This window comes from Rasamsonia byssochlamydoides (assembly GCF_041956645.1).
Source record: "Rasamsonia byssochlamydoides strain NRRL 3658 unplaced genomic scaffold VTN77scaffold_25, whole genome shotgun sequence".
In the NCBI taxonomy this organism is placed as follows: domain Eukaryota; kingdom Fungi; phylum Ascomycota; class Eurotiomycetes; order Eurotiales; family Trichocomaceae; genus Rasamsonia; species Rasamsonia byssochlamydoides.
Window position 1 is genome coordinate 221,713 of NW_027192408.1, and position 122,428 is coordinate 344,140.

At 49.0% G+C, this 122,428-nt stretch overlaps 42 protein-coding genes across 42 annotated transcripts in view; 28 read left to right on the forward strand and 14 right to left on the reverse strand.

Moving 5' to 3' along the window:
* Positions 1-473, forward strand: part of VTN77DRAFT_3595 (uncharacterized protein) — a gene marked incomplete at both ends in the record, with an annotated part of 873 nt that extends 400 nt beyond the window's left edge. The window contains one exon of the mRNA XM_069419560.1: positions 1-473. This exon is cut by the window's left edge and continues 400 nt beyond it. Coding sequence (XP_069278386.1) covers positions 1-473 — 473 coding nt within the window.
* Positions 474-3,686: 3,213 nt separating this feature from the next.
* VTN77DRAFT_3596 (uncharacterized protein) lies at positions 3,687-4,820 on the forward strand (the record flags this gene model as incomplete). The annotated part of the gene is made up of 3 exons (XM_069419561.1): positions 3,687-3,878; positions 3,938-4,597; positions 4,656-4,820. 3 exons carry the CDS (start codon positions 3,687-3,689, stop codon positions 4,818-4,820), a joined length of 1,017 nt encoding a protein of 338 aa, XP_069278387.1.
* A 1,577-nt stretch (positions 4,821-6,397) lies between these two features.
* VTN77DRAFT_3597 (uncharacterized protein) lies at positions 6,398-7,391 on the reverse strand (the record flags this gene model as incomplete). Its single annotated transcript, XM_069419562.1, has 3 exons — positions 6,398-6,534; positions 6,595-7,212; positions 7,271-7,391. The coding sequence occupies 3 exons, from the start codon at positions 7,389-7,391 to the stop codon at positions 6,398-6,400; spliced, it is 876 nt and encodes a 291-aa protein (XP_069278388.1).
* Positions 7,392-10,794: 3,403 nt separating this feature from the next.
* On the forward strand, positions 10,795-11,204 carry VTN77DRAFT_3598 (uncharacterized protein; the record flags this gene model as incomplete). Its single annotated transcript, XM_069419563.1, has 2 exons — positions 10,795-10,838; positions 10,982-11,204. The coding sequence occupies 2 exons, from the start codon at positions 10,795-10,797 to the stop codon at positions 11,202-11,204; spliced, it is 267 nt and encodes an 88-aa protein (XP_069278389.1).
* An 808-nt stretch (positions 11,205-12,012) lies between these two features.
* VTN77DRAFT_3599 (uncharacterized protein) lies at positions 12,013-15,651 on the reverse strand (the record flags this gene model as incomplete). The annotated part of the gene is made up of 3 exons (XM_069419564.1): positions 12,013-15,256; positions 15,311-15,384; positions 15,439-15,651. The coding sequence occupies 3 exons, from the start codon at positions 15,649-15,651 to the stop codon at positions 12,013-12,015; spliced, it is 3,531 nt and encodes a 1,176-aa protein (XP_069278390.1).
* A 1,779-nt stretch (positions 15,652-17,430) lies between these two features.
* On the forward strand, positions 17,431-20,555 carry VTN77DRAFT_3600 (uncharacterized protein; the record flags this gene model as incomplete). The annotated part of the gene is made up of 8 exons (XM_069419567.1): positions 17,431-17,980; positions 18,048-18,316; positions 18,374-18,573; positions 18,632-18,791; positions 18,842-19,101; positions 19,169-19,288; positions 19,337-19,695; positions 19,753-20,555. 8 exons carry the CDS (start codon positions 17,431-17,433, stop codon positions 20,553-20,555), a joined length of 2,721 nt encoding a protein of 906 aa, XP_069278391.1.
* A 1,297-nt stretch (positions 20,556-21,852) lies between these two features.
* Positions 21,853-24,520, forward strand: VTN77DRAFT_3601 (uncharacterized protein; the record flags this gene model as incomplete). Its single annotated transcript, XM_069419568.1, has 2 exons — positions 21,853-22,201; positions 22,275-24,520. The coding sequence occupies 2 exons, from the start codon at positions 21,853-21,855 to the stop codon at positions 24,518-24,520; spliced, it is 2,595 nt and encodes an 864-aa protein (XP_069278392.1).
* Positions 24,521-25,116: 596 nt separating this feature from the next.
* VTN77DRAFT_3602 (uncharacterized protein) lies at positions 25,117-25,969 on the reverse strand (the record flags this gene model as incomplete). Its single annotated transcript, XM_069419569.1, has 2 exons — positions 25,117-25,426; positions 25,494-25,969. The coding sequence occupies 2 exons, from the start codon at positions 25,967-25,969 to the stop codon at positions 25,117-25,119; spliced, it is 786 nt and encodes a 261-aa protein (XP_069278393.1).
* A 316-nt stretch (positions 25,970-26,285) lies between these two features.
* Positions 26,286-27,875, forward strand: VTN77DRAFT_3603 (60S ribosomal protein uL30; the record flags this gene model as incomplete). Its single annotated transcript, XM_069419570.1, has 4 exons — positions 26,286-26,302; positions 26,874-26,985; positions 27,186-27,352; positions 27,416-27,875. 4 exons carry the CDS (start codon positions 26,286-26,288, stop codon positions 27,873-27,875), a joined length of 756 nt encoding a protein of 251 aa, XP_069278394.1.
* A 320-nt stretch (positions 27,876-28,195) lies between these two features.
* On the reverse strand, positions 28,196-29,573 carry VTN77DRAFT_3604 (uncharacterized protein; the record flags this gene model as incomplete). Its single annotated transcript, XM_069419571.1, has 5 exons — positions 28,196-28,368; positions 28,479-28,594; positions 28,687-28,710; positions 28,801-29,303; positions 29,421-29,573. The coding sequence occupies 5 exons, from the start codon at positions 29,571-29,573 to the stop codon at positions 28,196-28,198; spliced, it is 969 nt and encodes a 322-aa protein (XP_069278395.1).
* An 852-nt stretch (positions 29,574-30,425) lies between these two features.
* VTN77DRAFT_3605 (uncharacterized protein) lies at positions 30,426-33,549 on the forward strand (the record flags this gene model as incomplete). Its single annotated transcript, XM_069419572.1, has 7 exons — positions 30,426-30,581; positions 30,673-30,900; positions 30,967-31,075; positions 31,137-31,226; positions 31,285-31,672; positions 31,733-32,141; positions 32,203-33,549. 7 exons carry the CDS (start codon positions 30,426-30,428, stop codon positions 33,547-33,549), a joined length of 2,727 nt encoding a protein of 908 aa, XP_069278396.1.
* A 1,644-nt stretch (positions 33,550-35,193) lies between these two features.
* VTN77DRAFT_3606 (uncharacterized protein) lies at positions 35,194-37,258 on the reverse strand (the record flags this gene model as incomplete). Its single annotated transcript, XM_069419573.1, has 2 exons — positions 35,194-36,668; positions 36,727-37,258. 2 exons carry the CDS (start codon positions 37,256-37,258, stop codon positions 35,194-35,196), a joined length of 2,007 nt encoding a protein of 668 aa, XP_069278397.1.
* Positions 37,259-38,584: 1,326 nt separating this feature from the next.
* On the forward strand, positions 38,585-39,055 carry VTN77DRAFT_3607 (uncharacterized protein; the record flags this gene model as incomplete). Its single annotated transcript, XM_069419574.1, has 1 exon — positions 38,585-39,055. One exon carries the CDS (start codon positions 38,585-38,587, stop codon positions 39,053-39,055), a length of 471 nt encoding a protein of 156 aa, XP_069278398.1.
* Positions 39,056-40,317: 1,262 nt separating this feature from the next.
* On the forward strand, positions 40,318-41,581 carry VTN77DRAFT_3608 (uncharacterized protein; the record flags this gene model as incomplete). The annotated part of the gene is made up of 5 exons (XM_069419575.1): positions 40,318-40,419; positions 40,490-40,769; positions 40,853-41,304; positions 41,362-41,486; positions 41,539-41,581. 5 exons carry the CDS (start codon positions 40,318-40,320, stop codon positions 41,579-41,581), a joined length of 1,002 nt encoding a protein of 333 aa, XP_069278399.1.
* Positions 41,582-42,239: 658 nt separating this feature from the next.
* On the forward strand, positions 42,240-44,084 carry VTN77DRAFT_3609 (uncharacterized protein; the record flags this gene model as incomplete). The annotated part of the gene is made up of 1 exon (XM_069419576.1): positions 42,240-44,084. The coding sequence occupies one exon, from the start codon at positions 42,240-42,242 to the stop codon at positions 44,082-44,084; it is 1,845 nt and encodes a 614-aa protein (XP_069278400.1).
* Positions 44,085-44,835: 751 nt separating this feature from the next.
* On the forward strand, positions 44,836-48,355 carry VTN77DRAFT_3610 (uncharacterized protein; the record flags this gene model as incomplete). Its single annotated transcript, XM_069419578.1, has 3 exons — positions 44,836-45,637; positions 45,688-46,784; positions 46,847-48,355. The coding sequence occupies 3 exons, from the start codon at positions 44,836-44,838 to the stop codon at positions 48,353-48,355; spliced, it is 3,408 nt and encodes a 1,135-aa protein (XP_069278401.1).
* A 930-nt stretch (positions 48,356-49,285) lies between these two features.
* VTN77DRAFT_3611 (40S ribosomal protein eS28) lies at positions 49,286-49,728 on the reverse strand (the record flags this gene model as incomplete). The annotated part of the gene is made up of 3 exons (XM_069419579.1): positions 49,286-49,347; positions 49,442-49,525; positions 49,665-49,728. The coding sequence occupies 3 exons, from the start codon at positions 49,726-49,728 to the stop codon at positions 49,286-49,288; spliced, it is 210 nt and encodes a 69-aa protein (XP_069278402.1).
* A 649-nt stretch (positions 49,729-50,377) lies between these two features.
* On the forward strand, positions 50,378-51,616 carry VTN77DRAFT_3612 (uncharacterized protein; the record flags this gene model as incomplete). Its single annotated transcript, XM_069419580.1, has 5 exons — positions 50,378-50,394; positions 50,471-50,505; positions 50,632-51,123; positions 51,184-51,321; positions 51,381-51,616. 5 exons carry the CDS (start codon positions 50,378-50,380, stop codon positions 51,614-51,616), a joined length of 918 nt encoding a protein of 305 aa, XP_069278403.1.
* A 356-nt stretch (positions 51,617-51,972) lies between these two features.
* Positions 51,973-53,223, reverse strand: VTN77DRAFT_3613 (uncharacterized protein; the record flags this gene model as incomplete). The annotated part of the gene is made up of 3 exons (XM_069419581.1): positions 51,973-52,802; positions 52,865-52,956; positions 53,147-53,223. 3 exons carry the CDS (start codon positions 53,221-53,223, stop codon positions 51,973-51,975), a joined length of 999 nt encoding a protein of 332 aa, XP_069278404.1.
* Positions 53,224-54,162: 939 nt separating this feature from the next.
* On the reverse strand, positions 54,163-55,300 carry VTN77DRAFT_3614 (uncharacterized protein; the record flags this gene model as incomplete). The annotated part of the gene is made up of 2 exons (XM_069419582.1): positions 54,163-54,411; positions 54,476-55,300. 2 exons carry the CDS (start codon positions 55,298-55,300, stop codon positions 54,163-54,165), a joined length of 1,074 nt encoding a protein of 357 aa, XP_069278405.1.
* Positions 55,301-56,095: 795 nt separating this feature from the next.
* Positions 56,096-56,857, forward strand: VTN77DRAFT_3615 (uncharacterized protein; the record flags this gene model as incomplete). The annotated part of the gene is made up of 1 exon (XM_069419583.1): positions 56,096-56,857. The coding sequence occupies one exon, from the start codon at positions 56,096-56,098 to the stop codon at positions 56,855-56,857; it is 762 nt and encodes a 253-aa protein (XP_069278406.1).
* A 1,646-nt stretch (positions 56,858-58,503) lies between these two features.
* VTN77DRAFT_3616 (uncharacterized protein) lies at positions 58,504-59,276 on the forward strand (the record flags this gene model as incomplete). The annotated part of the gene is made up of 3 exons (XM_069419584.1): positions 58,504-58,664; positions 58,719-59,041; positions 59,092-59,276. 3 exons carry the CDS (start codon positions 58,504-58,506, stop codon positions 59,274-59,276), a joined length of 669 nt encoding a protein of 222 aa, XP_069278407.1.
* A 26-nt stretch (positions 59,277-59,302) lies between these two features.
* VTN77DRAFT_3617 (uncharacterized protein) lies at positions 59,303-59,892 on the forward strand (the record flags this gene model as incomplete). Its single annotated transcript, XM_069419585.1, has 3 exons — positions 59,303-59,386; positions 59,446-59,608; positions 59,702-59,892. The coding sequence occupies 3 exons, from the start codon at positions 59,303-59,305 to the stop codon at positions 59,890-59,892; spliced, it is 438 nt and encodes a 145-aa protein (XP_069278408.1).
* A 3,210-nt stretch (positions 59,893-63,102) lies between these two features.
* VTN77DRAFT_3618 (uncharacterized protein) lies at positions 63,103-65,838 on the forward strand (the record flags this gene model as incomplete). Its single annotated transcript, XM_069419586.1, has 1 exon — positions 63,103-65,838. One exon carries the CDS (start codon positions 63,103-63,105, stop codon positions 65,836-65,838), a length of 2,736 nt encoding a protein of 911 aa, XP_069278409.1.
* A 1,044-nt stretch (positions 65,839-66,882) lies between these two features.
* Positions 66,883-68,260, reverse strand: VTN77DRAFT_3619 (uncharacterized protein; the record flags this gene model as incomplete). Its single annotated transcript, XM_069419587.1, has 3 exons — positions 66,883-67,895; positions 67,967-68,143; positions 68,200-68,260. 3 exons carry the CDS (start codon positions 68,258-68,260, stop codon positions 66,883-66,885), a joined length of 1,251 nt encoding a protein of 416 aa, XP_069278410.1.
* Positions 68,261-71,567: 3,307 nt separating this feature from the next.
* Positions 71,568-72,383, forward strand: VTN77DRAFT_3620 (uncharacterized protein; the record flags this gene model as incomplete). Its single annotated transcript, XM_069419589.1, has 3 exons — positions 71,568-71,694; positions 71,772-72,067; positions 72,237-72,383. 3 exons carry the CDS (start codon positions 71,568-71,570, stop codon positions 72,381-72,383), a joined length of 570 nt encoding a protein of 189 aa, XP_069278411.1.
* Positions 72,384-73,662: 1,279 nt separating this feature from the next.
* On the reverse strand, positions 73,663-74,316 carry VTN77DRAFT_3621 (uncharacterized protein; the record flags this gene model as incomplete). Its single annotated transcript, XM_069419590.1, has 1 exon — positions 73,663-74,316. One exon carries the CDS (start codon positions 74,314-74,316, stop codon positions 73,663-73,665), a length of 654 nt encoding a protein of 217 aa, XP_069278412.1.
* A 156-nt stretch (positions 74,317-74,472) lies between these two features.
* VTN77DRAFT_3622 (uncharacterized protein) lies at positions 74,473-75,626 on the reverse strand (the record flags this gene model as incomplete). The annotated part of the gene is made up of 2 exons (XM_069419591.1): positions 74,473-75,278; positions 75,335-75,626. 2 exons carry the CDS (start codon positions 75,624-75,626, stop codon positions 74,473-74,475), a joined length of 1,098 nt encoding a protein of 365 aa, XP_069278413.1.
* Positions 75,627-79,061: 3,435 nt separating this feature from the next.
* On the forward strand, positions 79,062-80,294 carry VTN77DRAFT_3623 (uncharacterized protein; the record flags this gene model as incomplete). The annotated part of the gene is made up of 2 exons (XM_069419592.1): positions 79,062-79,323; positions 79,384-80,294. 2 exons carry the CDS (start codon positions 79,062-79,064, stop codon positions 80,292-80,294), a joined length of 1,173 nt encoding a protein of 390 aa, XP_069278414.1.
* A 1,411-nt stretch (positions 80,295-81,705) lies between these two features.
* Positions 81,706-82,221, forward strand: VTN77DRAFT_3624 (uncharacterized protein; the record flags this gene model as incomplete). Its single annotated transcript, XM_069419593.1, has 1 exon — positions 81,706-82,221. One exon carries the CDS (start codon positions 81,706-81,708, stop codon positions 82,219-82,221), a length of 516 nt encoding a protein of 171 aa, XP_069278415.1.
* A 46-nt stretch (positions 82,222-82,267) lies between these two features.
* Positions 82,268-83,224, forward strand: VTN77DRAFT_3625 (uncharacterized protein; the record flags this gene model as incomplete). Its single annotated transcript, XM_069419594.1, has 1 exon — positions 82,268-83,224. The coding sequence occupies one exon, from the start codon at positions 82,268-82,270 to the stop codon at positions 83,222-83,224; it is 957 nt and encodes a 318-aa protein (XP_069278416.1).
* Positions 83,225-84,421: 1,197 nt separating this feature from the next.
* On the forward strand, positions 84,422-86,048 carry VTN77DRAFT_3626 (uncharacterized protein; the record flags this gene model as incomplete). The annotated part of the gene is made up of 10 exons (XM_069419595.1): positions 84,422-84,463; positions 84,521-84,561; positions 84,623-84,676; positions 84,740-84,746; positions 84,802-84,846; positions 84,897-85,054; positions 85,123-85,148; positions 85,206-85,236; positions 85,311-85,665; positions 85,818-86,048. The coding sequence occupies 10 exons, from the start codon at positions 84,422-84,424 to the stop codon at positions 86,046-86,048; spliced, it is 990 nt and encodes a 329-aa protein (XP_069278417.1).
* Positions 86,049-86,486: 438 nt separating this feature from the next.
* On the reverse strand, positions 86,487-87,185 carry VTN77DRAFT_3627 (uncharacterized protein; the record flags this gene model as incomplete). The annotated part of the gene is made up of 1 exon (XM_069419596.1): positions 86,487-87,185. The coding sequence occupies one exon, from the start codon at positions 87,183-87,185 to the stop codon at positions 86,487-86,489; it is 699 nt and encodes a 232-aa protein (XP_069278418.1).
* Positions 87,186-90,620: 3,435 nt separating this feature from the next.
* On the forward strand, positions 90,621-92,650 carry VTN77DRAFT_3628 (uncharacterized protein; the record flags this gene model as incomplete). Its single annotated transcript, XM_069419597.1, has 4 exons — positions 90,621-90,707; positions 90,779-90,865; positions 90,920-91,922; positions 91,989-92,650. The coding sequence occupies 4 exons, from the start codon at positions 90,621-90,623 to the stop codon at positions 92,648-92,650; spliced, it is 1,839 nt and encodes a 612-aa protein (XP_069278419.1).
* A 2,274-nt stretch (positions 92,651-94,924) lies between these two features.
* Positions 94,925-97,233, forward strand: VTN77DRAFT_3629 (uncharacterized protein; the record flags this gene model as incomplete). The annotated part of the gene is made up of 6 exons (XM_069419598.1): positions 94,925-94,966; positions 95,024-95,300; positions 95,352-95,947; positions 96,001-96,379; positions 96,431-96,966; positions 97,039-97,233. The coding sequence occupies 6 exons, from the start codon at positions 94,925-94,927 to the stop codon at positions 97,231-97,233; spliced, it is 2,025 nt and encodes a 674-aa protein (XP_069278420.1).
* A 1,590-nt stretch (positions 97,234-98,823) lies between these two features.
* On the reverse strand, positions 98,824-100,614 carry VTN77DRAFT_3630 (uncharacterized protein; the record flags this gene model as incomplete). The annotated part of the gene is made up of 4 exons (XM_069419600.1): positions 98,824-98,961; positions 99,035-99,817; positions 99,876-100,247; positions 100,306-100,614. 4 exons carry the CDS (start codon positions 100,612-100,614, stop codon positions 98,824-98,826), a joined length of 1,602 nt encoding a protein of 533 aa, XP_069278421.1.
* A 4,386-nt stretch (positions 100,615-105,000) lies between these two features.
* Positions 105,001-105,426, forward strand: VTN77DRAFT_3631 (uncharacterized protein; the record flags this gene model as incomplete). The annotated part of the gene is made up of 2 exons (XM_069419601.1): positions 105,001-105,238; positions 105,284-105,426. The coding sequence occupies 2 exons, from the start codon at positions 105,001-105,003 to the stop codon at positions 105,424-105,426; spliced, it is 381 nt and encodes a 126-aa protein (XP_069278422.1).
* Positions 105,427-105,497: 71 nt separating this feature from the next.
* Positions 105,498-106,136, reverse strand: VTN77DRAFT_3632 (uncharacterized protein; the record flags this gene model as incomplete). The annotated part of the gene is made up of 1 exon (XM_069419602.1): positions 105,498-106,136. One exon carries the CDS (start codon positions 106,134-106,136, stop codon positions 105,498-105,500), a length of 639 nt encoding a protein of 212 aa, XP_069278423.1.
* Positions 106,137-106,210: 74 nt separating this feature from the next.
* On the forward strand, positions 106,211-106,528 carry VTN77DRAFT_3633 (uncharacterized protein; the record flags this gene model as incomplete). The annotated part of the gene is made up of 2 exons (XM_069419603.1): positions 106,211-106,428; positions 106,495-106,528. The coding sequence occupies 2 exons, from the start codon at positions 106,211-106,213 to the stop codon at positions 106,526-106,528; spliced, it is 252 nt and encodes an 83-aa protein (XP_069278424.1).
* Positions 106,529-109,076: 2,548 nt separating this feature from the next.
* Positions 109,077-111,100, forward strand: VTN77DRAFT_3634 (uncharacterized protein; the record flags this gene model as incomplete). The annotated part of the gene is made up of 2 exons (XM_069419604.1): positions 109,077-109,743; positions 109,854-111,100. The coding sequence occupies 2 exons, from the start codon at positions 109,077-109,079 to the stop codon at positions 111,098-111,100; spliced, it is 1,914 nt and encodes a 637-aa protein (XP_069278425.1).
* A 621-nt stretch (positions 111,101-111,721) lies between these two features.
* VTN77DRAFT_3635 (uncharacterized protein) lies at positions 111,722-113,336 on the forward strand (the record flags this gene model as incomplete). The annotated part of the gene is made up of 5 exons (XM_069419605.1): positions 111,722-111,727; positions 111,777-111,945; positions 112,475-112,521; positions 112,919-112,945; positions 113,013-113,336. The coding sequence occupies 5 exons, from the start codon at positions 111,722-111,724 to the stop codon at positions 113,334-113,336; spliced, it is 573 nt and encodes a 190-aa protein (XP_069278426.1).
* A 3,787-nt stretch (positions 113,337-117,123) lies between these two features.
* On the forward strand, positions 117,124-119,221 carry VTN77DRAFT_3636 (uncharacterized protein; the record flags this gene model as incomplete). The annotated part of the gene is made up of 2 exons (XM_069419606.1): positions 117,124-117,197; positions 117,250-119,221. The coding sequence occupies 2 exons, from the start codon at positions 117,124-117,126 to the stop codon at positions 119,219-119,221; spliced, it is 2,046 nt and encodes a 681-aa protein (XP_069278427.1).
* Between the last annotated feature and the right edge of the window lie 3,207 nt (positions 119,222-122,428).

Genomic DNA, 122,428 nt, shown 5'->3' on the forward strand with positions numbered 1-122,428 from the left:
CAGATATGGAGGAAGACGACCTGGCTGTCCACACTGCGTCTGCAGCTCCATTCCGCCGTGCTCCCTCTCCAGTGGCCATCGTCACCGAAATGGAAGTGTCGGATTCCGAGTCGGATTCGGACGAGGATGAGGATGAGGATGAGGACGACGACGACTTCGAATTCTCAGAGCTTACCTTGACACGATCACCCTCCCGCCTGTCCTCCCGAGGCTCGCCGCCCGAGCTGTTGGATGACGTCGACGACGATTCCGAAGAAGACTCGATGCCTCCTTCACCACCACAACATGCATTCGATACGTTTACTTCGGAGAAAGGGTCGTCGGTGTCGACGACCGCCCTTTACCAAGACCAACACCAACACCCGGCAAAGAGGGCCGAGCTGGCACTCCCCGATTCAGAACAATCACCCATCTTCGACAGAGGATACTACGTATCCTCGCAACTTCAGGGCACGATGATACCGGCGTACTAGACGTGCGCCCTGTCGCTTGCTTGCAACGACCCTTGTCATCGATGTACCATTAGCATGATACCCCTGACGACGACGATTCTGATCTATCACGATTATGAATGAGCATGTGCATGAGCATTTCGACTGGCGCGGAATACAAAAGCAAAAGGAATGGATTGGATTGGAACTGGATTTGCATTTGCATCTGCATGCTTGCATGCATGTTTCCGGAGGTTTTGCGCATTTCTATCTCTTCTGGATCGGTTGCATGGTACAACGCGGGCGTGTTGGTCAGGATTTTTTTTTCATTTTTTGATATATTTTTTTATTTTCTACATGCAGCTCTCCCTCCCATTCCCCTAGAGGGTTAATAGGTTGACGGTTGAGACTCTTTTGATATAAATCTTATTCGACTTATGTCAAGTCTGTGCTTCTTTCTTTTGTAGTGTTCCCAGTACAGTACAGATGGTTTGGCGAGATGCCCCTCCTTCGCCTGTAGAAAATCACATGCAAGTATGGAGTTCGTCCCCTTGTCACCAAGGTACTCCGTACTCCGTACCGGGTAGGTATGTATGTATGTACGCGCATACCTAGCAAGTTAGGACCCAGAGTCAAGATCTACCTCGGTAGTCCTGCGACCAGAAACAGAACAGGTTTTTTTTTTTCGGATGAATCCGATCGATCGATAGCTGGACCCTCAGACCAAAATTTTTTTTGAAAATCTTGGTACGGAGTACTGTAGCTATCTCCGGAAAAACGGGATGGATTAGGTGCCTACTAATAGACCCTGTGATCGATCATCTGATGATCTGACTCAGCAAAAATATTAATATTAAATTGATCATTCCGATATCCGGATTCAACCCCTGCTTGACTACAGATAAGCATATCATATCATATCAGGTTGATTTGATGATGATTGCATTGCATTGATTGATTATGCACCATGCACCATGGAGGCATGCAGACACACAGATAGATAGACAGATAGACAGGCACAACATGCGCATGCCTGTGCTAGGCCTCACCGCCTATGAATGACACAACTCGACTCCGAGCCCAACCACCTGAATTTTCCAGAAGGGCTATTACCTAGGTAACTAGCATGCCTACAGACTACTCCGTAGTCCGTACTGTCAGTAGGTGGGTAGTTCGTTAGTTAGGATGTTCTAGCTATGTTCTAGCCTTAGGTAACGGAGTACGGAGTACGGAGTAAAAAAAAAAGGTGGCCCCAAAGAGGGGTAAGCCCTGTGAGGTGTGTCCACAGTCCACAGTCCAGTCCAGTCGAGGCGAACCGGGCCGAGTCGACCGCCTTTTTGTTTGGATTTTTTGGTCTGGTGTTTTTGGCCGAGTTAATTTACTTTTTAATTTATTAAATTAGGTAGGTTGCACCCATTATTCGGGACTGGACTCCGCTTAGCCTTAGCCTTTATGCACGCCAAAGGTTAGGTATTAGGTAGGTGACTAGGTGTGCCGGACTGCCGGTCTCAATACTAATCTTGCATTATTTATTTTAATTTTTTCACTGCTGAAGTTTATCGAAGTTTATTGTTAACCGAATTGACTTGTTTTTCATTAGTTCGTTAAATTAGCTGCCGTGCCACGCCAGCAGCCATCCGTCTTGTATTAAGTTCTTGCCGTGTTGATCAGTGCATTTTTCTCATTATTGGTTCTTGTTACTCCGTACCTATGGAGTGATGAAGAGGTTTGCTTATCATTTATTACCGAGGAACCTACGGAGCAGGTCATTGCACCACCACTCAAGAGGTCGACACCGCTCATGCGGACATATTATCGCATGCATGCAGCCTTGGCGGAGTTTGTCGTCTAGATTCTATTCTGCACATCTGAGAATACTTAGGTATACTCCGTACAGTCATTGCTCTATAGAAGACAGCAGGAGCCGACTTTCCTATTCTATACCTATATACTCCGTAAGCCCAGGTATAAATATAGTGGGTTATCGCGGTACAGAGTACAGTACCAAGTATGTAGGGAGTACTATAACTCCTATGCTGCTGTAGATTCATTCACCTTACCAGACTCAGTTAATACTAAAGTACGGTACCTAATGTGGTGATTTATCCCTTACTTAGGTACCCCATACAAGAGTGCTTACTGCGTACCGCATGTATTGCACATACATACGATCAGGCAATGACAGACGGGCAGGGAGGCCATTATCATCGATTGGACTGTACTCCATACTGTAGACATGATACGATTATTGATAAGCCTTGCTTGGGCGGGGTCACGAGGAGATCTAACTGAGCAGAGTCATGGTCACATTGTTCCCGACCCGACTCTGTATGACTCTTACCCGGGACCAATCCCAGCAACTAGATAGAGCGCCTGATTCATACCCCGCAAACTACGTATATTCATTCTTATCGCAGGGATGGCCGGGTTATGTTGCCTCTTCTGAATTTCGGATATGACGGGCCTGATAGAGCTCCGTACTGTATGGAGTATGAAGTACAGAGTAAGCTGGGGAATGTATAATGGCGGGATGGGGTTACGGACCTAGGTACGAAGCACACTGGCGTAGGTAATTATATCAAAGTAACATCGCTGCATTCCAAGGAGTGTTTCTACGACAGTCATGGCATTAGATAAGAGTACTACTTGCAGAGCAGCCTTTGTCATAACGACATTACGGAGTACATTATAGTGTTGAGTGTGAGCTGATTGGTCCAATCACATCATCATACGTAAACTGGCACCGCCACATGAGGCTTATCATTAGGTATACATGTGGCGCATGCAGAACCTAGTGGACGCCTCCATCAGTTACATAACCAAGTAGACTTGATCATCAGTCAACTGTAGGTTGCAACATCATCTGTTGACTAACTTGCCAAGCCAACATAGAAACGGTGCATCTCAGGTTCATCAGACGTCTGGATTCGGACACCATGGATAGCTGCTGAAGCTGGTTTTTGTGCACTTATTTCATTCACGTTCTGGGCTCCATCCAAGCTACGACCCGACACGTGAGACTTGGGTCCATACGAGATTCTTATCAACAAACAAATTTCCCTTCTCTTTCTGTCTCCTTCTATCTATTCCTGTATTTGGAGAGTATCTTTCTCTTGAATGTCTTCTGCTGCTGCTCTTCAGAATCTGGTGCTCTGTTCGCATTCAACATACCATTTCTAGAAATCTTCGATTCTGTCCTGACTCTGATTTCCATTGCATGCTGGTCTTCAATTTGAAACAATAAGAAGAATGATCATGTCGACTCAACTACCCGCTGGCGCACTCTCAGGTCAAGGTGCAACAGGACCCGTGACCACCGATGCGCAGAAACCTGCTACTGCTATTAGTGAAAATGTGAAGCCAGACGGTGCTGCGATCCGCAAAGAATGGGATTCTGAAAGACAAATTGTTTCTTCTCTCTGGAAGCTACAGGAACTAGAGACAAAAGTAAGTGCAACTGGAGAATCGCGTTCTGTTGCTTCTATTGCAGTCGTTAACTCCCGCAGATTCACCAACTTCGGTCATTGCTGCCGGACCGTCTTCTGGCACCTATTACACCAATCGTTAACCCGCGAAAAGCAGGGTCTCGAAAGTCAATACCAAAGAGTCCTCAACAGTTGTATGAAAGCCTTGCTCAGTGCGCGCGCGATGGCGTCGCGGAGGTGGAAGAATTCAAGGCGATGTGGCAGAGTCCCGAATTGAAAGCCGTTTGGGGCTGGGTGGATGAGAAACTGAAAGAATCCAACGGCCAGTATCCGCAGCCTACCGGGATGTGGGAGCGTGATTACGATGTCATCTTGCGGAACCTGGAAAACGAGGAGCGGCAGAAAGAGGAACAGCGCCAGAAAGACATAGAAGAGCAAGAGAGATTGCAGGCCCTCTCCGCTGAGGGTAGCTGGAGAGGTGTGGTTGAGTCGTTCGAGAAGAGACAGCTACCGGGATTGCGGCTGCTAATGAGCAAAAACGAGGCGATGATCACGGTGTATCTCGGAAGAGCTGGGATGGCATTCGATGTGCAGGAAGTCGCCAGTCCGGAAGACAGTGGGACGTTTGAATGGCATGTCGACGCTCAGCCGCAGCTGTGGAAGGCACCAAGCAGGCTTGAAACTGCAATCTGCGCGAATCTCAACCGCAGACCTCGAAAATGGGACCTTGCTTATTTATTGGTTAGTGCAATCAATCTATTCTGCAGATAAAGGGATGTTATACTGATCGTTTACACAGGACATGATTTATTCGTATTCGGATGTCAGACGAACACCATGCAAGAAGTGCAACAGGATGACCGACAATTCCGCTCAGCTTCCCGTCGTCCGCCGCCCGATAACAGTAGAATCTGATGGCAAGAAGTCAATTTCCTGGGAAGCATATCATTCGGGGTGTGCTTGAAGTGGAAGTCATCTATATTTGCTCAGTTATCATGACTCAACATTCATGACTTGAACATATTGGTCTTTGATCTCCTCTTCCCCACGTCGCCAGACTTGATCCTCCATATTTGGAGATCGGCTTGACCTGGAGCTTCTCTGCCAGCAACCTTGGTAATGAACGAAGACATCGCACCAGAGAGTCGTGCAGTTAGGAACCATAATTGGATGTGCACCAGACGATGCCATGCCACAACTGAGCGGATACGAACCAGAATCTGAACAGAATTCGATTCACTGGTGGTTCCCTCCTGACGCGTATCTCTGCCTCCGTCACATTACTCCGAGCTACCAAAACTTACCGTCTCTTCGCCTGGAATGCTGTCCTTTCTGCGTCTGACGCCGTATCTATCTCTTCCTGCGACCATCGGTCCAGATCTTTTCTTGCCATGTTCACGCCAGTTCTGCCAATCCTACCAGCGGGCGGTACTGGGTGTGGCTGCGATGGATTGTCGATCGTCTTCAGAAAGATGTCCGGTCTTCTGTTCAATTGAAGAGCACGTTGAGGAAGAGCCAGTGACAGTGTCATGTGATATATTTCCAGGACGGATATGATCCTAGCCCAGATCCAGCCGTCGATCACACGGGGGAGGAGTTGAGGCCGAGTCTATGGCCGTTCTATCGTGTACATTACATTATCACAAAATAAATATCACAGCATTCAATAAATATAAACCTGATAATATCATTTCGGTTAATTGGTTGATTGGATTGGATTGATGCAGCTTCGTACTCGTACTCGTATTCTCATGCCAGTCAGTATGAACATGAGTATCTAACCAACCACTGCAGCGTAGCGTTTACAGGTCATTGGTATTACGTTCGAATCCAAGAGGAATTTGAATCTCTCTCTCTCTCTCTCTCTCTTGGTTGCATCGAATGCAATCTCAATTAATGCTGCGCCTGCGTGTCTATCTATCTATCTATCTTCTCAGTACGTTCAACAAAGAAAATTAATATTGATTAATTATGCACCAGCCGCAATTGCAATTGATTGCAAATAATTACACAGAGAAAAAAACAGCCAGAACAGAACAGAACAGACAGAAACGCCAGAAATGCCCGCGCCCGTTCACACAATCACAATCACCATCGCCGTCCATTGTTAACAAACAAATTCAAGTTCAAGGTCCCTGGAGACAAAGAAAGATCCCGATCAGTAGTCAGTCAATCAGTCGTGACTTGAGATGAGAATCGATGAGGATAAGAAAGACACTGGAGTTAGAAAGGAAATCCCCCAACGCTATAAGTGAGATGAGACAGGCATATAATATATGCAGATGAGTTTTCTTTTTATGTCAATTTAGTAGGTAGGTAAGTAGGTACCTAGGTAGTGGAAAAGACCAGACCTAGGATGCAAGCGACGAGGGTGAGTGGGTAAAAAAAGCAGATGGATCGAGTAGATCGATCAATCGATCGATGGTGGATGGATATTGGATAGGTATGTAGGTAGATAGGTAGATAAGGTGAGGAAGATAAAGGTAGGTAGGTCGTCTCTAGGTTAGATACCTAGGTACCTAGGTAGCTGATAGCTGATGATTATGATGAAAACACGCCGAATCCTCCGGCGAACCAGGTGAATGAGAGAACGGTGATGGTCACCATCGTCAAGACGAAGCCCAGTGCTTGGCGCTCTGTGTCCGACATGGCGGCGTTGCAGGTGGCGCAGACGTATTCTATTTTCCGGCTTGTTAGCCATTTCCCACGTTATTTGTAGTGTATAGGATGAGACTCACCATTCAGTGGTGTGTACGGCTGTGGCAGATACATGCCAAAGATGAAGTTGCTCGCACCCAGGTGTCCGGCACTGGCGACGTCAGAAGGATTCGTCCCTGCCTCGTAGATAATCAAGGTGTAGGATGCCGTCAGAAGAGGCACCGTCGCGGTGGCCTGGTACTTGTTGGTATCCCAGGTCACGGCCCCCGTCGGCGCAACGCTCATGTTGCTGGTGAGGGTGTAAGTGGCACTGTTCAAGCTGCAGGACGCAATGACGTCGATCGCAGACGGCGTCACGGACAGCGAGGTGTAGTTCCATGCGAAGGTCACATAGTTGCCGATCTTGTAGTAAGTGGTGGTAGTTGTGGCTGGCGTGATCATGGAGATTCCGCCTGGTGGAAGACGAGGGTCGACAAAGATCGACGTAGAAGAGGCGGCGGCGGTGGTCTTCGTGCCCTTAGATGTCTTCCCTTTCTCTGTGGTCGTCGATCCTGTCTGCGTAGCCGATGACCCTGATTCTGTGGTGGACGACCCCGACTGCGTGGTCGATGATGCTGCTGCGGCCGTGGTTGACGATCCTGATTCGGTGGAAGAAGCTGAGGTGCTAGTTTCGGAGGCCTGGGTTGTAGACGAGGCAGCTAGTGAAGAAAATTGTAAATATAACATTCATTCAAGCAGGCTACCGATAAAACGTACCTGCTCGCTTTTCGAGTCTGTTATCCTCCCCGTTCACTGCGTCTGGCCATTGCCATGCCGTCGTCAGGGTAGCCAACACGAGCAACGTACAGAGCAGGCTCAATAACGTAAACGAACGCATTTTGGCGGAGTATATTGCAGACTATGAAGTTGGAAAGAAAATACAAGAGAGGATAAAAGTCAATCGCCCCGCTCAAGGGCCGACCGTCGACTCAAGGGATAGGCCTGAATTCAGTATCGATTGCCAGACGATATCCTCCAACACAACCCGACTGTAAGGATTGGTATAGCGGATGGATTCAAACAGGGCCAATGCGTCAGAAACGCCTAACTTAGTGATAGAGGGCGTTGTGAAGTCGGCTAGACGATGAAAGGGAGGGAGGTTAGGCAGGTCAGCAGCTCTGGGTGCGTGCGTGTGGCCTTTGTCTCTTCCACACCCACGATCGGTCAACACGCACCAAGTCGAATACGCAACTAAGCGAGTGAATGTCAAACGAGGGCAGAACGAGAGAACTGAAAACGACTGCAGGTGTCAGAAAACGATGGAAGATATGAGTGAGCGGAGTACTCCGTAGAGTGGCCAGACGTGCCAGCGAGGTTCCTCAGGAGGGAAAAGCCTCGTCCAGATCGCAGTGACGAGAGTCATGGTCCCCGCCATCAACAGACGCCGGAACCCTCAACCGACTTTTTTTAGAGAATCTTCTAAGCCCGTCATGGAATGATCGATTCTGTTGGCGTCGACGCGGATTGGCAATGAGTCATGTGATTGGCCGACTCGTTGTTAGGGCCCATCTTGCCCACTCTGATTCGCCACCTTCCTCTGCAAGTCTCAGACAACAGATCAGCTAAGCGAACTATTTTTGGCCGATCTGTTGGAATGTTGTCTAGCAGGATCTCTAAGATCAGAGAAAGTGCGGAGTATGAGGAGTTCATAATCATCTACTATGATGGACAGTCGTGAGATGAACGTCGTCTCTCAGCTCTTCCTTCTGACGTCTTCTACCAGAAGCAGGAGAACCGCGGCTCCTTTCCCGTTTCTTTCCGTGGTTTATGGTTCCGAGGTATAATGATATCACATCTGCTGAAGGCTGCGTACCTGCCTAGGTATGTACCTGCATAGCAACATAACTGTCACAACAACAGTTCACATGTCAACAGAACCCGGTGCCCCTAGGTCAGTGTGTACACACCTGACCTGTCCCCTTTCGACTTGTCAGCTGGGGGTCCCGGGTTCGAGACGCGGAGTCGTCAGTAAAATCCCTGCCTGTAAATTTACAGGAGAGCCAGGGGTTTTCGTAGCACCTCAACTGAGAAACTTGCAGTGGGGTGTGAGCTCTTTTATGCCTATTTCCTTTTTGCCCACATTTCTTTTTTTTTTTTCATTACTGCTATGACGACATATCAAACTGCCAAAGACGCGTCAGCAGTGACTGGCCTCGACTACTTTTATTCGATAGACATTAACAGAGCAGGCTTTATTTCATCGACATCAAACTCTCCAATTACTTGAACCGCAGAGTGACCACCAGCCAATATTAAGTATTATTCCCAGTAATTACACATGTGATCTATATTGACAATACTCTATACAGGCTCCCTCACATACACTACTCCGTACTTTCCTGCCACTCCTACTATTAGCTGTTGTCCTCCGCCAGCCCTCTCATACACTTGCGTCTTCAACACGACCAAACATTTAAAGGGCAGCGGGCTCGACCTGGAGGTTGACCAGGCTGCAGGTGGAGGGGTAGCCGAAGTTGCGGTAGTCGGCGACGGCCCAGAAAAGCTGAGGGGCGTTGTGGTACCAGTCGCAAACTAGATGGAATTCCAGTTAGTGTGAGGACAAACACTGACAAATTAGAGCTGTGACCTACCAAGCCATCCACCGAACTGAGCGTTGTTCCAAGTCAGGTACGAGCCGTTGATGGCGAAACCAGAGGTTCCATAGCCAGCATCGATGGTGACGGGTTCCCAGGCTAGAAGACAGGTCAATATTGGCCGCGATACTATGCTAACGTTACTCACCAGCGTAGTTGGTGGCACCCGCCAGGAAGACTCCCCACGGGAAGTTCGAGCCGCCATCGAACTCGAGGTTTGTGCCGTTCATGAAGAACGGGGCCGCCGAGGTGGGAGCCGGGGTGAGGACGGCATCACTGAGGCCAGCACCGGTGTGGTAGGACTCGACGTAGAGGCCGTTGTGCGTGGGGACCCTCGCGTCGGTGGTCTTGAGGTAGAAGTTCTTGTTCTGGCGAGCCTGGAGGCCAGAGGCAGTGGCCGCGGTAGCCAGAGCGGCCAGGGAGCAGACGATCTTGGTGAAGAGCATGGTGGTGGTTGATAAGATTGAATTGAAACAAATGTTCTTAAACGAGTGTTGTTTTGTACAGAGTAGCTTGTGAGTAACGAGCGTGGAGATCTTGAGATCTGGTTGTTCTGCTTGACAAGAATCCCTTCGACGAGGAGGATATCAAGTAGAATTTATATCAATCAATCTCCAGCTCACTGCCCCAAACGGCTCAGCTCAAAAAGGAGCTTTCTGTTGGACTTGTTACAGAACCAAAGTCAGGAACGAAGGAACTCTGACTCGGACTCCACGTAAGATCGACAACCCCAGTCAGCACTATGCCACTAAACTACCCAATTGATACACAGCCCTGGTGACGTTGATAGTTTGATCCTCGCTTATGACGTTAATCATCCCAAATAAACAAGCTTGTCAAGCCCACTTTCATTCCTGGGGATGGATGGCGATGGGCACGTTGAGATCCACCCCTGGACTCTGAGTGGAGATCAACCGGCAGATTCGGGAAACTGAGAACGGATAACCGCCTGTAGAAAGCCGGAACTGGCCACGAGTTTTGTAGCCAAGGAACAACTACTCCCGTACCCAAGGAACAAGGTATACTGTATACCTGGATAAAAAGGCCTGCAGTATTACTATTGCTATTATTATTGAGGTGGCGATAAGCAAAAAAAAAACGTGACTGGAATGTTCTCAAATATTCTGAAATTATATCAGGTACATACTCCGTGCCTGGCTGACATAATATACCTACTGTACTCCGTAGATACAGACAGTAAATTGCTGTCCTGGCCATCCTGCCAAGCAAACACACTGAATTGGAACTGCCTTATGAGGCCTGATTTCAATCAATAGCCACGAGTCCACATGGCCCATGGGGCGAAACTGCAAGACGATCATTTTCCCACCCCCCACCGGGCATTAATATTATTTTTCTGTTCTGCGGAGCGGAGCGGAGCGAAGCCGAACTCGACTCTCAGCTTTTCAAGTCATTAAAAAAGATATGAAGAAAAAAAAAAGGAAGAACTGAGATGAGAGTAAGACATTCGCAGGCGCAGCAACTGATCGACTAGGCCAGTGGCAGTTCAATACAAAACTAACCGGCCATTTATTTGCCAAGGCAAGACTGTCAAGTCGGCTCTCACGGTCTCACCGTTGAATTAGTTAATTCTCTTTTTCAATTTCCCCCACGCCGATTGCAATTTGATTGAGTTGCTGTGACAGTATGTACAGTGGACACAAATACAATGCCCGGCGATATTACTCCCGGTCCGAACTCCGTTAATTGAGAAAGAATTATACTCATAATTCGCCAAGCAAGACGCGCTTAAAACTAAAACAAAACCCGGGGTAGTGGTAAGGCAATAGTTTCATTTTGTGACCTTTGTACTGGAACTTTGTTAGTTTATTAGAGTGAGTCGCACCGCACCGGATCCATTATTCCATTCCTTCGATCTTACTGAGCCTCCTGTCAACCCCAACACGGACTTCCAGTTGTTCCCTGATATCCAGTTGTTTCCGGATAACGCGTTTGACGATATGTCCATCGCCGTGTCCGGTCTGGAAATGGCGCAGAACTCGGCGCGCCTGAGCTGGACGGCCGAGGAAGTCGACCGCGTCGATGTCGACATATAATATATCGGGTGACATTGCGCCTTATAAGGATATTTATATATATCCCCTTGGCTGATAATAATCTGTGTATTTTAGCGCCTTGGTCTTAGACCGTTTCTGAATGGCTAGAATCCTCACCGCCTGCCAAGAATTCCGGCAGAAGAGCCTTAATCAGGTAGGCGGTAAGGTAACTGGCCAATAGGGTGAGCCAGAAAAACACACTAAAATACACAGGAGGAAGGTGCTTGCGATTTACCTACAGAGTAGTAGTAATTAGGTAGGTACCTACGGAGTATAACTACTACTCCGTGATTATTCAGCTCGAATAATGATAATAATTTCAATCAATGCCCAAAATTATACCCCTGAATCTCATCAAGAAAAATTTTTTGTTTCTGGAATGTAGTTTAATCTGTCTCACTCAGTTACTCTTATTCTTGCCTGATTGTTGTCTAGTTAGGTACAGTACGTGCCGAAGGAATTAGCGTCTCTGTCAGACTTCCAGGTGAGACAACTTGATTCCATAGAGGGTAATATATCTGCAGATTACCTTGAATATCACCTGCTTCTTTGGGATTAAATATGCACCATTATATAGGTAACTACCTACACTCATGCACAGCCTAAGCAGGTATAACGTAATAATAACTATATCTAAATTGAATCCTCGGACCGAGCCGTGACACAGATGGAACATGATCTGAATCATGATTTGCCATTCATAACCATAACCATAGGGTATCACTATCAACTCTATTTTACATCCGGAGTGGTAGAGTACACATCTAAATAAAGCACAAGATAATCGTACAGGATGACGTCGGATTGGTTACTTCCGTCTCGCATACTCCTTCTTCAACGACCATCTCCCCCGTCCATTTCGGCCCCCCTTCTCCAACACGGCGATCGTCTTAAGCATCTCCTTGAACTCGGCGGACCGCTGTGGAGTCGTGCAGAACCGATTGAAGTGGTCGATGAGCATTTGCGTATACACCGACCCCCCGTGTGCGAGCATGAAGTCGCGGATCATCGTCATGAAATTCAGCCCACTCGCGGGGGCCGGACTACCGCGAGAGTGGGACGTACCCTGACCTGAACGGTTGGCAAGGTTCGCCAGGATGCTCGCTGAAGATGGACCAGCACCGGCTCGTCGCGCTCTTGCAGGCTGGGCAGGTTCTTCTGGTCTGCCGGCGATACCAAACTGCCCAGTCCAGGTCGGTGTCCCAATGGGAACGGATCGTGCAGCCTCACCAGCTTTCCGCAGCTCAGCCGCAGCTTGCGCAGCCACCCGCTTGGCTTCCGCTTCGATGATCTTGGGGTCCGCTGTCACTCCACGTTTTCCATTCACAATCTGGTCGTGCTCAAGAGCCGAATGGACACCTGAACGGGCAAAGATGCTCTCCATCAGCCGAGCTTCCGACTTGGGAGGCCCCGATGCGTTGGCCTCGCTGGTTTCTTCTTCATCGCCTTGGTACTGCTCCACGGACGCGACTCCGTCGACATTCTTGATTTCCGCCTTGTCGTCTTGAACTGTCTGCGCCGGGGTTCTTTTTCCTTTCGAACCAGACTTAGTGTGATCGGCTTCCTGATAAGTTACCTTCGCATTGAAGAGAGAACTTGTCTCTGTCGGCCCGTCGTTCCCCAGGGAAAAGAGATCGTGCAGGTTGCTCATGTCGAAGGTCTGTCGCTGTTTGGGGTCCTTGAGAACTTTGTTCGTGAGGAATTGTTTAAAGATTTGTCTATGATAAATCTTCTCCTCGATGGTACCAGCCGTCATGAGGCGGTAGATGCTGACATCGCGTTTTTGACCCAGTCTCCATGCTCTTTCGCGGGCCTGTACATCGGTCGACGGATTCCAATCAGGATCGTATATGATGACCCGGTCAGCTCCCGTGAGATTGACGCCAAGCCCTCCGACCTTCGTGGTGAGCAAAAACACGTGCAGATCGGGGGAATTGTTGAACTCGTCAACTAGGTTTTGACGGTGTTGGATAGGAGTATCTCCATCCATCCTCCGATACTTGAACCCCGGCATGGACTTGACGAATTTCTCAAGAATGTCGAGCATGATCCGATGCTGCGCGAATAACAGAGTCTTGTGGCCCGTGTCCTTCCACAATTCAAGGAGAGACTTGACGACCTGCATCTTTCCCGATTTCTCAGGACTCCCATAATCATAGCCGGCTTCCGATGATAGCAGCTTATGGTTCTGCAGGTCGGGATGGTTGCAAATCTTGCGGAGAATGTCAACCCCATAGAGCACCTGTCTTCGCCCGGCGAAAATGGCCGCCATCTCCTCGGAATGGAGGAAGACCTCGTAGGCTTTCCTCTGGAGCGGTGTCAGCTTACAGAACAACACCTGCTCGCTTTTCTTGGGGAGATCCGCCGCAACGTCGACTTTGAATCTCTGCAGCAGGTAAGGACTGATGGCGTCCTTCAGGGTCTCTGCACATCTCGCAGCCGTCTGCACTTGTAGGTTGGTCGCATTTGCGTAACCGCCTTGGCGAATGGGGAATTCAAACTGGTTTCGAAAATCGACCAGCGTCCCTAGGCGCATCGGAAAGACAAAGTCAAACAATGACCACAGCTCCGTCAGGTTGTTCTGCATAGGAGTGCCCGACAGAATCAGACGATGCGGCGTGCGAAGCTCCTTACAGTGGATGGTGATCGCCGTGTTCGGGTTACGAATTTTGTGTCCTTCGTCGAGAATGGCACATCCCCAGTCGACTGGGATCAGAACCGGTGCATAAGTTTGCAGACCCGAATAAGTGGTTACGAGGACGTGACCTTCTTCGACCACCCGTTTCACGATTTTCTTTGCCGCCTTCTGGGCTTTGGTGATGCCATAAGACCGCGTGGGATCCCACATCTGAGAGGCCAGTGCACTTTCTCGGCTGCTTTCACTCCTGACATTCATCATACCACTGCCGGAGGTGTGTAAAATGGACACACGAAAGGGAGGCCACCATCGATGGAACTCGGTGACCCATTGCTTCATGACGGTTGCTGGGGTCACCACAATGACTGGCTTCGTCAGCTTCCTACTATGGTGAAGGCCAGCCAAAAACGAGATGACTTGAATGGTCTTTCCCAGCCCCATCTCATCTCCGATGATCCCTCCAACTTGTTGTTGATAAAGCTCCCAGAGCCATTGTACCCCGGTCTTCTGATAGTCAAAAAGAACTGGATGGATGTCTCCGGGCAACCGGAAGCCTCCCTCGTACTCGGCATCTGGAATTGTTGGGTGTGGCAAGAACCATTCCTCTGACTGAGCATCCGTATGCTCTTCATGCGTGTCGTCTTCCGCGGTCTCGCTTTTGACCTTAGCGGCGCGCTTGCGGGCCGCCGCTCTACGTTGCACCCAGCGTTTGAGTCGACGCTGATAAAAATTTTCATTCCCATCATCCAACCCGCGAAGATCCTCAACTTCTTCTTCCTCGCTCGTAGGTATTGCTTTCTTAGACGCCCGCTTCTTCGAGGGTTCCCTACGAGTGTACTCAATTTCGTCTGCGGATGGTGTTTCACTTCTCTCACTCTCGACGTAACTGGCCGAGTCATCTTCTTCCTCAGTAGCTTTTCGAGATAGTAGTTTTCTTCTTTTCTGAGGACGCTCAGATACAAGAGCCTCTTCCGAGCTCTCTTCGCCTGGTTCACCGAAGTCAAGGCCAGGAAGGCGAAGTTCACGGTGGGAGACGGCGGCTCTGTGTTTGGCTTCCTCAAGGGCTTCAGCCTCATCGCGCTCGTCTTCAGCATCGATCAAGGCGTCGTGTAGGCTTGCCAAAGGGCCTTCTTTTGGTCCCGCACTCATCTTAGAGAATGGGGTGATCTTTCCTGTCCGAATGAGATAGTCTCTTCGCGACTCATTCGGCAATCTCCCACTCGACGTCGCTTGGACCTCATCTCGCTTCTGATGACGTTCATCGATGCGCTGCTGGATCTCCTTTAAGTCAACTTCTAGGGCGGATATGCGGGACTGTGCCTTGGCAATCTCGGACTCAATGCGGACTCCCTGCGCGGGACCGACATGCTGTGAGAGACGTTGGTATAACTTGACTACTTGCATCTCGAGTTTTCTAAGCCATAGTCAACATCACTATACGTATAATGAAATTAGCTCAGAGTCATACTTCTTCTCGTTCATAGTGCGCTCTAGTCTCTTGTTATCGCGCTCATCCTCCTGCTCCATGAGCAGTTGATCAGCCTGCAGCCTTGTTAGAATCAACACTATCAAAAAAATCTCGATAAGTCGTCGCACCTGACGTCCAAGTTCCCGCTCGAGATCACCTTGATCACGGATACTGGCCTCGAGTTCTCGTAACCGGCTTGCCTCGTCCTCCCGTATTGTCCCGTTCGCACTGGCCGTACTGTGACGTTCCTCCACTACTTCGGGAGCATTCGGCACCTTCTCTGACATGCTTGTAACAGACATGGACTCGGCCTGCGAGTCCTCAACACGATATCCGTCCATGATCAACTAAATGTGTTGCGCGTGATCCGGGTTCGATGGGTGGGACGTAAGCTCAAACGTCGCATGCGACACAGGAACTCGCCACCGTCCTGAGTATCGTGCATAAGTTGAATTGGCCCCAAGAATTCAGGTAAATATTTTCCGCGCAATAGGGGAGGATTCAATATTCTTCGATGAGATCAAGGCCGATCTGATATCTCTGCGGTTGCCGATAGTGGTTGATAGGGCCTTGCACCAGGGCGGAGGCAAATGCGCAAATGAGCACTTTTGACACCCAGGAGGACTTGCAATAAGAGAAGGAAGGCTGCCCGAACCCATCGATGGCTGCCCTAAAAAGCTGTACAAAACATCACGCCGAACAAAGTAAAAAAAATAGCTGGAAAATACGGTTTCTCTATCCAGCAAGTCCTCCAGTCCTGCGAATCTCGGAAACGCGATGACGGCAGTATTGAAACCGGCAGAAAGAAGGCGGCGGCCTAGCCTCACCGCCTTCGAGTTGGATGAGTCATCATGCTCGGCCACGTAACGTCATGTTGCCAGTGTGGCCGCCCTTTGGGGCTGTGTCTTGTTGGTATCCCCATTACCAGGACTCGTCACTATTAGTCCCTGTGGCCAGGCAACAAAACTCAATGAGGAAGAACCTCAATTCTGCGAATCATAAAAAGTAACAAATGATGCTGTTGGGAAACGTACTCCCCCGGACATGTCTGGTGCGCCTGCAAACGGCTGTAGACGCCGGACCAGTCCAAGTGTGGCAGTGAACTGTGTAGACCTGTAGACAAGAGCACAATTATTTCCTCCGTCGGCGGGTCTTAACATCTCGTCCTTGTCGTCTTCTACTACTCCGTATTTTTTGGGGCATTCCACGGCTTTCCTTGTGAGCATGAGTGACAGGCACATTGGGCCAGATCAGCTAGACGGAAGAAGAAACCCCTCTCCCCACCAGGGATCGAGAGGGTCTCTCGAGATCTCGAAGGCACTGATGCGACTGTCGTATTATCAAAACCTAAAATAGCATCTTTCAAACTCCTTCTCGTGGTCTTAGAATTCAAATGCAGCAGTAGGGGACAGTCCACTAGCCCTGCGGCAGTCCCAGGTCCCCCCAAACACCCAACCCGTTCCAGTCTCAAATCAAGATCGCCCTTACTACAGTCCTCTCTCCTCCCTTCCACCACTACCGCCCTCTCATCTCTTCCCCCCACAACTTGCTTGCTCATTCTTCTCCAACGATTTCTGCCACCAGCTTTTCCCACTTCTCCGGAGGCTTTCTTCGGCTTTTCGCTATTCCATTATCCCTGCGCCCAGAGCACCGTCTTGGAGCGCAGTGCAAGGCAGCGCCCTGCTGCCGAGACGCTGACTAGTCAAGTCTGTCAGCTCCCGCCCTCATTGATATTGGCTCGTCGCCCAACAACGTCGACTCGCGAATCTCTTTCACCCAGCCTGGTGCACCCGCAGCCCAACGTGTCGAGCCAACGCAACGAGCGTCAACGCTCTGGATGATGAAGCGCTGCGTCTCTCTTTAGCAGCAATTCCTCTTTCCACGCGTCGCTCTTGCTCGCTTGCGTCAGACACCGCCCTCGACGAGAGCTCCCCCGCCGTGATTCTACCAGCGAACCTCCCCCCTCCCCCCCCCCCCCCCCCCCCGTGCTGTGTGTCCAGCGTCCACAGGTCCACAGCACCACCCTACCACGACAAAGCCGAGGGCTCTCATCGCGGCTTCTGCTATCCTCTTTTGAACTGTTGTCCGAATGAAGGCTGGGGTGACTTGAGAGACAAGACATGGATTCGCAGTGGCAGTCCTATGGAGACCCTTCCATGGGTCACAACAATCCGGGGTCTTATCCCTCTCAACTGACCCCCAAGTACGGCGGACAACCTCCACCACCACAAGCCCAGCCGCCTGCGGGATACACGTATGAGACATACCAGGCGCCGACCGCAGCGACAAAGGCAACCTCTCTCGGTCCGAACTCGAAATCCGTCTCCATGGCGTCGTCTCCAGCTGCGACGCCACATAGCCGAGATTATGTCACCACCGATGCCGACACTCCCATGGAAGATGCGGACCCCTATAATCGGTCCAAGTACCCCACGAGATTGACTCACCATAATCGACCGTCGTCGCAATATATGCCGAACGAGGAGTCCTCTGCAGCGCGTCGATATTCGCCCATGAACATCTTGTCGCCCACGCTGCCCTATAATGCCAGTCCCACCAAGTCGCAGAATTCATACGCAGTACCTCAGTCGGGGCCCAACAGTTCTCGACAGTCTCCGACGAGAACAAGCGCATACTCATCGCCCTCACAGGCTTATCAATCCCCACCATGTGAGTTCTAAGCCCACGGGTTGTCTTCCCGGATGATGTCTGACAGGTCCCATTTTTGTTATCACAGCTTCGCGAGTCTCACGGCTTCCTCCCATTCAGTCTGCGGATCTAAGTCCAGAGCAATATTTTCCGTCGTCGGCTAGCTCCCAAGCCAATGCCGCATTTGGACCGGACGCAAAATCGCCGCGACTAGGCCAGCAGAACAATCAGAACAAATCTTCGAGTCGGGGACCGATACCAAAGTTTATGAAGATAAAGTCCACACAGGAACTGCGACCCAGGCTGAATGCACAGCCTCCTTACCGCCGGGCAAACCCTGAAGGGGGTTTTATCAGCGTAAGTATTCATTATTCACAAGAACGCTCATCGGATGTGAACTGATCCCCTGTCCAGCCATTACAAGCCCTGACTACTCACCTTCCGGCCACCTACCGGATATGCAATCCCTCATTCAAATATGAATCCTCCCGCAACCCGAGGCGTGTCTTGACAAAACCGAGCAAAGGGGTCAAGAACGACGGTTACGATAATGAAGACAGTGACTACATCCTCTATGTGAACGATATCCTCGGTAGCGAGGAAGGGGGCCACAAGTGAGTCCTTTCCCACTTGCTTTTGATAATCGACGGCCTGTGTGGTTAACTTATCTAGAAACAGGTACCTCATTCTGGATGTCCTGGGGCAAGGGACCTTTGGCCAAGTAGTGAAATGCCAGAATATGAAGACCCAGGAGGTCGTGGCAGTCAAAGTGGTCAAGAATAAGACGGCGTACTTTAACCAAAGCATGATGGAGGTTTCTGTACTGGACCTGGTATGGCGTCATCAGTCTCCGTCTCTTGGTCATCTGCTGACTCCCAACAGCTCAATTCGAAGTACGACAAGAACGACGATCATCATCTTCTTCGATTAAAGGACACCTTCATTCATCGACAACATCTTTGTCTAGTGTTCGAACTTCTGAGTGTCAACCTATACGAACTCATCAAGCAGAACCAATTCCGCGGATTGAGCACGACCCTGGTTCGGGTCTTTGCGCAGCAGCTTTTGAACGGGCTAAGCCTTTTGAACAAAGCTCGCCTGATACATTGCGACCTGAAGCCTGAAAATATATTGCTCAAGAAGTGAGTTACACATTTCTCCCGCTATCTTATTGTCCTCTTGCTAACATAATTGCCCTTTCTTGTGTAGCCTCGAGAGCCCCATTATCAAAATCATCGACTTTGGGTCCGCATGTGACGAACGCCAGACCGTATATACCTACATCCAGTCTCGCTTCTACCGCTCTCCCGAGGTTCTGCTGGGATTACCGTATGTTCCTCCCGTACTCCTTACCGTGGCATGTGCTGACCTTCCCAGGTATTCCTCCGCCATTGACATGTGGTCGCTAGGATGTATTGTCGTTGAACTTTTTCTCGGTCTGCCCCTCTTCCCTGGTTCCTCTGAATATAACCAGGTGGCTCGCATCACAGAGATGCTTGGTATGCCGCCGGCGTGGATGTTGGAAATGGGGAAACAGGCGGGTGAATTTTTCGAGAAGACTCAGGATGAGTTCGGAAGAAAGACCTGGCGGCTCAAGAGCATGGAGCAATATTCCCGTGAACATAACACCAAAGAGCAACCGAGCAAGAAATACTTCCAAGCGAACACATTGGAAGAGATCATCAAAGGTTATGCGATGCCAAGGAAGAACATGAAACCAGCAGAAATTGAGAGAGGTATGTTTCGAACTACTCTGCTCTTCTCCAGCCATTGGCTTACACTAACGAATGCAGAGCTGAACAATCGAGTCGCATTCATTGACTTCGTGCGCGGCCTTCTCCAAATCAATCCTCTCGAACGGTGGTCACCACAGCAAGCCAAACTCCATCCGTTCATAACGCAGCAAAAGTTCACCGGGCCGTTTGTACCGCCCATGAACTTGAAATACACGAATCTCAACAAAACTCCCGCACCTGGAGTACAGCAACAGCAACAAGCAGAAGCAGCGAGCAAGCAGAGGGCTGCACAAGCGCAACAAGCGGCTCAAGCAGCACAGGCAGCACAGGCAGCGCAGGCAGCGCAGGCGCAGGCGCAGGCACAGTCCGCTGCCCAATCCGCATACGCGATGCAGATGGGCCAGTACCACGCTCCATCGCACAATCAACCGCCGGTGTACAACGGGATGTATCCCGGTCACCAGCAGGGCGCGCCTCCACCCTATCCTTCTCAGCCACCAGGATATGGTCACCAGATGGGCATGATCCATCAGCCCCAGTATGGTCCTTCACAAAGCCTTTACCAGCAGGCGACGACAAGGGCCGGCCGTCAACGAGCGTCGACTTTAGACCAGCAACAAGGTGGGATCCCACCAAGTATCCAGCGTGTTGCCAGTCATCTCGACCCCAACGCACCCATCCGATTGCAGCCCAGCCCCGCATATTATCCGCCTCCACCAGATGGCTATGGCGAGCCTGCTACAAATTCAAGACGCCGTGGGAGCCGTGCAGGAGCAGGCCATCGGAATAGGGACTTTATCCGGACGCTCGAAGATGGAGCTCTCGGCGATGGTTTTATGGGTCAGTCTCAATGGCATTAAAGTCAACATCCTAAAAAGTCCACGTAACTGTCTGGATTCTCCTGCTCTTGCTTCAATCGTGCCTGCTCGAGCATGGACCCCTCCTTCTGTGCTTCTTTAAGCACATGAAAAGCAAATCCACTCCAAAGACCTTTACGTGGATATGAGAATCTTGCCCCTGTCTACTCTGTCCGTTCGACGGTGCTCCCGCCGTGGAAAACTGCTTGACCGCCGGGTGGTACTCCTATCCGTCCCGGCCACTGCGAGGGCTGCTTACACGGGTAAAAGAGAAGGCATTTGAACCACCAGGGGGGAAGAACTTCGATCAGTTGGGATGAATGCTGCAGGTTGTGATACAATTCCACCTTCTGCGAAGGCAATGGTCTGTGTCAAGTTGTAACGATCACTGTTATGTCATTCTGTGCGAGCTACTACGAGTACGGAAGTCCCATGTCTCTCTTGCTGTACTTTTGTTTACGTCGATTCCCTCTATATTATTTTTTTCTTGGCTCGATGGTCTTCAGTCAGGCTCCTGTATGGGTTTTTTCCTTGGCATAGCGCCGGCGTAACTTTTGGAAAGGTCGTTTGTTCTTATCTTTCTTGCTGCATTACTACTTCTTCTCTCGTCGCCAGACCGCTTAAGCCTTTTTCTTTTTCCCTTTTGTCCTGTTTTATTTGGTTGGTGCCTTGCGAAGTACCACAAACAAGAACCTGCTAAATATGATTGTCTTATTATATATATATCGCGCTCCAGTTTGATGTTCCCTCAATGTAGTACTCCGTATATGACTCGTATAAGTCGCGACAATGTGATTCCGATCTGGCTTATGCGTATATCCAAGCCACCCTAATTTGCCTATAATGTATGAGTGTACGAACGGCATAGATCGAACTTATCAGTGGCTAAATGCAGCCAATGAAGAAAGACTTTAAGATATCTAAAAGATATTATTTTGCTCCAAAGATTTTTGCCCATTTTGTATTGAGAAGGTAGAGTGGCAAGTGCTTGTCCATGCCATACATATGCGTGTTGCACTGTTTAGTGGCAGCCGCCCGCCCTGATGGTGGCCAGTGTCTTACCGAATCGGGTTAAGCGACCCCTCGCTTAAATTTCGTTGTCGCCGCCAAACCCAATCAACCCACCCTCGACTCACAACGGGGATCGTGAATTTCGTCCATCAGACGTAGCCCGGAGACGAACTTCTTATCGTCCACCAAAGGCTAGTCGCAGCGCCAGTTCTTCAGTCAGACGACTCGGCTTTTGTTATCGCGTCTCCTCGAATCTCCAAACTCGCATCAAACGACAAATACCGGCAAGATGTCGCGCTTCTTCCACGGTGGCGGGAGCGACAGTGAGACTAGCTCCTCCGATGAGGAGGAACTTTACAGTGATCGCGAGGAGGAAGAAGAATCTGAAGAGGAAGAATCCAGCGAAGAAGAATCCACCGAAGAGGAGGAGGAGGACGAGGAGTCCTCCGAAGAGGAAGCAGGGCGAACTGGTGCTAGCCGTTTCATGAGAGATGTCTCTGAAAGCGAGGAAAGTGAAGATGAGGATAGAGTAACTATTGTGAAGAGTGCGAAGGATAAGAGACTTGAGGAGCTTGAGAATACCGTCAGGCTGATCGAAAATGCTGAGAAGATCAACGACTGGGCGGTGATCTCGACAGGTGAGTACTCCCCTGAAGCTGTGAAAAAAAGGTTTCTTTACACGTCCTGGATGATTCTAACTATCTTCGGCAGAGTTCGACAAGTTGAACCGGCAGATCACCAAGATAACCCAGTCGGGACCCGTGCCCAAGATCTACATTAAAGCCATTGCTGATCTAGAAGACTTCTTGAACGAGACGATAGCCAAGCAGAAGGTCTCGACAAAGAAGATGAATGCCAGCAATGCCAAGGGCCTTAACGCAGTTAAGCAGCGCATCAAGAAGAACAACAAAGACTATGCGGCTGAGATCGAGAAGTATCGGGAAGACAAGGAGACATACATGGAAGCCGATGAGGAAGAGGAGCAGGTCAGAATTGAGCGACCTACAAGGGTTCGCCTGGACGCCCTGGAGTCTCTGAGTGCTGCAGATGAGGAGGGGTTCGCAACTGTCGGCCGTCACGGGAAAGCGTTGCAATACACTCCCGAAAGCATCCTCAAACATCTCCGCATCATTCTCGAGTCGAGAGGAAAGAAGAACACCGACCGTCAAGAACAGATCCGGACCATGGAGAAGCTGCTGGAAGTGGCTCAGACTCCGTATCAACGTATTCGGGTCTACCTTACGCTCATCGCTACCCGTTTCGACCTTACCTCCACTTCTGCGTTGAGTCACATGAGTACCGAGCAATGGAAGCTTGCGGAGCGAGAGTTCTCGAGTCTCTTGACCGTCCTTGAAGAGAATCGTGATCACGTTGTTACCGAAGGGGCAGAAGAGTGGGAGGACGATGAAAAGCAGCCTCAAATCGCACCGGGCGAGGTTCTCTATATTCCTGGGAGCGTCGTCTCATTCGTCGAGAGGCTCGACGATGAACTCACGCGGTCTTTGCAGCACATCGACCCTCACACTGCTGAGTACATTGAGCGCCTTGGCGACGAGCAGGCTCTGTATAACAACCTCGTCCGGACCCAGCTTTATGTCGAGGAACTTGGCAAGACCGACAAGAGTGAACCGCGCCAGGATAGCATCAACCGCGTGGTGATGAGGAGATTGGAACATATCTATTTCAAGCCCTCCCAGGTTGTCACCATTCTTGAGGACGCCACCTGGAAGGCGATTCCCCCGAGCCTGGACTCTTCTATCACTCCTCGTGGGAAGGGTACCGACGTACCAGCCCTTGTCCAGACCCTCTGCAACTACCTCTTCAAGTACAGCGACGGCATTATCCGAGCCCGTGCAATGCTGTGCCAGATTTACTTCCTCGCTCTCCACGACAACTACTATCGCGCTCGCGACCTGATGCTCATGTCCCATCTGTCGGAAAACATTTCCAACTTCGACGTGAGCACGCAGATCCTCTTCAACCGGACTCTCGTCCAAATAGGCCTGTGTGCATTCCGTGCTGGGCTTATCTACGAGGCTCAAAATACACTTTCAGAAATCTGTGGCAGTGGGCGCCAGAAGGAGCTATTGGCGCAGGGCATTATCCTCCAGAGATATTCAACTGTCTCACCAGAGCAGGAGAAGCTCGAACGACAGCGCCAACTTCCCTTCCACATGCACATCAACCTCGAGTTGCTGGAGTGCATCTACCTTACCTCTAGCATGTTCCTTGAGGTTCCGCTCATGGCCCAGACTTCTTCGAGTCCCGAGATGAAACGCCGTGTCATCTCGAAGACGTTCCGTCGTATGCTTGATTACAACGAGCGGCAAGTCTTCACAGGACCTCCCGAAAACACTCGCGACGGCGTTATTATGAGTGCCAAGTTCCTTGCCGCTGGCGAGTGGAAGAAGGCTACGGAGCTGCTCACCTCAATCAAGATCTGGGATTTGATGCCGCAGCCAGACAAGATCAAGAAGATGCTAGCTGAACAGATCCAGGAAGAAGGTCTACGGACTTACCTGTTCACCTACGCACCCTTCTACGACACCCTCTCTATTGCCACCCTGGCCAACATGTTTGAGCTCCCCGAGAAGAAGATTGCCGCCATCGTCAGCCGCATGATTTCCCATGAGGAGCTTGCTGCTGCCCTCGATCAGGTCAACGGTGCCATTGTCTTCCGCAAGGGTGTTGAGCTGTCTCGTCTCCAGTCCCAGATTGTCACGCTTGCCGACAAGGCCATGTCTCTCTTGGAGGCGAACGAAAAGACATTGGAACAACGTACTCAAGGAATGGCCAACGCCTTCCAGCGCGACCAAGGGGCTGGCGGTCGTGGCGGCCGTGGCCCTGGACGCGCTGGCCAGACGCGTGGTGGTCCAAGGTTGCCCGGTGGTCAGCAACGACGACCAGGAGGTCAGCAGTTCAGCGGAGGTGCATTGGGTGGTGCGATCAAGGCATAAATCAGGACAACAACAAACGTTTAATGGATGTCGTCTGTTTTTCCCCTTCTATCTTCAAAAAGTCCTGACTCTTTCACGTCATCTTCCTTGTTCTGGCGTTTTGTTTCGAAGTGTATGACAGAGACTACGGCATGGTAAAGAAATGACATGTTAAGTAGTATGACAGAAGTATGCATGTATATTGAGTGGTAAGCCTGTATTAGGTAGTAGTAAGACTATCATATAGATAGGAAGCCCGTCTGGGGTAGAAACAAGGCTCTTATGGGTCAGAGACCTTTGGCCCCGGAAATATATGTCTTTCGGTGATCCCATATATTCTTTAAGCCAGTCGAGCGAAGCGAGATGTTTTAAGGCTTGTGACCTTGTCCCATAATTGTGGAGTACCTTCTGTACCCATCGCTAGAAATTCTGATCTTCACGCAGTTAAAAGATGTCAAGTCTCGATATGAATCCCCATATCGAGATGGACATGCATGCGTCGCGGTGCTAAATTTCGCTAGCTGGCAGTCAGTTGTTGCGTTACGTCTGATCTGCCAAATACCTTTCAGCACATAGAGATAGACTGACAGGCAATTTCCGTTAGAATTGCATGTCGTTCAACCATCGTCGAGCAGGCTCTGAGGAGACCAATACTCGTTCTCCTCGCATTGGCTATCCACCCAGACGAGGCCATCCGCCAACAAGTCGTCTATGACGGTTGTTGCTCGGGCCTTTTCCCAATTCAGATTCAACTGCAACATAGAAACTGTCACATATCCTGCTATCTGAATTACCTCGAGTACCGTAGCTTGGTCCGTGTTGAGCTCTTTGGGGATCGAGCGGATGTATTGTTTGCTGCCGACGCGGATGATGCTGAAGCCGGAGCCAAGCGGTTCGAGGGATTTCACGGCGCGAAGGATATCATCACTGTCAGAAACGTGCGTCAGTATTTCTTGGTCCCTTATAGAGGCAGGGGATCAATTCGGCCACGAACTCTGAAACTTCAAGGCCACCCCCAATCGCCTTCCCACGACCGACTCTCTTGCGACATTCTTCAACCCCTATCAAGCCTCCATTCTCGCTTCTCGTCTCTCGACAGAGTTCAACGACCCGTACGGCAACTTCAAAATAGAAGTCATTCATGTCTCCGCCCAGGATCTGTGTCCAAAAACTGCCGCCTTCCGTCAGGCCTTTGCGGCCACTTTTCCCCTTCACATTGCTTGCTGCGAGAGGGTCGACCCCGATGGCGTTGCACATGCGCGCAAATTCAGCGCGGAAGGTGGGGTTAGATTTGATGGTTGATGCATGTTCGAGCGCGAAGCTGTGTAGCAGGGATTGAAAGACTGAGAGCTGGGTCTGTAACGATTGGAGGTGACTGGAACGCAGGTTGGCGCCGTGAGTGGCATATGACTGAGTAGTCTGATTGCGATTGGCAAAAGCACCAATACCAACCCCGCGGCGGGTTGCCATATCTATGCTCTGATAGTGAAAAGCCCTGATGATGATAACAATCGAGTCTATCTCCCAGTTGCGGTCATACAGTAGAACGGCGGGGAATGCGGTGACATCCCAGCCCTAAGCCGATAAGGGCTGGCTTGATAGCAGTGGTCACATGACTCGGCCGCAACCCGACACTTCACACTCCCCGTAAAGGGATTAGCGGCTCCCACACAAACCGAATTTCTTGCTATACTGAAGTCGTGAAACTTCTTCCGACTTTCTTCAACCAGCACGACAGCCTTCGCCAAACGCCGCCCAAAACCTGATCCTCGACGGACCTCTCGAGATGGCGTCTACCTCCACGTATGCTCCCCTACCTTTGTTGTTCTGCTGATCTATCACACGCGAGGTTGCGGAGCTTCAGTTATAGTCGTCCTTTCTCGCTGGAGTGGCTGGCGCGATGCCGCACAGCACCAGCTCGATCATTCCCGTTGCCTTCTCTCCTCGATTTGGTCTGACATTGTACTGCGACTAAAATTGTTATGGAGATGAAATTGGCTTGGGGTCTTGAGGCTGAAGGCGTCGCCTTCTCCTTGAAATTCATTGTCGTGAGCTGTGGTCTTCGGAGAGATTTATCCTCGGTGGACCAAGAGCGTCGGCATTACTTCCTGAGCGTCAATGCTTAGGGTCTTGTCGGATGAGGAACCAATGGCGATCATGAGCTGATTGCGAACCCAGTCCTAAAACAATTGGGCCTGGTAGTAGTGAGTTTGAAGCGAAGATCTGCCCTCTGTCCTCACCGATCAAATCTATTCGTCGAGTTATCGCCTTCAGTCTGAGAATGTGGCACTATGGCTGCAGTTCTTTATACTCGGCGATCTGGTTCCATAATTCACGTGGACAGACTATACTGACCTTCCGTTCTCGATTGTAGCACCGTCCCTACCAAGGACCAGGTCCTTGTGCCTGAGACCCTCCTCAAGAAGCGCAAGAGCCAGGAGCAGGCCCGTGCTGCTCGCCGCGCTGAGCTTGAGAAGAAGAAGCAGGTTAGTATTACAATTTTTACATTCTCGTGCAGCGCAAGGGGGGAGGTAGCTGGGTGATGATATCTACAAAAACGCGACTAGACCTACGGTCGATGCTGTCGCCTTTTCGTTAACCATCTTTCGGGGCTGACAGTCGATTTTTCGCGATTGATATGATTCATGCATGTTTCAGGATCCATTGCTGACTCATGAATAAATAGGCCAACAAGGAGAAGCGCGCTGTGATCTTCAAGCGTGCCGAGGCCTACGTCAAGGAGTACCGCGAGGCTGAGCGCGAGAAGATCCGCCTTGCTCGTGAGAGCCGCAAGGCTGGCACCTTCTACGTGCCTGAGGAGCCCAAGCTGGTCTTCGTTATCCGTATCAAGGGGTAAGCAATGCTTCGGTTTTGGTTGGTGTAGCATAATAGCATGCTGATGTTGGTTTCTTGTAGTATCAACAAGATTCCTCCTAAGCCTCGCAAGATCTTGCAGCTGCTCCGCCTGCTTCAAATCAACAACGGTGTTTTCGTCCGCCTGAACAAGGCCACCTCGGAGATGCTGACCATCATCAGCCCGTACGTTGCGTACGGCTACCCCAACCTGAAGACGGTCCGCGAGCTCATCTACAAGCGCGGTTATGGCAAGGTCAACAAGCAGCGTGTGCCGCTGTCCGACAACCAGGTCATTGAGGAGAACCTTGGCAAGTACGGCATCGTCTGCATTGAGGATCTGATCCACGAGATCTACACCGTCGGCCCCAACTTCAAGCAGGCCAACAACTTCCTGTGGCCGTTCAAGCTGTCCAACCCGACTGGAGGATTCCGTCCTCGCAAGTTCAAGAACTTTGTTGAGGGTGGTGACACTGGCAACCGCGAGGAGAACATCAACGCTCTCGTCCGCCAGATGAACTAAAAAGTTTTCATCTTGAATTTTTATGACAGGATATCTGGGTTGTTTTGTTGCACAGGGACTGCTGTTATTAACGAGATGATCTAGTTGTAGATTTTACGATCCCATTAGGACAAAAAAGTGTTTCAAGCAACCCAGAACTCGCTGCCAGATTTCTATATTTTTCTTTTCTTTTGGAGTAGAATATTATATAAACTCGTACTGGAAGCATTAGTCACGCCTTTTGCTGGCACTATGCGGTTGTTCATCCCACTGTAGTATCACACTTATTTACTGTAGTAAATATTACTCCCCAGACTATGGACAACCTCTGTCATTCATCATCAGATCAGAATAACCTCCTGCACCCGTCTGTTCTTGTCGACAACAAGACGGAGCTGTCTTCCTTTCCAGTCAGAAGGGTCCTTGGAGTCGGATTCGTGCCCCGTGGTGCTGGTGCTGGGGACAAAGACTCCTTTGCGTAGTGTCTCGGTGAACAGTTCGTAGGATGGGTAATCTGGTTTTTATTGACGTTAACCATGGAATTTCGAGATGAAGGAGATCAGGTGGTTAAAAGGACTGGGGAGGTATTTTTTTTGGATGACTAGGGGATAATGTGCCACTTACAGCCGTCGACAAACCGGTTGACTTGTTCTTCAGTCATACCCGTGCCTTTGACCGCACGCAAAGTCCGCTCTTGCTCTTGACGCCAGTCGTAGACGAATCGGGTGTTTTGGGCGTCGCTGGATTGACACATGCCAAGTCAGACTCGTTGGGGGAAAAAATGAAAGAGTAAAAAATAGAGACAATAGTATGGGGGACGAGGGAGACGTACATGTGGATCAGAGCGTCGAGCTGGCTGCGTAGGCACACCGAATCAGTCATTGATGATCTTTATATATATGCAAATTGATTGACGGCAAGGTATGAGGGGAACTTGACCACTCACTCAGTCAACACATCGTATCGTTTCAGCGCTTCATTGATCGTGCGAACGTCCTCCAGTTTAACATAGCCCAATCGCCCATCATACCCACCCTGCTCCTTCTTGCGGACAGCCGCCTCCCACTTCTCCTTCAGCGTGGCTTCGTCCACAGGGCGGAAGCCAACACACCACCCTTCGAAAATGACCACTCTGATCGGCTCCTCCCTTTCACGATTGACCACATCCCACTGCGACTCGGGGACCCGGTCGCCTTGCCCCGCGAAGGCGGACTTGTCGTATTTGGGGATGGCGGTGGGCTGCTTCGCGCGGAGGGAGGCGAAGACTTTCTCGCCCAGGGCGAGATCGTGAGTCGAGGGTTGGCCGCGGTGCTGCAGGAGGGGATTGTCTGGGTGCGCGGCTGCTAGGGCCACCTGGTCTGCGTGGGTGAGATAGATGTCGTCGAGCGAGAGTGTCACGACGGGGAGAGAGTATGGTGGGGAGCGCAGGGTCTTTTGCAAGGTCGATACCTGGAGAAGCGAATCAAATCAAATCAGTGCCAGTTTGAATAAATTCGCATCGCCTGTTTCAGTATATTTCCATCTATGTCTATATGAATATGAATAGGAAATTTTCTGGATCCTTACAAGAACAGTCTTGCCCGCACCTTGCACGCCATTCAGCCCCAGGAAGAAAGGCGGGGCATTGGGATCGTTGCCATGGCGGGCCTGGTGCTCCTTTAAGCGGTCGAGAAGGAAAGGAATGCAGTGTTGGGACTTGTCGTCGATGATCTCCGGCATCGTGATGCTGCTGATGACCCTTTGGAGGCGTCAATGGGGTTGTTCGGTCTGGCCTGGCTTCTTTCTCTTGGATGCATTTTTTTTTATATAATTTCATGGGGTACCAAATTTCGGACAGCCCTCCGAGTCGACAAGTCCTCCCCGCAGTCAACTTTCTTTGGGGGAATAATCCGGGGAGAGGTCTCCGAGACGGAGATAATTAATTGAGCAATCAATATACTGTAGCTTTACACTTTTGGGTAACGTCATTGGAGATTTGAAAATTCATTTTTAGTATTTAAGAATGAGATCATAAGATCTTGAACTATAGGACATGCCTTGGGTGGATAATAGGTAGGTTGTGATTTGCCCGGGAGTGCATCATTTTCTTCCGCAGACACGTGCTTTGAATGTTGCCTTGTCTCTTTGGGTTGAGTGTGGGTATTGAGATTATGAATCACATGAATGATCACGTAAAGAAGTCAATGAATGGTCCATTTCTCTCTAAATAATGACGTTGACCCGCAGAGACTGGCAGCGACTGTCGGCATGTGAGAGCGCCGAAGGGATCTGGGTTGCATGCGAAACAGTGCTAGNCAGTAACTGCGCCGAGCTTCCCTCGACATGCCGAGGTTCCCCAGCTAGCCGAGCTGCTCTCTGGTCTTTAATCCCATCACCCCCCGTCCAAGTAACACAATCCTATCCTATCCATCTCTCTGTCTGTCCATATGAATCCTTTTCGTCCTTTGTGACCACGTTTTTATTTTCTCTGGATTTCTATTGCGTGGTGGGAATTGTTTCTGCTGACTTTCCCTTCCCGTCTCCGCTTTTCCCGTTGCTGAGCGAACTCCGCTGCTCAGAGAGCTGACGACCATGTCCGAGCTGCGTTTCGATAACCAGACTGTGGTGGTCACCGGTGCTGGTGGTGGACTGGGCAAGGCATATGCGACCTTTTTCGCTTCGAGAGGCGCCAATGTTGTGGTGAACGATCTAGGATCCTCCCATGTCGGGGAGGGCAAGTCGAGCAAGGTAGCTTCATCTTTTGCCATTTACGGTGGAGATTCTTGCTGTTTGTTTGCCTTTATTGGAAGCGTTCTGAGACATGTTGGACTTCTTGCAGGCAGCCGATGTTGTCGTCGAAGAGATTCGAAAGGCTGGCGGCAAGGCTGTCGCCAACTACGACAGTGTCGAGAATGGCGAGGCCATCATTGAGACGGCAATCAGGAACTTTGGCCGGATCGATATTCTGATCAACAACGCCGGTATCTTGCGCGACATCTCCTTTAAGAACATGAAGGACCAGGACTGGGACCTGATCAACAAGGTCCATGTTTACGGCGCTTACAAGGTAGAATCATATGCCATATGCCATTCAGATTCGCGCCGTAGAATAGACGGCTGACAAAGCGGACAGTGTGCTCGAGCGGCATGGCCTCACTTCCGGAAACAGAAGTACGGCCGTATCATCAACACGGCCTCTGCGGCAGGATTGTACGGAAGTTTCGGACAGACCAACTACTCGGGTTCGTGAGCCCTCTTCTACGTTCTGGTTTAACAGTGACAGCGTACTGACAGCTGAAACAGCTGCCAAACTCAGCCAGGTTGGTTTCACGGAGACCCTCGCCAAGGAGGGCGCCAAATACAATATCATCGCTAATGTGATCGCACCTATTGGTGAGTTGGACCGTCGCATTGATGGGATATGTCTGGGATGATGGCTGACAATGGTCAGCTGCGAGCCGTATGACGGCAACGGTCATGCCACCCGATGTGCTGGAGCACTTGAAGCCCGAGTGGGTGGTTCCCCTCGTGGCCGTTCTGGTTCATCCGTCCAACACACACGAGACGGGCAGCATCTTCGAGGTCGGCGGTGGCCACATCGCCAAGCTGCGGTGGGAGCGTGCGAAAGGTGCCCTCCTCAAGACTGACGAGTCCTTGACGCCGCAAGCCATTCTGAGCAAGTGGAACGATGTCAATGATTTCTCGAAGCCCAGCTATCCCACGGGGCCGGCTGACTTCATGACCCTGTTGGAGGAGGCCCAGAAGTTGCCCAGTGCCCCTGCGGCGCCCAATCTTGACTTCAAGGGCAGGGTGGCCTTGGTCACTGGCGGTGGTAACGGGTAAGCTAGTCAACATGTGTCTGTTCTCTCCGCTCTCCTTTCTAACTTCTATTTATTTAGTCTTGGTCGGGCGTACTGTCTGCTATTCGCCAAGCTGGGAGCCTCCGTCGTCGTCAACGATCTTGTCGACCCGGAGCCCGTCGTGCAGGAGATCAAGAAATTGGGCGGCACAGCCGTTGGCAACAAGGCCTCGGTGGAAGATGGCGAGGCAGTGGTCAAGGCTGCTATCGATGCTTTCGGACGGATTGACATCCTCATCAACAATGCCGGTATCCTGCGCGACAAAGCCTTCACCAACATGGACGACAACCTCTGGAACCCGGTGATCAACGTCCACCTGCGAGGCACCTACAAGGTCACCAAGGCTGCCTGGCCATACTTCCTGAAGCAGAAGTATGGTCGTGTGGTCAACACGACCAGTACTAGTGGCATCTATGGGAACTTTGGACAGTCCAACTATGCGGCTGCTGTATGTACCCGGCACCCTTATCTAAGCAATCGAACACTTGCTAACCCAGTTATTTGTGTAGAAACTTGGCATTCTCGGGTTCTCTCGTGCCCTCGCTCTGGAAGGCGCCAAATACAACATCAAAGTCAACACTATCGCTCCGAACGCCGGTACGAACATGACCCGGACCATTCTGCCCGAGGAGATGGTCCAGGCCTTCAAGCCTGACTATGTCGCTCCTCTGGTGGTCTTGCTCTCCTCGGATGCTGTTCCAGAACCCGGCACCAAGGGTCTGTACGAATGTGGCAGCGGATGGTACGCCAGAACGCGGTTCCAGAGAAGTGGAGGCCACAGCTTCCCTGTGGATGTCCTCTTGACGCCCGAAGCAGTGCTCGCGGAGTGGAAGAACATTGTCAACTTCGATGATGGCCGCGCGGATCACCCTGAAGACAGCCAAGCCGGTCTGGAACGGATCATGGCGAACTTGAATAACCGCTCGGGTGGCAAGAAGGGAGCCGACAAGTCAGCGGCCAAGGCCGACCAGGGTATCCTGAGTAACATCGAGAAGGCCAAGAAGTTGACGAGTCAAGGCACTCCATTCGAGTACACTGACCGGGATGTGATCCTCTACAACATTAGCTTGGGTGCTAAGCGGACTGATCTGCCTCTCGTGTACGAGAACAACGAGAACTTCCAGCCTCTGCCGACATTTGGTGTGATCCCATGGTTCAACACCCAGACCCCATGGAACATGGATGACATTGTTGCCAACTTCTCGCCCATGTTGCTGCTCCACGGTGAGCAGTATCTGGAAATCCGTAAATACCCCATACCCACGGCGGCGAAGACCATCAACATCCCCAAGTTGGTCGACGTCGTCGACAAGGGCAATGCCGCGATCGTCGTGGCCGGTTACACCACCAAAGATGCGAAGACCGGCGAGGATCTCTTCTACAACGAATCCTCCGTCTTTATCCGCGGCAGCGGTGGCTTCGGTGGTTCTCCCAAGCCCACCGCTCCTCGACCCAAAGCCGCCACAGCAGCCTACAAGCCACCGCAGAGGAAACCAGACGCGGTAGTCGAGGAGAAGACCTCCGAAGACCAAGCCGCCCTGTACCGCCTCAACGGCGACCGCAACCCGCTGCACATCGACCCCGAGTTCAGCAAAGTTGGCGGCTTCAAGACCCCGATCCTGCACGGCCTCTGCTCGCTGGGCATCTCCGGCAAACACATCTTCCAGAAATACGGGCCCTTCAAGACCCTGAAGGTGCGCTTCGCGGGCGTCGTTATCCCGGGCCAAACGCTGAAGACGGAGATGTGGAAGGAAGGGAACACCGTCATTTTCCAGACTGTCGTCGCTGAGACGGGCAAGCTGGCTATCTCCGGTGCTGGGGCGGAGTTGCTGGAGGGAGCGAAGGCGAAGTTGTAATGAAGAAGCAAAAAATATCAGCGAACGGGTTTGATTCAGGGGCACATCAAATTAAATCAAATACAATGTTTGTTAATCAATATAAGCCCGCTGGCTTTGTGCTTGTCCCCAGCACCCCTGTATCGGGCGGGTCTATCCTATCTATTGGGCAAAGGCGGAAACTTCCGTGTGCGATTCTGTTTCGAGTCGAAATGCATGTATCTATGTATGTGTATGTACATACGTCATTAGCCATGAATTTTCATTTTCATTGTCATTTTTTTGTCTCTTCCATTTTCTTTTTTAGACATACAGTAGTCTAGTATTACTAGTATGTCCACAATTTGACGATCGATGTGTTATTATCATAAACAAATAAATACTGCGCTTCCAAAAAAGAAAGATATCTAAAGTTATGTCATGACGTCATGCATTCTAAGAGAACATACAGAGTACGGTTTAACATGCTGCTAAGATAAGGGGATGTTCTAATACCCTCCTATACCTACATACTACATACAATGGTACAATGGTTGGTGGGTGACTACTGATTTAAAAATCTCACCCTTCAGCTTCAGTCCAGCTCAGGCCACTCAATGATCGCCTTGCTGAATCTCATCGCTGTGCTGTGCTGTGATGCCTGCCTGCTTGGTTGGTTGGTTGTGGGAACAGGAAGAAAACACCGCTAGTTGAGTTGTCTTTCAAAGGTCTACCATAGTATACCATACACGGTACTGTACTGTACTGTACTGTATGTACTTACTGTACTGTACCAAATCAGATAAATCAGAGAGAGCAAAAGTGAAGAAGGGAAAAAAAAAGCAGACCGCCTTGTTTGCGCCTTGGGAAAAGGAGAAAAGCTAAGAAAAGAGAGAAAGCTGATGAGCCAGCCTGATGACCAATAACTCGATGATAAATAACGACCCGGGGAATTCCAAAAACAAGAAAGACAAAAAAGCAATTGGCTCAACTCAACTCAACTCAGACAGATGGACTCACACAATGCATGACTTCCAGGTCAACAAAAAAAGGTTGTTGCCAGGAAAATTTGTTCGGGAGGAGCATTTCCAAAGCCTGTTGGAGGGAAAAAAATTGACAGGACAGAGACACTGACACTGAGACACTGACAGATACGATACCAAGACAAGGGAAGAATGAGAGAGGTTTAAAAGAAAAAGACAGAGGAGAAACGACACGGTAAAGAAGAAAACGCGACAAGAGCAATTCAATTCACTAGGACGCCGTTGATGCTCGAGTTAACCCCCTGAAGGAGTTGCAAAAGACGAACCAAAGAGTGCATGCATGCAGGATACCGTGAGACGCAGACAGGTAAGTAAGACGGACAACCACTCAAGACATGCCAGGAAATAAGGACTGCAAATGACTATTGGAATCAAATACGTTGCTCAGGAGATGCATGTGCATGTGCATGTGCAAGAGGGTTGCAAACAAAACTCAGGGCTACAAAAGATATTTGACAAGCTATACACTGAGAAGGGTAGTAGGTGCCATCAACAGTGGCTTATTCACAAGTCGATCTCTGGATCGGACCTCGCATGACGTTCGGAGAGTTGAAAACCTGAAGCAACCGGAACCTAAAGGGGTCTGGCCTGTCGTGAGAACCTGAAAAATAATGCTCAGAGTGACCAGCTCCTCGCAAGGTCCCTAGATTTTGATCGGTGACAACGGAGGCCCCAGCTCGGGGAGCTGAGACAAACCCAGGCTGTGGGTATTCTCGAGCTTGGGCGGCCGACGCCCTTTAGAGTTCTCTTCCGATTTCGATGTCTCCTTCGACGTCTCCTCGCTCTGCGAGGGTTGGCTGCTTCCTGAGGAGGAAATGGCACGTTCATCGGCAGCCGAATCGTGCAACGGGTTGGAGGGGCCGCTGTGGCTGTTTTCATTCCCTTTTCCAGCCTGTTCAGTCTTGCCTTCAGTCTTGCCTTCTCGCGCAGCCTTTTCTCTTTCAGCCATTTCAGCCTCCTTCTCCAACTTGAGCCACTCCTTCTCCGTCCAGCAGCCTTGCCAGCAATTCTTCCAATCGCAAACCAGAAACTGGAAGCAGAACCCATCAATCTTCATGCACGGCTGGAAGCAAATGCACAGATTGCGGTAATCCATTTTATTCTGCTCCACATAAGAGTGGAGGAGGTTGAGATGGCAGGTGATTGCAAATAGGAGGTAGTAGTTGTAAGGAGGAAGCTTCGACAGCTCATCTCGGAGCATCTGCGGAGCAGTGGTAGCGCCTTCGCACTTCTCCGCGATCATCGCCTGCGTCTCCTTGGGGAAGAGCTCGTCAGGTAATTCCCGAAGCCAGGCTTTGAACATGGACCCAATCGTGTTGATGTCATACAGATCCGGCTCATCAAAGAGATTGATATCAAGCTCCATATCAAACCGTCGTTGCCAGTGTTTTACTTCTTTCCCGCTGCCTGGAACTCGATACAATCCCTCCTCTTCGCATCCCTTGAAGTTCAGGTAGTCAATACAGCGGTAAGGTAGAGCGGGCATCCAGTATTCCGTTTTGTCTTTGCAATCTTCCAAGCGTTTCGAGATCCTTGTCTTCCGCGTTTGCTCAATCAGAGGCAGGTTGATGACCTTACACACGTAATTGTCGTCTGTGACCATCTCGCGCTCGTTGGTGCTTCCACTCCTGGTGATCTTCCCCAAAAAGCCTTTGCCTGCTTTGCCAAGGCGGTCTGCCGCTTCACTCGACGATTGCTTAAGATTGTTGAAGAGAGCAGCTGACGCGCCGGATACTTGGCTGAGGGACGCGGACGTCACAAGTGACGCACCATGGCTTCGCTCCTTTCTGCTTACAGGGTGGCTATGCATAGGACGATCGGCAGAACGGTTGCGAACCGTGGATCCAGGAGCATCTTTAGACGCTTTATCCGAACGCGACGGTGCCGTCTTGGATTCCTGGTCATCCTGCTCGCCATTCTCTGATACTTTGTGGAGGGCCGCGTTGGAGGGCCGGCGACGCCTGGAACCTGAGTTGTCATCCACTCGAATGGACCGAGTCCGCGTAAGAAGATTCGCAAACCGCGGCTTGCTCTTCTTGACATGGCTTTGTTCTGAAGTCTTGGCATCATTGTGAGGTGGTCCATTCCGATCGTCAGCAGTATCCTCGCCCGTTGCACCTGGAAAGAAAGTCAGCTCCCGGCCAGAAAATGAAGAAGAGAATTCACCCATCCATACCTTTATCGTTACCACTACGACCCGATGACTCCAGTAGATCTGGAGTTGATCTGTTAGCTTTGGATGTGAGCTGTGATCGATCCCTAGAGCTGCTGCGACTCTTTGGGAGATTTCCCCCCGACTGCCCTGAACTATCTGACGTGCTGAGCTTGTGAGAGGATTTCGAAGCCTTCAGGTTGGCAAAGAACGACTTGGAAGCGTCACGGTTGTGTTTGGGAGAGTCTTTCGGGGACACGGGATATTGGGGAAGGGAGGTAAGACCAGGTGTGGGAGGCTCATCCCGTCCATTGGGAGAAGAGGGAATAATCAGGGCACTTTCAGTCTTCGAACGTCGTGTGACTGGTCGAATCGTGTAACCATTCGCGAACGGAGAGCTGGGTGAGGATTTGGGAGACCGAGGAGTGAGAGGACTGAGCGACTCCGCTTTCAAACCATCTGCGCTTTGTGAAGCTGGATTCTTCGAGCCATTATTGAAACTGGAAGTTGGCAAATTCAAATCCAGGGTTGGGACGGTACTCTGTCTGGAAGGCATTTTTGCTAGTATCTGGGTGAAACCTGGCTCTTGCCCTCCGCAATCGAAACGGCCAAAGGAGGCTGGACAGAGCGCAAAAAAGACCGTTCGTTATGCAGTGTCCTGGTGCGGCGTACGAGGGGTAACGTCAGGCTCGATGGAGGGATCCAAGATTCGGTGGGCCAACCACCTCTAAGTCGTTGCCGGATAATAGGGCCGCTCAGGCTATGGATATAAAAAGATAAATGTATCTCTGAAACGAGCTCTGATTCGATATGGTCAGTAAGAGAAAACGGGCAGTAATGACGCAGCCATCAGTGCCAGGGAGTGTCAGGTGGTCCTGAAACAGGCCAAGAGGAATGTTCGGTGGAGAAGGGCGAATAATGGTCTGCTGGGAGAGTGGAAAGGGGGACTCGTAACGAGCGATTCAAGTGATGGAGAGAGACAAAGGATTCTGGTAGGACCTTCAGTCTTGTCCTGTCATCCTTGCCCCGAGCTCTGAAGAAATCGAGGGAGAACAAAGCCCATGAAACAGGCACGTCTGGCATGCAGCGATTTCAGCACAGACGGGGAAAGGATACTCACCACGCTAGCCCTGTCATCATACCACGAACTATGGCCTGTATCTTCTTCCAAGTCTCGATATCTCCAAATATATTCGACGAGTTTTCGCGGTCTCACGCAACGAACATCGACAGCGCCAGTGTCTCTCTAGCAGGTAGAACGAGGGCGCTCGGGCAATAATATGAGGAGGGATGTCGTCACGAAGGAATCGACAGTGGATGTCGGATGCTGAGACGAGAAATGATCGGGATCGCGTCGAGTCTTGGGATCTGCCTGTCAGTGAACAGGGAGAATCTGGCCGTGGATGTCTTTCGGAGCGTTTGGCCGGTTAGAGTCGACAACCGCACAGACGGTGCATTCCTTCGTAGCGTTATGCAGGCGCGGTTGTGTGTCAGGCTAAGGATGGCGCCGTTACTCCGTATTCACCTAATCCCTAAGTACGGAGCAGGAACAAGAACAAGAACGAGGGATGGCAGCTGAGGGGCACAGGGGGAAGAATGCCAACTAGACGGGGCTAGCTACCAGGCGGCAAACTCCCTTGGGCAGGGCGTGATATCTACTATTAAACTACGGACACATGGCCCTGCGTACCTGAGCAGTGAGGAGACAGTTGGAGTTAGCAGCTCGGCTAATCAAGGTACTAATCCAGTCCTATTCCAACTCCGACAAAACAGCCTGATTCTTGACAGCGAGATCCTCCACTGGTAGCCACGGAATCAGATCGAAGATTGATACTGAATCTTACGTGGGAAATTTTTGGGGCCCTTGCTGGTGGTGCTATTTATGAATGACTCGGAGTTTGCGTACGGCGTACGCATGCCCATTAGCATTATTGACCACCCACGAGTCAAGCCCTGGGGATCGGGGGGTCCACCAAGGGGTCCAGATAGAGCGGGCAAATGGAGGAGCCGAACCACGCCGTCAGCCAGGCGGGATGATGCACATCCCGTCGCGTATTGGCGGGAGCTGATCGCGAGCCCGGAGGGGAGAGGCCACTCAGCGACCACCTTGGATCGCAATCGTGAACTATGCGGTGAGCGATACCCCTCCATCGCACCTGATTTCGTGTTCTTATCTCCTGGCAGGAAATTTTCCCAGCATTTGGCATCGCCACCTGATCATTATTATATTACTTCACGATTTACCAGTTCCACGAGAAGCTGCCCGTGTGCTGCTCATGGTTCGCCCAGAGAGATGACACACGAACCAGCGTTCAAATGGATTCCTGATCTTATTTCTGCAACCCCCCGTTGATCCGTGGTCAATAGCTATTCTGGATGGAGTACGGAGTACGAAGTACAGTGTTCTTGCGTCGACGAATGGGCTCGCTAATTCTGTTTAATACCCCATAATCTCGCACAGAACAGCTCACCTCAGGCGTCCGACGTCTCGCGTGTGGAAGCGACGAGATGCCCACAACGCCCTCGACCCGATATCTCTTGGCAGTTGGCACACGTGCGGGAGAGGGCACTGCACCCTGCATCCTGCACAGGCGGTGGTAGATGGCCCGAATACCAGCCTGAGATAAACGCGGCGGCTCCTTATAGCGCTTATATGTTTATATACGGAGTATGGGTATAGATTCTATGGGAGAGTTAAGGTGCCTATATTCTCAGATCCCATCTCATCTCATCATTGTTGCCCTTTTTTAACCTTTTGGCCCGAGTTGACATTCGACACAGTCAGATTTGAGTCTGGCCTAAGAAAGCATGGGCCCAGGGGCAGCCAGGTCCATTTACATTCTGGAAAGCCCATCCAGCTGGCGCGCTCAGGGGTCAAGGGCAACAAGCGGTGTCGCAGGTTCGCAGCAGTGGCCCATACTCACTCCCCAAGCCCCCCACCCTGGCTGAAACATGGCCTTTGCCACGACTCTTCAGCACCTGAGTCGCCGATTCCCGAGGCTCCTACTGGCAGCCTAGCGCTTGAGGCAGCTTTAATATACTTTAATAGACTACCTACTCCCGTACAGAGTAGTACTGAGTGTTCCGTACTGTAGTTTATGGAGTACATCTTAATAAATTGAGCAGCCTGAATCAGTGCCCAGGCGCCATTATTTAATATCGCTCCGACAGTCTGACCCTCTGACTGGATCGGATCTCGTTCTGTGCTCATCAAGGAAGCACGTGCTCGCCTTGGTGTTAATCCCCAACCACTGATAACGAACGACTGGCTCAGACCCCTCCTGCACCGCTCTTTGATCGGTGTGCAACGGTCCAACCGTCAACTAACCAACACTTACTCCAGATCCCATCATCATTTGTACATCCAAACTTTGGAAAGAGTGATTTTTGTATCTGCCCCGCCTTGCAGAAGACTCGCACAAGTCACAAGCGCCGCTAGTGCCTTTGTCCGCTCGGCTATCGATGGAGCCAATCGTGCACCCGCTCCGGAAGCTTCTAGCTTGACAATTTTTCCACCTTCGACTTCTGGTCGCCTTCTTTTCTCGGTTACCTTTGTCATCCGTACTCCGTACACCGTTCCCCTCCAGCCTCTATTCCAGTGGACCGTGCTGGAAGATGTCGCTGGTGTCGGGCCCTGGCAGAGGCGGCGGGGGAGCTCCGGATCAGCAGGAGCTTTTCGTACAGAAACATGTGGACTACATCAAGAGTCTAGACATTGTGCGTTGACCTCGCTTGCCATGCTTTCGCTGCCTTGTCGCATGGAAGAGACCGTTGACGGTGCTCCCAGCGCAGAGATGAGCTGGAATACTGGTTGACAGAGCATCTGCGCCTCAATGGCGTCTATTGGGGCTTGACGGCCCTCCACCTTCTCAACCATCCGGACGCTCTACCCCGCGACGAGACCATTGCCTTTGTTCTCTCCTGTCAGCGTGAGAATGGCGGATTTGGAGCGGCGCCCGGCCACGATGCTCACATGCTGTACACCGTGTCGGCCATCCAGATCCTTGTCACCATTGATGCGGTGGATGAGCTGGACCGACAGGGCGGGAAGGAAAGAGTCGGAGCGTGTAGGCAATATCCAACCCGGCCTCGCACTGCATCCCTTGATGCTTTTTTACTCCGTGAGTGTATAGAGCTAAATTCTTTACAGTTATTGCCTCCTTGCAGGACCGCGAGACCGGCACATTCAAAGGGGATGAATGGGGAGAGACCGATACCCGATTCCTCTATGGTGCTCTAATTGCTTTGTCGTTGCTGGGACTTTTGGACATGATCGACCTCCCCAAGGCGGTGTCCTATGTCCAACAGTGTGAGAACCTGGATGGAGGATACGGCGTGCGTCCCGGGGCCGAGTCTCATGCAGGTCAAGTGCTCACCTGCGTGGGTGCCTTGGCCATTGCCGGGCGTTTGGATCTGATCGATAAGGATCGGCTGGGCGCCTGGCTGAGTGAGCGTCAGCTCGAGAATGGGGGGTTGAATGGACGCCCAGAGAAGCTCGAGGACGTTTGCTATAGTTGGTGGGTGGCTGCTAGCTTAGCAATGATCGGACGACTCCACTGGATCGACGGCAACAAGCTTGCCGCGTTCATCCTGCGCTGCCAGGTGATTCCCGGCATATTCTTCCCAGCGTCCTGGATTTGACGACTGACTCGAGGCCAGGATCCGGAAGGTGGAGGTTTTGCCGACCGACCGGGTGACATGGTCGACGTCTTCCACACGGTGTTCGGCATCGCCGGTCTCAGTCTTCTTGGCTATGAAGGTCTCAAGGAGGTAGATCCTGTATAGTAAGTCTGCAGTGTCGTCTTCCGCGATGACAACACAGCTAACATGGCGCAGCTGTATGCCGAGAGAAGTAACAAAAAGATGCTTAAAGAGATAGAAATGAATTGCTACTTTGCATGTCATGCCAGATCGAGCTGCAGGGAGCTGTGTATACCCTCTTCATGACCTCTTGCTATCTAATAACCCGCTTCCTTTACCTTGGACGATGGGATACAAAGCAGGAGGAGATTGATTCCACGGCGGCTTATTTCCGCTTCACCACATCCACAATTGCCTGACACTATGGCTGCATAGGCGCGGTGGGACATGCACTCATAACAGGTAGTAGATGGTTGCTTTGCCATGATGGTTTAGTAGTTTACTGAAATCTAATTTTCCTTCTCTATTTGCCTTCTCTATATAGATGGTTTTATTGGTCTCCCGATATGACACCTGCCAAACTATGGAAACCCTCTACGGGAAGGCACATTCTTCCCGTTTTGGGTCGTCATTGCCTTCCAAGTCAATTGCCTGCTCTCTTGTGATCCCGTCAGATCTCGAGGACCAGCAATCCTCCCCTCTTTCCTCCTTTCCCATCCTCATCCTTCGTCCTTTCTTCACACTCAATGCATGCCATTCCAGCATAACAATCCAGAAGGGAGCCTGTTTCTGCTCTTTTCCTTCTTTCTGCGGCAAACATCCGCATCCGTTATCTGTTGCTTCCTCCGCTGCTTTCTTTGGATTGAGTCCTAGCACCTCTCAATCATCCATTGACAATGGACGTAGCTGCTCTGTGGTGCAACATCTGCCCGAAACAGCCCCATTTCAGTGATGTATCCCATCTGTTAACCCATGTGTCCTCCAAAGCCCATCTGGCCCATTACTTCAAGCTCCAAGTCAGAAGCCATCAAGAGCCCGAAGCTCGTGACGCATTGGATGAATATGACCAATGGTACAAGACGAACAATCTCGCCAAGCTCTTGTCGGACCGCATGGCTTCGAAAGAAGCTCGAAAGCGACGAAGTTCGGGGAAACCTGCTGCTCAAGGTCGGTCATCCGCCAGAACGGTTCAAGACCCGAATCCGACTTCGAGCATCGACGCTCCCCAAACCGAACCTTCAGCACCAGATCTACTCGGTGACTTCCTCGATCCTCGCCTCTGCCAGCCCCATTCCGGCACGAGCCAGGACATGGCTAATAAGGACTGCTCTTTATTGGATGGTCCTATTGCTACAACCGGAGGTTCTGAATCGGATTCTCAGGGGTTATTTTGGTCCGCTTGTCCTCCATGTTCGACAACAAAGATGCCCACTTATCCGTGGAAAACGGAGTCCGAGGACGACTCGGAACAGGAGGCCAAGCCCATCTTACACACTACCCCGGTCTATTCGAACCGAGTTGGCATTGCTAACGCACTGCCCCAAACGCCGCCTAGGGCAATAATAAGCTCAGACCCCTTCATTGATGACAAGAAAAGCTGCGATGGGGAATCCTATACCGAGGTCGTGGACAAGGAGAAGGCCGATGAGATGACAAGGCTGAAGGGGGTTTTATGGCCAGGGATGGATATCTTCGATTCAGCAACGGAACAGATGAGGCGACAACGCAATCAAAAGAAGGATGGAAGTATCATCAAGATGATGGAGAAGACCTCTGAGGGCATCGAGCCGACCGAGCTGGTCTTTTCCCCGACTGGCATCTTGCGGAAACAGCGCGTGATCTCGGGCAATGTTGAGGACAGTAGTCCGTTGAAGGGCGAGACTCCTATTCCCAAACGTCGTGCGGTCCGTGTCAAACGTGCCCCGTTATCGCAGTCAGACCCAAACACATCCTGTCGGATCGATCAAGACAAGAAGAAATCCAAGAAGAGTCGTCGACGATCCAAACAGTCGCTTGAGGAACTGTCGAGACAGGCTTTGCCCACGCTTGACAGCCCCGTAGCAACTCCGCTGTTTGATCATCCCCATGGCTATGGTAACTCGATCACTGATTTCCACGAAGAGTTCGAGTTGTCACTGGAAGGGATTGACCAGAAGCCTCGTTCTGGCTTCCAGATCTTCAAAGATGACGACAATCAACCGAAGTTAGGGACGAACAGTGATATCCTAGGAGCAGAAGGGAAGTCGCTTTCGCCGGCCCCTCCTCACGCCTCCTGTCGTCCATCGGGATCTGTTTCTTTCATCCCCCCTCATAGATTGGGTCACAGAAACCATGCTGCCGACAAAGTCCCGAGCACGAGTCATTTCTCCAATGACCAAGAGAACATCGAGCCCGTTTTGAACCGCCACGGTCGAATCGATCCTCACCCGGATTCCGGAAACATTTGGGACACGCCAGGGCGAGGCGAAGACGAATGTTACCCCTTGTACTATTCTTTTGGTGACAGTTGCTACATTGACTTTGATCCTTTTGGGGGAAGTGATATGTTCGGGTACACAAGGAACCCGTTGGCTGCTTCTCGCCCTTATCTACAATACCATCGCGACCAGTCCCATGTCTCAGGCGCAAGGACCAGCCGCGACAGTCCTAGCAAAATCCGCGCCCTTTCGTCTGATGCCACAATCTCCGACATGGAGCAGGAGGATCGTGGACGCCTCTATTTTGACGGGAGCTTCGCCTGAGCATGTCCTGCCTCGCCCTTGTTTCTTTGGAAGGGCTACTCGCCAAGTCCGGATCGTTCTCTGACTTTTTATCTCATCCCGTGTCTTTCTTCAATTCGTCATTCGTGCATTCATACTTTATGGCATCACAATTTCCAAAATAGGGCGATAGGGATCACTTGCAGCCCTTTGTCGTTGCTGACCATTGCCTCTGGCATTACGGTTTGCCCAGAAAATTATGTACCTTATCAGTGCCCCGAGACTGGAAGATCCTTCTCATGTTACATTAGTCTTTTTAAACGTCTGCATCCGTTGGGATTCCTGTAGTGATAGCAATAATGATAATGATAATGGTAATGAGAACGTTCAGGTGTCTGCGAAGTTGGAGGGACATCATCGATTGATTACATAACCATATTATATAATCTTCAATTAAGAAACGCCCGTCGCGTCCACCCCACGCGTCAAGCTCGCCCCGTGAAGCCCCCAGGAGTTCTTGTCCGACGACTCTGCAGCGGAGTGGAAGCTCGCAAAGCCTCAGTTTCTAATTCCAACAATACTGGCATTTGTCTTTCTGTTGCCGCTGCTATGCGGCTCCTGACTGACCATTTTTGAGCTTTTTGGTGGGCTCCGTGCACAATCGATTGCATCGAGGTGTAAGCCCTAAACTTTCTGATTGATGCCGTCGCCGGCAAAGGGTTTGTACACTCCTCGTTCTTCATACATCCAATGCTTCTGTTAACGTCCGTCTAGTGGTGGTTGAACGTCGAGGATGCCTTCCCAAACATCGTCATCTTCGCCAGCTCTGAAACGAAAACAGCAGACCATCTCGAGTTTCTTTGCCAAGAAAACACCGATAACTGCTAAGGAATCTACCACCGGCCGAAGCGCAGAGGAGGATACAGACAAAGACAAAGAGAAGAAGGTCGCCTCGGATAAGGAGAATGTCGCGCTGAGACAAGATGCGGACGGTGAGCAGGATGAGGATGATGAGGACATTGTCCTTCCCTCTCGAAAGCGAGTGAGAGTTAACGGAACACCCGCCCTTGAGCGAGCTTCTGTGCTTTCACAAGACAAATCAGACGGGAGTGACCTTTCCCGTCCGTCAAAAAGCGGTGTACGAACCGAACGCTTCAAATTCACCAGCTCGCCGGCCACTGATGGTGACGAGGTGGAGAAGGAGGATGAGCGCCGGCGTAAGGAGAAAGAGAAACTGCATCAAAAATTTGTCAAGAAGCTTGGTGGAGCGGACTGCGTCATCGGGATCGGGAGATCCGCGATTGCGGATGATGAGGCTGCTGCCGGTGTGGGAGAGGACGGTGTCGAAGGCGACGACGATGAAGAACCGACTCTACCACCTACAACAAAGGGGAAAGCTGGGACGGCGGCGAAGAAAGGCGGCTCCAAGCTTACGCCTATGGAGAAGCAAGTGATCGAGATCAAACGCAAGCATATGGACACCATTTTGGTTGTGGAGGTTGGGTACAAGTTCCGCTTCTTTGGCGAGGATGCGAGAATTGCGGCGAAGGAGCTGAGCATTGTGTGCATACCGGGGAAGTTGAGATTTGACGAACGTATGTTTTTTCAGCGACCACTGATGTACCAAGTGCTGACTCTTGTGCAGATCCTTCTGAGGCACACCTCGATCGCTTCGCATCAGCAAGTATCCCTGTTCACCGGCTACACGTACACGTCAAACGTCTGGTAGCTGCAGGCCACAAGGTCGGAGTCGTAAGGCAGATTGAGACCGCCGCACTCAAGGCCGCGGGAGACAACCGCAACGCCCCTTTCGTCCGCAAACTCACCAACGTATACACAAAGGGCACATATATCGACGATGTGGAAGGACTAGAGGGTCCTACCGCCGCTGCTTCCGGGGGCGCTACTCCAGCTACAGGGTATCTACTCTGCATAACGGAGACAAACGCCAAGGGCTGGGGGAACGATGAACGGGTGCAAGTGGGCATTGTGGCTGTTCAGCCAGCTACGGGAGATATTATCTACGACGAATTCGAAGATGGCTTCATGAGAGGCGAAATTGAAACGAGATTGCTCCACATTGCCCCGTGTGAATTCCTGATAGTGGGCGACTTGTCGAGGGCCACTGAAAAGCTTGTTGAACACCTGTCCGGAAGCAAGACGAATGTCTTTGGCGATAAAGCGCGTGTTGAAAGGACTTCAAGATCCAAGACGGCAGCGGCAGAAGCCCATAGCCACGTCTCTAGCTTCTATGCCGGAAAGATGAAAGTGACTGGCACCGCAGAGGATGTCCAAGCGAGTAGTCTCTTGGACAAGGTGTTGAAGCTGCCAGAGAATGTCACCATCTGTCTCTCTGCTATGATCAAGCATTTGTCGGAGTATGGGTTGGAACATGTCTTCGACCTGACCAAATATTTCCAGTCTTTCTCCGCACGGTCCCACATGCTCCTAAACGGTAACACTCTGACGAGTCTGGAGATCTATCAGAACCAGACCGATCACTCAAGCAAAGGTAGCTTGTTCTGGACGTTGGATCGGACTCAAACCCGCTTCGGACAGAGGCTGCTCCGGAAATGGGTCGGGAGACCTCTGCTTGACAAAGACAAGCTAGAGGAGAGAGTGGCTGCGGTGGAGGAGTTGCTGAATCCGGAGCGAACAGCTCAAGTCGAAAGACTGAAAGCCTTGCTGGGAAAGGTGAAGAGCGACCTGGAGAAGAGTTTGATCCGCATATACTACGGAAAGGTATGCTTGATTGTGTGGAGCTTACTGGTGGAGTCAGACAGCTAACTACTGTGCCTATCAAGTGCACGCGGCCAGAGCTTCTGACCGTTCTGCAGACGTTGCAGATGATCGCGAGCGAGTTCTCGCATATCAAATCTCCTGCAGATGCCGGCTTCAATTCATCTACTATTAGCGAGGCTCTCGCTGCTCTCCCCACCATTCTGGATGACGTCGTCTTCTTCCTTGACAAGATCAACATGCACGCTGCAAAGAACGATGATAAATATTCATTCTTCCGGGAGTCCGAGGAAACAGAAGAGATCACCGAGCACAAACTTGGCATCGCCAGTGTTGAGCATGAGCTCCAGGAGCATTGTGCTGTTGCTGCCGAAACGCTGGGAAAGAGAAAAGTGGAATACGTCACAGTAGCAGGGATCGAGTATCTGATTGAGGTCGAGAACAACTCGCCACAGTTCAAACGGGTGCCAGCTTCCTGGGCGAAAATCAGCGGAACGAAAAAAGTCTCGCGTTTCCATACCCCGGAAGTGATCAAGCTGATTCGGCAGCGTGATCAGCATAAAGAGGCCCTGGCCGCCGCGTGCGACAAGGCTTTTGCGAATCTGCTCGCGGAGATCTCGAGCAAGTACCAAGCTTTCCGTGATTGTATCCAGGCTCTGGCCGTACTCGACTGTCTGCTGTCTCTTGCGGTAATTGCGAAGCAGCCGGGCTATGTCAAGCCGCAATATACGGACGATACGCGGATAGTGGTGAAACAGGGCCGTCATCCGATGGTGGAGCAGCTCCTCCTCGACAGCTATGTCCCCAATGACATCGACCTCAGAACTGATGGCACGCGTGCGCTGCTCGTCACGGGTCCTAACATGGGCGGCAAATCGAGTTATGTCCGGCAGGTGGCCCTTATCGCGATCATGGGCCAGATCGGCTCCTATGTACCGGCTCAATCAGCGACGTTGGGGATGCTCGACGCCGTGTTCACTCGCATGGGTGCGTTCGACAACATGTTGACCGGCGAATCGACCTTCATGGTGGAGCTGTCCGAGACGGCGGATATCTTGAAACAGGCGACGCCTCGGTCGCTGGTGATCCTCGACGAGCTTGGCCGGGGCACATCGACGCACGATGGTGTTGCCATCGCGCAAGCCGTGCTCGACCACATGGTCCGCTCCGTCCGCAGCCTGACGCTCTTCATCACGCACTACCAGAACCTGTCCAGCATGGCGCGGTCCTTCCCCAACAACCAGCTCCGCAACGTGCACATGCGGTTTACCGAGTCCGGAACGGGACGAGACGACGAGGAGATCACCTTCCTGTACGAAGTCGGCGAAGGGGTCGCCCACCGGAGTTACGGATTGAACGTCGCCCGTCTGGCCAATCTCCCCGCGTCCGTGCTGGACGTCGCGAGGCAGAAGAGCGCCGAGCTGGAGGAGAAGATTAAGCGGAAGAGACTTGCGGCGACGGTGAGGACGGTGGAGGACCTCCTGACGCGGGAGTCGCTTTCTGTCGGTGATGAAGATGGAGGAAGGGGAGAGTTATTGGTCGAGAAACTCCTTGCGGCTGCAGAACAGCTGTGACTGAGACCTTCTTATCCAACATGGTATACACTAATATACGCCTACGACTGTACTGTACATACATAAAATACGGCGAATGCGAATTTCGGATCGTACCATCAAGTTCTTGCTTCGGGTTTTATCCATGTATTACCTACACATGTCAGAGCTAAGCACATACACTGGTTAATTTGGTTGGTTTTGTTCATAGACATCTAGACATCTTTGCTCGGACCGAAACTGGGGAGGATGGATTTCTGTATAGGTACGGAGTAGTTAAAACGGAGAGAATTAAAGAAAGCCTTTTTTACATCACTAGATAGAGGTCCTGATGGGAGTCCTGACGGGGGGTCATGATGCCATTTCCAGGTCTTTCTTTCCTTTACCAGGTATTTTTTTTTGGACTGAAATCGGTGAGGTCCAAGCAGATACACAATTGCCCTACATGGTCGACTGTGGTCGAACAGAGAACAAGAACCGGTAACGGAATTTGAATTTGAGAAAACGGTTTGATTTTTAAAATTTTGGCTTCCTTTTCTTTTCTCTCGGTTATCCGTCAAGCTGTAGAAGCGTGATTCTTCTTCATCTACCCAATGATGTTTGCAGTAGTGAAACTTGACGACACTCGAGGAAAGAACAGCCGTAGACTCCTTGCGCGAGCCCCTTGAAGTCCAACAAACAACGTCCGTCCGTTCGTCAGACTCTTTTTTATTCATTCGGTCGTTCGTTTCGAAAATTTGTGATTTGTAGGAACAAAGCACATTCATTCACATGTCGCTTGATTGAGCCGCTCGCATTAGACAGAGAACATAGAGTCCAAAGAAAAACAACTCCTTCTCCCAAGTTTTTGTTTTTGTTTTCCCTGCAACGACCCCGTAACCCGGTCCTCTTTAACAAAAAGATATAAAAAGACGTGAAAGAAGGAATGATGGAAGGAGAAGGCGAAGGAATTTATCGCAGTCTCCTGGCTTCTCTTTCGGATTCGAGCAGGCAGAGGATGTCATCGACCTTGACTGTGTGGAGGAAGAAGAAGGATCAGTATGTTGTGTCCATTTTCCAACTTGATTCATCCAAATTTCCATCTGGGATATTCTTCGACTTGCGTACCTGGTCCCTTCACGTTGCGGATGATGGAACGAGAAGTGTCATCCATGAACTCGACACGGACCTGGGTGACACCACCACGGGAGCCTATACAGAAGATCCAACGTCAGAATATCGAAAAGAATACTGTAGTAGATAGAAAATTCGATGACTTGGACCATGCAACGGGCTGGACTGATACCAGCCTGCTCACAAGCCCTTGCAGGGTTGAACGTCGATCACATACCGGTACGGCCCAGGACACGGGTCACCTTGACCAGCTTGTGAGGAGGAGCCTTGCCAGAGTCCATCTTGCGAAGTGGTGTGCGTGCACGAGACTGATCTCAGATGAAGAGGCGATGATCTGGTCTGGTCTGGTGTGGTGGTGAGGCAAGGTGCGGTCAGGATGGAAAGGGAGATAGTATTTTGCGCCGTCTTGTGTGGGTTTTCAGTTTTTGGCGAGGCGCGGGCCCCGGCACGTGGACGGGCAACTTTACGCGAGGGTTCAGGGTTACCCTCAGACTGTGACAACTACTTGGTAAAAATGATTGACCATGAACCTTTGGCCGAATAATTCGGACCAGAGAAACAATCTTAGTTAATACCCTTCCGTAAGCTTAATGGGTAAATTAATTGGCAGCAGCTGTCTCACCCAGAGAAAGGAAAAATGGGTTCCCTCCAGCAGACGCACGTGTAGCCGTCGAGGCCTTCTCTTCGCTGCGGAAATGCCCCTCCCAAATTCTGTGGTAGTCGCGGCTTCTCCGATTTCGTCGCCGACTCATACCTCATACCCAGGTAGCTCTTCTGTCACCTCTTTACCGTGCAATTCCTGTAGAAATCCCTTGAATTGCATTTTCCTCGTATTTCGCTTTGAAGAATTAAATTCCAACTCAGTGAGGAGCACTTTTTGCGCCTCTGCAACCGGTCCTACCCCGCGCGGTCGCGCTCAGTCCAGACAAGATGGATCTTGTAAACCAGTGAGTCAATTATCGCAGGAATTGACGCAGGTATGCGTCTGGCAAAGGACAATCCATTGACTATTGATCTATGTAGCTTAGAAGGAAGACTACTCTTCGCAGTCCCAAAAAGCAAGTACCATTACGATGACTCACTCCTTCTTTCTCCTCTCGATCGCCGCTCTTTTGTCTCGGAATTGTTGCAGCGCAAAACTGAACTGACCTGAGGAAATGAATTTTGAATTTGATTTTCTACAGAGGGACGACTTCAACAAGCGACTTTGGATCTCCTTGCCGGATGCGACATTCAATTCCGCCGTGAGACGCGACTCGACATCGCTCTAGTCAAGAACCTGCCCATTGCCCTGATTTTCCTCCCTGCTGCGGACATCCCCACCTTCGTCGGTGAAGGTCGAGTCGACTTGGGCATTACAGGCCGGGACCAGGTCGCGGAGCACGATGCACAGCTACCGCGCGGGGAGACGTCCGGCGTGGAGGAGGTCCTGGACCTCGGATTCGGCATGTGCAAGCTCCAGGTGCAGGTGCCGCAGAAGGGAGACATCACAGAGGCTAAGCAGCTGGTGGGCAAGAACGTGGTGACCAGCTTCACCGCCCTGACGCAAGCCTTCTTCGCGAAGCTGGAGGGGGTTAGCGATGCCAGCAATCTGAGCACCAAGATCAAGTACGTTGGCGGAAGCGTCGAAGCGGCGTGTGCATTGGGTGTCGCCGATGGCATTGTCGACCTGGTCGGTAAGTATATTCATGAATTTCAGTCATCTTGGTTTTTACCCGGCTGACCACGGCATGCAGAATCTGGCGAGACGATGAAGGCCGCTGGCCTCAAGGCTATCGACACCGTGGTTGAAAGCACGGCAGTTCTGGTCAAGTCCAGAAACACGAAGAACGATCTTGTCGATCTTATCGCGTCAAGAATCCGCGGTGTCATCAGTGCGTCTTTCCCCATCTTCCTGTTGTGTTCTACTAGCTAATTCTGTTTCGCTGTCCAGCTGCCCAAAAATACGTCCTCTGCCAGTACAACATCCCACGTGAGAAGCTCGCCACGGCATGCAAGATCACGCCGGGCAAACGGGCACCGACTGTGACTGCCCTGGAAGAGCCCGGCTGGGTGGCCGTCAGCTCGATGGTGGAGAAGAAGACCATTGCGACAGTGATGGACGAGCTGACATCTGTCGGTGCGACGGATATTCTGGTGTTGAACATTGCCAACTCCCGAACTGGATGAGTTGAATTCCAGCATCAACAGGAATCAGCAAGCATCAGCGCAGCTGGAGAATCTTTTTCCTCTTTTTGGGTTTCAAAATAAAAATTTCCGAAGGTTGATACCATAAGCCGCTATTTTCTTTTTCTGCTGGTCTAGTTGTGTCCTATTTCTTGAAGATATTTATGGAGTCATGGCAGGTCATGGGAAAGAACACCAGTGAACAAAAGCGAAACTAGACGTCCTATATAATAGACAAGAAAGCTCCATTCAAGAAAATATAGAATTGAATTCATGTACATTACGGAGGACATCATTGCAGCCAGGATATATCATAGAGGACCAATATAACATGACCTTTTTCTTTTCTTTATTCGTTTTTAAACCCTCCCAGCTGCCAAAACATACCCCCCATCCACGACAACAGTCTGCCCGTTCAGATACTGATTAGTAACAGTGAACAAGACAGCATTCCCCATATCACGGTCATGGCCCGGCCGGGCAGCAGGGACCTTATTCTCAAACTTCTCCTTAGGGATGAAGCTCTTCTGCCGCTCATCGCTCGCCTGGGTAGTCATCTCACTAGGGAAGACACCGGGGGCGATATTGTTAACGCGGATCTTGAGCTTAGACGATGCGATCTCGTGCGCAAGCATCTTGGTCAGGTGGATGGCAGCCGCCTTGGACGCGTTGTACGCGAAGTGGTGCTGCGAGAGCTTCACGATGCCAGAGATGGACGAGATGTTGACCACGGTGCTGGACCAGCCGTACTCCGCCTCGGTGCCCTTCTGTAGCAAGGGCAGAAACGCGGATGTCATGAAGTACAGCTGGCATACGTTTGTGCGGTAGACGCTCTCCCAGTCCTCTGGCGTAGATGCCTCGTCGTCGAAGAGCGTCTCCTTCAGCGGCTCCGCCCCCTGGCGCTCGACGTCCTGCCGCGCAAGGCCCGATATGCCCGCGTTGTTGATCAGCACGGACAAGTGCTCCTCGCGAGACGCAAAGTCCTTGACGAGCTGCGCGATGGAGCCCTTGTGCGAGGTGTCTGCCGTCAGGGGGATGATTTGGCCGGCGATGTTTGCGCCGTACAGTTCGGCTACCCGGTCGAGCTTCTCTTCTGTCCGGCCGACGATGTACACTTTGGCGCCGTTGACGGCCAGGGCTTGCGTGGCCATCAGCCCAATGCCGGAACCGCCGCCGGTGATGAGGGCGACTGGGAGATTGTTAAGGGAATAATGGACTTGTAGCGTTCAAACAAATGGATGGTTATGATACCTTTACCCTTGACATTGAAAAGACTAGACAGCAAAAACTCCTCGTTGTTCCTCTGGGCCGCCGATCTTGCCTCAGGTGAAATATGAACCCGTCTGCGAGGGATTGATGACTGGGCTTCGGGCTGCAGCTTCTTTATCAAAGAGCAAGAAGAAGAAGGGGATATCAAAGAATATGGCGAAAGAGAAGGAGAGCCATGATGATGATGATGATAGTCTCGTCTAACTCCATTTTTATAGTAGCAGAAGCCCGCCCTCGTGGATTGCCTCAAGGCTAGAGCTGAACGTGAATATGAGCCTGAGCCTGAGACTGAGGGGCTTGAGCTTGACATTGACCTTGACCATGACCTGCTGGAGCTCCATCTGCAAAAATGACGTGTACCAAAACGAAACATTAGACAGGTAGGCAGGCAGGTTAGGCAGGATGTAGTCAATTATTGGTGTAGAACAGAATCAAAAAAGCAATATGACCAGATTCTGTTCCCTTCCAATCGAATAGGAGAAAAGGAAGTAGCATGAATATGACGTTAGGATGGAAACGGTCCTCTCCACCAGATAAGCAGCTACAAGGATCTTAAGGGTTAATGGTGATTTGGCACGATTATTGGAAAATGGGACTGGGGAGATTGACCAGCATGAAAGGGGGAAAAGAGGTCAATAGAGAGATAAAATCATGTTATTGGGAAATTATTCTGATGCAGGTGAGATTGGTATATAGTTCGGATCATCAGAATGACGTACGTTCTATCTATATATGTCCTTAGTTACCATGCAATCGGTACTGCCATTGACACATGCAGGAGGCTATAGAGCTGCAAAATCCTAGAGCGATTCACTTTCTCTGGGTAATTGTTCCCATCACATAATTGACTATCTGCAATTGGTCTACCATCTCTACAACTTTGAGAATAAGGTCCTCTCTGGTGTCACGTGGTGCGTGTTGGTTGCTGCCCAATTGGGTAAGCGAGCTGTCTGGAATTAGGCTGACCACGGCGCTATCATCATCGCATTATCTTGAACGGTTCCTTATCGATACGTATTGTCCATTAAAGAGTCCATTCAGATTGAAAATATCCCTGAGTTGATAACTTCGCTAGGTAGTGCTTTTAAATCTCCTTGTCAGGATGAACTGTGAAGGAAAACATCAACGCCTGACACTCGCTCACTACACAAGCTAAATGCACAGCTGTTGCAGATTCGGTCAAGAAGAGGTGTCATGACACTAGCTTCTTGTGAATTTGAACTAGGTAGCCTGCCAACAATAGCTCTATGTTACAAGGGTACCTAATGAATGACACCGGACTACAGCGTCGCGCGGTTGACTTCAACAGCCTCTGTCATAGGAGCCACTTCGACCATCGTCTTCCCCGTGTTTGCGCCGGTATAGAGATCGACTAGTCCCTGAGGAGCAGCTTCAAGGCCGCCTTTCACAATGTACTCTTTCCGTTTGATCTTGCCCTCTTGCAGCCACTGCGCAAGGTCCTTCCGGGCAGCTGGGAACTGATTTGCGAAATCAAAGACGATGAAACCTTTCATTGTGATTCGTTGAGACTGCAACAGCCAATTCGTCAGAGGACAAAAAGAGAACATGAAGAAATGGAACGTTGATACTTACAATCACCATCATGTAGTTTGCTGGTCCCTGTGGCTTCGCCGCATTGTACTGACTGATGGCACCGCAGATGGCAAACCGTGCATTGCGCGCAGCCAGGCCCAAGCAGGCATCGAGAATCTCGCCGCCAACATTGTCAAAGAATACGTCGATGTAATCTGGGACCGCGTTCTTCAGCTGCTTCCTCCAATCCGCATCTTTGTAATTGATAGCCGCATTAAATCCCAGCTCGTTCTTCAAAAAGGCACATTTGTCTGCGCTCCCAGCCAGTCCGACGACACGCTTCGCTCCCTTGATCTTTGCAATCTGGCCTGCCACCATGCCTGTGGCACCAGCAGCTCCAGACACCACGACCGTATCTCCTGCTTTGACGCCTGCAACTTCTAGCATGCCAAAGTATGCAGTCAATCCCGTCACGCCAAGAACGGACATGGCATCCGAGGGTCTGCATCGCGGGGGGACGACGATCTTCTCAGCCTCTCGAGCACCCAGGACAGCGTACTCCTGCCAGCCGGAGTATGCAATGACCCAGTCCCCCACTCTGTATTGACTTTTCAAATTCCTCCCCACCGACAGGACCTGGGCGATGCTTTGTCCGCGCATGACAGCGCCGCGTTCGACGGGCGCGATGTAGGACCGCTTCGCAGTGAGCCATGTTCGCATGGCCGGATCTAGCGAGAGGTAGTGCACGCGGACGAGGACTTTGTCATCGGGGATAGGGTCTGGGATGGTGGCAGTCTTGAGAGCAAAGGTCCCTTTGGACAGATCGGGATCGATCGCGGGGGAGGGGGTGTTTGCGTAGATAATCTGCTTGTAAATTTTGGCCATTGTGATGGTTTCCTAAGTCGTTAGAGACAGTTGCATATCCAAAAAGGCGTCTTCAGTGAGCGCTCAACCGATTTTTCTTATGTGGACTGTCATCTCGACTGTAACCTTGCCAGCTAGCTAATCGCGACCTGCAGGAATCTACCTCGGCACTTAACCAATTAAGCAAGATTAGTCAACAGCTTCTGGGAATAGCGTCGAAAGCTTAAATAAAGTAGTCAAAGAGAGACAAGAGATTTGAGGCATTCCTATCTGCAGGTTCAATGCTTTGCTCAAGCGCAACCAGCGTTCAGATTGATGGATCAAATCGTCAAAGATGTTCGATGTTCTTGCATAAGATCAGCATAAAATATGTAGTCATCTATACAGGTTATGCATGTGCACTGTGACGTCAGTGTTTGCAGCATTTGCACCTTGCCCGATATGGTTGAGATTGTCGATCTATTATCAACTCCACAGTACATATAAGCCAAGACATGGTTGTATCGGTGCTGTTGTTTAATTTCATTTCCTCATGTGGTGTTTCGCACATCTAGAATGACATTGACAATGTCATCCTCTGTCGATTCGCAGCCAGCCTGGTTTGAGTTTTCAACATGACGTCAATCTCGCCGCGAGATGGAGGGCAAATAATGTCAGAAGAACAATCAGAGGCGAATAAAGTGAAAAAGCTTGGTTTAGTATTTTGCCGCTGCCGCAATATCAACTTTTGTCAGAGATAATAACTTTACCAGTTTGAATAAAGGTATATTCTCCAGTCTTTCCCAATAGAGACAACAGGTACATATATACTACGCCATGACGTCTGCTGCCACTCCTCCTCATCAAACCAACCTGGCTAACAAGCTTGACCCACGAGTCGATACCTCCAGCACGAAACCTGCAAAGAAAGGGGCCTACGTTCCCAACACCACCTCTGACGAGACTGGTCCTGCGCCCAATACCGCCGGACCGCACAAGTCTGATCTCGCCAACCAGCTGGATCCTCGCGTTGACAGCGACCTCAACAACCGCGCGCAGTACGCGCCGGGGATGACGACAACGGGCAACACGCACAAGGGTGCCACGACGGTGGTCAACAACCCGGACAGCTCGAACAAAGGACCACATAGCTCAAGCCTCTTGAACAAGCTTGATCCTCGCGTCAACAGCAAGACCGGCGAGATGACCACCAAGACGACCAATGGCCAAGGCACCGGTTCCGCCAGAGAGCCCACGAACTACGGGACAGACTCGAACCCGTCGCAGAAGTCGGATTGGAGTCGTTCAGGGGTCGTTCCTGGATCGTCGACTGGCGCTCCTGCTGCTCCCTCGACGGCTGCATCGAGCAACTATAACAAGGAAATTGCACAGCAGTATAACTCGGCCACAGGCACGGGGTACAATCCACATAGTTCGAGTTCCGGACAGCAGTCTTCTTCCAGTCAAGGCCAGCAAGCGTCCAACACGCAGAGCGGGAAGGATGGCGGTAACACTAACGGTAACACCACGACTGGCAGCAACGGAGGAGGGATCAGCGGTAGCATCAGGAGAGTTCTGGCAGGGATTCACGTGAGTTGATGTTGTTGAAGTCATGTTCCCCGTACTAAGTAACTGCATAACAGGGCGTTGGTGAATCGATCCGCGGCACCGTAGGCGTCGCCATTGACCGACAGTTTGGTGATGAGCAGGGCGTGGCGAAGAACCAGGCCATTACTCGCGAAGGCGAGTACGAAGTGCAGTCGGGCACTTTTACCTCGTCGACCAAGGCGCGCGAGGGAATCAACACTGGCCAGCGGTAACCGTTAAACATGGTATGAAATTGATCAAAAACTACTTATAATAGTAGGTACCTAGGCTTGGGGGCTAAGAGTCCAGCCATCCGATAGAATAGGTTGTATCTACAGCACATACATATTTTCTCTTTAAAGTTCAGGGACCTGTAAGGCTTGTATATATATATTAACAATCGACACGAAGCCACGACCACTACCTAAGTATGTACATACATACATGTACTCTCTAGGACGGAAGATACCGACTTTTTTTTTAAAAAAAATGCAAATAGACTTGTGTGTTTAGCAGCAATGTGAAATAATTCCGTAATTCAACGAAGACAATCCACTTGCATCAGCATCTATCTACCTGGGTAGGAAGCAAAGTTATGTAATTAAGAAAGTAGACAAAACTACCTGCATATACTTCCTATTAACGAGATGAGATCAAGATCCCCATGACAAGATGACTATCGAAGACTTAGAGGTAGACCATATTGGAAGGCTAATGACTGCTCTATTGAAAATACATAGAAAGATAGAGGAAGAACAGAAACATAGGCTCTTTTTTTTATCAATGGCAAGAATTGGAAGTTAACAGCCAAATCCTAGTTTTTAGCAGTCACAGCCAACCGGCTGCACAGAGGTAGAGCCATATCTATTAATGTCACAAGAAACAAAACATCTCAGGGAAGTATATGGTTTCATGGAGTTATGTTTGATGCCGTCTCCTCAATGACTGAATGCGAAACTGATGATGAGAGTTCCTTCGGTAGATAGATCCCCAACCTTTGGGCATCCGGAGCGGATGAGACTGCAGTGGAAAACCCATCGCTCCTAAGGCAAAGTTGGTCTTTTCTCTAAACTCCAGTGCCTTAACTGATAAGGTTTCGAATCTCCTAACTATATAATAATGTTCACCTGAGCACTAGGCAGCACAGTGGTCACATGATAGGTGGTCTGTGTAGAATTTAGTTAAACCCCGGATGGACCCTAAAGGTGTATTCGCCGATAATGATTGATACAGATAACCAACTTCACGCTCAAAGGCAGTGTTTCTAGCTTCGACAAGTTAAATGACTTCGAGAAGATGTTCCGGGTGTCTACTCCTACTAATGCACGGTGTTACCTTTACAGGGCCTAAATTACCCATCTTTCGTTGACAAACAGACTCCAGATCGATGCCATTCTCTGATTCCACTTGAAGAAGCGCGTTAAAGCACTCTGTCTGATACCCTCGCTCCAGCAGCCCGACAATCATGACTCTTCTGCATGCGTCCTTCCGCTCTTTTTCACAGCCTCGCATATTATCCTCCCAAGTCCCTCACATTCTTTTGTGCCATGCAACACGCCCCTTGTGTCCATTGCAAATGTCCTTCTCTATATGGTGTGGCATCATTACATCGATCTTCTTTAGAGCCGCGGACCTTTCCGAGTGCAGGATTCCAATTGATGGATCCTTCAATTCCAATCGAAGAAGAGACGATCCCGAATTATAAAGCCCAAAGATACTACCCAGCTTGCATTGGGGAAGTTTTCAATGCGAGGTATCAAATTGTGGGTAAACTGGGCTATGGCTCCAGTTCCACTGTCTGGCTCTGTCGTGATCTGATGTATGTTCCAAATCGAGTGTTGCGATTCAAAAGATTGAGCTGACGTCCTCTCAGGGAACATCGATATGTAGCCCTGAAAATCTATGTCAACAGTTCAAAAGTACATCGGGAGCTCCCAATCTATCACCATCTAAATCAAATTCAGTCCAGCCATCCTGATCGTCGATGCCTTCGAATGTTGCTTGATTCGTTTGAGGTGACTGGACCGCATGGCTGGCATTACTGTCTTCTTCACCAGCCACTCGGAATGAGTCTTTATGACTTGAAGATGCGGGCTCGTGATAAGGTCTTTAGTAAAGACGTACTGAGAACCTCTGTTCGGCAGCTGCTAGCTGCTCTGGACTATCTCCATAATGAAGCACATGTTATACACACTGGTAAATCAGTTTTCCATTCACTAACCACATTACCGCTGATGGGAACCCAGACCTACAACCAAACAACCTGCTTATGGGAATCGATGATGAATCGGTTTTCTCAGATTATGAAAAGGATAAATTAGAGCCCCGGTACCCCGAAAAGTTGCCGGTGATCGCACACTCTATCTCTCGGGGCCGCTTCCTCTCACATTTGGACCTCCAGTTCTCTGGGATCTCGGCGAAGCACGACTAGGCGATGAAGAGCATGAAGATGATATTATGCCAGACATTTATAGAGCCCCCGAAGTGATCTTAGGCATGAAATGGAGCTATAATGTTGATATCTGGAACGTTGCTATGGTGGTAAGGCGCTCCATCTGTCCGCTCTCCATCCATATGGAACAATGAGCTGATAGAATTAGGTCTGGGATCTTTTCGAGCATAGTCATCTATTTCAAGGAAGGAACCCCGAGAACAAATACGATGAAGCGCACCATCTTGCCGAAATGGTGGCAGTATTAGGGCCTCCTCCTCTGGACTTCCTCAAGCGGAGCGAGTACAGCCTTCTCTATTGGGACGAGAATGGTCTGTATGGCCTTTCCTTCACATTAAACGAGTGCAACAGTTAGCGGGGAGATAATAAAGCTTTTGCACAGCTGCTAACCTGCTTTCGATCAGGAAATTGGCGAGGTCCTGTCCCAATCCCTAGTGTCGATCTGGAGCAGCTCGAACAGAGACTTGAGGGTGAGGACAGGGACGGGTTTCTGCGGTTTATCAGGAAAATGCTCCGTTGGACGCCGGAGGAAAGACCAACCGCAGGCGAAGTTACATTTGACCCGTGGTTGATGGAAGGTCTTTTCGACTCTTAGAAGGCTTAGTATCACAAATCGGTGCAGTGGAACAAGAGATCCTGTTGCAGGGGTAGACTGTATTTAGATAAATGGAAAATTCAACGAAGAGTATAGAAAGCAACTATGGCACTATCCTAGACAATGGAGAATTACCTCTGAAAATGGTCACATCTATAGAGCTGTCAAGTTCATTCCATTGCTCAGACCTAATTGACCGATTTCCAGGATAGTTAACTCTTCATTATCACAACCCTATTTCGCAGAACAGCCGAAAAAGACCAGTAAATAGATCAGTCATAGAGTAATGAGCTCTAATAGCTAGCTCTCTCTTTCCTTGCGGTCGGAGATCTGCCGTAAGTTGGAGTTTCTTATACTCCGTAGTCCTAGCAGTCTGATCAACAAGTATATAATTTCGTCTTATAGGGGGACAGGCAACAAAGTCGAGGCTATCTTGTTTTAAATATTGATACCTTTTTGGTAGATTAAAGTCTATATTTACTCAGTCTTAGTATCAGAGGTACAGTACATACCTCTGACTTTGGGCCAACTGCCGTATATAATCTATAAACTTTTATGACAGAGTGTCTATCGATGAAGTGTCTAAAAATAAAAAGAGTAAAAAAAATAAAAAAATGAAAAAAATTCAATTTTCCCCTTCCCCTTCCAAATATTTGAACCGATCTTCTCTGGTCACGACTCACCTACCCCTCATATACATAGATAGTACTACGCCATAAGCTTCCGCCATGGAGCCCATTTCTCCGCAAAACTAGTATATTTTGTCGGCGCTTAGGAATCGAGTCCCAGGTAGAGATGATCTCACCCGTGAAGCAAGCACGTAATACCCGAAACAAACGAAGGAGATGGGAAGCTGATGGACCATGTTGATTTGGGGTTTTATAAAATCAGCCGGTTTTCCCATTCTTCTTCATCTGTTCTAATAATCACTGTTTTTACTCATGCTATATACATATACTAGGAGTTCTAGTTACTAGTTGTGATCAAAATTCAGGCATCTTCTTATCATTTCTGTCGACGATAATTATAAGATTTTTTTTTCAATTATAATCGTAGAGCAAATTCTCTCAAGATTTTCATCTATGAAAAAAAAATAAATAAATAAATAATCAAAACTATAGATTCAACGAATCTTTATTTGTATGAAAAATTATTCTTATATATGAGGAGAACGTAGTATATAAATTTTAGCTAAAATAATTAATTGATATTAAGTCGGTTCATTTTTAGATATAAATTTTTCTTTTTAGGAAACTTTACATCAACTTTATTCCTTTCAAAAAAAAATTCCGTACCGTAGTTATTATATCTAATTTTGTAACCAAAATCTAATTTAAATTTAGAGCTTATATATCATATTTATTTTCTTTTTGAATAAACTGGGCCCAAAATATGCATGCAGGTCAACTTTGTGGGAAAATATGTAGGCCCATGGCGGATAGAAACTTGTGAATAGAAAAACACACTGGCTGTAGATAGATCTACTACCTCCCTACCTAACATACCCCATCTATCTCCAAGGCTCGATCAATCAACCAAGCAGATAATTCATTAATATCCTTTTTTTATCTACCTACCTACCTATCTATCATAAATTCTAATAATTCTGATAATACGTCCACAGCAGCACCCGCAACGGCGCAGCAGGGAAGTCTGACTTGACTGACACCGGGGTTAGCCCCGGGATTCCGAGTCCCGACCGTTCCGACGACTGTTTTACATACGTCATGACACTACGGAGTACTTATTACCTCTCCGTACTCTGTACGAAATGACCCACCGGACTTGACTAAAAATAATCATAGTTAATCGAGATCCTTGCCTGAATTGTTGGAAGCTTTGCTTGTTGTAAAAAGCAATTCATTAATCAATTAATCAACCAGGATGGAGATCCCAGGATGTGCTGTAGATTAACTAGGTAGGTCGGTACGTAGGTACTTTCTTGAATGACAGTCAGTTACCTACCTCGGTACTCCGTAGATAGGTAGGTAGGTATATAACTAGGTAGGAAATCTCGAAGCGAGACGAGATGGGATTGATGGATTAATCGATTTGACAGGCCTGACTGACGTGGACGAAACATGGGTGGCTGGACTGGATGGAGACTTGCAGTGGTGAGGCGGAGTTAGGGTAGTTAGGTACCTACGGAGTACTCCGTAGCTACGGAAATAAAGTGCACTAGTTATGCACATATACTAGGCATATTCTGTACAGCACAAAATAAGTAAAAGTAGGGAAGTAGGACCGTAGTAGTACTACCCTGATTAGGTAGGTAGATATGTACTGTACGTAAATGTAGTTTATGGCGATGGTCATAATTTCCAATAGGATCTCGCCTGCAGCCTGTCTTCCATACTCCAAGGTTGTGTCAAAAATGATCAGGTGATGATCATAATGCCCAAAGCTTGCCGCACGTGTTTAAAAACAGCAACAAGATGAAAAGCTAGGTAGGGCCTTTGTCTTAGGTATCGGAACTTTAATTAGTTAGTACCCTAGTTACTCAGGTAGGTAACCGTACTCCGTACGTTAGGTAGGTACTACCTAAGATTCCATATCATTCCATCCCAGTTTTCCTCTAAATTCTCCTTTGCAGGGCAACGGAATGGATCCAGGATAAGCCGCTACCTACGGAGTACTCCGTACATACCTTACCCGACTCGCTGAAGTCCTTGTCTGCCGTTTTAGGTAAATTTAAGTTTAAATTTATCCGTGAGTGATTCATCATGATTGATATGATTGGCGTGCTCGGCCTGATTGGTCCAGCCCTGGCTTTTTGTCAGTTTTTTTAGTTCCAACGTTCCACGCTTCCGGCACTGCCGGCTACCTGCAGATTGCGGGACCCTTTTCCTGCGCCTGCCATTATTACGAAGTAAAGACACAGGAACAAACGGACGAATCGATGGATCTATTTAATCGTATCAATCAGTTTAGCGGTCAGCCTTGGACTCAAAGATAAAAATAATTAACACCTTCTCCGCATTTGTTGTGAATATATACACACATACATACATGCAACTTTATCTTGCATACCGAACGAATACTTCTCAATGGACCTTGGCAGATTCGATTTGGTGCAGAGTCATCCTGTAGATCGGCTGGATAGCGACGAGACAAGACTTCCTTCGCGCCTTGAAATTTGTTAATTATCCTCCCTGCTCGCTTTGCATTTGGGTTTTTTTTTTATTACATGACTGCACGGAGATAGCCAGCATGGAGACGGCTACCAAACATGATGATGGCGTCATGCCCGGCGATTTCGCGCCCATGGAAAAGCATCAGCGCAAACCCCCGCGAGAAGAGGACAACCACGAAATGAATGGCATATCGACACAAAAAGTCTCAGACAGTGATCATTCTCTCAGCTCGGACAATGACGATTCCCCCGTCCAGCCCGTCGCCATGGCGGAGGCGGATGAGGCCGAGGATGTGCTGGGGGTCAGCATCAGTCGCACCCAAAGTCGCATGAAGGCGCGCCAGACGCCCGCAGAGGAGAAGACCAGAGCGATGGTGAGGTCAGGAGGGTACTTTGACCCCATTCCGGACACTGAAACAGCCGGCGAGTATTTGCCCAGCATGACGGCAGAACCGGAGTCTTTACCGACAGAGCAGGAAACGAAAAAACCGGACAGCCAAGAGGAGAAGTCTCAAGCAACAAAAGAGATCAAGGATCAGCCTCGAACTAGCCTCACCAGATCCATTCTCAAAGGTAGCTTCCCCGTACGGCGTCTGACGTGGTCTGGGGATGCGATTTCGAATCTCAACCTCAAAAAGCTCTTACCGGATCTGAGTTCCCTGACCAAACGGACCTCTCTGTCATCATCCAAGACGAGTTCTGGCGTTGGCCGCCCGCGCAGCCAACATGTAAAGTCGACTAGCGCTGCTGGGTTGGACACTCCGAGAGACAGCCAACTCCCCGCTGGTGGTGATGGTTCGGCCTTGTCCAGCGGAAACGCTTCTCCAACCTCTAGCGAAGACGGGGTACCTGCATTGAAGCCCCTTGACAGTTCCACCATGGCCACTCATTCATTTCAACAGAGGCCCAGTGTTGCGAGCCTACGGCCACCACTCACTTTACGGCGATCAGCATCAGATCAGAGTCTGTATGTGAGGTGCCTGTCTCGCACCTCGTCTTTAGATCAACGTCCTCTTTATGAGAACGTGCATTCCCAGGTCAACAGTCGCTTCAAGGCCATCAAAGACAGCCTGCAAGACTCAAGCAGCAGGTTGCTCAGCATGCCAAACTTCAACCTACCGGATATCCGGGGCGAGTGGAACCCCGGACGGTTTCTCAGTGATGGGTCACAGCGAAAAGACTCCGGTCAGACGAATAAAGCACAGCCAAATGGGGTCCCTCAGCCCAGTACGCACTCGCAAAGGCCAAGGGCAAACACCATGTATCCCATCTTGACGGAGGCACTGTCACAGATGACGGGTGACGTGGTTGTCATGGGCGGATACCGCGGTTCCGTTCTGCGTTCAGCGAAGCCTCCTCATCGTCAGCTCTGGGTTCCCATGAAAGTGGGCTTGAACATCCGCAAAGTTGACTTGGAAGTCGGGTTGACCCACGAGGACGAGGAACGGATGGAGGAGATGATCATTGCATCCGAAGTCCTCTCTCACATTGGTCCGGTGGATATCTGTCGACGACTGATCCATAAAATGCGAAAGTGTGAAAATGTCCGGAAAGGAGAGCTCCGCGTATGGGACTATGGGTATGACTGGCGTCTGAGTCCTCACTACTTGGCGAACCGGTTGATCAAATTTTTGGAAGGCCTGCCGTGCAATGCCCCCGATGTTCCACGGGAGAAGCGAGGAGCTTTTGTCATCGCACACAGTCTCGGAGGACTGATCACCAGACACGCCGTCAACCAGCGACCGGAATTGTTTGCTGGTGTCGTGTACGCAGGCACACCTCAGCATTGCGTCAATATCCTGGGGCCGCTGCGAAACGGAGACGATGTGCTCCTTAGCTCGCGGGTGCTCACAGCGCAGGTGAACTTTACGTTCCGGACCAGCTATGCATTACTCCCGGAGGATGGACGCTGCTTTATCGACAAGCGGACCAAGGAGGACTATTTGGTGGATTTCTTCTCGGTCAAGAGTTGGGAAGAGTATAGATTCTCTCCGTGCATCGCAGCACCGCTTCCTCCCCTAGGGAGTGAGAACAGAAAGAGTCTGATCGAGACTTTACCAAACTCTCTTCCATCTTTACCAAAGATTGGACTCGGGAAGCGATTCTCCACAATTCTGGGCAGCAAGGACGGCATGACGGCGGATACTCCAGGGACAAGATCATCACGAGAAGAGGAGAGGGTGGAGAACGTCCCACGAGACCGTGATGATGGAGGAGCATCACAAACCTGTGCCGGGAAAGCCGCAGCATCTGAAAACCTAGTAGTCGAGAATCTTGTTGGACCAAGCACCGCCCCCAACATGTCGTCCTCGACGAACGCTGTCGTAGCAGCAGCCACGAGCACGATCCCCCGGGCGGACGCAATTGCCTATCTGGAGCGTACATTGGCCGAAGTTCTCCGCTTCAAGAAGGAGCTGGCTTTCAACGAGTCTCACCAGTCGGAGAATCGATACCCGCCATTTGCGGTGCTGTACTCCAAGTGTCTGCCGACGGTATACGGGGCGCGAGTCCGATCACGCGAGCATATCAAGTGTCGGGACGCGTATGACGATCTGGCCTTTGCCGCCGGCGACGGCGTCTGTCTCGCGTCCGCTGCGATGTTACCCCCAGGGTATCGAGTGATCAAGGGCGGCCTGGTGAAGACGGATCGCGGACATGTGAGTTTGCTGGGTGATCTCGAGGCAGTGGGCGAGTGTCTTTTGGCGATTGTCAAGGGGAGAAAGGCCGGAGTTGGGCTTGGTCGACCAGAAGCTAATAAAGCTAATGTGAATGGAGAGACCGAGACTGGGGCTAAAGAATATCAGTACTCTTGACCCTGCCGATATGCGATCCGATATGAGTTCAATCGAGAGTGAAAAACGTTGATGCAAGTCCCCATCATTCTGGAGAGGAAGAAAAGAGAGGAAGAGAGAAAGAGAGAAAGAGCCAGGGAGAATCCCCCTGTGACATGTGACCTCAGCTCGTGACGATGATGACCGACCCTCATCAAAATCACCATAAATCACTCTTGCCTCACATAGTGAGAAGAGTATGTGACGGGAACAACGAATGACGATCTGAACGAATGATTTCTGCATATCTCACTGCATTGACGCGTCAGTCAATATACTATACTCCATCCAAACTCATACCCTTTTCATAATGTTTATGACAATGTCACAATAAAGCTAGATAGAATTAAGGACATTTAATGAATAGAATACAATTGATCGACAAGAAATAAAGCATTCTTGCACCATATTGAAGCAGTGCGCGGTTATATCGGCCATAAGGTGGACAGAGCATATTCTTCGTCTGCGAAGAATGATAGATTCCACTCAAGGAAACGGCAAATGTATAGAATATACGTAGTACGAATCTCTCTAGTATGAAAAAAGACGTGATTATACAGGCTTGGGTATATAAGAATGGATAGTAAGACGCAAAAGAATGGAAAGCCACCAATAAGCCAAGTAAGTGGTGGAACAGGAGACAGACTAGCCTCATTGATGACACTTCAGTCGGGACATAAAGAAAACTGGTTATATATCAGGCCTCAAATCACAATATTTGACCTAGATTGTGACACATTTGAGGACAACTCGACAGACAATGGGGATATGATCGTTTGTTGTCCTTCCAACTGAAAGATAATCCGTGGAGCACTGCTCAACACGGTTCCAAACCAACCCAGTAAATATGGTAAATATGCCCAATCTCATAATAGACGTACCTGGAAGTGAGCTGCAGTCGCCTGTTGTATCGGTCTCTGGCACCTAGAGTTCAACTCCCTCTTGCGGTTCGCTGTACAACAACTCCACATCGTGGTATATAGAGGTAGATAGATACGCGGATATAGAGAGTGAGACTTCGACAGCTCACGCCGGATCAACTTGAAGAGGGTGTACAGTCCTGATACGCCCTTTGAGGAATTTCTCAGTATCGCTTGCCTGGACCTGGTGGATCTCTTGGCGATCAGACAGGAGCCATGTGGTGGCGTTCTTTCTCGCTTTTAGAACCTTGCATGGCCATCGAACAAATTTGGATGCTTTTCCGAAGCAATTCCGATCCTGGATGGACTCGTGAAGCGCCTCATTGGTGATGCGCCAATCGCCTTTTCTGTTTCCGTAGCGAAGAGGCCTCCGTACCGATGTCCCGCCGAGGACAGACTCCAGGAATTGGTAGATGCTCCATGAGCGATTTGGTCCCTGGCTGGTGGCCCACGGGGTGGTATCGGGTTCAACAGCGGGAGCAGGCTCGTCGAAAAAGTAGCTCAAGTCAAAGCTGAGCTGGTTGTGCTTGGTGCACTGTGCAATCATCCAGGCGAGGGCGATATTCGACAGTCGGGGGTCATTGGCGCCACCGCCAACGTCGCTGTGTTCACCCGAGAACCAGACCTGGAGAAGCTCTTGGTCGTCGCTCTTCTCCGGTAAATACCACAGAGTGGGCTGGAATGCCGTTCTCTGTTCGTCGAGAGACAGCGCATGAAAGGCATATCGGATGTCCTTGGATAGCCTCGTATTCGGGAGCTCGAACTCCTCGCCGAAGAGCCATCGGGTGAACCAGAAATCGTGAAAGCCAACCGTATCCCACACACCGACAATCTCCACCGTAAACCGGGGTAGGGGGTCCCGGAACCCCAGACGACGTCTCGTTTCCTCATCGTAGCCGTCCAGCTTGTGGTTGTAGTAGTCGTTGTAGACGGTGCTGAAGTTGTCCATGCCGCGACTGGTCAGCAGGCCCATGTCGGTCACCAACCCGGCCGTCGCCCGCGCTGTATAAGCACCACGCGAGAAGCCAAAGAAGTAGATTTTATCGCCGTCATTGTAGTTTTCGGCAAGAAAGGCATACGCGGCTCGTACACGGGCACTGAGACCCACGCCAGCCGCTCCTGTTGCCAATAAATCTGTTAGCAACGAAGAAGCAACGAAGATGATCTATTCCATTATTTCTACTACTCACCTCCCCAGAGTTTATTGCCAATCCCAGAGCCCACTCCTTTTTGGTAATAAACGATTTGCGGGATCAGCTTTTTCGACCCGTTCTCTTCGACCACTGCGTTTCGACTCAGGGCTCTACAGATGCGAGTGACATTGGTGGGGGGTTGACTGTAGTCCGATGTAGAGTCGTCCCAGGTGCCTAGAATAGAACTCGTTAGATCAGAATCACATGTACCAGTGCTCAAAAATGCATACCATCGCAGCAGACAATCAGTCGTTTTGATTGAGAGAACTGCATCTCAGGAGCACTTCCCATTGTGGTTGCTCTCGTTTGTCAGAGAGGGTCAAGTCGTAGTTGCCTCAGGACCTGTAGCTATTAGACGAACAACTACCTAACCTAGGTACTCGATAGGTTGTAGAGAGACACGGTTCACCGTTATGGTTCCGGGACGCCGATTCAGAAATATATATATTCTCTGCATCCCAAAACATTGTTGTATTTTTGTGTTAATGCAGGTGATCAGCAATTCTCGCAATTCCTTTTTCTGTGCCATCGCAGGGCGCTGCGCTGAGCTCACTCAAAATTTACCAACAACAACAAGCTGAAATTCTATAAATACGCCGGAGCCAATCATGTTGGCACCTGTTCAGAGGTCGAGAAATCCGAGCTCGTATAGCTTTTAGCGCCATCGACAGGTTCGCGCTAATTACGGTCTTTAAGCCTCAAACCCTTCAGCCCTACGGCCCTACGAGTCTCAGATGACCGATCCTCTGAACCGGGGTATATGTCAGCTCATTTCCATTCTCATTATCTTACCATGACCAGGATCTGGCTTAGCCACGATTGGACTCCAGCTGAAAATAATGAAAAATGTCTAAAAAGGGAAATGCACATACGACAGCATAAGCCTAGCAAGCATTTCCCTTCTACAGGAGAAGACGTATCCTGAAATTATAATTTCCCTATAGTATTAAAAATTATTGGACAATATTTTACCTAGAGATATAAGAAGTTGATCTATTTGATTTATAATAAATTTCTAAAAGCATAAAAAAAATAATAGGTACCTAGGTAAATATCATTATTACCTATGATAGTATATAATTGGAGATTACAGTCTATTACCTATGCTCTAGCTATTAGTATAGAAAGCGTACCAGGGTTCTATTCATATTACATTGATATTAAGATGGCTTAATTCTATAATAAGTAAAAGGTTACAAGTTGGCTGAGCTGCGCCCCTTGCCCTTGCCCATGTCTTACTCACTCTCTACACACTCTTTCCTTTTTTTTTGTTTTTCTTTCGTGCAATTCTTTTTCTACGATCCTGGCTGGCCTGAATAATCTTTATTTAATTCAGGCAGAAAGTCATGAGACATTGAAGTATTGGAGGCCTGATTTTACGTCCTATCATATTGCTTATAGAAACAAAGCGATCTCACCCATGAAGCAGGAATACAAGGAATGGAATCCTATCATATCGAACTTGTCATTCAGGATGTACTTAGGCTTACAATTACCTATGTAGCCTACTTAAATTCTGACACGATTCTTAATAATCATCATCTTGCCTGATCTCTTGTCTTCATTTAGGGTTGTTAAGGTAAGCTAAGAGTTGTATCTAGTGCTTACTCAGTTTAAGTAGTAAGAAGAGATTTGTATTGTCTTCATTGTTCTTCGTAGATACGTTTTGTTGGTTGTGTCCGTCATCCATTCCTGTGCCGTGTTAATTATCAAGGTTTCCATTCCCTTCCTCTCTGGAATCGCGGGATTCCTGGGGCGTTGACACATGTATTATAGACATTACTGGAGATTAGCATATTTGCAATCATGCAAGATACAGGTCTCTACTAGTATGGCGGTCTCTGTCACAACTCTACACCTGAGACAATTTACAGCGTCATGGCAACCAAATCGATTGCGAAATTCTCCATTTTCTTGACAATATGAAAAATTCAGGGACTAGATATGGCAATACGCATCTAATATGATTCTCATACGGCACGAGCCCATCCAATTGATTCGATCTGTACTTTCACATGCTCCATTCAACTCTTCTTGGTAATTTTGTAACTGACTGGAGATCAAAAAGCAGGCCACGTAAGTAAGCTAAGCCACGTCCCGCTACCTTGTTCCTCTGCCCAAGACTACAGCATGGTATATGCGTTATGGTGGCCCCTTGTCAGCTAGTTAAGACTACCGGGGTCCGATCGTCAATCCACAACCGTCGTATGGGTTATGGCTACCGTAGAACACTCATTATGGGAATGAAACATGATTCTCCTACCAATGTGGCTGTCTAGCTCGTCCCAATCTTCTTGCTCTTTGTGTCACTTTCTTCTATCCCTGTTTTTGTAGATGGGAAGCTAGATACTTAAGTCCTAGTTCTAAGGATATATAGACGATCTATAAGTCGCTCTCTGTCTCTAGTTTCTTTTCTTATCTATGTATTAAGTAGTATGTTTACTAATTGTGCACTAATCTAGCTTTATTCAGTGTATATTATTTCTCCCGTTCTATCTTTATTCTTATACCAGTTTTTGGTAATAAATAAGAATTAATACACCTTATTTTCTTTATAGGAATGGGTATAGAAAAAGCAGTCGAAGGATTTCTCAATAGCATAACTAGGAACATAATATGACTAGACATCAAGATATATATCCTATCGAGTTTCTCCTTTAATCAATGCTCAGCTACAGTCAGAAGGTAGCTTTATGAAAACATACTTTCCAAGCATCTTCTCATTTTATTAATAGAGGAATAAATACTTCTGGGCCAAAAGCAAGAGACATGAGGCTGGAGCAGTGACTGCCATAGATGTCACGTGTCAATAGGCGCTAGGCCCTATTCCCCCTAAGCGACTGAGCGCCAATCCAGTTCAGACATCCTCAACCATGATTCTCGATATGCGAATTATCAATTTCTGTGAATCTAAACATTGTACCATGACAGAGTGAGAAGATTCGAGCAATGCGGAAGATTAAGATCTCGCGGAGTTTAACTTTCAATACCTTTCATAATGGCTGGAAAAGGAACACTCTGCTTCACTCTCAAGCGGTTTCCAGCGTCTCTCATCTCTATTTCCTCCTCTCGTTTTCTTCTTTCTGTGCCCAAAGTGTCGATCAGAACGATGACACTCCTTCCTCCCTCCTCTCCCTGTAAATCCCCCACATCTGGTTTTACCGAGTTGAATCCTACGGAGAAGATTGAAGAAGAGGACACGCCTGCTTACATTTCCGAAGATTATTATCCGGTACATATTGGCGAGGTATTTAGGTCAAGATATCAGGCCGTCGCTAAGCTTGGTTATGGGATGTCCTCGACAGTCTGGCTGTGTCGAGATCTCAGGCAAGCATTCAGTCAGGTCGTGTCGAAGTAATTCAAGCTCTTTCTGATGCTTTAGCAGGGAACAGCGATATCTCACCCTCAAAGTGTGTGTGCGAACCAAGCAACATAATGATGAAGGACGGCGTAACGATCATGAGATTCTAGTCTCCAATCATCTCAAAAGCTGTCCTGGCAATCATCCTGGGAAAAACTTGGTTCGAATTGTCGTTAATTCTTTCGAAATCCCCGGTCCCAATGAACTCACAAATGTCTGCTCTATCAACCAGTGGGGATGAGTTTTACAGAATTCCTTAAAGTCCTTCCCCAGAAGATGTTTTCCAAAGATCTCCTCCAGAGGAGAGCCCAGCTTCTGCTCGGAGCCCTGGACTATCTGCATGGATGCCATGTCGTTCACACAGGTACGCTGTTGACAAGACAGGCACCAGCGCGAAAAAAAAGGCTAGCTAGCAGTGGCTAAAGGTCAAATCGTGCCCAGATATTTCACCGAACAACTTGCTCCAAGGCATAAAGGACAACACCATCCTATCTCAAATTGAGCAGGACGAGATCGAACGACCCACTCCTCGGAAGATACTCAGTGATCGTACTATCTACTGCAGCCGGCCGATGCCTGTGACCACTGGCCTACCAGTTCTTTGCGATCTTGGAGAGGCTAGGATCGGCAGTCAGAAGCACCGAGGCGACATCATGTCTGGCGTTTACAGGGCACCAGAGGTGATCCTGGGAATGGATTGGGACTGTAAGGTGGACATTTGGTCTGTGGGCCTAATGGTAAGTGAATTTGGATGACCTCAGAGGATGGGAGACGGATAGATAAACATTATGGGTGTGTTCCGCATCTAGCATCTCCAAGCAGATGCATCTATCAGTCGCAATACTCACTTTGGTATGATAGTTTAGATTTGGGCTAATTCTTTTTTTTTTTTGTTTTCTTCTCTAGCTGTGGGACCTCTTCGAGGGCGGTCGCCTCTTCTTTGCAAAGAAATACGGAATCCTAGATGATGAACAGCACCTGGCCGAGATGGTCTCGCTTTTGGGTCCTCCACCCCCGGAATTCCTTCGACGAAGCGAGAAGTGTTTGTGCTAGAGCGTGCCCAGAAAACATTGACGCGTGGATGTTTCTCTTTAAATCGATAACAGTATTCTAGGGCTATATAGGACTTTCTAAGGATTGCACAGAGAGTTAGAACGGTTTCCATTTTCACGTAACACGTCCAAGGCTTACCCGACACCGGCGAGGCCGCAGAGGGCAGCAACTGGCCGGTCGGTTTGCAGTACACGATCAATATTGGCAATGATCTCTTCACGGCCAACGAAGTCAGGATCTCTGGGCTCAGGCAGCGAAAATTCAAGGTTGGGACGTCTTATGATTCCGGGGATGTACCCTAAAATGGTCGGGCCCATGTCAGCGACACTCTCCGTATCGGCATGTATCCGGTCTATCTTGTTCTCGACTTCCGAACCATCTACTGGTCCGAGTACTCGTCCTATCAGCAATACGCTGGGAGACCAGCTGAAAAGCATTGCGTGCCATGCTTTCGATGACACTGCACACCGTGAAAAAGATGTCTTCGGGAGGTCTGCCAAACTTGTTGATATCGCTATGCTTTCGATAAATTGGAAACTGCTTCGTCAGTTCGGAAATGGCGAGGTAGCCGGAACGACTGTCAACGATAAATTTCTACCAGGGGCAGTTAGACATCTCTCAATATGTGTTTACGTAGAGGGCAGGGGACACATTACCCGCATTTGTCTGCCGACAATAGGTCGCACATTGGTGAACTCTCCTTCATAAAAACATACCACCTCTGTCTTATTTATCAGAGACCGTATGTTCCATAGTCGGTCGACTAGACTCCGAATAAACGCCTTTCCCGGTTGCAGCATTTGATTTTGGATGTCAAGCATTTCCGGGACTCGTTCTGGCATGTATTCCTCCAATGCACCTAGAAGCAGTTCAGTCGGACTTAATCCTTCTGTACCATAAAATGGCGTCCCGAAGAAGATCAATCCGGCGGTAGAAGTTAATATGGAAGACGATGGATTCGAATCGGTGGTGAACGCGGAATCTAGAAGTGCCTGGCTAAGTTCATCAGAATCTGTCGACTAGGTGAGGTGACCGCAGAACTGAGTAGACCTTCAAGACGGCTAATCCGCCAAAATAATGTGCAATAAAGATCAACGGCCGCAAGGGTGCTACCTGGTAAGTACCCGATCAGCAAATACCAGAGAAAGAAACCTACAGGGGTATCGATTACATACCTTCCTCGCGAGATTTAAATCCAGAAGGAGTCGGTTTGCTATCGTCGTGATGTTCTCTTGGACAGCGTCTCTCCCTGAAAAGTGGAATTTGTAGCCATATTGCATTATTCGAGCATCCGAAGTATTCTCAAGGTCTTATTCTCAAGGTCTGGAGACGGCTTGCGGAGGACTTGCAGGCCCCAGGGATCGTCGATCACCGGCGGGCTCTGCTCATTGGCCCTGGCAATAAATGATTGTAATATAACATCATTTTTCCTGTTGTAGGGTCTTGGGGCAATGAAATCCCACGACTCGGCCGATTCAAACTCCGCTGAGTGTCGAATACCTGGCTCACCGGCCACCCACTCATCTGTTCCAAGAGAGCGCTGTACATCAGTTATTCGTGCGGAGGGATCATCATCATCGAAGGTTAACGAAATGCGAGCAACATCAGAATCAAAGGCACTGTTCTGCTCTGTGTCTGTCCTGTCTTCTTGCCTCCCAAAGGACGCATCTCGACTCGCTTCCGACGGTACTTGATCAGTGTCATCTCGATAAGGTAGAGACAGGAAGGAGAGTGATTTGAGATGACCGGCGATGTGTTTGGAGAGAAAATAAGGTGCCTTATCTCCTAGTTCTTGAGTAATCAGAGCGATATCCTCCGGGACACAATTGCAGAGAGGGCAGGTGAATGGCGATCGGGGAAACGACCTCGTGCTTCGTCTGGTGAGTGTAAGAAGTTGAGACTGGGTGAACTTCTCAGCATGAAAAGCCCCCATGTGATCTGCGAAGTCGTTCTTCCACCTAAAAGGCTCGTGAGAATGGCAAATAGGACAGCACCACATCGTTATATGCACATTTTGCGTCCACTCTGGCGTATGGTGCTTTTGCATATGTTGAAGCCAGTCCTCGAACTTGATGAAGAACGCCGGCGGTTATCTACACTCTTCAGATATGCACACATATGGCTCCAGATCGCCATCCACATGATGCCTCCACCATCGGCCATTGTTCAGTTTGGTTGTAGGCAGAAGCTCAGAACAATACGGACAAATACATTCTTTCTGTCCTGGCTTAAAAGCCGGGGCTCTAGGATATTCTAGAGCATTGTCCTGGATAGAAGTCCCCGTGCTAACCATTGAAGATGGCAGTTTATGATCACGGAGAACGTTGCGAAAGATCTTTGAATCAAGAGTCCAGGCGTTAGTCTCAGAAGGTGGTTGTGCAAGCTGCGACATTTTTAGCTGCGAAAATCTGTGACGCTTGAAGATGAAAAATGGAGGTGGCACTCGCGGTAGCTCGGAGGCTGTTTGTGAGCCTGTTGTTGAAGGCGGTTGTCGTATTGTTTCCGGCACTTGGCTTTGACGTCTATATGCCAGCTTCTGCTGATGCTTCCACTTGTAAAGAAAGCGTCTCCGACGTAGAGCAATAGAAGCACCGAGCTGTTCACAGAGTGTTCCGTTTGCTTCTTTGTACCGATGCTTAACCATCTGGATAGCGAAGTCTTCAAAGCTGCCTTCGTCATCTTCTGGCACAAAGGCTTTGGCTCTGAGATTTCTGCTTTGGGTTGATGATTTTCGAATTACAATAGCTAGTCTTTGTAGTCTATCGATACTCGCCTCAACGGCTTCAAGAGCCTCCACCAAGGATTCTGAAGATGTCGACGGCCTTAAGGTATTTGCTACCGTTCGTTCCTCTGAGCGAGTCTTCAATGTCTCGCGGTGGTTGTTGATATTGTTTGCTAGAGGCAACGTGAGTAAAAAAAAAACCTCACGGATTATAAAACGACGCACATACCACGTTGCAGATTTCTGTGCAGGACGTCGAGTAACCGGAGCACCATTGTCCGGATCTCAGGGCTATACCTCAGACGATAGTCCAGGGAAGCATGAAGATCTGCAAAAACGCCCAGATTGGCAGCCCAAATATTGAAACGTGCATTCTGTGTCTCCACCGTATCGAAGCTGCGGGCACTAGGATTGGATAGATAATCATCAAAAAGCTGAGAGCAATCGGTTGCCAGCTCATATATTGTTGTCTCAGATAGGGCTGGCATTTGAGCGCTGCTCACATCGGCCTGCTCCGTCATATTGTGTTTCGCAGCTTCATCACGATGAATAATCACTCTCTTTCATGGAGAGAATAGTCTGAAAGAGGAAGGAAGCAGGGGGGAGAGCCCCGCCTGAACAGGTGGTGGCCACGTGGTCCGTGCTGTCGCTCTATGGCAAGGCTGAGTCTTGAATTGATTCTCATGCAATGATATATCGCAGGAAACTCATCTCTTCTCCTCGGATCAGCTGTGCTGCTTAGGAGACAGGTTCTGGGGCAGCAGCAGCGATCGCATGCATAGGCTCATTCGCAGATCGCCATTTGGCGCTCAACACGATGAAGCTGGCCACAGATGGAGTAGAACAATGGCAGCTGCTTCAGGCAGTTCATCATCTTTTTGGGTCCAAATTACCGTGTTACGAATCGTCTGTTCTCGATCCAAACCTCGATGTGGCAGCCCGTGAGAGGCTCCGAAACTACCAGGATTTCTTTCAAGTTGACGTCAAAACGATCCTCTTAGACGTGGAACCGGAACACGATTTATCGGACGAGGCATTTGAAAAATGTCTGAAGGTTGTGAACGATCTGCTAGGATCATTCGAGGATCTCCTTGACGGGAGTCTCCTTGGTCACCATGAGCAGGCTCTGGATCGCTTATCTCACAAGTCGGTAAGTATCATCTTAAGGTCAACAAACTGTTCGTTTCTGCACGCCACCGTTATGCTTGCCCAGTTTCCGCAGTCGGAAAAGCGAAAGCTTAAAGAAAAGGCAAAGAATGTCAGGAAATTCGTCCATCTTCCTTCCTTCCTCAAAAACATATCCTCGTCACGGCGATCACTCCGCTCCCCCTCACCTTCTTCGCCTGTCCTCGAAAAGCCACAGTCGCCAGCACACCCAAAGCTTCGAGCCTTAAGGGCACGACTTGATCACACAGAGGATGACATCGGCTTCGTTCGAGAATTTGGTGACTTGGTTCAGCTTCGCAAAGAGGAGGTCTTTACTAGGACACTCGAGGCAATTGACCGCTTCAACAAGGAGATGAGGCGGTTGTTCAGAGATGCATCTGACATATCCTACGTCACGTCCAGAGCCCAACAAAGCAGATCAAACAAGGAACCACTATACCAAATACGGGACTTAACCCAGGCGCTCTACCAGTCTTTGGTCAAACAATTGTCGCATTGCACCACCACTCACAATGCTAAGCTTCATTTGGCGATTCCCCAGAATTCAGACTCTACGAGAACGTGTATTAATCTCGATATGTTTTTGTCTCCATGTCGCGAGCCATGTAAATGGCAGGAAACTAAATGCGTCATTACTGATGGAGGGTAAGTTCTCCTCAATGGTCACGGAAGTTTGGTCTTAAAATTTTCTAATATCCAGAGCTTCTGCTGTATCGGCATTTCCGGAGCGAACGCGAGTCGATAATGTCTGTGCTCTCATACAGCGCTCGCAAGGATGGAGGCAAGTGTTGCATATCCTAGCCACTGATAACACATTGTGGGATATCTCACTCTCACGAGAAAAACCTTTGAAGCCAAAGGCCAATCCAGCAGTCTCACTCAGGACCCTTCTCGATGACGGTCATTTCCGCCGTGTCAATGAAAGGGGTTCGTTCAAGATTTCTCTCAAAGATAAGAGGATCCTAGCAGTCAGCCTGGCTCACACGATGCTGCAACTTTGCGGAGGCCCTTGGGTACGAGAAAAATTGGACGCGGAAAGAATTTTCTTCTTGCATGATTCCAACACCCAACAATTACTTGACCCCTGTCGACCATACGTCTCTAGTTCTCTAACAGCTGATCTTTCTTCTAGCACTGGACTCGAGGGCAGGAGGCACCAACATCCCTTTATTCTTGAGTTTGCACGTCTCCTCTTGGAGATTGAACACGGAGAAAGAATAAATTCGACAGAAGAAGACTATGATCCAGAAACAGGCCTTGAGACCCCCGACACTCTGTTCTACACCGTTGACAGAATGCTCCAAGAAGTATGCGATGATATCTATCAGGATTATATCCGGCACCATTGGGTCTGCCGATATCGTCGTCAAGGACGCTGACACGCGAGAGAAACTCAGAAAGGACCGGGGAATTATTTGCGTAGAGATGGAAGCCGCTGGCTTGATGGATGAGTTCCCTTGCCTGGTGATCAGGGGGATCTGTGACTATGCAGATTCCCATAAGAACAAGCGGTGGCAGCCGTACGCTGCCGCCACGGCTGCTGCATTTGCGAAGGAGCTGCTCTCTATTATTCCAGCGAAGTAGATGCAAGAGTTGAAAAGGACCATTTCAAGTTTCCGTAGATCTCTATAGTTCCAAAGGAGGAACTTTTCAAACGTCTAGTCTCTATCAGTCTGATTGAGCCATACATCTGAGGGACTCCCAAGGAGGCTTTGATCGAGGAGTCGGCTAGAAATTGCCGACTTCCTACCATATCTACCTCAGGTATGTACTTGAATTAAAAAAAAAAGTCATAATAGTTTAAGACTATAAAAAATACTTACCGTGGATAATTACCTATGTACCTTTTTTTTTTTGCCGGAAATTTAAGTAAATTGCCGGAGGTCGCATTCAATTGACCGTACTCACCAAAGATGGCACTTTCGATTTTACCCAAACAGGAAAATTGGCGCTGATACCTGCCTCATTAGGTAAGGTACAAACCCTCCAGCTGTCCCGAAAGAGACTCTCACGTCCACCATTGATTGCATTTGTATATAGATCAGTATGGACACCGATAGCATAATGTGTCATCTATGTCACTAGGTTATTGCCCTCTCTGCACCTAGCGACGTAAAGAACCAGCCCATCCAGTGGATGAATGGAGGCTAGATTAGGTTAGATATGAATGACTAGTCCACAATTTCGGACGGAATTCTTTTCTCTCATACCTGATTGGTACTGAAGCAACTACTCACCATCGAGGTGGGTCTATCCATAATTCATTCTTTCTTAATAATAACTAATATTTCACTGTTTCAGGCAAACTTGAGCCAAGAGAGGCTATTTCCCTGAGCCGCGCAGGAGACGTCAGCAGCAATAATATAGAGATGGAAGCTCCAGACCTTCAGACCAATCACTTGTCTGGCAATTATCTACGATTTGCACAATTCAGCTGGCCTGGTGATGCCAAGGCCAAGACCAGTTGTCTGGACTCTGCCAAGCCCTGATTGCGCAGCTTCATTTCGCAACTCATGACGCGTCTGATGTCCGCTTAGGAATTGGTCGTCCCTCATTGGGCTCACCTACCGTGTATACACTGGTGCTGATGTTTTGTTTAATCCTGATGAAACACGCTGCGGCAGGTGAATTCGCTTGGCATTGCAGGTAATGGAACTACCATTATAGAAACAGGTATATATAAGATGTGTCTGCTCGACATGTCGTCTAGACAGACGGATAGATCTGCAAGTCGATCGATCCTTTATCACTCTTGCAATTACACGTGTTTTCGTTTCTATTGAACAAAGATGGTCCACTTCTCCAAACTCGCTGGCCTCGTCGCTGGAATGGCCTGTCTGGCCACCCAGACTATCGCTCATCCCGGCGAAATCCACGATGCGGCGCACCTCCAACGTGAGATCCAAGCCCGCAACGTCATGGCGGCTGCCGCAAAGCGTTCCTTGAATGCTTGCGCCGATTCCGTCGAAGCACGCAGCCTGCACGCGCGGAACATTGCCCGTCGAGCGAAGGTGGCGCGCGAACTGCGGCAGAAGCGCGGGATTACGGGGAGTCAGTATATCCATCCTCCTGAAATATTTCTCGCTAGCTAATCATGCTATGTCCGTGCAGAAGCGCAGAAGTTCCGCCGCGATCTCGAAACCCTCGAGACGTACGAGGCCATCGACCACAATCGGACGGGCATCCTGCAATACACGCCCGACACCCCCGAGACGACCGTCTTTGCGGCCAACACTAGCTGCATTCTGACTCCGGAGGTGACGGACGGGCCGTACTATGTCTGGGGCGAGCTCATCCGCAAGAACGTGAAAGAGGCGCAGTACAGCGACGGCATCGATCTCTATCTCGAGGTGCAGTATCTCGACATCAACACCTGCAAGCCCGTCCCAAATGTCTATGTCGATATCTGGAATTGCAACGCGACTGGCGTTTACAGCGGCATCAGCGAAAGCGGCAACTACGCCGCTGACGGCTGGAACAGCACGTACCTGCGCGGAATCCAGCCCACCGACGAGGACGGCGTCGCCTCCTTCGAGACCATCTTCCCGGGCCACTACGAGGGGCGCGCGACGCACACGCACCTCCTCGCCCACACGAACGTGACCATCAACACGAACAACAACACCCTTGCCCGGGGCACCGGGTCGGTCACCCACATCGGGCAGCTCTTCTGGAACGAAGCCCTCCGGTCCGCCGTCGAGGCGACCTACCCCTACAACACCAACACGCAGCCCATCACCTCCAACGCAGACGACATGTGGAGCATCGTGCAAGCCGCGAACGACTATGACCCGTTCCCCGAATTCCTCTACCTGGGCGAGGACGTTACCGATGGGCTGATGGCCTGGATTCAGATCGGGATCAATGTCACGGCGGACTACACAGACGATTCGTACTATAATATTGCGGCGTACTATGAGGCGGATGGCGGGCATCAGAATACGGACAGCTCCTTCGGCGGTGGCAGTGGGGGGAATAGTACTGGACCTGGTCCAGTTCCGTCGGCTACTCCGTCTGCGTAGCGATGCAAGGGTTGGTCGACCAGTATAAAACAGAGTGGAGGAGATAGAAGACACGAGCTATGTATGTGTGTAAAGCGTTTATGGTGTCGACAGCAGGCTCTTGAGTAGAGACTCCCGTAGCTGAGATGAAAAAAAGAAGCAAGTCTTCGTTGGATTGGATTTCCCAAAAAGATTACACCTTTTCGACCTTCAAAGGGGGAGAAAAAAAAATACAAGAACAAGAAAAAGTAGGGAAGTGAAAGAAAGCAAGTAAAAGAGAGAGATTAAGAGAGAGGTTAAGATTAGAGCCCATATGGAGAGTCTCGCCTGAGCCCTTGTAATCGGAATTGAGATATGTAGATTCTGGTTGGAGTCTACTTGGATTCTATTTTAGTTATGAATTATAGTTTAAATTTTTCCTACAGAATGAGAGATAATAAAATATTATGATATTACAAGATTATGAATTTGATTAATATACAGGGGAACAATAGCATAATAAAGGCCGTATATATACAAATACTTAGGTAGTAGTTTTACGTATAAATTGAAAAAAATCTAAAATGAGTCAACTTCTAATTAATAAGATTTACTTATAACTTATAACAGTCCTAAGAAATCTTTCTATATAAATGTCTTAGCTTAATCAATGATCTATTAGAAAATTATTTTCTTATATAGTTTCTATATTAATCATGCTAAGAAACGATTAAATCAATTCAAGTTTTGCAGGAAAATAAGGTGCGGGTGGAAACTTTAAGTATGAACTAGTACTCTAGCGTACGCTGTTATGGTGAGTAATCAACCAATTAAGGGACCTGTCAGTTAGCCTAGTGGCGGACAGATAGCGGCCGATGCCCTAAAGACGCTGCAGGCTTTAGCTTTCTTTCCCGCTTCCCCCCGCGCGCCAGGCCTCAGCATAGGGCTGCTAACCCTAACACTCTTGTCTAGGACCAACGGTTTCCACCTTGCATGCATGCCTCGCATCAGGATCTGCACTTTGCCTCACAACGCTCCATCCAGACCCTGGTAATCATGCCTTCAGGCTTAGTGAGCTGAGGTGTCCCAGGCCTAGGCCCTTGTATGGCCGTCTTATGAGGAGCTACACCCCAGCCAACGATTTCAAAGACGTCGTTCAGTTATATGCACTGTTATAGCGGAAGCTGAGAACCATTGGTGAACACAGGAATTTCCGAGAACGCTGTCATTCTGCATATGCGGAGCACTACATTTTGACCTGATAGGACTGCATCTTGAAACTTGACCAGCATGGTTTTAACAGGGTATTTATTTATCCTGCGGCTGAGTGCTCTGCGAGTATTACAAAGACTGTCCCCTCCCCACCTCTGTTGCCAGCTGAAGCGAATGCTCGCTTTCTAACTGAGAGAGTGAAGACCTTTGTCACCTTCCAGGAGACGTCATCTTCTTTGCCATGATGGAAACCAGCGGCAAGGTCGTTGTCCTTCTCATCGCTTTAATCGTTCTCAGGCTCCTCTACGAATACAGGCGGGATCGATCTCTGCCTCCCGGCCCTCCTCGTCTCCCTCTCATCGGCAATCTCCACCAAGCACCAACAGAGCTGCCATGGCGGACCTTCCGGGAGTGGACCAAGAAGTATGGTCCTATCATCAGTGCCCAGTTTGGCATCAACACTGTGATCATGATCGCCGATGCCGCCATCGCGCGAGAGCTGCTTGACAAACGAGGAAATATCTACAGCGACCGGCCACGGATGGTCATGGCAGGCGAGAACTTGACAAAAGGCATGCATATGCTGCTCAGACGCTACGACGATCGCTACCGGCTCCACCAGCGCATGGATGCGCCCTCCTTGAGCCCCCGGGCCTCTCAGACCTACTACCCGTTGCAGGATCTCGAAAGTAGGCAGATGCTGTACGATTTCCTGCAAACAAACGATTTCCAGATTCCGTCTGCACACGGGGGATGAACAGCCACTGAAGGACGGTCACCGTGTGCAGGAGAACTTTGCATATATGGGGCGTGTCGGTACATGGATTGTGGATGCCCTCCCCTTCCTGAACGTTCTTCCTCCAGCGCTGGCACCGTGGAAAAGAACGGCAGAGGGGTTTTTCCAAATTGAAAAGTCTCTGCACCTGCGGAATCTGGAGAAGGGGTTGTCAAGCAAAGCGTGGAACTGGAGCAAGGAATTCTCAAGCTCCAAAGAAGCAGAGCAGATGTCCCAGTTGGAGTTGGCATACAACATTGGCATTATCGCTGACGCAGGGCTGGACACGACGACAGTGCAGATGCGCATGTTCATACTAGCCGCACTTTCCTATCCGGCATTCATTGAAAAGGCCCAGAAGGAACTGGATGAAGTCGTTGGACCTGACCGACTGCCAACCCTGGAAGACAGGAAACAACTGCCATACATCGTTGCAGTCGTGGAAGAAACATTGCGCTGGCGTACCATCGTTCCGGGGGGTATCCCGCATGCGACAATGCAGGAAGACACCTATATGGGTTATCGAATCCCGAAAGGCGCCACCGTGATCGGTCTGTATTGGGCCATGAACTTGGATGAACAGGTGTTTGAGCGACCCCTCGAATTCCTGCCGGAGAGATGGCTGGAGAAACCCGAGAATGCGGACAACCGCTTCGTCAATTTCTTCGGACATGGACGCCGTATCTGCACCGGGAGGCACATTGCGCGCAACTCGCTCTTCCTGCTGATCGCTCGCTTGCTCTGGGGCTTCAACATCCGGCATGCCGTCGACCAGGACGGAAAGAAAAAGGAGGTGGACGACATGGCCTTCACCTCTGGTTTTGTCTCCAAACCGTTGCCCTTCGAAGCTGTGTTCGAGCCGCGAAGCGCTCATGCGAAGGCAATTATCGAGAAGGAATGGGAGACGGCGGAAAAGGACGTGGATGTCATTCTCAACTCGATTCGCGAACGTCAAGTTTCCTTGGGCTTGGGTGTGCGTGCTTAGATTTGGTTGAAGAGAGGCTCTGATTGTGAAGTCGAGCAACAAACTTATCGTGTGGAGGATCCTGTCACTATTTATTCAGCTTTTGTTATAATACGGACTTCAGCAAAACGGACCTAGACCTCTGTCAGATGGCAAACACCACCAATACTGGGATTTGCTGTACAATTCCCTGATTTGGTAATTACTGAAGATCAGCAGTTAATTAATTACTATTCGCTACCGCATGCCAAGACTATTATTATTTCAGTGATACGTTAGTTTCCTGTTAGTTTGCTTGGGACTCTTTTAGATCCCTATATTTACTTATTTAGGCCCTGCCTCACCTAGATATATAGAGGTGTCTTACCCTTTATTAGGTAGTCTGGTCTGAGAATTACTCACATCCCCATTCTTCAATATTCTCTCTAAATCATCATTTTCAATAACCGCTCTAATAGAAGAGTAACAGAGTATTAGAGGGCTTTTTCTGGTCAGTAATCGCTGGCTAATTTTCACCTTCCAAATCGGGCATAGCCCGTGCGCGAGTCCCTGACCTCGTAGGAGGTAGCTCTTCACGAATCTCATCAAGCTCCAAGCTCCCACAACTTCATCTTCTTTCGTTCGTTTTCATCACAGTGATGGGGCAAGACCAGAAGGACGGGATTTTTATAGGTCAAACCTTTTTTATTCAGTAGGGTTTCATCACCTTCGTGATGGTCCAGTCAGTCAACATCCCTGTCGTACCGTCGCTGTACTGACATGGTGGTTTGCTACTAGATTGTGGCAATCGTGGAGGAGATACAGTACGTGATTGGCCAATGTTCTCCTATCTTCTTATCGACGTATTCTGACCGTTGCTTGCGGGACGAACCTTGACCCTACAATGGGGTCTCTGGCCAATTTGTACCATTCCTGACATGGTATATTCGACTAGAGTCGACGCTAACACGGAGATGCGGCCCGAATCACAAACATGGTAGACGATCCAATCGAGTGATGTGTTTATTACAGGGGTCGATGCGAATGCCTCTTTTGTTCACCTTCCCTGCAGGGAAGATATTTGGTAGGGAACTCTCGATTTGCTGCGCCGCATGGAGAGGCGGGGAAGCAAAATCGAATTGTTTTAAAAATTCACCCGCAATCATCTCCATCGCTCAGATGCCATCGATCATACACCTCCCTGCGAACGTTAGTACATTGTGGACCTGATTTTCAACAATGACTCAGACTCTCCCTGCTGGTGCAGTCCTGGAAGTAGACGTGAGCGTCTTCAACTACCTACAGGAAATGAAAATGCTAACTGGAGGGTTTCTTTAGGAAGAACCTTTCTCCAATGCGGATTCAGCGTTCAATGACTCGTGAGCATTCCAAATCCTGATTATCAATCGGCAGAGATCGATGACCTGACAACCTGGAAAGCATCGGGTCCGCGAGTTACCAAACGTCCATTAGTTCAAGCATCATAAACTACAAGTAAGTGATCTTCCTGCCCGGCATCTGATATCATGAAGGTTGTTAACCCGGTGAATCTGCCAGGTATGAGGTGAGAGTTACATGGCCGTCGGCCCTCAGTGAGGAGATACTAAAGTCATTCCAAGAATGGACGCCGCTACCATGCATTTCGCGAAGGAGCATATACCCTGGTATGTTATCCCTATCCACGAAAGGGAATGCCTGACTGAGTCCATGTCAGCCAAACGATGAAGAGGAGCAAGACCGAATGGACCTTGGACATCATATCTACCTGCTTCTCCTTGGGGGTAAGCTCCATCTGAGCCCCATAGGCTCAAATCCCCAGCGTGTTCTTGATCTTGGGACGGGCACTGGAATTTGGGCCATTGATTTTGCAGAGTAAGTAAGACCTTCTTATTTTATAGGTTCGTCATTTTCTTTGTCTGCTTGCTAAGAATAAACTGCAGCCAATATCCATCTGCAGAAGTTATCGGTAGGACAGCGATGTTGACTTCCTGAGCATGATGACTTGATTGCCTAACAAAAACAGGCGTTGATCTGAGCCCAATCCAACCAAAATGGTAAGATCGGTAATCTATCTGCTAGAAAATTGCGGAAATCAATCAAGAAACTCGCTGATCAGAATTAATTGTAGGGTTCCCCCGAATTGTATATTTGAAATTGACGACTTTGACAACAACTGGATTTACACTCGACCATTTGACTTTATTCACGGACGTGAGCTTATGGGATTCGTTGCAGACTATGGCCGCCTATTTTGCCAGGCATTCAAACATCTCAAATCAGGGGGGTATCTTGAAATGCAAACTTTTGATCCACAGGTTTACTCAGATGATGGAACTCTAGAAAAGGCTAAGAATCTACAGGTCTGGGTAGAAAATCTACATAAAGCTAGCGAGATATTTGGCAAAAGCATGACCCTGGTAGGGACATGGCAAGATGAGATGCTCAAGGCTGGTTTTACCGATATTAAGAGCGAGATTATCAAGGTTTGTATATCTTCTACCCCTCTTTCTTTCTCTCGTACTTCCTTCTTCCTTTCCTTTTTTTCTTCTTTCTTCCCACCCTTTTCTTTCCTTCTGTCTGACTTTCTGTCTGCCTGTCTGTCAGTGATACTGAAAATATGGTTGATGCTATTCAGGTCCCAGTGGGCACATGGCCCAAGGACTCAAAATTGAAGGAGCTCGGCAAATATCATCAAGCGCAAGTGCTTCAGGCGATAGGCTCCTACACCCCTGCACTTTATACCCGCGTACTTGGCTGGAGCAGAGAGGAAGTGGAAGTGCTCTGTGCAGCAGTGCGAAATGAAGTCAAGGATCGTTCTATACATATATACCAGCAGGCTCACTTTGTGTATGGGCGCAAGCCTTGACATTTCTCTTCCTTTTGTGCAACGTGACGCCTGTCTGCTGATTCAGCCGTTTGGTATGCTTATGTTTTTTTTTTTTGCGCTTGCGATTAATCGCCGTAGGTCAGTTTGAGCTTGTCTACCAATTATCAAACGAAGAATGCGTGCGTTTCCTGGATAACTGGGGAATCAATGGCCGGCACTGTCTGTCGTGACAGAACTACTACTATAACTGTATATGTTGGGGAGAACATAAAAGCCAGCAAAAACGTGTCAATCGCTTATAACGGATTTATTTGCTTTCTCAGTATGTACTCTATTTATCCACTCTTCATTTCTCTCATCCGTTCATCATGTCCATTCTCGTAATTTTCGAAATCAAAGCGTAGATATCGTAGGTTTACCTGATTCCTCTATGTATGACCCCAACACAGGCACCTGCCCTATTGAGCTCTATCTTATTCATAAGCATAACTCGTGCAACACCACCTTCCCCTCATCATCCGTCATGACGGAAAAGCTCTTCCACCCAGCCGCAGGAATCTTCATCTGCGGATCCCCCGTCAAATAGGTGATAAACCCGCCATGCGAGACAATCACAATGTCTCGTCGTGGACCTCTCAATTGTGAAAATCGCTCCACCAGACGACGGCGAACCCTCTCCGCGCGCTTTGCTACAGCCTCGTCGTCGGCTGAGTAGGGGCCTTGCTTTAACTGCCAGTCCAGGGCCAAGCCTGCGAAAGAGGTCGACAGATGCGGGAATAGGGATTGAAGGACCTCTCTGGGCGAGCCTGTATCGCACGGCCGGGAAGAATGTGCCTGCACCTCCGGGTCGACCAGCAAACTCGCTCCATCAGGGACACCACCACCACCACCACCACCACCCTCTGCTGCTGCTGCTCCCGCAGTAACAAAGTACCGCCAATCCAGGACATCCCGGAACCCTTCAAGGGTAGTCTGGATAGCCCGACGCAGGGGCGATGTGATGACGAGGTCGACATCCTGCTTGTATGGGAAATCCCGGCAGAGAGTGCGCGCTTGCTGAATTCCTTTCGCGGAGAGTTCGGGATCCGGAAGGGTCTTGTCGTGAGTAGTGTTGTGGATAGCTTCTGCGTGGCGGATGATGTGTAGTCGTGTAGTAGTAGTTGTTGTAGTCGTCATGGTAGTGGAGAAATTGTGGGATGGCGTATTTATAAAGAGGAGACTGTCTTAATGGACGTAATTGCAGTGAGGATTTCGATATAGATATCAGGATTTTTATTTCTTTTTTTTTCTTTTCCTTTTTGTAGGGGGGGGAAGAGGGGAGATTGCCCATTTTTATATTGAACTGAGCAAGCTGCAAAGACCTAGGTACACTCTAAACAATCTGATAATCGGAACGCGTCATCAGATCCACTCCATAGGGGGAAATGATCTGCAGCTGTGGACAGATCGATCAGATTATCAGATATGATGGCGTGATCTCCTCACAGGCTTGAGTGGAATTTCCATTGGCAGACCCCGCATTGTTACGATTGCTATTCGTAACTAGGTAGGCTCATTATTGTATTGGGCACTGACAGAGGGGAAGAAGATAGAACTACAGTTAGCTCAACTACAGTTCTGTCGGAGGCATTTCATGTGCATCGGGATCAGTTACTGTATACAGTCATCAAGGCCGAACTCCGAGCGTACTGCACTTGCACTCGTACACGCCAGGCAAGCTTTCTACTAGGTACTTTGCTATCCTCATCTGCAAAATTAATAATGAGAACTATGCAACCGCATCAAATACGAATTCAGCATGACCAAATGCTATCTTAAATGCTTGGATTGCATACCGACCCTCGGTGCCGAAATCCCCCAATCAATTTGTAATAATACCCCATCTGAACACAAGAAAGAGCTGATATCAGGAGGGCCTGCATTGTGACGTACCTGAATGGGAAATCGATGAGCTCTCTCACCAGAAGGTTGACGCACTAGACTCTCCTCTCCATCTATCCGTCTATTCATCTATGTTATATATTATGATGCCTGAGATCTTTGAGAGTGAATACAATTCATTTACATATACATGTCTGTGGAGTATTAAATCCATATCTGGCAGTGCGGTTTGGGCAGGATAGTTTTATTTTATTTTATTTATTCATTCTATCTCCTACTTTAAGAGTATAAAATAAGGATTCAAGGAAGAATGAGCTTAGTTACATTGTAAAAATAAAAAATAAAAATAAAAAGAAGGACCAATTTTTCTATTTTTTTCTTTTTCTTTTAGTACCTGCTGTCTCCTTTCTGGCCGCGGGCACTACAAAACCCCCTTTCAAGCGATTTTACCCCGCAGATAAAAGAAAAAAAAAGATAAGATTCGAACAGGGAACCCCCAGCGGGCGAGGATCGAACTACCCATTTAGCCAGGGGCCCCTGTTCTTTATACAGAGTACACCGTATTGACAGTAGATATGTTGCTAGAGTTTAGGCAGCATGGGATGAATCTAGGCTGCAGGCAGAGAGGGAGATAGATACCTTAGGTACTAGGTAGGTAACGAGGTAGGTGGCTTCGCACACAGAGTCTATGTAGGATTTAGTTCAGACAACGGACATTAGCTCGCCTTGGATATAATTATAGCACAGAATTTTTAGCCTGCCCTACAGCTACAGAGAGTGGGAGGAATTTTGACCTTGGGGACTTGATTCTGGATTCCAATTGGACATGTATGGGAGACAGCTGACATTCTCCTTGTAGAAGAGATATGAGATTTCTTTTCAGAGGGTTCCTGACGTTAGCACCACTGCATCTAGGTACCTACCTACCGACCTAGACAACCAATTCTTGTCCTACAGCACTGCACTGCAGCCTAAAGCCCACCCTATGTAAGCTCTAGGTAGCAACATATCTACCAGCTAGGTACCTACCTTCCCACATATCAACTGTAGATAAGGAGTACTTCCTCCATAAGAACAGGGGCCCTTGACTAAATGGGTAGTTCGATCCTCGCCCGCTGGGGGTTCCCTGTTCGAATATTATTTTTATATTTTCTCCCCTTTTTCTCCTTTTTTCCACAAGCCCCCTCTTCTTTAGACTCCTGCTTTCTTTTCCCTCTCTACCAAACAGATATTTATTAACTATGCGACTGAAATCATAAAATAATAACAGCCATTTCATCCTGCCGCTCTGGTCCCGGCTAAAGCTGCCCTATCGAGCAACACGCCCAGTACATGAGCAGAAGTGAGAGTCCTACGGATCGTTCACATCTGCCTGCAATCCCCCTGGGAATAATGTGTCCATGTCGCCTCCCTGGGCGGTGACCTTCTGTACGTATTTTACGCTGCAGTTGTTGAGTGTTGTGAAGCCTTGATTAATTAACTAGGTATTGGTTGATGATAGGGTGGGATTTATCTCGTGCAAATGTTCTCTGATTTGTTCTTTTTTTTTTCTCTGTATCTAGTCTATTGTATTTAATGTTTCTTCTCCTTCCTCCTGCGGCTTAACCCTAACTGCGTTTCTGTGTCTGGGTGGGTGATAAACCTTCAAGCTTCTGCATTCGCAAATTATTGCATGACAGCAGGCAGGATAGAGATATATACAGCACCTGATCTTCTAGTTATGCTATATGCGTGTGTATCTTTCTACATCCTATTGTGCCCTACTACCAGTGATTTATTATTCCGATTCACTCACTGTGGTGATATCTCCACCAATCAGCAAGGCGTGCCTGATAAACACTCTTCCATCCGATTGCGTCAAAAGGCTCTCAGAGAGCTACATTAGGCAGGCAATGATTAAGGAACTGTACATACGGCGATAATGGCCTAAAAGTTAGGCAGTATTAGTTCATAAATTCCCACCCACCACGCTCCTTGATTTTCTAATTATCTGCTCTAAAACGCCTCTAATGATCGCACAAATGGGGTCCATTAAATCCACCCTTTCTCCATAACAGCAGAATATTATTGCTGGAATTGCCTAGGCGGGCCAAAAACCTACCCAAATTGCAACTAAGCTTAAAATCCCCCAGAGGACTATAAAGATATACCCTTTTCAAATATTCCTCTCCCTATCGAGCAAATTCATCACATACTTACCCCAGGTACTCCGTACATACCTAGGTAGTTGGGTACTAATATTTTACACTATTTTAGAGAGCTTACTTACTTGCTTGGCGGGGACAAAAACCGAAATAATGTGTGGTGATATTAATTAATTTCTTCCCCGCTTGTACGGCGACATGTGCTAACCTGCTTGGTTTCTATAGGCCCGGCAAACGTAACCAGGATAAATAACTAGCCATAGCACACGTAAATAACGCCGGAGGATATGTCGGATTTCAGAAAGTTGGCCGTTGCACATGACTGTGAAGATTATACTATAAGTTTGACGTTATAATCTCCTTAACGGGATGCGATCGGAAATAGCGGTTTCGCCGACCTGTGACAGGGGTGGAACGGCGGGGTGGCTAGTTATATGTAGTGTTGCGGAGGGTAGCATAAAATAAATCCAGGATGATCTGCTATTGCTGCTGATTAGGTCAACTGTGCAGAACATGAATTTAACTCCTCTTTAAATTGAATGTCGTCAATATGAGACTCGTGAATCTCGTCCTTTGGCTGGCCAGTATGGCTGCCGCTACAGGGGTGAAGAGGAATACGGTCAGCACCATCATCTCCGATTTGGAGAGTGCAGTCGATTGCGCCGGCTGCGAGGTTCGTCCATTTTAATAGAGAGCATTTTTGCTTTTGTCATTCTGGCTTCCCACTCATTATCTTCATAACAGGCTCTCCTTGTCGTTCTGCAAGGCCTCGCACACCTCGGAAATAGTGATTTCGTCGATGTGATTACGACTGTCTGCATTGATATTGGAGTACGTCATCACAAAGTCCTAGTGTTATGGCTGGCTCATCTGATCGACTTTCAGGCTGAAGACGCGGATGTCTGCACGGGTGCAATTGCTCGAGAAGGACCCATTCTAGCCCATGATCTCCGACAGATGACTGTTCCATCCCACACGTCGCAATTGTTCTGCACCACCATCTTTGGACTCTGTGACTATCCTGCTCTCACTGCCACCAGCATCTCTTTCCCGTCCCCCAAGCCAAGTGCAACTCGTCCCGCGGTCAGCGGAGAGACTCCCATCCAGATAGTCCACATCAGTGACATCCACGTCGATCTCTCGTATGAAACCGGAGCAAGCTACAACTGCACCAGGAACATCTGCTGCAGACCATACACGGCCGCCGATGCGCCGGGAAATACTTCATATCCCGCGGGGCCGTATGGCAACCACAATTGCGATTCGCCCCTCAGTCTGGAAGAAAGCCTGTACGCGGCCATTGAGCAGATTGTACCCAATGCTGCATTCACCCTCTTCACTGGAGACGTGGTGGAAGGGGCGGTGTGGTTGACCACGACAACCGAAGTTATCAATGACCTGGAAAGTGCCTATGAGAAGATGTCGGGGTTGAACCTGGTGTATGGCGTGGTGGGCAACCACGATGTCAACCCCGTCAACAGCTTTCCACCAGCTGCAGTCGACACGACTATCAGTAGCCAGTACACCTACGATACGTTGTCCAGCCTCTGGTCACCGTGGATCGGCTCGACAGCCGCAGCGACGGCGGACACGAACCCCGGAGCATATTCTGTCCTCTATCCGGGAGGAAACCTGCGCATCATCTCGCTGAATACAAATATGTACTACAAGGAAAACTTCTGGTTGTATGAAGCGACCATGGAGGCTGATCCAAGCGGACAGTTGGCGTGGCTAATCCAAGAGCTGCAAGCGGCTGAAGATGCCGGGGAGCGAGTCTACATTCTTGGACACATGCCCATGGGCTCGGGTGATGCTTTCCACGATAGTTCCAACTATTTTGACCAGATTGTCAATCGGTATGAGGCTACGATTGCGGCGCTCTTTTTCGGTAAGAAGCTTGATCTCTTGAGACAGCTAGTATATCATGGGTTATGTTAACTTATACCTGCTTCAGGCCACACCCACAAAGACGAATTCGAAATTACCTACAGTGACTACACCGACCAAACCGCCGACACCGCCGTCGAGGTCTCATATATCGCTCCAGCGCTGACACCCACCAGCGGGAACCCTGCCTTCCGAGTATACACTGTCGACCCGTTCACCTTCGGCGTGCTGGACATGACGGAGTACATCACCAACATGTCGACCAGCACGTATCAAACCTACGGGCCAGTCTGGGAAAAGTACTACTCAGTCAAGGAAGTCTACGGACCGCTCGTGACGCCGCCGCTGACCGATCCGCTCGCGGAACTCACCCCGGCCTTCTGGCACAATCTGACAGAAGTGCTCGCGACCAACACGACCGCCTTTGACGAGTACTATGCCCGCAAGTCTCGCGGGTACAACGTCGCCAGCTGCACGGGGACATGCCAGACAGACGAGATCTGCCAGCTGCGCGCGGCGCAATCGCAGTATAACTGTGTTGGTGTAACCCCGGGGGTGGACTTCAAGCGCAAGCGTGGAGTCATGGATAATAAAGAAATATCGGCTCTGTTGACAGAAGGTAATGACGGGCACTGCAAAGGAAGTGTAGCCAAAGGAATATTCCGAAAGATGCTGCACACGGAGGACATTGTTCAGAGAATCGAGCAGCAGACAAGGCTGCGACTGTAGATTGAAAAGCAGACTTAATATGAATTGAGCACCTGAGCAGGGTCATACTGCGATGATATCGTTTGTGGCAAAGAAGCAGCGTCCAGGGATAACCATAGCCTTCCATAAGGAGTATCTTAAGAGCTTCAGATTAGGGGTTATCCAAGCCATTGCAGCCACGTACTACAATTATATCCAACTGATGGTTCTCATTATAGATATAAGTAATTTGATAGCAGGATCCCTCAGTGAGTTTTTACCTGTGCTCTTAATAAGGAGCTTCATAGTTAATTGGAGTAAGCATTCAGTTAGAGGACGTTGTCATATAGGGAATTTACCTATTTAGGTAATCCTCTTGGCCTCAGATATAACGAGAAGAAGACTAGATGATTGTTTAGCCTGCCACTGCAAATATTCAGGAGTCCAAGGCTTCTCATTCTCACCCATCAGGTGCATATGGAGCAGCTGTCGGTCACCTGATTCCCAACACACCTGGCAGTCTGACTAATCGGCTGCCAACGCATCGCCCTCAGCTTCATCCTTCATGCCTCGAGATCAACGAAACGTGCTCTATAGTATCGCTCACAATGGTGTCTCGCATTGGCCTCAGTGGGTGTACGTGCCGTCAGAGTCAACAAAAGCGGTAGCCAAGTAAGTCCATGCCTTCACTTCTCCATTGGAGACTTACATGCCTGCGACACGTATCTCAAGTGCTTCACGGCTAATGCGTCAGCAGCGAGAGTTTGGGATAGGATTTAGGTACAGAATATCGATACGGTATGTTGTCCTGGCCGGGATGTGACCTAGACCCTCTAAACAGAGTCATCTCATGCTGCCGTAATAACTGTTAGAGTGCACCTAGACAAACCACCATTAGAGCGGCCTCGCAAATTTTGGTATGGACAAATTATGCGTCGTAAACAGCACTTATTCTATATAGCTAGTCATAGCTCAAGGCAAGACGTTTTGTTTTTTTTTTTTGTCTTGAGCTCAAGGCTGAGCCTTGAACGTTCTAGGAACAAGAATCCCGGCACCATCCAACAATGTTGGCTATTTCTTCTAGAATCATATATAGGGGCTAGTTAGTTCAATCGATATGCCGTCTACTCATATGAATCAAATATGATTAAATAGGATTAAAGAGGATAGATACTGGCTATCATCAGATATGAAGCTATATCTCTTATCCTGCCAATATTGACTGCTGAGAAATTGAAATAGATCTGAGACAATAACTACAAAAGGATGAGATGAGTTCCATGACAATGCCATCCATAGACCTTTCTTAAGAATCCAACCCTGTCTTCTGCTTATTGAAGAATATTCCAACTAATTTAATTTCTGCCTTAGAAGCTTCTAGGCACTGTGGGCAATCTATTTCATTGGATAGAGAGAGAGAGATGGAAAAGCTTTTCCAAACTTGTGTCTAGTCTAGAGTATTTCAATGATCATCTTACATCTGCAGTTAAGTTTCCAGAGGATGCCAGCAACTCTAATAAATAAATATTAAACGTACCTAGGCAGCAAAAGTTCTTATTACTACATACGTTTTTCTTATGACCCCCCAATAGGATAAACTACAATGATAATGGGCAAATAGGTTACATATTCTGGTTAGATGCCCAGAGAGGAGTGCTATTAATTTCTCGTTTTATCTCTATCAAATTGGTTTGAAATAATGATTCTTAAGTCGCTCAAGTTTGATTCTAGGTTCTAGGTTCTAGGTAACTAGTCTTAGGAACGCTACAAATTAAATTACTCCTCTATAGTTTCTTTCTGGTGATTACACCAAAACTAACAATAAAAAGGGTAAATATCATTTTAGAGAGAATGCTCTAACTTAGGGTTCCTATTTAGGCAATGTTATTGCATTAATAGCCTCGCTCCTTTTTTCCTTTCTAACCCTAAAGGAACTGTTGTTCTGCTTGCCGCCTACTTAGGTGTGTCGATCAACAAGGCAACAGCCGGGGAGCTGCAGGAAGAAACGCCAAAAATACACATTGAACCACAGCAAGCATCATTCATCCATCAACTCAGCAGGCAGCAAACCCCTAATGGCAAGAGCAAATCAGGTTACACGGCGCTTTGCATCTTGGCAGTTTCCGCAGAACTCCTATATAAGCTCGCCAATGTCCATGCCACATCTTCTCCATCTCCAGACCAAGTCCCAGACCAGTCAGGTCTTCTCTTTGCATCCTATCGTCTAATTCTGCTCACAACTGTGCATTGCACTCTACCACCATGGCATCTTCATCTGAAGAACGAGAATCGCTACCAGAAAGCTACCAGCAACTGATGCCGGAGCTGGAAGCAAAATGCGATGAATCTATTATCAAGGCGAGTATTCCTCTTCTGTATATCACACTTAGTAGTGCCCCTGACCTATCATCGTAGGACTGCAAACTCGACGCGTGCATAGACAGATTCCTCATGCAACTCGGCCGCATGATGGGCGAAGGTCGTCTCCGGTGCTGGTACCCGCATTTCAACTATCGTGGTGAATTCGAGGATCAGGAGAAATTCAACGAGATAAAGAATCAACTGATAGCTGACATCCGCCGTCTGGTCCCGGACTATTTTGATAGCTTCACGGACGGTTCACTTGATCTGGAGAACATGAGAGACAGAATATATTCCAGATTGCAGCATTGGAGGCGTCGCACAGGAGAACGTGAGGTGTAGACAGGTCTTTCTATTCTCACCTGGTAGCTAACTTCTATAGCACAACCTGATACCTTCCACAGAACACTCCTGCGAACACTCGTAGAACAGCAGCATCGGAAGTTACAGGAACTTACTGCGTCCGGAGACGAACAAGCGGTCCCGTCGTTACAGCAAAATGCATTCACCGAAGCCTGTCGCCAGCTGAAGGAATCGATTGAGGGAGAACACGCGTCGGCTTCGTTTGCCTGCGGTGGAACCATTCTCATCGGGAATGATGACACGGTAGAAGACGAGTCCTCTACACGTCGCATCTCACCACCGGTTCATATCTTCTGGGCGACTGAAAAGAACTCCAACAATGCGCGGAGATTGGTGCTCCCACTCGGTGACACAGAAGATTCAAACGCAAACATGCTCCGACAGCTTGTCATGGACTGCTCTCCCGCTACTTTTGGAAAGGGAGACAAGGATGTGCTGGACTCGAGCTATCGAAAGGCCGGCAAGCTCGATCGGGATCAATTCGCAAGTAGTTTCCACCCAGCCGACTTCGGTATTCTCGAGAACATCGAGCAAATTCTGCTTCCAAGCGTCAGCACCGAGCTCGAAAACTGCCTTCAGTTCCGGAAGGTGACTGCGGATCTCTACAAGCTGAACGTACGACCAGCCATGCAGCATTGTTCCATGAGTATGGACTGATATGAATACAGGCTTACTCGGGGCCTTCGGGCCATTTCTGTAAACACGTGGACACCCCACGTTCTGCCAACCAGATCGGCTCGCTCGTTGTCTGTTTGCCGTCTCCGTTCAAAGGAGGCAATCTGATTGTCCGTCATCATGGCCAAGAGGTCAACTTCGACTGGAGCCCGGCGAGTGCCTCGACCATCCAGTGGGCAGCGTTCTATAGCGACTGCGAGCATGAAATCAAGACGATAACCGAGGGGGACCGGATCACACTCACGTACAATCTGTACGTCACGGAGCCGGTGGGCAGTGCCCTCTCACGCAACCCGATTGTCGAGCCAAAGACCCTTCCATTGTACGGATACATTCGCGCTTTAACTGAACAACCTGGTTTCATGAAAGAAGGTAGGGACCTACCGTTGGGATGGTGTGATGAACCATGCTGACATCCGGCAGGTGGAGTTCTCGGAATGTTCTGTTCCCATGCATATGCCCACACATCGGACTTGGTCACGGAGAGTCTCCCGAGGGCTCTGAAAGGCTCCGATTTGGTACTCTACTCCGTATTCAAATCCCTCGGTTATGAAGTGGATATCCTCCCCGTTATGGAGTCCAATGGGAAATACGACTCAATAAACTCGCAGCTGGGAATTGATGGGTCTCTGCAGGGGAAAGCGAAAGGTCATCATATCCACACATACGGCTACTATGATGATGATGAGGAATTGTCAAACTACTTGAAGTACGGATCCACGTTGGAGCTGGACTACGAAACCATAATCGAACAGGACTTTGGGAACTGGGACAACATCGATATCCGCTGGAAAGTGTTGCTCTATGGACGGCGCATGAGGGGAATCAAAGACATGGCGAAGATCGCTCGAGAGAAGGGGCAGAGTAAAACGCTTGACAGCTACCAAATGGCGCGGGTTGGAAAGAATCTGGATCCTTACTTTACAACGGACCGGGGGCAAGAAGAGGACATCGACGAGGTAAGAGAAATAAAGCCCTCGGACTCACCACTTTTCTTCTGACGAGATCGACTAATCGGCAAATCTCCACAGGTGGCAAGAGACGTGTGGCCATTTTACTACCTTCCAGGCATTACTTGGCTGACGGGGCCAAAGCACGAGGAGATGGCCTTCAGTCAGGTCGTTTATGGGAACGAGACGGGGATCGGAACGCGCTACTCGTGTGCTGCCATCTTCGTCATTATTCCTCCCTGGCAGGAAAGGGCGAAGCTGAGCAGTTCAGCTTGAGAGTGTCACGAAGGCGATCTGCGATTGTTCGGAGGAGAATGAGAAAGGGAAGAAGAGAGCGAAGGTTAGCATGGCTAAGCTGGTTTGTAAGAGTAATTTGTTAGCTAAGTGCAAAGAAAGGAAGTGCTTTCCCTTTTTTTTTTCTCGATATCCCGTGATGAAGGGGCCAAAGACTGCAACCAAGGTTTGTCGTCGTAGATCTCCTAATCAGGGATTTAGCTGAAAATATTATAAAGTCCAGGACGCGAATAGTTGAACCAAAGAGAGCCTTCAAAAGACTCGACTACATAGCGCTCAAGTGCAGTACAGAGAGGGGAAATTGTACTGGATCTGCCGCTCAAGCGATTACATACGATTGAATCACCATCAGTAATATTAATAATAAAAACTTTTCCTTCCGTTTTGCGCACTGTGAGGCGGGGCTGTAAAAGAAAAAAGACAAACATATTCATGAAATCTGCCCGCTCCCACTATCAACAGGTATATACAGTAGAAACTCGCGAGAAAGATGTCATATTTATTAGTAAGAAATTGTCTTATTAGCAAGGGATATCCTTCAATGAGGTAGACAAATATTAACAAAGGGATATACATGTCGACGAAGACGATAAGATGACTGAATGTTGACTAGACCAGATGGCTGAATGTAAACCTAAAAGAAAACCAAGGTGGCCGATCAGCTTCCATCTCCTTCCTTTTTGTCTCGTGTATTTATTTCTGCTTGGTTTCATGGGTGGTGATATCACGACTGCCTAGGACTCCTAGGCATTGACAAGGCATTACCCAAGGGATATATAAATGTATATATATGGCGAGAATTATTATGGCATGGCAAGCAATGAATAACTATGGTAACCGGTACAGTTACTAGGTCAAAAGTCTTTTTTTTCGCACCCTGTTAAAAAATCCTCTGAAGAAATAATAACCCCTTTGTGTCATTTACCTGGGACAAAAAAAAATAGTATAGAATCTTTTCTCTCTCTCTCTATATATATAATTATTCAATTGTTTTATTTCTTTCCTTATTTTTTTAGTAAGTAAAAATCTTACCTCAAAATTTCGTCAATTCTTATCACTAAATAAGTCAATTTGGCAATAATTAAATTAGAAAATTTCTGTATTGTATATATATAAAATTCAGCTTAGCCAATTCTCTACTTAAAGAGATATTTTAATACTATCCTCATTATATACTTTTGTTATAGAATAAAAGGATAAAAAATATATATTTTGCGTGAAAATAGGTGGGGAGGGTGTGAGGCGACTTTTGACGAGTTATTGTAGGAAGCCTCGCCTGGAAAGTAGGTAATAATATGGAAGGGCCTCGGCTCGTATTGGAACGATGAAAATCTGTGAATGTATGCAGTATATAGTCTTGTCTTCCATCTATCGTCTCCTGTTGTACCTACGTATGTACATACATGTACATAGATAAAAACTTGATGCTATGCTATTCCAGTACATAACTGGTGCAACGCCTGCCTGATGTCATACGGAATATGAAGCCAATTGAGCTCATAGTCTAAGAGCATACCATAGAGTAGGTCCATAGATAGATCACTTCGTCAACAGATTAGGGAAGGGAAGTAGTCAACTTTCTGCCAATGCTGTAGTTCTATTTTCCCGCTCGTGGCGCTTTCGGCTCTTGAATCGGACATAGAACTCGCTTTGCTTGACGAACCATGCGTTGTGTAGCTTCCATTCCCGCTCGGGGTAGGCGAAAGATATCTTTGAAAGAGGCATTAGTAACAAGACAATCAAAGGAACAGATGAGTCTGGGGATCTCATCGTATGTACACACCTCAAAACTTCTCAACACCGCCGGCACCAGCTTGTGCATTTCCAACAGACTGATATTCTTCCCGCTACAGGTGCGGGCCCCCGCGCCAAAGGCGAACAGATAGCCGTTCATCTCGCTCTGCTTTGCCCCGGACGCCTCAATCCACCTCTCCGGGCGAAATACGTCCGGGTCAGGCCCGAAGATGTTCTTGTCCCGATGGACGGTCCATGCAGAGCATCCGACGTTGGTGCCTCCGGGGAGGAACTGCCCCGCAACAGTCACTCCTGCCGCAGGGACGATCCTCTCGAGAGGAAGCCCGACAGCAGGATGGCAGCGGAGAGCCTCTTTGATGACGGCGCTCAGATACGGCAGATCGCGGACGTCGTTCCATTTGACCAGCGGGTCGTCCGGGTGGAACACGCCCGCCTCCTCCATCCGGCGGAACTCGTCCATCAGCTTCTGCTGCTTGGACGGGTTCCGTAGGAGGAAGTAGAAGATTGCGCGCAGCGAGATGGCCGTCGTGTCGGAGCCGGCAAAGACGTTGGATGCCGCCAGGGACAGCACGCGCTCTGGGGTGATGAACTCGGGGTCTTTGTGGTGGCTCTCGATGAAGCGCGAGAGGAAGTCTCTCCTTGCTGCGCGACTTTCGTCGTGTTTCTCTTTGAGAGCGTCGGCGCGATCGGCCATGCGTTTTCGCGTGAAGACTACCACTGGAGAGGTGGCGTTGAGGAGGCCGATCTTGGTCAGCCAAAGGCGGATAGGGTTCTTGAGAAAGACGCGATCGAGGATGGGGATTTGGCCGACCTGTTTGCTGCAAGTAAGAGGATGGACGAGGCAATTCTGATATCAGAAACTAACTCACCACCGAGAAATAACCCAGCGCCCACTCGACATTGGCAATGATAGAATCAACATCCACCCCACGGTCCACAAACCCCAGGCGTTTAGAAAAGGTCAGCTCTCCAATAACATCGAAAGCGTAGTACTGCAGCCAGGTGCCAAAGTCGCAGATCCCGGAGTCGTCGTCGCAGTCTGCATATCTGCGCGTCAACTGGTCGAGAAACGCCCTCGTCGTCGAGTCGACCAACGGCTCGAACTGCACCAGCGTGGACATGGTGTAGGCGTTGGCGACGGCACGACGCAGTTTCGCGTGGTACTTTTCGTCCGTGGTGTTGAACAGACTGGGAAGCGGACGGCCTTTGGCGATGCTTTGCTGGACGGGGTAGAAGTCGGACTGGACACAATCAGATAATATATCCAGCAATATGGGTAGGTACCTAGTATGAACGCACCTTGACAAATCCGGAATTCAAGGCATAGATAGTTTTGATAGCCTCAGGATCAGATATGGACACGGCCTTGGGCCCCAGTCGAACGAGACTGCCATATTTCTCGTGCAGTGCGATATGAACCTGTTCTGGTCTTCTTCGCCAGACTACCCACAGCCGCCAGAGATCGGTGTAGGCGGCGAGGCGTGGACCGGGAAGATGGTGGATGCCATGACCGTATTTGTTATGCAGTAGTCGAGCAACCAGAGCTAGGGCACAGAGTCCCAGCAGGTATGGGTAGAAATCCGAAACAGTGAGAAGATGGTTGATCATCATGATGCATTTGACCGTTTCTCTGAATTCATTCCTCCTTTCCTGTTTATTGTAAATGAAATTAGCTGGAGTCAATCAAGCCTGCTCGTTACAAAGAACCGGAAAAAAAAAAAGATTAAGAACGAGCTTGATTTAGCCTTAACGGCAGTCATGAAGCAGTAGAAGGACAAACGTCCATCGACAGTCAGCTAACTGAGAATTATTTCGTTTAAACAGTGTTCTTGAACTGTAACTCACCTCCTTATCTGGCGTCACTTCATCTCAAAATCTTAAGCCTGGCCGATCGAGTCCCCTTATATAGACAGGCGACAAACTCCTCTGCGTGCGAGATCCCGATTCAATTCGTTCCCTTCGTCGCCGTCAGCAAGCTTACCTGTCAATTTATGTAATTGAGGTGTTACAATATATCTTCATCCGATCACAGCAAACGAAATTCTTATACCGACAGTTGGGAATCCCCTGTCGGGCGATGATAACTGCCAATTGTCATCACTGCAAAGAAGCTCTGCTGACCAGCTGCCTGACTGACTGTTATTTTAGTTTGCCGACCGACCATGCGGGGGCGCTGAGGTTGCTGCAGCAGGGCGGAATTGCAGTTGCAATTCCGGGGGTATTTCCGGGCTAGCTACATTTGCACCGACATATCCATGGATCTCAGCCTTGCAAATGATCATCCCCTGGTACATCCATATCAGGAGAAGTCTGGGTAATGATCAAATCTCGGGAGCCGGAACGGCATTTCAGTCGCTCTGTACTTCGTATTTCTCACCCGATTACCCAAATTCAGCACATATCAGACTATAATAAAGTCTTCATAATAATTGACTGGGACTACTGACCTTCGATTACAGTTGGTGAGACAGAAATATAATTAGATGGGACTAGTTTTTCCCGATTCTTGAATTTGTGTGGTTCAACAATCGCCACGACCTAGAGAATATAACACACACGAATGGAAGACTTTCGGAATCCAGCTCTGTTCCGAACAAAGCTTGCAACCATTCCGCTCCAACTACGCCTAGCATGTCCTCTGAATGAAACATGTTCTCTGCTTCGGCTGGGGTTCCGCTTTCCAAACTGTCTCTCCCATAGACCCGACGGTCATCGTATTGAATCTGCCCTGAAACCGGACCGATGAATGAGGAGCTGTTGTATTGTTGATGGTAGTACGGGACAGGACAATGAGAAATGCCATTCCCGGCATAGTTGAACTTGTTGCCCCTTTCAAAGTCGAAATTTGTCATGACGAGCTCCGGGAGCTCGGATAAGGGAGACGTCGAGGTAGTCTGTGCGGTGTGTGAAGAATGTAGAGAATTCCTTAATCTTTCACTTAGAGATTGAGTGGGACTGGCTTGATAAAAGAGAGCGCGTTCCTCAGGTGCAGTATATGTGACGTTACCACTGTTTCTTTGTTGGTTCGAAACCACCGGACACGAAGATTGATGAGGGCAAGGAGAAACAACCGATAGAGGAGAGGCAGGTCTTCTAAAGCTCATCGAAGGAGGCCCGCATATCGAGGAAGATCTTGTGTGTGGCTCGGAATTTGATCGACCTTCAACAAAGGATGAAGAAGGCTGAGCCCCTGCTCTTGTCTGAGACGGGTGTCCGCGACCGCAGCGGAATTCGATGAAGGAGGGACGTGTCCTTGGGACCCGAAGATACCGGTTTCACCAGTTTGCTTAATTCCTTCGTGGCCAGACAGCACGCTCGTGGCTATCTGATTCAATCGCGACACCGTCCTAGCCATTTTACCCGAAACCCACGTTTTGCGACAGTACAATTTGAGTGAGCGAGCCGCTCGCACCGTTAGATCTCCATGCCCCTCTCCGAAGGAAGGTTCCTCTATGATCAGGCCCAAAGATATCATAGTAGCTGTGGCGAGATAATGAAGAAATGGGAAATTATACTTGGGATAGTCCTCGGGAATCTGATTGAATTCCTCGATTATGCTTCGTGTCAATTGGATGCAGGTCACTTCGTTCTCAAGATTCTCTTGTGCAGCCGTGGTCGACTGAGACAACGATCGTTGGAGCATGGGCTTTCGGATCAGTAATCGGAGGTATAACCATCTCTGACTGACTGTCAGTAATACACTATCGTAGACAAACAATGTGCAACAGAATCACTTAATACGTATCAGCATTTTCTACTTCATCTGCCACCATTCGATGCCTCGGAACTGACTGCAAAATGGCTCACTAGGATCATAAGCGACTTCCGCTGGCACGTCCTTCTCAGTCTTGGAGAGGAGATGTTCCAAATATTCATTGAGGAGGGGACTGGAAGTAGATTCAAGCCTGCTGGCTCCATAGAGAGCCTCCCACACCTTGCTGACGACAGTCGAGTAACGGACCATAGCGACCAAGAAGGGCACCGGTCCCGGTGCAGTGAGTTCTCGACGCATTCCGGAGTAGATTTCGGCGTCCAGCTCCTCAGAAGGTCGTCTATCGTCTCTGTGACTTGAGAGCCAATCATCACTCACATTCCGCGGCAAAGACACGTCCACATTGACTATTATCTAAGCTTCAACGAAATCCTGACCACAGGGTATTATCACTGATTTGAAGGAACTAGCTGTCTTGTTCAATTGGGTCTATCCAGTTCAAGTCACAACCGCTGCCAGTCAGCAGCTTGCCGATCCGTTTTATAGAATTACAATAGCATCTAGGGTTAAAAATCATTTGAAGCTGTACCTACTATCCTAAGTCCACAAACAAAGTATTGTATTGGCTTTCTAAGACCAATTCTAAGTTGCGTCTTATACGGCCGTAGCCTCGTTAGGACCATAACTTTTTTTTTATATAAACAAAGAAACCTATCCTGAAGTTCGGAATTTCCCAACCTAGGCACTGCCATTTTCAGCGTTTTTTTTTTTCAATCAAAACAATAAGTGTTATTCTATCTTTTTTTCAGATTTTTTTTCTGGAGATGTCCAGAATCGCATCCTCGTCTTAAATACTACGCCTGAGCCGTTAGAGCCTGTGATTGCTACTTCTTCTCTTTTCAGATCCAAGGTCAGGTGCAGGTGTCAGGATGGCTCGCAAAATTCGGTTCATAAGAAAGCGTCGATCGGAGGCCCTACGGTCCAAGAATCAGCAAAGGTCCCGACGCAGAAGTAACAAAAGCAAATGTGATATATCAGATTCCCCGCATCAGAAGGATTAAACGTTCTAGGGTAGACGCATTTGTCCCCCCCCCCCCCCCCCCCCCCAAAACTCCTCTTTCCTGCTTGCAACCGAGTCGACATTGGCTTCCTCACACTTGACACGTCATTAGTGACAAGCCTTGCAGTTGTGGCAGACTACCATTCGATCAACTCCGCCACGCTCATTAGCCAACAATAATTGGTAATGTGAAGACTACTGGCAGATTCCGGAAGAATAACTCAATTGTCATGGTCAGCTTCATCCTATTAGGCTCAGAAAATTAGCGTATCAGGCAGACACAATTCGGCTGGGGCGAGGCTGTGTTGGCCTAGACGTTGTTGCGTGGCGGAGACTCTGAGATCACCCTTCCTGGCATGAGAAACCGGTCATCTGCGGGGGGATCTTGATCCCGGCGTTCCGATTCTTTCAGCCTTACGAGGCGCCTGACTACTGTCGCCTGAAATAAGATTCCCGTGAACTCATCCCTCGGCCCTGACCAAAACAACCGTTTCAAAGTATCACAATTTACTCAATTCACATTTGACAAGCATAGCTTTCCAAGCGGAAACAATGGCGCTCGGAGATTTGACGGATGAGCTGCAGGCCTTAAGTCTCTCTGAGCCTGAGTATCTCCTGTTCAATCCTACAGGGGACAAGGCGTGGCTTTGAGAAAAATTCGATGACATACCCCGCTACCTGTTTCGCGTATCTACTCCAAACTCCGACGGCACAACTGACAGGTTCTGGGTGAAGTCCAAGGATGCCAGGGATGACGGGGCGGACAGCAGAGTGGACATCTTTGCTATGGGTCACAATCAGCAAGTAGCCAACATGCTCAATAGGCACCTCCGCTGGTGGGACACTGCAGACCCGGACAACTTGGTTTCCTGGACGAGCTCTCTGTTGTTTGCGCTTCAGTATATCTTCTACCGGCACACCAATTCAAGAGACGGATCGTGTTTGGACAGGATTGATCTGTGCGTCGTCGACACTGTCAGCTTTCCCAAGGGAGTGTTCCTTCGAGACGTGGATCTTATCCATGCCTATCGCTTGTTTGACACAAGCCTGCAGGACTTGGAGGGTCTCCGGATGAAGAAGCACCACTTCAACAGGATCCTTTTACTTTGGAGAATACCTATCGCAGGGTGCACTAAAAATCGAAGACAAGTGCCAAATTGTTTCAGCGCAGGCAATCATCGACCAGGGGTTGTTCTGTTTACAACCCGAGTTTAAAAATTCGATGGTGATGAAAGAGCCGAGCTGGGCAAACGAAGTGGTCCGTCTCCGTGAGGCCCTTTACCAAAAGATCGCAGAACCGCAACGAATGAGGAAGGAGGAACTGCAAGCAGCGATCAATATTGCGCAGCTCTTCGGACCGCCCTGGAGACTACCTATAGCAGCCAACCTCATTGCATTGCTTCCTCGCCAAAGCGAAGACAGCGCGATCCTACAGGCGTTCAGAGCAACCCCTTTTACAGGTTCGCCCCTTCTCCCTGTAACATAACCCAGGCTGATAGGTAAAGTCGAGGAGAGAAAGGAATGCTCGCCTTCAAAGACGAAGGTGATGGCTTACGATGCCTTGCCAGAGGTGCAGCAATTTGATGACATTATGCGGAGCGTTTACAAAGACATCTGCCTCACGAAGCTGAAAAGTCAGTCGTCATGATCGGATCGAAGACCCTTGAGATGCTAGCATAAATTCTGTAGACGCCAGGAGAACTGATGACAGAAAGCGTGCTATTGATTGCGACAAAAGATTAACTGATTGAGTCTGAAAGGGTGACGGTTTGTGGTGAAAACATTCGCGGAGGTCTTGGATCGATAGAACGGGACTCGCTGGGGTTTTTGGAAGATAAAACGGGCTGCGAGGACTTGGAGCATTTGAGGGATTTGTGTTTCGTGACGGCCGCTGAGTCGGACTAGGTATTGATTCGGCTTCAATGTGTACGGTGGACTGACTATACCTGACAGAGCGAGAATTGATGCGTATGTTCGGTATGAAGAAACTGACTTTGGAAATTGGCGGCTTGGAATTGGTGTCTCTGGGGGGGGATGCCGTTGTGACAGGGCAGGGGAGCAACCCGGGCAGGGTGACGAGGAAGGTGTTTTGGAAGGGGAATGTAAACGGCTGCAATGGTTATATGAACGAATAGGGCAATTCATTTGTACCGATGATTGCGAGCGGGGACGGCGTTCTTGTATGGGGTGGGGGATGCGACTTGGTGACGGAGTTGCTGACTTCGCAGCGTGTGAACACCTTGGAGTTTGAGAGTTGCCTCTGGCTAAACGAAAAACTTCTTGCCAGACGCAATCTGTTTCGTGATCATCTAGGTCGATCCCTTTACGGAAGTTGTCATGCCAGCCCCAGATGACCATACCACATGCAAAGCACTTGACGCAGTCTGGACCGTTTGTTCCCTCAATATATAGAGGAGATAGTAACGACGGCAATGATGAAGGTGACCTTGGAGGAGATGACGACGGCGATATGGGTGACAGTGGTGACAATAACGGTGATGACCTTTCCAACAGTTCCAATGGCGAAAAGTGATTCTGGCTCTCCGGGAAGGGAGCCTTTATACCTTTCGCCGTCATCGCAGAAAGCCTCTGGCAACATGAATGCTTGCTTGCTTTCTACAGCGAAATACTTTGTGGATCTATCAATACGGTCTGGTTCCATTCCTTTCAACATCCTGATGCTACACGCCACTTCTAACACGTCGGTGTGTTATAGATCAACATCAAAGCTGTATCATTCTCCACTGTAAGTCCCTCTAGAAGAAAATTTGTTGAGATTAGGCTACTTGGGGTTTGAGTCTTCTGCAATCTTCAGCGCCTTTCGCATAGTCACATGCTGTCTTTCCAAAAAAAAAATGTCCTTTGCGGATCTGTCGTCACTTTTCTCAAGGAGCCATTTGACCTTACGTCTGCCCGTTTCGAAGAGACTATAACCCGTGAGAGACTTGCGCCATTCCATGTAACGGCCAACATGGCGTAGGACGGTTCGTTTGTGAACGTTTCTGCAGGTTATCGAACAGCACGCTTTACCAACAAGTTTATCATTCTTAGATCCCCCGTCTCGCCAACATATGCAACGCTGTTCGCCCATGATGGTCCACTACCTCATCGAGTCGATTAATTTCCTCCGATAATTGATCAACGAGATCACAGTGGCCAATGTCCGCGGAGACATGATGTTTCACTGCAAGGTCCATTTGGTCCTGCTCCTTATTATTATTAGTAGTGAAGTTTTCTATCTCTAGTGGGACACATAGTACGTAGCAGGTATTTTCCTTTGTTGTATCCATGATATTGGTGACTATTCTAGAGGTGGCATTAATATATTCCAAACCAAAGCTGTTGAGCGCAGAATCTTCACCTTATATCTAGCCATATATATAACTTAGTAAGTTGTGACCATAGAGGTTAGGAGATTTAAGGTTGATAATGCAGTGGAGATCCAATTTAAGGGCCAAAACTCAAGAAGCTGTAAATCAACCAGTCCTTTTATTTGCGACATTATATCATCATTTAAAATGGTACTTTACCATAAATAGGCAACATATGGTCTGCTGATTTATCTCAGTTGCTAGCCTTGCGGCTAAGAAGACATGGCTGCCATTCTCTCTACTCAAGCAGGTCTTTTTTTTTCTGGGGGCCATCCCAGCTGATATTGGAGGCACATATTATACTGCTTGTCAATCCCGCATTATGTTAGCCAACTTCTAAAATTCAACTATAGGTTTTGGCATAATAATTCTAAGAGGAAGATATGGACCACTCTAGGTGAACACAGTCACTTTATAATCTTTATCCCTATAATCTCCTAAAGAAAAACCTTATTTCCTCAAATTAGTTGGATTTTACCTCTACTTGGTACTGAGACTTTTTGGAGTTATACTATGATATTCTGTAGGACAGCTTTATATAAATTTCTTCTAGTAATCAGATTTGTTTACCTTTGAGGTAAGGAAGTGGATCTTTAAGGGTGGTCCATGCCAGTACCAATTATATAGATCAGCAACCTGGCTTAATCCTTGTCTACCTAGATCTAGGTATTAGAAGCTTGGCTCCAGAATTTGCAAGAACTTATAAAGTAGAAGGGGATAGTTGAAGGATGACATACTAATTCTCCTTGGGACTTTTTTAGGTAAGCAACTTCTAAGAAAACTGCGCTAAAGTTGCCTATGTTCAAGTATAAGACAGTAAGGCAATAATCATAGTAATTATAAGAAGTTTAATAGAATAATGTTCTAAAATAGTGGTTAGAATATAAGGGAAACCTTAGCTGGAGCCCCTCTTAGGCTCTTACTAAAACTAGACCCTGTTTTACTGATGGCCCAACCACAACCCCTTGCTAGCTTGGACTGCCTTATAGCTGCTCCAGGCTGCTACACCGCTGCTGTGTTGCTTCCTCATGCTCGTGTTAGCTTCCGGAGCCTGCCGTGGTGCTGACACTGGCTATTTTACTACTCTCCTTAGCTTCTGCAAGCTGTCTCTGGCTGTCCTTTGCTCCTGCTGCACTTGGTCACGTGATGAGTTAGAGCAGCCATGCTGCCCGAGCAGAACTAAACCGGCTGCGAATCATGTTCAATTTGGGGCACGACTATATAAGGATCTAGAACCAACTACGGCAGGTTTGCCGAACCAACTTTTGGAAGTTTGGAACCGGGGAGATTCCCCAGATATGGAGTTCGGAGTTTCCCCGGCTACGGACCCGCAATCTCCGCGCTATGCGGGGTAATAGTTATTGCCTATCAACACGTCTGTTGTTCGCACGTTCCCCGAAGTCCGATTGGTGTCGACAGTCGGACAGATGCCGTTATCGGGATATGCCCTTGTTGCGCGAGAGTACGAATGTGAGGACCCTGGAAGTTATTACTGTACTGTGTTATACGACTTATGTACGGCGTCAGCAGTCAGATCATCTCAATGATACGTGGTCGCCCGTAGAGATGCAACAATGATATCCTATCGGTCATATTTATTAATTGTAATGGGACTTTTAGTGAAAATTGCCCGCCAGACGAAAAGTTATACCACGTATTTGCGAATTACGGCGTAAAATAGAGCCCATCTGGAAGTGGATCGTAAAAATATAGTACACAGGCGGGCCCCGGGACCAAAAGTCCCTGACATAGACTTGTCTTTACCTAGGTGATGGAGCAAGTTATCCGAACGTGACCTCTCCATCGGCGGGGATTTCGGGATCGGAGACCTTGCCAAACCTACATAAGCGACGTCCACTTCACCATCTGTCTTTTCTCCTCAGTGTCTGCTGTTTATTTCTCGTTCAGAAAACTACCGCAGAAAACAATGGCTACCGCAGGGTACACTACCACGACTACGACCCTCCCCCACCGAATCGTCCTCTCGCGTGATCGAGTCGAACCAGGCTCGGTCAACGTTCCTGTCGGACAACTCCCCGCAACAGCCTCCGCATCCCCAGCCTCAGTCGACGCGGTTGCCACTGCAATCATCGACGATCTAAACAAGGCGCTTGCAGCGAAGGACCACCAGGCTATCTCACAGCTGTTTCTCGAAAACGGCTACTGGCGTGACCATCTTGCGCTGTCGTGGGATCTGCACACGCTGAAAGGTCGAGACCGGATATCGAGCTTCCTCGCAGAGGAGTGCCGTCTCACGAAGGTTGAGATCGATCGGTCGTCGGCCTACAGAGCTCCGCATTTTGGTCCTATTGACGGCGGTATTGGCGATGTCAAGGGCATTGAGTTCTTCGTCACCTTTACCACTGAAATTGGAGCTGGACAGGGTGTGGCACGACTTGCGGAGAAGGACGGTCAATGGAAGATCTTTACTTTCTTCACGTCGCTGCGGTCGTTAAATGGTCATGAAGAGCGCCTCAATCACCGAAGACCGAAAGGCGTGGAGCATGGAGGACGGCCAGAGAGGAAGAACTGGCAAGAAAGACGAACGGCAGAGGCGAACCTCGAGGGAAAGGACCCGACTGTTCTGATTATTGGTATGTGATGTTTATTGCCTAAAAAGGGCCCTCTATTATATATTTATTATATAAATGTGATGTTTGGGGGTGTATAATTACCAGATCTACTGCTAATAGACTATATTTAGGTGCCGGTCAAGGCGGCCTCACTGCTGCCGCCCGTCTCAAAATGCTCGACGTGGAGACCTTGGTGGTCGACCGCGAAGATCGCATCGGAGACAACTGGCGTCGAAGATACCACCAACTTGTCCTGCATGACCCCGTCTGGTACGACCACATGCCCTACATCCCGTTCCCTGCGACGTGGCCCATCTTCACCCCGAAGGACAAATTAGCCGAATTCTTCGAGTCGTATGCCAAACTTCTCGAACTGAACGTGTGGGTTCGAACAAATCTCATCTCCTCATCCTGGGATGAGAGTAAGAGACAATGGACAATAACCCTGCAGCGGCAGAAAGACGATGGCAGCACAGAAACCCGCACCGTGCATCCCCGGCACGTTATTCTCGCAACGGGCCACTCCGGCAAGAAGAATTTCCCCTCCATCAAAGGAATGGAGAACTTCCAGGGTGATCGACTCTGCCACAGCTCCGAGTTCTCCGGCGCCAAAGCGGAGTCCAAAGGCAAAAAGGCCATCGTCGTCGGCTCCTGCAACTCCGGCCACGACATCGCGCAGGACTTTTACGAGAAAGGGTACGACGTGACCATGGTGCAGCGCAGCTCCACCTGCGTCATCTCCTCCGAGTCCATCACCGAGATCGGGCTGAAGGGTCTGTATGACGAGAACGGCCCACCGGTCGACGACGCCGATCTCTGGCTGTGGAGCTTGCCGTCGGAGATTCTGAAAGCGCAGCAGATCAAGATCACGGCGTTGCAGAACCAGCGTGACGCAAAGACGCTGGAAGGGCTGCAGAAGGCGGGATTCAAACTCGACAACGGACCCAATGACGCTGGTCTGTTTTTCAAGTACTTCCAGCGCGGTGGTGGCTACTACATCGATGTCGGGGCCAGCCAGCTGATCATCGATGGCAAGATCAAGATCAAGCAGGGGCAGGAGATCACCCAAGTCCTACCTCATGGACTAGAGTTTGCCGACGGATCCCAGCTCGAGGCCGATGAGATCGTCTTCGCTACGGGATATCAGAATATGAGGACGCAAGCACGAGAGATTCTGGGTGACGAGGTTGCTGATCGGATTGGCAATATCTGGGGCTTTGATGAGGAGGGAGAAATGCGGACGATCTGGAGACGCAGCGGCCATCCAGGATTCTGGTTTATGGGTGGAAATCTGGCGCTGTGTAGGTATTATTCGAGGATTCTGGCGCTGCAGATCAAGGCTTTGGAAGAGGGAATCACGAGTTACGGCGCCAGATAAGATAGAGGCTGGCAGTGTTGTTATTTAAACCGATATTTGGAATGATCACCTTTAGCGTGCGGGCCCAAACGGAGATTGTTTTTTCCTTTTTTAGCCCGACATTTCTAGGCAGCAAAGTGTATAGCATTCCTTTTACTTGCCAATGTTTTTCTATTTTCTCACCTAGTTGTGAAATATTATCTTGCTTCCTACAATTCGATCGCTATACTGTCATCATTGGAAGGTTTCGCTGTTTGCTACCCACATAGCAGCGGCTGCTTATCATCAACTCCCATACCCACACAGTGTTCAATATCATATATTCTCATAATGCATACCGAGCAAATCATCACCTTTTCCGACCAATTCGTAATCAGCTGCGGCACCATCACAGTGGACTTAAGAAACGGGCCATCCTGCTCGTCTACCACCGCCCAAAAGGCCAATTCCTCCTTCCCAAAGGCCGCAAGAACAGAGGCGAAAGTCTCGAATTGGCAGCCGTCGCGAGACGTTCGAAGAGTCAGGCTATCTATGCGAACTCCTCCCGCATTCTGCACTGACCAAAGCGCCTGTCGAGTTGGGAGAAGAGAATGCCGCAGGCAATCACTATCACTTTCATACAGAACCCCTTGCTGTGCAGCAATGGGTGTACGCAAACGATGGCGTCAGGAAGCTCATCTTCTGGTTTCTTGCCCAGGGAGACTCCACGCAGCCGCCGGTGGAGAACACGCAGCAGGACGGAGAGGATTTCGAGGCCCACTGGTTCGGCTTCGAGGAAGCGGTTGCAAAGGCAAGCCACGAGGATGATCGCCGCTTGCTTCAAAAGGCTATTGAGACCGTGCAGATGCAGAGCAGGTCGAGTGGGGGTTTGCTTGATATAGATTCTATCTATCGCTAGGCTAGTTACGTATGTACAGTACATTCTAGCCACGGTGTGCTCCTGGACCTATAATTATTAGCGATTTTTCCCCATGCTGAGAGAAAGTCAAAAACAGATACAGTTTCTCTGTATAAAATGACTAACCACTTAAAATTTTGACATTTCATAACACTTGAACTTGTTTTTATTTTTTTTCTTATATTTTTTATTTTTTATTTGTTATTTGTTATTTTTTATTTGTTATGGTTGCAGTGTCTCCAACAATGCCCGATCGCACGTATTGTCGTCTCGATAAGGGCTCGCGAATGAAACAAAACGTCCATTTTCACAGGTATGAGATTTTATTTAGATTGCGCGGATCTGCTTCGGCTGAGAAGAAAGTTTCAGATCTGCGGTCTAGGCAGCGAGAATGTACTGATGCCTATCGAATACAGGACAATTCTCCCATAGGATTAGTGTGATTGGAAGCTGTGATCGGTATCAACGTCCCCAGCATCCCTGAACGATTGATTTAGACGTGTCAGGAACGGACCCTAACGATGTCTCAACGGGAGCCTCTACCGTAGGTGGATCTGGATGCTGAAGAGGTTATATTATGCTTTTTGCGACTACTAGTACAAGGCTAAGAACACTTTCAGGAATAGGTTACCCGGTCCTCTGCCTAGATTGGAATGCTTTCAACAAATCCATGGATCGTGAACCTTAGCCTCGACTAAAAGGAGTGAAGTACAACATGGAATTGTCGCCCCGTAATATGACTCTGATGTTGTTACCATTTTTCTCTTTCCTTCTTCTAGCTACATAATTCCACCATTGAATGCAACTCCGAAAAGGAATACACTCTAAAAACAGATCTTGGATCATCGTGCCTGTGCAAAGGAATCCGAATCCAAAGTCTCTGCCACGAAAGAAAAGGATATCTAAGCATATCTAATCGAACCCGTGGTGACATCTAATAGCACCTCCCTCGCAAAAGAAAGAAAGAAGTAAGGACAACCCGATCTTACACGAAGTTTCTATACATAAACACTAACAGATAACTGTACTATACAGTACAGGAAAGAAACAATGCTGGGCTCTATCCGCCAGGAAATTAACCGAGTGCAACGACGCCTGAACAGGAGCCATGTCATGCTCGCTGCCATCTTTGTGACCTATTACGTCGACCATGTCAAAGATGAGGGGAGGCAGGAGAGATCAGATCAGTGCATGAGACGAGTTGAAGAATTGATGGAGCAGCTCCTGCCCACCAAGGAGGAGCAGGAGACGAAAGTGCAGAACGATCATCATCATCAGAATGAACAAAGTGAACCAAGCTTGCGAAACCTCCACTTGTCAACGGGGTTTTTCTCAAGGTGGCCCTGGTCCTCCAAGTAATGGGTGCAATTAATAGACCCGAGGAGTCCTGGTGTTGGGAGAAGTTATGGATTGGTCATAAAATGGAGAGTCATCGGTGCTAGGAAAGAGGGGGGGGGGGGGAATGAAGACTAAAGCCATTATTGTCACCTAGCATGTAAATAAAATTAACTACAGAAACAGACATGCAAATCTCTACTCCTGAACGACATCATCTATTCATTATGGCTGACGACAACAGCTCAATAATTTACAATAGGTAGCAGAAAAACAGGACAAATGGATGCAAATATGATATTGTTCGCTACATGAAGGCCTGGCAGCGGATTCTCATTGCTGTTGGATGGAAAAGAATTAGAATTCACCTAATCAGAATTCAGGAGAGACAGCGCGTACGAGGATTTTTTTTTTAAAAAAAAAAAGCTGTAGCTGTCTACATATCTAGAATCTCGATCCAAAGATCATATGATTTCAAGAAGTATTGGTCTAGTCACCACTGAATATCTCCCATTACAGCCTTTCCATTCCATTCTTTCGACAGGTACAGGACCAAGAACCATGACCGTATATTCTGGGTATGTAACTACTAAAATAATTTAATTTTTTCTCCGCTCGACATCCGGTACATACGACCATAGGGTGAGGAAAACAGGCTTCCCGTCTGCGCAGCCATACTTAAAGCCACGCCGGCTATAGTAGTTGGGTTGCTGATCACCAGCGGATCCCAGCTGTTGTATGTTTTAATTTTTTTTGTAATTTTTTATGCCGCCATCAGTCCCTTCCAACCTGTTAGACAGAATATGCAATGATATTAGAGCTAGAACATGGGAAGATCCTAGTGGCTTTGCTTCACAAGAAGACTGCTCAATCTGATCTTATAGTAAAGGCAATCGGTCACACCTGCCTGAACATGAACGTGATTTAACCTCTTTATCAAGTGATTTTTTATTTGGATCTTAACCCTTTTGAGTCTTTTGCTAAAAGAAAAAAAAAAGTGGGTTCACTTTATTTATATAATAGAGTTGTACATACAATCTACAGATCTATTCTCTATAATCTATAGTGGATAGTTATTGAGAAATATACACTTGATGATATTAGGCCTTAAACACTAGAATTTATTTGTAATTGTTTCCAGGAAAGCACTGAAATTCGGGTGGTTTCAAATTTAATATATCGCTCTTGAGCCAGCTCTATATCTTGAGCCGCCGTTCGGAATACAACAGGCTATACAGCCTTTTCAATCAGAATGACAAGAATCATATTGACACCAAAGACGAAAATATTGTTACAAATCTCATACAATACTATTGACTTGCATGAGGTGAATATTGACAAAGGATCAATTTCCATTCTTAGGTCAGACAAACTTCAGAGGCCTTACAGGTAATCCTTACCTAACTGCAACAAACGTCTGGATGAGACTCAGCAGGGAAATGAACATACAGCGTCAACTACCTTGGAAACAGTCAAATATACAGAGTCAGGATTTATTATTTCGCTAAATTGGTGGCTTGCCTAATTAGGAAATTTCTTCATACGTAGCAATAACCTCATTACAGCAATATATTTGACTTTATCGGATGATATCGTTATAGAAAGTTTTGAACGTCTACAATACAACTGCAGATATGGATAGCCATTTAAATTGGCCTGCAACTGGTATGGATGTGAACTCGGCTTAGAGAGGGGTTAATAAAGGTAAAATCGACTTATCACCAACATCCTATACTCCATATCCTGACACTTTACTCCGTTGGAAGTTCACCACAGGGATGGACAACTGCGGAGCGTTACGATGCTGTAGTAGCTTTGTTTCTGTGGCTCAGAGACGAAGGACATATATCCTTCGAAGGGAAGGATTTCAAGGGGATGAAAGTGAAGGTCTAATTCGACACAAAACGGTCCAATATGCTGGAAAGAAGAAAAAGAAAGAAAGACACACATCCCCGTCTCACAGATCAAAATTCTTAGAGTCATGCTCATATAAATGGAATTAATCTCCTTTCCAGGCGGGCCTCCCACATATATTCCTTGCCATAATTCTTACCATACCCTTACTAATACCCTTCTCCCTTATTGAAGAATACAGTGACATGATACCTATCCCTCCAGGAACCTCTCAGATAGTATCTATTTTCTTATTTAAGTTAATTCGTCCATGTTCGCTCCTAGATTCTGACAACTAGGTAGTGACAGTATAGAAATAAAACAAAGAAAAAAAATCGAAAAAATAAAAAAATACAACAGCTGGGATTCGCTGCTGGTCAGCCACCCAACTACTAACCAGCCGGTATCACGTGTGGCTTAAGGACGGCTGAGCGGACGGGAAGCCCTGTTTTCCATACCCTATGGTTGCATGTACTAGATACAGCCTTGTAAGAGATTCATATAGAGAGATGCAAGGAGATCTACGTAGCGAATAGAAACCATAAATAGTCTGAAGGCCTGGTGTCGAAAGCCCCAATTGTATATTGTCGGCGTTCTGGGAGCTTGCAACCTCGCTGTGAACCATGCAAGTACCCGCGACGAAGGTGATGGAAATATACCAAAGATAGGGAGGGGTTTTGGCTTATAACAATCCTATATTGCTATTCTTCCTCCATCTTTCTTATTCTTTTTCTACAGAGCAGTCGTCTAGCCTTTCAATATGATCTCCCTCTGCTCTTCGACAAATATGTAGTCCCTTTTATTTATCAATTTATATATCTCCTGCTAATTCAAGGACGAGGCAGATTTCACATGAATACGTATATCATTTCTTCTATCTACGCATACGTAATTGTCACCAAAAATGATTTTTCTTTCTAATAGACTAGATAGAGAGATCTTCAGAATGATAGAATAGATAGAGTACCGCTGGTCACGAAGATAAGACCTTATATCATAACCTACAAGGGAAGAGATATGTCATATTACTAGGAGCATATTATCATCGAGATTAGATAGAGGGTTGAGACTACTAAGACCTACTGATCTTGCTTAGACTATATTAAAGTTGGGAGGAGCAGCATTTGCCGATCACATACTTAGTGGCGTCATCTGGTTGAACCTTTCACTCTGCCTTGAGCTTGGATGGATTAATACCAGACTAGCCAGTAGCAATGAATGATGCTGATCCTCAGAGCCCGAAAAAAAAATCCATACTCCGTGACCTAATCACACAGAGCCTAGTACCGCATTATATAGTTATAGTAGTGCAATTACATCTTCCCCCTCCTATATAGCCTCGTCCTTGGGCGCCTGAGCTGGGCCTATAGACCACTATAGACGAACTGGTCTTAGCTGCTTTCAACCGCAAAGGAAAGGAGGGGGAACTTTGATATGGTTCGCCTTAAGGTCACCCCACTCGTTCCAATACGACTGTGCTTTGCAGAAAACTATAACGAATTTGGTTAGGCGCAGGTCCTTCCACTGAAGAGGTTCCATTTTTTGGCAGGCCAAGACCACGACTAAGTGAAGAATCGAGAGATATGGAAGATGCTGAGCGTGTGACGTATCAACCTGAACCTGCATGATCGTATTTCTGAGAAGAGAAGATCTGATAGGCTCAAAAGTGCGGCGGTAATGTGTCTGTCTCCATAACCAAGCAGATTGAAAAATGGATACTGGGGGGTGCCTTCCATTGTGTATACATGTGTATACATGTGTATATATCTGTCGACCATTGTTCTAAAGTTACCGCTGGACTGGTCTCAAAATGCCGGGCTTGAGTGATCAAGAGGGGTCTGGAAGCTCCTCTCAGACAGTTATGGAGTCTGGCTTGGACAGGCGTTCTTCTCGCTCGATGCCAGCTCCAAACAGGCAGATGATGCTTATGGCACAGGCGAGACAGGCGGCCACCTTCGATCCAGAAAAGCTGACGATTGTCATTCATGATAAGTAGCTCGCCCACAGTCTGCGAACGGAAATGGATTCACTGACATGGTGATAGCGAAGAGACTGTCCGGTCCCGACGGGCTGCCTTTCATCGCGTCGAGTCTGCGCTTGGTCTCCTAGACAATATGAAACTCCCCAAGGTCTACGCCGGCCTCAATCGGGAGGAGCTTTACCTGCACGGCCTGGAAAGAGCGGCTGCAATAATGAACGACATGCTCGACCACAGACACCGACACTTCGAGGTCCTCAACGAGCGGTACCAGCTCTCCAACGCGACTCCCTTCGGGCTCAACTTCGTCATGTTTCGCAAGACGATCGAACTGCAAGGCACGCCGGAGCAGCAGGCCTACTGGCTGCCCCTGATCGACAAGATGCAGATCAACGGTGCGTATGCCCAGACGGAACTGGCGCACGGCTCGTTTGTGCGTGGCATCGAGACCACAGCCACGTTCGACCCGGCCACGGACGAGTTTGTCATCAACTCGCCGACTCTGACGTCGACCAAGTACTGGCCAGGCGCCATCGGCCTCAGCTGCTCGCACGCCATCGTCATGGCGCGACTGATCACCCAGGGCAAGGACTATGGCGTTCACCCCTTTGTGGTGCAGTTCCGCTCCCTCGAGGACTACACTCCGATGCCCGGCGTCGAGCTGGGCGATATTGGCATCAAAATGGCTTACAATGGAACCTGCAATGGGTATGCCAGGTTCAATGGCGTCCGCGTCCCACGGAACGGGCTGCTGATGGCCCACGCGCAGGTATTGCGTGATGGCAGTTACGTTAGACCTTCAGCAGACGTCGCTTATTCGAAGTTGTCGTACGCGACAATGATGTACATCCGAGGCGTCATTGTCCGCGCAGCGAGCTTCTCGCTGGCCCAGGCGCTGACCATTGCGGCGCGTTACTCAACCGTGCGAGAACAGGGACTGGGGCCGAATGCTGGTCTTAGCGAAGAGGTCACCGTCATCACATACAAATCGCAGCATTATCGACTGCTCACCCTCATCTCCCAAGCCTACGCAATCCTTTTCGCCTCCAAGGACTTCGATCAGCACTATCAGACTCTCACCCAACAGCAGAAGGATGGCAACCACAGCAGGCTTCCTTTCACGCACGCACTGTCTTGCGGACTGAAGGCGTGGAGCACCACGTTGGCGTGCGCTGGTGTCGAGGAAGCGCGCAAGCTCTGTGGCGGTCACGGATATGTCGCGATGTCGGGCCTGCCTGAGATCCTGGCCACGGTATCAGCGACAGTTACCTTTGAAGGCGAGAACTACGTCCTGTGGCAGCAGCTCGTCCGATATCTGTTTCAGCGGGTTGACGCCCTGTATGCCGGGAAGGAGATCGAGCCTGATCTCGAGTACATCAGCCAGGAGTTTCCAAGGTATTTTTCCTCGAACGACCAACCTCGATGCCCGGCCTGGGGCGCGCAGTTGTGTGAATCGGACACATTGCTCTCCATCTTCCGGCATCGCTCGCTGCGTCTCCTCGCTGCGGCACACCGCGATTTCACGCAGGCCATGCGCCAGGACCAGATGTCGATGCCGGACGCATGGAACAAGTGCATGATGGAGATCATCAACGCTGGTCGTGCGCACGTGGACTACGTGGCGTTGTGCTCTTTCCACAACCGCGTTGCCATGATTGTGGAGTCTTCCCTAAAGCCTGTCCTCGAGCACCTAGCCTCGCTCTTTGCTCTAACGACCATCACGAACCCGAATTCCAGCAATGCGCTATCGTTTGTCGAGGACGGTCACCTCTCCCTCGCCCAGCTGGACCAGATGCGGGCGCATGTGAATGACCTCCTGGTGCAGCTCTACCCGGACATCATCGCGCTGACCGACGCGTGGGATTTTACCGATGCAAGCCTGTGCAGTGCGATCGGGGCAAGGGACGGCAATGTCTATGAAAGACTCATGGCCTGGACCCGGCAGCTGCCGGTCAACCAGCATGCTAACGAGCAGGGTGGCATGTTGGTAGAGCCGTGGGAGCAGACGATCAAACCGATGCTTCGGGGGCGACTGTAGACAGCATGGCTCTTTATGTAGATATTTTAAAATCGGTCATGAGTTGAGTAAGGATACATTTCTAACGTGATAAAAGGACAGATTGTAGTGACTGATTCAAATATCCTGACAAGACAGATAGAGAGTGTGAGCAGGCCAGAAGTAGATTCACTCTCACTATATTATTATTAATTATTATTATTATTATTGACATCAATATCGGCCAGTGCCCTGTAGCTCTTGGTTATCTATCCATTCTCGAGCTTTCTTTTCCTTGCCCCAATCCGCCTTATTATATAGAGCAGTAAGCATGCCCTCCTTAGTATCAGTCAGTATCAGTATCAATACAGGTAGTACTATTAACCTCTTACAGGGTTTCCTATTCTCCCTTGTTTTAACTGACACTTACCACCTTTCCCTGTCCTCTTGCATGGCTCTATAATCTACTTACTCTAGTCCTGCTTATTATTGCTATAACCTGAGCCCTTCCCACTGCTCATACTGCGTAGGTTCCTCGCTTAGGGGACATCTATCCTCTAGTGTCTCGTCTCTTGCAGGAACTATTTACTAGTTATAATAGGACCTTTAATTGTGGCTCTAGGGTTAGGTCCCCTAATAAATAAATAATTGGGCCCTCACATTAAGTTGCTACTTTCACCTCGCTCTGCGATGAATAGTCAATTTTCTTTTAATAAAATCGTTTTGTGTTGTCCTGTCTTCTCTCTCTTATTACTTTGACCTTGACATGTACTGTACATACCTACCTTAATTACTTTTATGTTTATAAAGTTGTCTTTCGTTCTCATTCTCACGACTTTGCCTGTAATCATATACCCTTAGTTGATTTTATTAATTTCAAATTGTAGAATGCCTACTGGAAATCAGTTCTAATGCAATTTTCTTCTTCTTTTGTTTGCCCTTCCATCATCGGTTAATATCAATTTTATCTCTCCCGAATGACTAGGCTTCCAAACCGCATTCGAAAGCTTCGGAAACTCTAGTTCTAATTTCCCAGCTTGACTTCGATGACTCCCATGCACCTGTTTCTCCCCGTCAATTAATGTCTGCACAAAAAAGCAAATATATATATATATATATATATATATGTATATATATGTATTATACCTTGTATCGAGGATCCGCAGCCTGGATCAGAGTCCGGAAATCGGCTTCGGACCTTTGTTTGGCGTTGGCAATGACCATCATGGCCACATCCACCTGGCGGACCAGATGCTCCTCCCGCAAGGGGACCGACCCCCGCGCCGGCACGATGCTCTCGTTAATCAGCAGCGAGCGGTTCCGGTCCGCCTCCAGCGCGGGCACAAACTGCTTCACGATCTTGATGCAGTCCTTTTCCCCCCAGTTATGCAGACACGACCGGATGTACCACGCCCGGGTGCCGTCGGGAGGGATCGGCTGGGGCTGGAAGAAGTCGTGTGTTGCGAAGGAGACGCGCTGCAGCAGGGCCGGTTCGGCCAATTGGGAGTTCTCAGAGAACATGGTATCAGAGATGTCTTAGATTGTGAAGTTCCATAACGGAAATTCCTGGATAGATATGCAGCGGGTCAGAAAAAAAAAAGAGCAAAAGCGCAAAAGAATAGAAAAACAAAAACCCAGTGTGACGGTTCTTTTCACCTTGTCAAGTCGCAGCGCAACATGGCTGCTCCCCCCTCCGACGTCAATCAGCCGTCCACCACTGTGACCACAGGTCTCGATCCATCGCAACAGGGCGGCCATTGAGCGATCCACTATGGGCCAAGAAAAATCCAACATCGTCAGCAAAAGAAGATGCAAAGAAACTGGGCGGAGCGGAGGGGAATCGTCTGGTCTCTCTTATGTTTTGCGATTCCCTCCTGGGCTAAGGCAAACCAGACCCCCTTTTCGTGGTTCTTCTATTTTTTACATAAAAAGGTGTGCCCCATCTGAAAAAAAAAATCCACAATCTCTGGTCAGCAAAAAAATGGTCAGGTCGATTTTGCAGTCCTGTCTTTTCTTGGGGTGGTCACTTACCAGAATTTGAATAGCGAAAGGAATTAGGGGTTTTCAGTGGTGAGCTCGTCAGCATACCGCCTGGAGACACTGAAAAATTACCGTAAAATCGGCATATTTATTGACTAGTTCTATGTCTTGGGCACGATTGACAATAGAGACACATCGAATATGGCAATGAATGATCCTGCGTCCGTCTGCCGCCCCAACCATCAATTTCTTGTAATCGGGATTGTTGATTAGGTTGGAGTATGAGAATCTACAAATCCTGACAGGGAAAAAAAGAAAAAGAAAAAAAGAAGAAAGAAGAAAAAAAAAAACAAAAGAGAAATCTCACCCAATCATCCGGATATGATGCAATTGTCCAGAAGGACCTGAACACGCCTTGCCTATTCCATGGCAAAAAATGGCTCCCTATCCCTATCCACTTCTCATTCCATCCAATTCTATCCTCCCTTCCCCGTCTACCTACCAGGGGACGATCCCCTCCGTGTTGCTGAAGGTGCCGTTTGGCCCATCCTTGCCCACCGTGGCGAGGCGAACAGCCTCCAGCGCGCCGCTCTGGGGAGTATTCCACCCCCGGAAGCCGTTCAGGTTGGTGGCGCAGAAACCGGGGTCACAGGCGTTCACCTTCCAGCCCTCGGGCCCGTAGAGCTGGGCGTAGTGACAGGCGACCATGTTGAGGGCGGTCTTGCTACTGCGGTACGCCGGAAAAGGGAAGCTGGCGTACTGGTCGTTCGGGTCGAGGCGCTGCGTGCACGACCCCGGCGAGCTCGACACGAACACCAGGCGGGGCAGCGCCGCCTTCTTCAGTAGCGGCACAAAGGCCTCTGTGGTGATGACCTGGCTGACGGTGTTGACGTCGAAGGACTGCCGCCAGATCTCCCGCTGGGAGGCGCCCTCTGCCGCCAGCCGTTCGCTGATGATGCCGGCGTTGTTGATCAGCACGTCCAGACGGACCGGTCGTCGGTCACGTCGATGGTCAGCGCGTCCACCGAGAGACCCTGGTCTTTCAGCTGGGCGACGGCGGCGGCGCCCTTGGTAGGATCGCGGGCGCCCATCAGGACATGGTAGCCCGGATGGTCGGCGGCCAGTTTGCGGGCCATCTCGAACCCGAGCCCTTGGTTGGCGCCCGTGATGAGGACAATGGTGCGGTCCGGAGAAGCCATGGTGGACGTGAGGCGAGCGAGTCGTTGAAGTGCAGAGGAGGAAGAAAAGACGATCCGATTCATCATTCCT